Below are 144,179 nucleotides of genomic sequence, written 5' to 3' on the forward strand. Positions count from 1 at the left end.
ATACACTTGGCTACACTTGTACAGACAAGGTAATCTGCAGTCTGTAGTCTGTGAGCAGAGGAATGTGAAGTCAATGGAGCATGGCAGGTCATACTTGAATGCCAAGGTAGAGATTAAAGAGGAGTTATGGACATTAAACCACACAATCACTTCAGCTTGTGACCTTCAGCACACATACACACTCTCATACACAGCCAGTGCTCAGTGTTGACAGGTTAACAGTGTGTGAGTGATGGAGGTCAGCCCTAATAGACTGATCCTTCACCTAATGACATTCACAGCATCACATGTAATGTCATTGTGTGTCGTGCTGTCTTCTGGTGACCACGGTTCATTCAAGTGTGCAGAAGGAACATTTGTGGTAAAACATTACGACCTCATATACAATGACTCCACAATGAGCCATACAATATATGGACCCTCAGATCCACAGCATGGTCCTGTAACATGCCTACCAGGGGCTCTACTGGATGGTATCTTATACTCATTTCAGATCAGCTGGCTGGTGAATTTTAAAGTCACAAAATGGGACAACTCAGACAAAGTTCCATGGTCAAGGGTTCAATCCCCAGCTCCTCCAGTCCGTGTTTTGAAGTGTCCCTGTGCTAAATACTAAAATGTATCATTAGTGTGTAAGTGTGTGTATGATAGAAAAGCACTTTATGAATGTGTGTGTCAGTGTGGCTTGTAGTGTAAAGCTATTTGAACGGTCAATAAGACTAGAACAGTGCTATATAAATGCAGTCCATTTAATGCTGAAGCTAACTAGCTTTCTCTGTTTGCATTTTTAGAGCTCAGCCTGCTGTAGTTGTTGGGGTAATGGAGTGAATGATGATGGTGAACCCTGTAGTGAGCAGTGGTTGTTTTCCTCTATGTACAGAGTCATGGACTACCACGTTTATTTTAAATGAGACTTCCCAGAGAGAAACATGTTAGTCGAGGCTGTGATTCCCATCTGACACACCAGCCTTATGTCACTGAAAACTCTAAACTTATTTTGTGAAAAGAGTGGGAGGCCTGTTTACAGCCTGCTGGAAACAATCCCTTTCCCAGACCAGGCTCACCAGGCCTATTTGCAATACAGTTTTTATTTTGAAAATGAAACCTTTGTCTTTTTGTCAAGCTTTTAACTGACTGTTTTGGAGGGTGGCTCTCCTTCAGCGTACACTAGGTCCAACAGTTGACTCTTAAGTTTGCAGATTGTTGTGTCAGCAGTGTTTTAACACTTTTGATTTGACTGATCTGCAGTATGGACTTAGTGGAGGATCAACTTATTTAGGTGTATTCAAACTCAGCACACCACAGCACTCACATGATGAACACACACACACACACACACACATATTTGTTCATCTGTCCTTTTATGTTTTGTGCACTGTACTGTACATATATGCTGTACTTGAGCCCACACACAGGACAGGATGACACTGACAGTCACCATGAAGGTCTATAATATTATACTGAGAAAAATATTCTAAGCTCACTCTTAAGTTGCTCCAGTTAAAGGTGTTTATGCTGCCGGAGTGTGATGAAATCTCCAAATAAAATGTCAGGACTGTTAGGACCCTGGTGATTCTGCAAATTAACCCATTCAAATCTACAAGTTCAGCTTCAGTTCCATCTTTCTGGGACCGGACACTGTCTGTCCAACCATCCAATGCTTTGAAAATTCTAATCTAAAGCCACCATCCAGCTAAAATGTCCACTTGTACATTAGCAATATTATAACATATATTGAGCACATGAAATGCCAGTTAAAAAGTTGCTGAACACATTGATGCTCCCCAGTGGATGGACCCATTGGACTTGTATGTAAAATCACCCTCAAGACAAATTTTAAGTTTTTCCCCCACAGTTGTTAAGGCTTCACCAGTGTGGTATTTTAGACATAATGAAATCTGAGAGATCATAAGGCTTTGGTGGCTTTAGACTTTAAGCCTGGTTTAAATCCAAATTTCCCTGTTGTCATTCTAATGTCTTCACTTCACACATCAGAAGTATGTGCTGCATATCATCTTAAATGTTTTGTGTTTCTCTCAGCTGTGTGGTGCCGATTTGTTAATTAAGTCCTAATAAATAGAATGAGACTCTGGACTTTAAAAAAAAACAACTGCAAGTTGTTTTGTTAAAGCAGACAAGCAGTGTCTAAGGTGTGTGTGTGTGTGTGTGTGTGTGTGTGTGTGTGTGTGTGTGTGTGTGTGTGTGTGTGTGTGTGTGTGTGTGTGTGTGTGTGTGTGTGTGTGAATGTGTGTGCAGTCTCTAGTCTAATTGGTTAAGGGATGTGTGAACTGTGTTCAAGCACATGTGTTCTGTTCCCCATAATAACAAGCATGACTGCAGGTGTTTTTCCAGAAGTGGGGGAGGTGTGTGGGTGTGTGCTTTCACCAAATCCTGATGTCTTTATAAACAGCAGCATCACACTTAGAGGAAATGAAAGTGATTTCTGTTCACTGTGTTTATAGAAAGTCAGACTCTTACCAAATTAAACTGTGAATCATGAATCTGAGGAAAAATTAGCACCATTTTCTTTAAAGACAGAAATCTGTTTGCATTCATTTCACTGCTGATAGGTCGTTACTCTCAGTATGGTATACTAATAGAGTTAAAATGTTTGTAATTTTGCAGTAAATACTTATCATGATTGACTTTCTCATAAAATAACAATGTAGTATCAAGGTAGATTCTACAACATGAACAGTAACTTCGGCTCTGTGATTTTTCATTTCAAAAAGTATTTGATATTTTATTCAGCTTTGTTCTCCATGTGAAATTAAACAGGGAATAAATGGACAGATATTTCTGCAGAGATATTTTTCCTTTGGAGGACAGTGAAATTTAGCAGTTGTTGTGAGTGCCCATACAGCAGACATATATGCCTGTGTGAACATACATGCCTGGTTATCGTGTTCACTTACGCATGTCTCCGTGAGTAAATGTGTGTGAGAGTGAGTGTGTTATTGATCAATGCAGATGTTCCGCATGGCCTTCATGCCACAGATGGCAGGCCAAGTCTTCTTCTCTTGTTCTTATGTTGTCTTGGCACGTCATTAGACATGCAGGGGCTTGTACATGTTGCATGTTTGCATGTGTGTGTGTATGTGTGTGTATGTGTGTGTATGTGACTCCTATGGCTACTGCTGACCAGCTGCTACCAGAAGCTATTGTGTCAACAGATGCCAGGACTATATGGCTGTGTGTGTGTGTGTGTGTGTGTGCGTCCGTGCGTTTGTGTGGATGTGTGTTTGTGAGCATGATGAAAGTTTCAGCTACTGTGTGTGAGTGTGTTATTTTTAGAAAGTGGAGAAATGTGTTTTTCATTCATCAGTAAAATTTGCGCTTTCACCTTTTCAGCAACATTAGTGTATCCCTGTGCTATAGTGTGTACAATCTGTGTGTGTACGGGGGAAGGGGGCTGAGGAGGCTTAAAGAACTAAATGAATGAATGACCCGTGCCTCCTCTTGGCCCTTGTGGCCCCGCCAACTCATTAACTGTAGAAAAACGACCACACCTCCTGTTGCTGGAGACAAAGACCGGGGCGGGGGCTGAAGTGTGTGCGTGTATGTGTGGTGAGACATAGTGGTTAGGCAGGTTTTTTTGTGTGGACAATAGGTGCACGTTTTACGCCTGCACACACACACACGCACGCACACACACACACACACACACACACACACACACACACCATGTCCTGCTGTCACTGTGTCTCGTCGGCTGTGGGCTCAGTTGTCCCCCTGCCCCCTTGTTATTTTACTTGTCAAACCTTTTCATGACTTCATGTTGTCTGGGTTCCAACTCTCTGACACTTGTCCCCTATTTTATTTGCTGTGTAAAGAGACACACAGCGACTTTCACAGCGTTCTATCATATTATTTCTACATCTGTCTGTCATTTCTAGTAGATCAACCCTGAGTCATAGAAATGACATTTTTATAGATCTAAACTGCAGCATCAAATACATTATTTTCTATTAACTTAATGAACAAAATGTTTTTAATATCTATTTGACAAGTCACAAATAAGTTGATAGTGAAGATAACAGTAAAAGATATGAGACAGTGCAGACAGTAAAACTTTTATCTTGCACGTCCTTCATAAATGCAATTCATTTGTGCGTTTGTGTTCAATTATGGGTAGTTGTTAGCTAACACTACCTAAACTATTACTGTTGCAACTAAACTGCTAAAGTACAGAAGTGTTTCTTCTTCTTGTGTTTTTGTTTGGAACTGAAAAGCTTCAGATGCCTGATCACCCTCTTGTGTACTGGACAACGGACCCAGATTTGCATATTATTATATTATAGTGTTATTATATTGAACTATCTTCAGAGACCAGAAGCACAAGGGGCCCTGCAGCAGATGGTCTGGCTCCCAGAGAGTCCTGATCTCAGCATCAAGGAGTCAGTCTGGGATTACAAGAAGAGAGAACACCGGGACAGACTAAATCCATAGGATAACTGTGGCAAGTTGTCAAAGATGCTGGGTCAACCTACCAGTACTGAGGGGAATATGAGCTGTTTTAAAGGCAAAGGGTGGTTGCACAGTACAGTGTAGGTGGCAAAGTGCAGATGAAAGTGTCTTATCACAATATAGGTTTGATTTTTGTAGTCGTAGCCATCATTGCCATTGGTTGTTATTAACACAGAGAATAATCTGAGATGTGGGAATGTTCCTACAGAAACATGAGTTCATACAAGTCTTAAACAAGCCTCCAGGTTAGTTAAGATGAGCAGGAGAAACTGAGGGTGAACAGTAAAATAATCTCTGAAACTGTCCCGTCCACACAACCACTTCCTCCTTCACTTCACCTGCTCTTCTTACTGCAGTTAAGTTCCTGTGCAGAGGTATTATTATTCACATAATGCAGATAATACACTAATTAATTCAAAACACTATAACATTCAGGCTCACACTAAATTGCCTCTAAGAAAATCCAAGCCACCAGTTATGAAGTTGAACGCCGCCCTTTTATGTTTATTAGCATTAATTAGCATTAATTAGAGTATCTGAATTATTCACAGTTGTTAAAGTGTGTTGCTCAGCTACTTCAAAATATTTGAATCACCTTACAAAGAGTAATGAGATAAATCTGTGAGTATAGTGGATTTAATGGATGTAATGGGTCTTTGCTGGCTTTTATATGCAGTCATTTTGTTGTAAATCACTAGTTTGCTTCATTTAAAGTCATTGTAATTATTCTATACATATTTCCTTCTGCCTCTTCTTCTTCATCTGTGTGCTGCTGACTGCTCTGACTGTGCTGATGGTCACTGTCCAGGGTCTCAGGGAGACAGATGAGACAGAGTGAATAAGGACAGTACTGGAAATGAATGGGAATGCTCATCAGAGGGCTGTTTTCAGTGCTGAGACTTTTCTTCCACTGATTGTTTTGACTTGTGTCCACCTTCTGTCATAGTGCAGGATTAAACCTGATTGTTTGCTGTCGTGTGTATTGTCTGCGGTTTCTGTGTAGAGATGGATATGGGCGGATAGTCATCATTAGTGTAGCCATGGCAACGGCTGCTCAATTATCGGTGTGTGGCTTGTTTATCTCCAGACAGCTAACCTCCCTCTCTTCTTACTGTCTGCAACAGCTGCTCCCTCACCACTCCCTGTCTCTCACTGTTTCCCCTTTCACTGCCTTTTCTCACTTTTTATACATTTATCTCTCTCTATCACACTCTGTCTCTCTGCTCCTAATTTTGGATCAGACGAAACAGAGCTGTGAATATTAAACCCTGTCTCCTAGAAATTATGTTTCTCTACGACTAAACAGCAACAGCAGATACATTTCATAGGAAACATAAATGGCCTAAACTGAACCATTAAAAAGCTTAACAATGCTGTAGTCACTACATGTGGATCTTGTACTGCAAGATCATGTTAAACTGGGCACAGGCAGAGGACTCAAATGCATCACTCAATGACACAGGAACAGGAGGAAAAACTGGTCTTTAATACAGACGAAATTCGGTACAAGAAAGCAGTCCACAATCTGGCAGAGGTATCAAAAATGTGATGCTAAATCAGCGACAACAACCACAAGGAAGACAAACCGGGTCAGAACATACAAGGAGCAACACTAGGAATAAAGATTGGCACATTTGACTCTAGGGATGAAGACAATCTGACACAGAACAAAGGGGGAGGGGGGCAGGACGTAAATACACAAGGAGACGGGAAGACAATTGCAACACAACACAAATGTGCAACACATTTGGTGGAGGGACATGTAATCACACAGGTGGGGAACACAGGAGGGCAGGAAGTGAATGTGCAATGAGACAAAGGGTTAGTGATTTCAAAATAAAACAGGAAACTAAAGTGGTACAAGGAAAACAGACAAACAGGACTCAGGAGTAGATGGGACAGATAAGACATTTTGGCAGCAAAAAAATAAATTGTCTGTGAACATTCAGTATCAATGGATTTGCTTCTTGCTTCAATTGACAACATGGTAATTAAAAAGCATAATGTGTTTCCTACAAGTTTAGTTGTATAGAAATTTAAGATGAAGAAAGCGCAGCTCTCTTTGAGATGTCATCACACACGAAGAAACAACACAGTTCTGATGGATGATGGTTGTCAGTAGAAGGAGACTGAGCAGGCCAGAGTATGGTGAAGCTTTTCTGCTTGAGAATGTAACTGTGGTGAAACAAATAGAAAATGAAGTTTCATTTCTCTCATTTACTAATGACTTGACTGCTTTTAAAGTCAGTAAACACGACCCTGTTTGTCTGTCCCTGGTCCCCAAACACTGATTTTATCTGTATTTGAGGGAAGCTGTACACAGTCGATCACGACCAGTTCAGACCATGTTCAGCACTGAAAGTCCTGCCACAAAAATTCCTGGACCATTAGAAGTACTATCCATAAAGCAGGGACTTAGGCTTGTGAGTTCCTGACATGGTTGATGGGTTTTTGGAGATGTGTTGCGGTGCTGGGGTTTCCACAAACTTTAGCACAGTGATACAAACTGCCATAGCTGAGAGCCAGCAGCTGTAAAGAGGAAAAACGAATGAAGCTCTTTTTCAAATTTAGAGACAGTTCCTCTGGAAATTCAGAACAGCGATCTCTCTTTCTCTTTCTCTCACACACACACACACAAACATCAAAACACATTTTTGGCTCCCATCCTAAGCTCTGTGTTTGCTCTAATGAAGCAGCTTGCTTGCCGCCTGATTAGAGTGAAATAAACAACAGAGAACTGTGGGAAGGTTCAGGGTGTCCTCACTCTGTTGTGCATCCAGGGAGCTGCTCTGCACTGGGTTAAAAAAAACTCTGCAGTGTTCCTCTTATCTTTCTTATTCACCTTCAGGTTTTCATTTCTCTCAGTGTGTGTTTTTGTGTATGAATAGTGACCTCCCTGACAAGTATTTCTAATCCCATGTCCCCTTTGTCCTCCTTCTCCCTCCCTCTTTTCCTTTACCTCTGTCGAGTAAATTTTTAAACAGCTCAATTAGTGAGCTACCTGATACTGGTGAAGGGGGCTGTTCATGTGTGACCACGTATCTGTGTGTGTGTGTCTCTGAGGTATTGTCATTCTGGTTGAAATATCTGTGCTGCCACATATGGTCGCACTGGCCAGTGATAGGTCTTCAGATTTTAACAGGTTTTACCAGTATTACATCAAAGCATTTTTTCATTTAGATTAATCTCTCTATTTATAACTATACTGTGTTTGTTGTGTATGTGTGCTGCTGGGACAAACTAATTTCCCGTTGGGATTAATAAAGTCTATCTATCTATCTATCTATCTATCTATCTATCTATCTATCTATCTATCTAAAGCAAACAACAATAAAAGTCAATAAATAAATATGTTTGCGTGCTTCTCCCTTTAGAGCTGGCTGTAAATGTAAGCATGTTTTTTTGAAATGCATTGTGATTTGCTGTAATACACTTTTTTTCAGTGCCCTTAGCCTGCAAAAAAGTTTTTAACATTACACTTCAGTGACACTGAAAACGACAGTGTCTTAGAAGATTGAGACCCTGTGAGTTGTGAGTGATATTAACAGTCTTTTATTTGCTCTGTGTGTGTGTGTGTGTGTTTGTTCTATTTTGATGTTATTTGATTAGAAAACCAAACTCTCTCAGTTCTGTCCCCGACACCCAGTTCAATAACCACAGGACATGGCTGTCTGTGTGTGTGCGTGTGTGTTTGTGTGTGTTTGTGTGTATAGGGGTCAACGACATAGTTAATTAACACAGGGCAGGCCTGTACACTGTTAGGAGTCCAGTTATTGCCTAGCTATGAAGCTGTCTTCATCTTTTCTATCTCCTTTACTTTCTCTGTTTCCTCTTCTCCTAGCTCTTCATTCACCAATCTACAATGTTCATTTTCCAATATGATACCAAAGAATTAGTTTTCTGGTGTCTTACTTTGCTCTTTTTTTTCATTTTTCATCTAACACCCCAATATGCAAAGATAGGAAACCAGCTGAGAAGTAAAATAAAATGTTTACATGGCTCAGTCTGGGTCATTTCAGTGCATAGGATTAAAAATTAAATGTTTAAGGTTTGTGCCCTTTGCTCTCCTTATTTTGATGTTATGGTTTTACCAGGTCAAAACTTTAGGCTCAATGTTTTCAGGTGTAAAAGTTCATTCTTCTCTGAGTTATTAACTGCATCTCTCAGTTGACAATGAAAGTCAGTGAATTTCCTCAGTTGTCATTTCCACAGAAGTATAGAACATGGAATCATTACATGGTTAACATGTGTAACCCATGATGATAAGATGTTACTTGATGATGTGCTTAAGAAGAGCAGGAGAAGGGCAAATGGCAAGCTCCCTGAAAATGACAGAGCCTAAATAGAAATGACCATGTGACAGTTTTTATTTTTGTTGTAATGAACGAATGAAATTTCGTATCTAAGCTCAGTCTTTGTCTGGGTGCTGGTGACAGCACAGGCAGGGTGGATCCAAATGCAGACATAAAGGCAGGCTGATGAAGTGAAGTAGTTCTTTATGAATGGAAAGAGGCAGACAAGTGGGACAAGGAGAAGGTAAATTACAGGTAAATTATAAAGCAGGCAGCAGGGTCACTGGGACAAAAAGAAAAAGAGACAGTCTGACCAAGAAAATAAAGAGTGAACTGTTATATATAGTGACCCCACTCCAGCTCCAAGCAGCAGGCTTTAGATCTGAGGTAGCAACAGGATGAAGTATGTTTTCCTTGTGTGTGTGCATGTGTGTGTGCGTGTGTGTGTGTGTGTGTTGGTGTTGTTGTGGTGTGAGTGGGGCTCAAGTGCACTTGTCTCGATGTCTGTTTGTCTGTTGCAGATCTGACCACAGGTCAACTGACTGGAGTCCATCTGGGCACAATTTGATCTTATCTTTCTTTTTGTTTGTGCCCTGTGTGTGTGTGTGTGTGTGTGTGTGTGTGTGTGTGTGTGTGTGTTGGTGAATGTCTTGGCGCACGTCTTGAGGGGGTGTTGAGGTTATCCTATTGTTGTCAGGGCATATGTTTTAATAATATGCAAGGGTCATTTGCATGTCACAGCTAGCGGCAGTGGGTGGAGGGTGTAGGGGGGTGGGCTATTGATTGTTTGGGGGTGTGTCTGAGGGAGAGAAGGGAGTTGAAAATACTGGCCAATTTCAGGAGGTCAAGCCTAGATACACACACACATGCACGCACCCACCAGTGCACAACACATATATACATACATATAAAAATGAAAATCTCTGTCTCACCAGGCTTCGGGGGGGTTCTTTATCATGCCCTGAAGGCCCCAAATCCTCCTCCATCCCACCCCCTTCCTCCTTCTGACCTTCTCTACCTCCCTCTCTAGATTTCTTGCTCTGTCTTCTTTCCTTCTCCCATGAAGCACATTCCCTCATTTTGAATGTGTTAATTACAAAAACCTGAATGAAAAAGAATTACAGTTTTTTTTTCTTGTTGGACTGATACACACACAGCTTACATCTTTATGACCACTGTGATTTCCTTAATGGGGCACTTTCTTGATCCACCGCTGGATACAGTGACTGCACTCAACACCTTAAAGGTCCTGTCCTCACAGTGGGGGGTTGCCAGGTTTTGGACTCTTGAATGATCTGATAACCAGTTTGATATCTAACAAGATATAAATCTTCTCATCTGACTCTGGGTAAGACAGCTAATAAAAGTACGCACCGACATGTTGGAGAAAAGGTTAAAAGGGTAGTGTTTGTATTTTTACTGGTTTTTGCTTCCACCCACCCACCCACCCACACACACACACACACACACACACACACACACACACACACACACACACACACACACACACACACACACACACACACACTGACCTCCCTCCCAGCCACGGCTCGTCCATGAGAAAAGTCAGATAGCCTGCAGCTGAGGGGGGGGGGGGGGGGGGGGGTCCTTTTCTGCACTACATACATGGACAAATCTGTGTGTTTGTGTGTGTGTGAGAGAGAATTTGGTGTGTGTGCATGCATACTCTGCATTCATGCATGATCGGCACTGTTTCCTCTGTGACCTGCATGTGCTTTGCATGTGAGTGTGTTCATGCGTGGCTGACGTGTGTTTTATGGGTTACACATACATGTAAGGAGAGTGTTGGAGGAATGCATATTTTTATTTCATCAGACTCAGACTGTGTCTGAGTCTTAAATACACAAATTCAAAGACAGTACAAACAGAATGTGTAATTCTCACTAACCAGATATTCATCTCACTGCACCTAAATCCTGTCCTGTGGATAGATTTTGCATGTTGCCAGGTCAGGAAATCTTAAAAACTTGCTATACTACATATTGTACTTCACTGTATTATACCTAGTATAACACTGAGGCTGTACGCACACTGCTTTACTCCACCAGGAAGTCATGCAAATTGTGCAGCACCAGAGACTGAGCAGTGACAACGTCCCATGTTTCTGTGTAGGACCTGTCACAAGCTGCACAAGAATGCAAGAAGTGATCAAATTTAGAATATAACACCACAAAGTCCCATGAGTTCACTCTTATTTTGTGAGAAGCAAAGAAACTCTTTAGGATTCTCAGTCGTTAATTTGTGGTCCTGTAGTAGGACAGCAGACAAAAAATATTAAAGTCTCAGATGATTCGAACCCTGTCATATTTTGGTATAATTCCAGCCAAGAAATTAGAAAAGTCACTGATAAAGTCCTTGTTATGTTTAGGTGGTCAGTAAATCACAGTGAAGGGCACAGGGTGAGATGGATCCAACTCCAACATGTTCAGTTCAAAGCTGGAGGAGAAGTTTGACGACAGTTTCCTACAGTTCAAACTTTTCTTGAAAACAGTCGGTGATCCTCCTCCTCCTCCTCATGCAGCTGCCTCAGAGGTAAAATATGTACAATCCAGTGGTAAAACTTGAGCTTCACTCACCGGCAGCCAGGTTTCAGTCACACTCCAAAAATCCAATCCATGGGATCAGAAGACATCATTCACAGCCTCCCCCCTACACTTTTTACAAAATACCACCTACTTGATGCAGCCTGGTTAGCTCAGTTGATAGAGCACAAGACTCAATCTCTTGGGGTCGTGGGTTTGAAGCCTACTCCAAACAGCACCATCTCCCATGGGCTCACCACCTGTGGGAGGTGCCGTAGGACTATGGTGCATTGTGGATTGGGCAGCAGTCCCCCCCGTGACCTGGACCCAGATAAGCGGCAGATGATGACATGACATGACCACCTACTTGATGTCAACAGTAAGCTACCATTTCTATACTATTGCTACTGCACTCCAACAGGTCATTCCCATCTGACATTTTCATGTCTGTAAAATTATCTTTGAAATTTTTTTTACAGTGTTCAACTCATTTTCAGTCCCAAAATTGCAAAAACCCGTTCAAGAGAAATGCACTGGTCTGACTTGCTTACACTGAAAGATAGTTTGTTAAAATCAAACTAACCTGGTGTATCTCTCATAAAAATATGGCTATTGTGGCTCTATAAGGTTGTGCTAACTTTGCACGTCACCTCTGTTGTAGAGATTTGGGGAAATATCAGGGCAATCACTGTGAGCCTCCTACAGCCTTCAAAAAAAAAGCACAATTTTTACAGCAGTCGTTTCAAACACTCCTCTCTGAATCTGACTTAAAGTAAACACAGAACAGAGCTGCAGGAATGGCCTTCACACTCACTGACAGGGATCTACATCTGGGTCAGCTGGCTGACCTATTCACCTTGTATCGCAACCTATCGCTGACTAATCAGAGATGAGGGCAGTGATTCAGGAGCTATTATTTCGAATGAGTTATTTTAACATGTTTAAAATGACGTAACGTAACGTAACAAAAAAACATCATCTCTGTGACTGTATGTTAATTTTTTATGTTTGTTTACCACAGAAAAAACTGGTTTAACAGCATGTCTCAGAGCCGATGTGCTATTTGACTTACATTTATGTGCGGAACAGTTGTACATAGCTTGTAAAGTGTGTGTGTGAGTGTGTTTGACAGTAGTGGAGCCGGTGTGTGTGTGCTTTTGTGTATGTATCTGTGTGTGTGTGTGTGTGTGTGCCAGGGTTCATTAATAATGTATGAGGTGGGAGGGGTCAAGGAGAGGGGGTGGTGACAGATGGAGAATCAGTGTGTGAGAGAGAGAGGGAGAGTGTACGGTCTGAGACACAGGAGAGAACAGAGAGAGAGAGAGAGAAAGGGACAGAGAGGAGGACGATAGAATGAAAGAGATGGATAGAGTGTAGTGTTTTCCTTCATTTTTACAGTTGTGACATCTGTTGTCTTTGTGTGTCTGCGGTGGATTTGACTGACAGTTCAAAGCTCAGTCTTTGTTTCCTATTTCCTCTGTGGTTTCTTGGATGCTGAAGAACTGATGGAGATGGAGATACAACAGAGTCACCCAGCCCTGCTGTCCACCTGGACACAAGAGTTGCACTGACAGAGGTACTGATACACCCTTATGTCTGTCCATATCTGTGTGTGTGCGTGTAGGTGTGTGTTTGTGTAGGGGAGAACAAACCAGCCTCCTTTCAAGTTTCCACTTTTGTTTTCTGAGCAGAAGCAGAGTTCAGAGTCAGAGAATGACACGGGACACGTGGAAGTCTCATTGACAGTTAACACTGTTTTTACGCTGCACTGAGATCAGGTAGCTGTGATGTACTGTATGTGGGAAACAACTGTGACAGTACAGATGCTCTGAAACCTCTTTGTTGAGATCTGTAATTCAGTTTCAGAGACAGCAGTGTGGTGTCCACAGAGATCAGACAGAATACAGTGTACTGTGCTTCACTGTGGCTTTGACTGGCTTTGTGCCGTCCACATTTTTCTGTCACTGGTGTTGCTTCCTACACACACACACACACAGATTAGTCTGTCTAGCACAGTTGACTGGAAAAATATACTGTCTTGTGTTGTATGTTACAAACAGAAACAGAATTACTCCTAATGCTGCCTGCAGCTTTTAGCTGTTTCTGTCTTTGTTTTTAAATGTTGTCTTTTCCATGTATTTAGATATCTGCCTCATTCTCAGAGATCTATGGCAGAGTTATCCTCACACCATCACATTAGATATAATGTGGTGTGGCTACTGTCGGCCATACTGGAGGCACCCAGCTCTCATCACGGTGCCTCAGTGGCTGACAATAGTTCATTGTCTCATACCAATTGTTGTCAGTCTCATACTAGTTGACTCCTAGTGTTGATTGTATTGAATTGTATGAATTGACAGTGCTTATTGATTGAGATGAGAGAGGCTGCACAGCTCTGCTGTGGACTGTGGGAAGTGTATGGACAGTAAGCTGTGTCGCTTTATTGGATGAATGTCTGATTCTTATTCACAGAAGTTTGCTGTGATTGAACGAGACTCTTTACCTTGCTCCTCTCCAGAGATGATACCATGAGAGCTTTTCTTTGACCTTTGACCTTTTCTGAGGTCAAAGTCACGTCAATAACGATGGTTTTGTTCTGTTGGAAATGATTCAACAGAACAAAGAAGAAATGTTACACTACTGCTCTCCTGTATAGCTGAGTATAACCATACTGGATGCACTGTGTGTAACTGTTTGTGTGTGTGTGTGTGTGTGTAGGTGTGGGCGTGTGTGTGTGAGGCCTAACTGGCTGTAGTGACGCACGGCTGTCTGAACATGCTGTGTGTATGTCATGTAGGAAGATGTGAACACGCACACATTTACCAGACTCTCTCACAGATGTTGTATTTGTGTGTATATGTGTGTGTTTTTGTGTGTGGCATATTCAAGTGGGGGGATTACTGCATTAATACATTTCAAGTGTTTTTTTTTTCATGTGCAGGTGTGTGCTTGTGTCATGTACATAAGTGTTTGTTCAGGGATCCAGAACATTGAATGCACACACACACACACACTCACACTGACATACACAAATACAGTCCTTCCTTTGTTCAGCAGCATTGTGGATAAAAGGTTAATGCAGCCAGAAAACAGGGAGAGAGAGAGAAAGAGAAAGAGAGAGACCCTAATGGACAACAAGGAGCCTTTCACTGCAAATATTTGGTCCAAAGGCCTCATACTAACCATCCCATCCCCCTTTCTCGGTCTCTCCTCCCCCTCTCACCATGGCCAAAGGGAAAAGATCAGAACAAATTGTAACTATGTGATCTGCCCACGTTTTTTTTTCTAGAAAGAGCAGTGCTCATGTCCATGGATATGATGCCAATCATGTTGTTGTTGGGAAGCAAATCTGAGAAGATGTGCAGCCTCTCCCAGCTATCTCTGCTGTACAGTTCAGGCTTCGTCCGGCAGTCAGTGTTAATGAGAAGTGCCAATGCAGCCAGTCAGGGTGTTGAGATATTAGGATTACAAACACATTTTTTTCATCAGTCCTCAGTCTGTTCCTCCTCTGCTTCTTCTTCTTCTCCATTGCAGCAGCTTGGACTGTTATGTTTTATGTAATCATAGAGATTTAGCTCTAGATGACTCCTCTTCTGCCATGTCCAGTTAATCTGTTGGCTCAAATTGCATGTGTGTGTGTGTCCCACACATGTGTGCCACTGAATAAGCCCTCATCAGCATAATATTCAAAATAATAATTTAAAAAAAAAAAACATAGCATGCAGCAGAAACCAAGTTCCTGTCATGAAATATTCCGTCTGAAAGCTGAGCGGGAAGCAGAGAGCTGAAGATTATCTTTGATGCTGATGCTCCATCTCACATGCACAAAACAGGAGCTGCTCTGGATTAAAGGTCTTACTCAGTGCAAGTATATTTCAAGTTGGTTGCTTCTCTAAAGCACTTCATAAATGCAGGAATTGATCTTTTGATGCAGACAATCACACCAGTGTGAAGATTCTAGTTGTCCCTGCAACACAGGAGCACAGTCTGTTTCTGACCCTATGACACTTTTTGTTGGCTGTCTGAGGAACAGTGTTTTAACAAATTTGCATTTCCCCTGATGGAAAACCTGCTTACACGCAGCAGAATCTAGTCAGTGATTGTTAAAAAAAGGATAAAAAAAAGAGGAATATGGGGGGATAGAGAAATGGGAAGATGAGAGGAATGAAGATAAAGAAGGTCAAGACCCAGACTTGTTTTATTCCAGGTGGGAATACAGATGTTGTGCCCATGAGCCAGGTACTTAACCTATATTATAGCTCAGGCATCCATCTGTGTGTGTGTCTTAAAATTATGTTCATATACTACTATAATTCTTCCTCAGTTACTGCGTGGTTTCAGTGTAGTGGCTGGACTGAGTGCAGAGGCAACATTTTTTTGTGAATGAATGAAGCTCTTGATTTTTTAACAGCAGCAGAGCTGCTACAGGGTTGTTGGTGTAGATGTGGTGGCGCACAAAGCACAGGAGGAGAGATAGGAGGAGAGACTGGAGGAGAAACAGGAGGAGAGATAGGAGGAGAGGCTGAAGTCCATAACCATATTTGCTGTTACACATTAGTTGCAAATAAACGTCATTTCTAGGAGACAGGGCTGGTGAGTGTGTGTGTCCACTGGGGTATTGAGAGTGTTAAGGATTGTGTGTCCTGTCCGATCAGAGCTGTGTGCTACATTTTATATCTCACAGCAGTGCTGTGGTCCACAATCTTTCTTCCTGTCTTCTCCATAGTTTATCCATTTTCTGTCACTTCTTCTGTTATTTGCAAAAAGTCATGTGACCATACAGCCCTTCAAACAGGACCCCACTCTCTTAAAAAGAAACAGATGTAGCCTTAACATTAAGAAACACTGCCCTTCCCTTTAGGTCAGAACAGCCTCTCTCTCCATATGTTGCAACAGGAAATACATCACTTCAGAGAAGTACTGATACAGTGACCTTAAAGACTTAATGACAGGGAGTCTGTTAATGATTAGCAGAGTCTGTCTGTTGAAAGATCACCAGTGGCAACAAAGGTACAACACAAAACTCTCTGCTGAGTCTAATTATTAAGATGAATAAGTTTGACTGTATTCCTCAAATCCACTACTGAAGAAATGAAGGCTTACTGGAATACCAGCTCTGATGCTTTGATAAGAGATGTGGTTCTCTCACCTGTCTGCTCAGACCTGGACAGGTATATGCATTAGATCATACTGACTGAATGGACACACTCTCAGGCTTGAGTGGTTAGCATGAGCAGTGATAGGCACCATGACTGAAAAGAAGTCGGGAACATGAAGTAAAAAACCAATATGGCAGTGAGCCCTTGCAATCAAAGATTGAAACACAGTACAACAACTGGAACATGAAGATGACCACTGTAAATAATGAAAACCAGTAAATGAGCTATGTGTTTGTGTGTGTGTATCCCTTTTTAAAATGCCATAAATCCAGAGGAGTAAATGGGGTGATGGCTGCCCTCAATCAGAACATGCTCTTTGGGGGTGACTTGTCCTCATGTATTTTTCCACTCAGTGACTCTCTTGATTGGTTGGGACTCAGGGCTCAGCTTGCCATTGGCCATTGGTCCACTCACTCGTGAAATGGTTCCTTTTAATTTGTGGCCAAGACTGCTGCCAGAGCAGGCTGCGTTTTATCATCTCACGTGAATTTATCCAGTTACCAGGACATGACATATGACTCCGGATAATATTTGCTTCAGCATTAGATCATGACCCCTAACCCCACCTCTCATTTTTGTTGTGTTACATAGCAAAATGCTTAAGATACCACAGCAGATTTGTAACGTGTTTAATCAAAGAAATCAGACCCTTACTTTGATCTTAATCTCGGGGTAAAGTTATCAATGCTTGTACCATAACACAGAGGTCTGGATCTCCTCTGCACCAGCTTAGTTCCAGAACAAACAAAAACATGCACGTTCTAGATGACATCCAAATTATGTGGCCAAAATTTGACAACACATCTGTTTTTGCTTTTCAACCAAACAAAGGTAGTTTTCACAGCCCAAAACAGAGCATTAAAAAAAACCTTCTCTGGGGTAGGTAAATCTGGACACCATTTGGAGTGAGGCTCAGTTTGGACATAGTCTCAGCCTCTTTCCACAGACTGGTTGTGAAATTCAGGCCTGGTTTCAAACTGCTGTTCTTGCTCCTTGACTTTTCTTTGTTTGTTAACTGTAACTGTTACTGATTTATTGAATTGTGTCTTTAACACACAGTGCTTTGTGTATAAAATGCTTTTTCTCTGAAAATGCCATTCTCCTCCAAGAGAGGTGTGTGTGTGTGTGTGTGTGTGCGTGTGTGTGTGTGTATTCAGTGCCTGATAGATATCTCCAATGTGTTAATTAGATTTTTCAAACACTCAGTCAGAGCTCACACTGTTTTATAATCACACACACACACTCAGTCTTACAGGCTCAACAAAAAAGTCCAAAACATCCACTCTTACAATCACATGCACACACACATAGACAATCATCCTGCCTGATCCCCTTCAGTGTGTCCTCATACACACATACGCTCACAGACATACAGCAACACACTTTATCGCACCTTTTAGTAGTGAGTGAGAACTAAACGCACACACTCACACAGAGACATGTAATTTCGACACCATGTTCCCTGAAGGAGGGGGGTGGGCTTTCCTCACAATATTCGCTTGTGCAACACGCACACATGCAGTTCATCTAACAAAAACACAAGCACGAGCGCACAAACACACACATACTCACACTTTTTTTTTGGTGTGTCAAGAAAAAGCCACACAGGGACACGAGGAGCTGAGAGGGATTGAAACAAAGAGGACATGAGGACATGTGATGAGGGGAGGGACAGATGTAATATCATCCTTCATAATGAATGAACAGAGAAGGAGATGGAGTACAGGGAGCTTTCTGTTCACTGTGTTCTTATAGGTGGAGACACACACACACACACACCCCTACAAACACAAATACACACAATTGGACTTAATCTCATTTTACTGGTTGTATGTGGAAGAGGAAGGAAGAGAAAAAGGCTGGAGAGGGAGAGATCTGAGAAAATGAAATTTGGTTGGAGTAGGATTGTGGCAGAGAAATTGGAAAGGACAACTGTGTGTGTGTGTGTGTGTGTTAGTGTGAGGCTGCAGAACAGACCAGCCAGTGGCAGAACGACTTTAATCACAGTGTTAACCTCAAGGCAGATGGGGCCATGATGGCAAATTAGGTCTGGTAGCCATGCTTACAGAACAGAACAGCACACACACACACACAGGCGTACTTGTACTTACATCTTTGTGAGGACAATCATTGACACAGTGCATTCCCTATCCTCTTACCCTAAACTAAACTTACCCTCACAACTGGACAACCAACCGTAACCTAAACCCAGCTCTAACCCTAAAAGCAAGTCAAGCCCTCAAACAGCCATATAAAGTTGTGAGGACCGACCAGAATGTCCTCACTTTCCCAAAATGTCCTCATTCCATAAGGGCTATGCTCAAATTGGTCCTCACCAAGATAGACCTAAAAGTACACACACACTGAGTTGTCTTTTTCAGTTTCTGATATCATAATATTACCAAACTTCACTCTCTCTGATTTCTCTCTTTGTCTAGTCTCCTCCTTTCTCTTTTTCATACAACCTGTAAATTTGCATTAAGTCTTTTCATGTGTGTGTGTGTGTGTCCACCTACAGGAACACAGTGAGCAGAAACGTCCCTGTCCTCCATCTCCTTCTATATTCGTTTGTGATGTATGATGTTATGTAGGTGTGTCTCAGTCTCATTTTCTTGTGTTGTGCAGAATGAAGCCTCAGCTTCCTATGGTCACATACAAAAGCACTTGATACAAATCAATAGGACACAGTCAGTACCTTACTATTGGAAAGCAATATATTCCACATGTAGTACAAAGATATCTGGAGTTGTCCAGTTGTCAAGTCAGAATGAGGAGTTTATGCAAAAGTGTGTGAAAATACACAAGCCAGATTAATAAAGGGAGCTTTTCTTACATAGAAGAGTAAAGAGGTCAGTTAGAGTGAGGCTGAGGGTGAAGCTGCCAAAACCTCCAAAGCTGAAAAAATGAGAAACAGCATCGAGGGAACAAGTGAATGTGATTTCATTTACAGTGCAGATATAAAAGGTGCGTCTTGTGTGAAGGAGCTGCATGAAGCCTCATGACATATTAATGAAAGCCCTACACATAACCTCAGCAGTCCACTGAGGAATCACACAAATGCATGCCACATTAATGCATATACGTATGTGTGTTAGGACTGTGTCAGAAGAAGTCATGTTTTTGACTTGTCTTGTTTTTGTGAAATTAATTACATACATCAAGGACTATTTCTTTGCCAGATGCAGTAACATCCTGGATCTTTGCCTTTAGAGGTTCTGGTAGGTGGATTTTGCTCCCTTTGAACAGAGCCAGGCTGTTTCCACCTGTTTATAGTCTTTATGCTAAGCTACACTAACTGGATGCAGGCTATAGCCTTACATTAAACTGGCAGATATCAGATATCAGATATTTTTGTCTGATGCTTCTGATGTGAATCTTTCCTCTGTGAATTTCTCCAGTGTGCGTGAAGGGCTTCGCTCTTGTGCTGGTGTGTAAATGTACAAGCAAAACAACACAATTATAGCACAGGCCTCATATGAGTGTCTGTCCCAGACAACACCACACTACATTCATATTTATGCATTGACTCTCTCAATAAGTCACTTGGGAGCTTACAAGGCAGAGCCTGCTTTCTTTTCATACCCATCTTTTACTTTGCTATTAACTAATTAGAATATAAAGTAGGAAGAGTGGTTAGTTATTGAGAAGGAAGAGAGAGATAAAGACAAAGAGTGTTAGGCGGGTGCACCTTGTTTCATCAGTCACATCTATGATACATACACGTACATCCATGTTCTCAGACACACACACACACACACTATACCACTGTTGGCCAGACTTTGCAAAGATTCCCTCTGGATTATAGATACAGTAGGGCTTTTTTTCTTTTCTGAATTCAGCTTTTGTTCTATTCAACCCCCCCACCCCCCGCCCCCCAACCCAAACGCACTCACACACACACACACACATACACACACTGAGATAAAACACAGTGGTTGCACTTTTGCTCCATCCCTTTCAGGCCTGTGTGCTCTTGCTCTCTCTCTCCCACAAACACAAACACACACTCATACCCAGATACACACACACACATGCCTCAGATGCAAGGCTTTGATAATGGCAAACACACCTCCAGCCTCACACTCCCGTGGAGGTTGGTCTCCCCATTCACCCCCCGCCCCCCTCCCAAGTCATATCTCCCTCCTCCTTCCACCCTCCCCCGGCCTCCATCACTCCTTCCCCTTGTGGGGCTGTTGCTAAGGAGCCCTGGTGACCAGGAAGTTTTCTTATTGGACGAGGGCCAATGGAGAAAAGAGAAGGGATGGAGGAAAGGGGGGAGACCGTACGAATGGTTGGAGGAGGAGTACAAACTGAGATCCAGATGTACTAATGAGGTGGCACGCTGAACTGACATCACCACAGGCATGGAAGAAAGGAAGACAGGATGGATGGATGGATTGAAAAAAATCAAGGGAGATAACCGGTTAGAAGTGGAAGAAAGGAAGGAGTGACAAAGAACAAGGACCAGTAGTGACAGAAATGGTTCAATAAGATGGAGTGATGAAATTAGCCAAAAAGAGAGGAGTGAACAAATTTTACATTAATAGAGAAACCGTGGTCAAAAACGATGAGATCACGTTGTCAAGTACAACAAAAGGCTTGACAGAGATGAGAATAAAGGAGAGGAGGAGGATAAAGGAGGAGAGCGGGAGAGGTAATTTAGAGATAGAGAAGAAGAGATGGACGGAGAGAGAGAGAGAGAGAGACTGCACCCTTTTATTTATTTTGGCTGGCACAAAGGAACATTACCTCTGGACACACACACACAAACACATATTTTTGTATTACTATACAAGTGAGGACCTGCCATTGACCGCTCAATACCTTTCCTTAAACTAAGATTAATCATGAACCCAAACCTTATCCCTAGAAACCCAGACACCTTTTTCTCAATGTTTACTCTCCTTTCACTTTCCTTTACATTTCACAGATGCTTTTGTCTAAAGCAGTGCAGCTTTTATTTAGACACATACACTGGTAGCAATTAAGGGTTCAGAGTTTGAAGGACACCTGGCCAACCAGCTCTAGCATTTGGCTGCAGATAATATCAGTAATCAGAGCAGATAAATCAGTTTTGATAATCAGTTTAATTGAAATAATCTTGTCCAGTAAAAATGAATTTTTCAACACACACACAAATATCCTGGGTTTACTGCATTCATGGGGACTGCATCCTGACCTTAACCATCACAACTGAATGTCTAACCTCAACCTTCACCCTAACCTTAACCTGATTCTAACCCTGATCCTAAAACTGTGTCTCTCAAACAGCCATTTAAACTGTTGGGTCCAGCATTTTTGTCCCCACAAAGCTTTATAATGGGCTCTCGGCTTTTGGACACCATAAATATAGTAAAATAAGCCCCCCCTCCCCACACACACCTACACACACAAAGACAGGCAAACTGCGGTCTGGATTCAGGGTTAATAAGCCATTTCCAGCAGAGCAGAGCTGCAGTGGTCCTGTCATCAGCCTCTGGCTGAGCCCTCAGAGCCAACCTAACATTTATTTAACCTCCAGCTGACTGCAGCCCTCTCACCTGCCGCAGTGACTGCTCACTGATTCACTAGTACTGCTGTCTGATGGCCTGGTTATGTGGATTCCAAGCTAAATTCTTTACAGTGTAATAAACATTATTTCATGTCAACAAAATATGATAATTGTCACACTGAAACATCACAGAAATTTTACTGTGACTACATCCTTATATAAATGAGTTGCCAAATTGTGTTTATGTGGACTGGTGGAATTAACGTGCTCCTTTTGTTGTTTTACCATACTGGAAAACCATTATGGTGCTGAACATATTAGGCTGGCTGCCAGCTCCCAGTGGGTGGGTGTGGTTTTTGACTGTGTGCCTGGAGGGATCAATAAATGGCCTCTTTGTATGTCATGAATTTATGATGTCATGACAAAGGTGAGAGGGGATGTCTTCAGTGTGATTTGGCATCAGTGAGAGGTCTTCAATGTTCCAGATGAAGAACAGAGGAGGAGAGTTCTTTGGTAAGTTGTTTAAAAATGTACCAGACAAGAAAACTGTCAAGAAACACTGCTGCAAACAGCACTGATATCAGCCTACACAGGTTTTATTATACCTGAGTCTCTAAGAGAATATTTGTAGATTATTCGTTTTCATTTAGGTTTTCTCTATCATGGCTAAGCCTGCATCTGTGGCACTAATGTTATTACGACAGGATATTTACCCATGGTAACGGACGTGCTGCTCTGTTGGGATGCAGTGGTGCTACCATGAATGTAGAATGTAAGCACGTTATGTTGAAAGATGTTTCAGAATATTGCTGGTGTTTCCACCATTTTGGAGTCAGTGTTTCTCAGAGGCTTATAATTTACCTGTGGTGGTGGGTGGTGTGGTGTGTGACTGATGTGCATGCAGAGACTCTTGCTGTTTTCGGTAGCTAGAATTTATAAAGGTCTCCTGTAAACGCCTCACATGCAGACTATACATAGATGCTATAACCAGGTGGCCACGCACCGAGAAGCCTCCAGTCCCCTCAGTTACTGCGCACACAGCTCAGGGTCTTAATCTATCTGCATTACAGCTAGCACTGTTGTCACTGGAGCATTTCTTCCTCTTGACTATGACTCCTTCCTGTAAAGGAAACTATAAAAGGAACTGAGAAGTTTGAAGGCGCATGATTCCGGTGGGAAAGAAAATTTGGAACTGGTTCTTAACTACAACCGATTCCTCACATGGGTATGAACAAAACACTGTATTATTTTGTAGAAAGAATTTCACCATGCATCCATCTGTGTTAACATGTGTGTGTAATCTTATATGTGGGTGGAATCTTATAAGCCCTCCTGCCTTTTTTCTTTTCTTGTCTTTTCTTTTTCTTTCAACCCTGTTCTATTCACGTTACAACCATTTTTACTCTTTCTCATACTTCTCTTTCACTCCTCATTCTGTCCGTACTGGAAATTTCAAATTCTCAAATTCAGTATGTCCACTTTTCCTCAGCTCACATCTAACAGCCATCTAAAAACAACCTAAATGCACTTGGAAGATGATCCTCATGTTGTTTTAATTGTGGATCCTGTGGTAATCCACCACTGTAAGAACTGATCAGCACTCAGGACTACATCTTTTTCTTTCTTTGTCTTTCACCTCTCCTCTTCCTCTCCTGTCTAACACAGCATCATCTCTGCCTCTGTTGTTTTTGTATTCTCTGGCCTTGTCTGCTGATATCTTTCTGTCTACATCTGTAACCGCCTTCCCTCCCGCCTCTCCTCCCCCTCTCTGTCTGCCTGCCTGCATCCCTTCTCTGTGGACATGATGGGTAGAAACTGACAGGGAGTAACCAAACTGATCGGGGTCCCCCCGCCTCTTTTATTTCCTGTTCAGTCAAAATGAACTCACTTTTGGTTCAAAGTCCTGGATGAACTGCAGAGGATTTGGATGGCTTGGCGTGATGTGGTCATGTTGTCTGTTGCTTGTTGTTTTTTTGTAGGTTTTTGTGTATATATAAATAATAGAGTGCTATTGTGGATATGGTTACCCAGTTAGCATCAAAGAAAACACATATAGCTGATAACAGCCTGATACTGAGTCATGGCTCATATTGGTCTTTTATCAAAAATGGAGTCTGATATGATGGATATGCTGCAGTTTATCACTTCCTGCTGTCCTTCAATGCCTCACACCACCATGGAACTGTCACTTGGTGGGTTACATGGAAAACATTGTGACTTGTCACATCAGGAGAAGCACAGGTGTTATAACATAAATGATAGCTCTGTAATTGACTGTTACTGCTGTTTTCTTTTCTTTTTTTTTTTGAGAAGATATGTGGTAACTTGACAAGAATATGAGGCTGTCCATCTCTGCATGGTCACAGCTGTAATCATTTTAGTATGACAGGAATAAAGTGCAGCAGTAGTAGTGAAAACAGCACAACTGTCAATGCTCCGAATTAAACAAAGTACATCATTTGTAACTGCAACAGTCAGTTAAACTGGGCTGATGTCAGGTGTTACAGGTATGGTTGCAGGTGCATACGTGTGTTTGTGTTTGTGTGTGTGTGTGTGTGTGTGTGTGTGTATTCCTGTTGCTGCAGGTGGCAGTCATTATTTATTAAGAAGTCTCATAAAAGGGGCTGTGTGGACACAGGAAGTGTTTCAACTCACATCACTCCGGGAACTCTGGGATTGATTTATCTGGAATTGAGCTGCAGGGCACTTCCCCTCAGGGCTGGAAACACACACACACATGCAATTAATCAACTTTGCATCCTCTCCTCTCTCCTTTTTTACCTTTTTGACCCTTGAAGATATCTTTTTTTATCTGTATCACCTCCTCTCCTTCTCCCCCCATATCCTGCTCTTTTCTGTCCCTCTCTAAAATAAAACCAGTGGACCTGCTCATCTTCTCACTGCATCCTTCCTTTGTTTTCTCTATCTCTCTCTTTCCATTCGCTCTTTCTCTCTCTTTCGATTAAAAGTAGGTCATTCTGCAACATCGAGCCGCGGCTCCTGCCAAGCATGACATACACACACACATACACACATGTATCGCCTGGCAACCACGCATTCACCCTGCACACTCTCCATCCTCCTTGTTCCCTCCATCTTACCTTCCCTGGAGGTTGTGTTTGGTGCAGAGGACTTGGTTTGCAATCTGACACTGTTTTGTCCCTGCTCTTCCTCCATAGAGGGGCCGAGGGTTAATTGAGCAGGGCTTTGTCGTGTGAAGGAGGGTTAATTTCACACACACATGCATTACGTCTGTAGCTGTACAGTGGAAGAGCCTGCTAACAGTCTGCAGCACTGCAGCTAATCTAAACCCATGCTGCCAGAGAACTAAAGCACTCGTATTGTGGGTGAGATGTAGATTAGGCTTTGACTGAAATGATTTAATAGCATTTTTTTTTTTTGACACCATGTGCCAAATTACAATGAACACGTGTTCTTATCAGTGTTGTGTAAAGAGCCATTTGCACTGAAAGCTGTTTACTTCTTGATGACAAATTCTCACAACAGATTCACAGTAATTCTGTGATTTAGTGAATACTGACATTAAAATCACAAAGACTACTTATGTTGTTAGATACAAACATGAACCCAATGGTTTTCCCAATTATCCCATCAGTTCCTGTGAGTGGTTGTCACGACAACCCCTTTAAAAATCATTTATACCAAGGAAATGATGTCACTGTCATATAGGCATTTCCCCCACAACCTCTTTAGCATGTGACCCATGACCTTCTAGCCATTTATTGCCATGTCTTCTCAGTCTGTGTGTGTGTGTTGGAGGGGCACAGTAATGCACTGGGTTCAAAGGCCATAGCTGGAGGGTGAATAGGAGGCTGGGGATCTATGGGGATGGGAGGTGATATGCATAGATGGAGGTGTACATAACAGACACACACAGACACACACACACACCTCAGGGACAGTCATTAGTGAATTGTTGAGCGCTAGACCCGATATAGATCAGCAGGGAATAGCAGGTGATAGACTGGACATCAAAGTGCACACACACACACACGCACGCACACACACACACACACACACGCACACTCCTTATTGTCCACTGAGGCTGCTGAAACCAGGTCAGAGAGAGCTAAACTGGGTGTATTTGATCAGCGTTAGTCATTTCTTTCATTTCTTTATTCACCTCACATGTACAGCCTTTTTGGATGTTTCAGTTTGATCTCTGTGAATCTGATACGTGTCTGTGGTTTGCATAAAACATTGAGTGCTTAAACTCAAACGTTCATATAAATAAAGCAGAATCAGTAACTGCACATTTAAGTGTTCAACCACATGTATTTTTGCACACGTTTTTAGTATGAAAATATGAAAACCATTCACTATCGAAACAGTGCTAGTGGTAGTTAGACAAAAGTGTATATAGAAAAGGTTAAGAAATTAAAAATAAAATAAAAGCTTGTAAAGCTAAAAAGATCCCAAAGATGTTTTTTTTGTTTTTTTGTTTGTTTGGTTTTTTTTTGGGAAAGTTTTGGGAAAATGTATTTAGTATTGGATGTCAGCAACATCAGAGTTTTTGAGAAAGCCAGAATTCAATTGGTTTTATTCAGCCTTGTACTTCAGCAATGAGTATGGTAAATTAAGATTGCAGGGTAATATGACAGAAATCCATCTATCTATTGGATAGATTGCAAAAATGAATTGACAAATTCCTTTCATTTAACAAACTCCATGTATCACAGGCATTGCTGAGTGACAGCAGTGATGGCTCAGTGTTAACATTTCACCATGTACTATGTTTTATGATGGTAGTTACTGTACATTAGCACTGAAATGTTTTTATTTTTGATCATTTTTATAAGTGACTATATATTGAATTGCAGTTATTTGTATTCACATTGAATATGAAATGTGAAGTAGTGCAGGAAGGAAAACCCACAGAGCACTGGGTTCTGAGGAAAAAGCTGAGGATGGACAGAGCAGCTATCTGCTGGTCTCTGATGATCATACAGGCTGTGGTTGTCGTGCTGATTACGCTGATTGAGGTGGTAGTTAGATAGAAATCATCAACCATCAAAAAGCATCAAAACACATCACAGAGGTCATGTAAAATAATGAACTACTAAAATTATGAAACACTACAAAATGGAAACAGTCAAAAAGAAAAAGTAAGCCACCTGAAAATGTGACCTATTCACAGTACTTACAGTGGACTAGACCTACTTTCCACCTCTGGTATCAGCACTGCTTGCCATATGGTGATCTAATTAGTGACCCCATCATACCAAACCATACACTCATCAGATTCACTCACACACATACACACACATACACACATGCACACACATTGCACATTAATTGAAGGTTTCAACTCTAGTTGTAATGGGGGTTTTAACCATAACCACTGCATGCCTTACCCAGCCATTAACTAATCTACAGTAGCCTTAAACCAATGAGCCAAAACACCATTTTACACGTATTTGTCTTTACTGGTGTTGTGCTGCTGTGCTGGTCAGGTCAGCCCGGGTTTAAATTCAGCTGCTACTGAACAAGATGCCAAGGAGAGTCTCTGCTGTATACACAGCACTGCAGCCTTACTCACATACACATTCCTTTCAAGTAGGGCATATAACTACCATGCCCTTTGGCAAAGCACTTAACCTAGTTAAACAGTTCTCACCCAGATGTTCAATATGTGCCCTGCTGTACTCAGAGGGTTGAAGACTGTATAGCCTTAACACATATTAGATCCTGTTAAAGCTACAATATACAAGCTCTGGAAACAGAGCTAGTGCTCCTTACACCCCTCCCTTTCCCTGCTCCTTCACCTACATCCTTGTTGTGTTCGCTGTCTCAGCTAATGCAGGAATTGGAAGCTTGCTAACCTGTGAGTCAGCTTAAGCTTGAGGCCTCGGTGCGAGAGGAGTAGTACACCAGAAGCGCGTTCGCTTATTGATTGACAGCTGTGCATTCACACCTCTGACTTCGGGCTTCTCTAATTGGTTAGAAGGGCGAGGCTCGCTCAGAAACTTTAGAAGGGAATATCTCTGCAGTGCTGCTAGGCTGTTCAATGAGTCCCAGAGGCCTCTGACTGCACCTCTCCACATTAAGATATGGTTTGAAAAATATTAGATAAAGCTTCCATACTCTAAGGATGGTAAAACAACTTATGAAGGGTAATAATTTAAAAGTTCAGCTATTCTAAATATACTTTTTATAATTCTGCTGCATTTACATTCATGAAGAATATCTTTGTAAAATGAAGTCATCTAAACACAGTGAATTATTGATGTACTGCATATAAACAGACCAGTACTGACGATGTTTTAAAACTCAACCTTGAACTGTGTTGAGTTTCAAACTATTACACACAGTGAGCGTGGAGGACATATAGAAATGTGAGTGTGCCTCTGGATGCTGTGAGACAAACAGGAAGTGTAGCTTTAATCACTTTTTCGGCTGGTAGATCTTTCATTTTTGAACAAAGTTTTAAGAACAAGCCTATAACGACATGTCACACACAGTGAGAGAAGATCAATACTGTGTGTGCTCGAAACTGACTTTTATGTCTAGTGTCATTTTATTGCAGCTGAGTGTGTAGTGAAAGTAGCAGTTGTGTGTGTAAGGTGTATAGTTTGCACTGTAACAGATGGTTTTATTGTGTTGACTGAAGCATTTTTTTTCACTGTAGCACAAACTGTATTTCTTTTTGTGTCTTTTATATTTCCATAGAGGCTTTTCCAGAGTCCTCCAGGCAGACTGTGTGTTTTTGTGCATGTGTGAGTGTGTGCAGCAGCAGCAGCAGCAACACAGGCAAGGACAAAAAAGGAGGGAAAGAGCATCCTGTGATCCTAAGGGCAGCGGCAGGCGTACAGACAAGCTCTTTGAAAGCACAAACACACAGCTGGAGAAACAACATTGAGGCAGACAGTCCTGAGGCGTGTGTGTGTGTGTATGTGTGTGTGTGTGTGTGTGTGTGTGTGTGTGTGTGTGTGTGCGTGTGCGTGTGCGTGCTGCTGACTGCTTCTTCTGCCTCTTCCTGTTCTCAGGCTAACAAAGACTAACGAGCAGTCAGCACATCTGACTTAAGTCTTCCTGTAAGAATTGACCCGGTGGTGGTAGAAGGACATATGGCCTCATGCACACACCGGCTCCCCACCTTACAGGTGCAAAGCTCTGCATCGTGGCTCGCATGAAAGTCTTCATGAAAGCCAGCCCATGGGACAGTATGACCTACCCTAAGCACCTCAGTCCTAGATAATTCAGGAAGAACAAGTTGTTTCCCATATTAACATACATGGTCTGCAGTACATGCCTGTATATGCCTGTACTACAGACCATTTCAAGCACAAAATTCTCACTGGGTAAGTACGAACTAGACTCTTCTTTCTTGAAACACTCTGCTAGCGTAGGATCATTTTTCTGCTGAGGAGCAGGTTACAGGGAAAGGAAGCATATTCTCAACTTCCTGCTCTGGCTGGGCAGCTCAGTGTTGTAGCCCATCCCAAACCGACTCCCTGTATGATGCCAGTCTGTCTCTCCTTTGTGACTGTGGACACTGCTTCTACCTGCTCCTCACAAAATGGTATGAGCTGCAGTGTGTCTGCAGTTGTAGCTGGAACTTGATGAGTGGACATATCACTTTGTGCATCAGTTACTTGTCTGTCTGTGAGAGCAGCCTCTGAAGCTGAGCTCAGACATGGGCAGGCACTGTAACTGACAAGAGTGGGACGGGTGTGACTGACTGCAACACTGCTGGGTCTGATGATGATACTGGGGAAAGTAGTGCAACAGTGCTGTTTGTACAACACAAGTAATACCAAACCTCTCAGCTGGCAAGATGGAATTAAAAATTTGAATTGAATGTTCAGTGGCTATGTGTAAGTGCTGTGTGCAATCTGACTTATTTTACATTGGCTCACTGAACCCATGTAGCTATAAACATATTGATGATTTACCATTGCCTGTTAAGTGGTCAAGGGAGACATAGTGCTTGTTTAGATTAATGTAATAGGGGACACTGATTCCAGGTCTGCAGTGTAAAGCTCCCTGTTGAAACTGATAATTGAACTGTACCTTTGTCATTTATTTGCTAAATATAATATATAAGAGTTTGTAATATTGTTTGTGTTTTCTTTGTGTCTCATCAGGTCTGCTAAGTGGTCACAAGAGACTGGGTGGACAGGCCGAATATAAGTGTCCACATCAGCAAACGTAAGTCAGTTTAATGTACATTTACATTCAGTCTCCCCTACCTCCTTCAAGCTAATGTCTGTGATAACAGAGACTTATTTCAGTGAAAATAAGATTGAAACTTCTGAAATGTTTTTGGTTTAACTGGGAAGATTTTCTGTACCACCAGAAAGAAGTCGTCACAAAAAGTGACTGATGGAGCCTTTTGCCTTCCAGATTTCCTACCTCAGAAACATATTTTTGCATTTTTATCCCGTCGCTGCAGCATTGCTGCTTTATTGATAACTGTGCAGTGCAATTAATCACTGACTCTTTTTGTGGTAAGTTAACCAGACAGAGGGTTAGGAGTAGAAGGTTAGGCAATGATCTAATGTGTAAGCTTACATGTGTGTCTCTGTTTATTGGTGGAAGTGGTTCTTGCTGGTATCTGCATTATTTACTTATGCGTGTAAGCAGTACTCATGGTACCCATGACATGACTGTGGTGGACTGCTGAGGGTAATTGTGTATGATGGGCTGAGGGCTATTTTTGGGATGTTTGCAGAGAAAGATTGGTGATGTTCTGGGGGTGTATATGAAGGTCAGAGGAATGGTTGAGGTGGCAGTTAATGCGTTAATGCCTCCAGCACTGCCACTGACTCAGAGAGAAAAAAAAAAAAAACAATGTCCAGAGAAGTGACCAGGGTGGAAATACTGTTTAGAAGTTGTTCAGATAATGATTATATAAAATACTAAGAGGGAAGAAGTGAAAAACAAAATAACTCATGGTAACTCACTTCTTGTCTGCGTGCTGTTTCTTTAAAATGCTAACTTAATGTAGTTACTGCATATTACTTATGCTTAATACTTAATACTTAAACTTAATATAGCTGAGTATCATCTGCATGGAAATTTATTCCATGCTTCCTAATAATATTGCCTCTGGTGATGATAGTGGTCACAGTTGACATAAATGATGTGGAAGGCGCCCTTATTCAAAAAAATAAATGATTCACAAACCCACATTTTTGTTGATATGGTTACAAATAAGAAATTCAAACTGACTCTATCAAATGTTTTATCTGCATGAAGTGACAGGATCGAGGTCACTTCAAGAAGATTTAGCTACTACAAAGCAGAACAAGGATGAGGCACAAACACGAGCATCCATGGGGATGTAAGGATACAGACCTGCTCTATTCAAATTCATATGTACTCTACATATGAAATGAGAGATTTTCCAGTTTTAGGACATGTTTACACACACTAAAATGCACACTGAAAATCTACTGGAAAAACTGTGTAATTTCTCCTCCTCCGCACTGGCACTGGTGTTTGTTCCAAAAGTGCACCATTAGCACTCAGCCCCATCCAAAGAGACTCTAATGGAAACAATGAAATAGTCACAGTTGGTACAAATACTGCATGAGTGTTTGTGTGCACTGTCTTGGGGGTGGGCATAACTGCATATGAATGCTCTTTCTGTAAGGACAAAGAGGAAGCACAACAATGAACTTTGTGTAACTGGAGAAGGTTAAAGAAAAACATGACAATAATACGACAACTGAAGACCCAACTCTACAATTTCTTCTTTTCAGCATGTGCTGTGTGGCCAGTATGCAATCTATTGTCAAAGACTAGATTCTATTTTGCCAAATCTAATTGTAAGACCAGTAGCAAGTCTTTGAAACCATGAGAATAATCCTAAAACAAGCCCACATGAAAACCTGTGGCTGATCACACCTTGTGTTTGCTTCAGTCACATTAATCATGGCTGCCATTGATGGTGAGGAATTTTTGGAGCTCTTGCATTTTAAGTGGGCTCTCTTAAGAAAAATGAAATGTGATAAGAAAATGAGTCTCAAGATAAACTGATTTATTCTACATATGGCTAAACTGGGAAATTTACTCCAATAGACTTTAAGGTTCCAAAGCATTTATGATACAAACACCTGAAATCTAACTGTGTATTAATGAGAGGGAGCTTTCTTCCACAAATAACTCTCATGTTAATCATGGGGAGGAAAGAATGTAATATTTAAAGTAGAGTTTTCCATAGAGTCTCATTGAACAAATATATGCAAATTCCCTGCAGTTTCTAGAAGTAGGTTAACTTTTTGATGTTTGAGTGTGTGTGAGTGTTTGTGTGTGTGTGTGTGTGATGATAATATGTGCCTAAGGTTGTGGATCTCAAGCTAAACTAAGGTAACTTTGACCTAGTTGTATTTTGGCAAGTCTGTTAAGTCACCTTGTGTTCCAGCATGAGTAAACCACAGCATGTAGGCTAGGTCAACTAAAAATGTGGACCAGCCTACAGTTGAGTATGGTACCACAGTGTAAGAGTAGCTAACCAGCTGCTAGCTCAGTTTGAGTCTCCTCAGACTACTCAGACAATGAGCAAAGCAAATCATCATTTTATCCTGTGCAGTTTGTCACATTAGAGGACAACTGATTCTGAGGTTAGGACAACTTTTGTGTCCTCAATGTAAAGACTAGGATGCAAGAATTTGCCATTTCTCACCCAGTTTGACAACATTAATGATATGCTCTGGGAAGATTGCCCTTTGTAAACTGGAAAATGGTGCACCTGTTAAGGAGCAGCCTCAGTCTGTGAGTGGATGCATGGGTGGATCAATATTTTTTTTCTGACAGAATGTGTGGTGCAGCTTTGGACCTTGAACTTGTCTGCCTCTGTGTGTGATTTATAAAACTCAGAATTAAAGCCTTGAACGCAGTCAATAAATCAAAAGGCCCTGACACATATGTTATCCACATTTCACATCTCTCACCTCATGGTTCCCACAGCTCCTACTCAGCAGAGCTGCTAAGGTTCAAATGAGACACTACAACAAAAATGACAGTTTAAAACTGAGCCTAGCACCAAGGAGCATTATTTACCTCCTTGGTGTGATTATTTACAATCTAAGCCTTAGCTTTGTCCTGTTGTGTAAATGCTAATCTTGAGCATTGTAGGAATGAAAATATAGTCAGTCAATATTCTGCTCCACTCTTTATAGCCTGTATTTGACCAAGTTTGTTGCAGGGCTGATGTACTTTTGTTGCATTAGATTGTGAAATTGTACCTAATAAATGGGTTATTCTGTGGATATCCACCTCACATATCATTAATTCCTGGTACAGATGAATAGAACTATCCCCAGGCTTCCAGCCACTGCCTACTGTATGTGCTGATATGTCTTTGGCATGACTCCTAAGTGTCATTTCTAGTCCTGAGTATCTTCTGAAATCTTTTAGTACTTGTGCTTATACCCGAGTTTCATATTTTGGGAAATATAGTTAATATGCTTTCTTGCTGAGGGTTAGATGAGGCTGTCAATGTCGCTCTTATTTACTATTCTCTAAAGCTTATAAACGATCTAAATCTAAATGACAAGATGTGGGATTATGGGGAGGAATCTTTCATTCAATGCTTTCAATGCTTTCAGTGCTTGGACACCTCATAGTGACAACACGATGCCACAAAATTCCTGCACCCAGTAAAGAAATAGTCCCTAAGTTTCCCAGAGTAAGCAAATGTAGTTCCCTAAATGTGAAACTATTCATTTAAGACAAATGTCAAAGCATGTAAGAAAATTACAGTTTCGTGTGGGGGCAGCTGTGGCGCAGCAAGTAAAAAAGTGCAGCTTTGGACTGGCCGGAGGGTCGCTGGTTCAATCCCTCGACAAAGCACAATGGATATGGGTGGTGGTGAAGGAGACATGCCCCTCCTCCCTCTGCGACCACGGCTGTGGTGCCCTTGAGCAAGGCACCGATCCACCCCAGCTCCCCAGGCCCCAACGTCTCTAGTGCATATGCATGCTTTGTGTGTGTTTTGTTCACTTGGTGTGGGTAAAATGCAGAGAATTTATTTCCTGTATGTGTAAAAAACATACTTAAAATAATAAAGGATTCTTCTGATAAACATGACTCTGCCACCGTATATGATGTGACTGTAAAAAACTGTTTACATCAGTGTTGGGCCCCAGGTTTATAGAACCAGCATACAGTAGCTGCTTTCCCCTGCCATGTGAGTCAATGTGTAGTATGTGACGTTCACTGACCCTGACCATGACCCTTACACTCAGGCTGTACACTCAGCCTGAGTGTATCACTGTGTGCTATAATGCACTGCAGGATGTAGACAGGGTTACACACATGAAGAGAAGTACTGACCTATTTCAGAGTGTTCGCTGCTTTCACTCTTCTCTGCCCATCTCTGTCTCTTTCCTCTTTATCTTCCTTTCTCTCTGTCTTTCTCTCTCTCACTCTCTCTCTCCATGCCTCTTCTGCAGGGAATAGATCTGCAATTTAAAGCAGATTTCTCTCTCAGGGCTTACTTATATCAGGGCTGTGTGGCATTCTTTTTTCTTTATCTCTTCCCTCTTTGTGTGTGTGTGTGTGTGTGTGTGTGTGTGTGTGTGTGTGTGTGTGTGTGTGTGTGTGTGTGTGTGTGTGTGTGTGTGTGTGTGTGTGTGTGTGTGTGTGTGTGTGTGCATGTGCGTGCAGACAAGAACTCAGTAATTAACAGAGATAGGGTGATACTGCTCAGGTTTCTTAACAGCTGGGCTGCAGAGATATGTGTAGGTGTGGTGTGTCCTGGGATGTGGGTGTGTTGGGGTGTGCCTTCATCCATGTGTAACCATGGACGGTGCCTCCCTGTAAATCTACATCCATGCATGTTGTGTGTGTGTGTGTGTGTGTGTGTGTGTGTGTGTGTGTGTGTGTGTGTGTGTGTGTGTGTGTGTGTGTGTGTGTGTGTGTGTATGATTGGCTCCTCATGCCAGCCCATGCTGGGGTCCTAGCTCCCAAGGGGCAGATTAACTTTTTAGCTGAATGCTGTCGGACTGACATACCAGCAGATGGTTCATGAGTCATGTGTATGTGTGGTAGGTGTTTGCAGGTTTTGGGTGAAATCTGACAACTGCCCTCAGGCCAAAAAGCTGTTGTGTCCCCTCTGTTGTGAAAGCAGTCTGTTATTTCACTGCTCATAGTTTAAAGAGACACAGGATGATACTAAATCGAGTGTCAACATCTGCTGTTCCAGTGTGAGCGAAACGTTCTGTATCATCATCATCAGGAAACAGCATTGTAAAGATTATTCTAATGGAATTCCATAATGGTGAAATGCTTCATGATAGTCATTATACTGCAGACTAATATTAATCCAAACAGTTTTAAGCTTTTAGAGCCTGAAAATACCATAAAAATGGCACAGTGTAACTGCTGCACCAGGAGAGAAAAGTCGCACAGTCAATCTGTAAAAGGAAGAATGTTTTGTTTCTTTTTTCAAACGTACATAGCCTCACTTTAATGAATAATACATTTAAAAAATGAGTGTATTATTTTCGGAATTGTACTTAAAAACACTGAATATTACTTTGTTTATTTTAACTGTTGCACTACTGTAAAAACGTTTAACCTTTATTCATCCAGTGATGAGTCAGCAGGGCTTTGTGTTATGTTGCTTTTCCCACACACATTTTCTCATTTTCTTCTGGAGAATTAAAATGGAAAAATTATGATACCACTCACCCACATCATTTCATTTTAAATGTGTCCTGTTGTAGCTTTGAGCTCCAGTGTAACTGGGAGTGGAAGACGGATCCTGGTGGTTGGGGTGGCAGCGTGGGGAACAGGGATTAACGGTGGGCAGGTGGTCCTGCTATGGTTGCCAGTACACAGACCTGGCTGTCAGGTGGAGGTGGTGGGGAGTAAATTAGAAAGTGCTGGCTGGTGGGGTGTTTGCTGAATGTCTGGACAGTACTTCACTTTACAACATTTCCCTGACAACAGGTTTATTTCCACACTGCTGGGTCAGATAGATGCAGGACTCTAAAACTGAGCTCGCTTTGGCAGACATTTGGTATTTTTTTCGGCCATAGTCTTACTATGTGCTGTGTTTACATGTGTATGTGCTGGAAGCCTGACAGGAAATGAATGTCATCTTTACTCTGAGGTGAGGTTATCTATATGTTGTTTAACTCAAAAATATCACAATTGCAACTGTGTCCCAGACATAATATAACAAAGCAGACTTAATAAGTTTGTCATTTATTGTTTTTGTAAATATATTATGCTGTGTACAAGATTTAAATTGCACTCATTAAGACTTATTTTGAACTTGCAAAACTATATAGAGATATAGTGTGTTATGACCATTCACCATTGAATGGATTCATGGAGAATTAGATTAGATGGAGATTACAGGGCCTCTCAAAAGTTTCAGAAGTCCCACACCCTTAAAAATCTAGGGGACATCTGTGGCAGCATGTGTAAACTGTATTAAATAAATGAATATTACGCAAAGTGTCCTGCTTTTTCACTGATATTTTAAATGTCAAATGGGAAAACTCATGTTTATTACCTTTGTTCAATGATGACTTTGCTACACACACACATACTGTATGTATATGCACATATAAAAATCTATTTATCTATTTATCTATCTAGATAGATAGATATGTATCTCCAAATATTCAAAGTCACCCTAGATGATCAATGGTAATATAACATTATACAGAATTACTGCCCAGACCTATACAGTCTCTCAGTTCTAGAAAGAGAACCAACACAGTATAGAAAATGGATGGATGGATGGATGGATAACTGAAAGTGCTCCACATTTTGCTTTGAAAGTCTGAGTCCTCCTGTGAAGCAGCCTGTGATTGGAGCCTGATCTCACTTTAAGAATCAGTGCCACAGAGCTTCTCCTCGGCTTTGTTTCTAGGCTGCTCTCTCTGGGGAGCCACTCAAGGACTCAGCTGTGAATGTAGGCCAGAGTCGACACAGCCTCTCGTGCCAGAAAACATATACACATCTACACACTCACCCACACACGCAAACAGTTTACTGCACATATACTGTACGGACTACTATGCTGTCTTCATCTTAGCCATCTGTCTCTGTATCTGTCCTCACAGATCCTTGTTGCAGCCGTAAGGAGAGCCATCCAGCCAGCTAGAGGTGAGGGGTGAGGCGAGCAAATCAAACGAGGAGAGATGTTGGGGCAGGGCGGGCATGCGGCCCTGGCTCTCACGTCATTGATGCTGCTACTGTGGCATACTGTGACACCCATCGAAGTCCCACAAGACCGTAAGTCACCCAGCAATCATCAGATCCACTTTAAGTCAACATGTTAGAGCACATGGAGATACAAATACCAAAAAGTCTTCCTTTGGTTAAAGGGAAGTTGGCTGAAATAGATGGCTCTGATTGGACTATATCTGGGGTTAAAGTGCTGCTAGGATTGCTGCAGCCCCATTGACGTGTCTGTGATGCCAGATTCTGCCACCATTGTTAGCTCACATTTTTCCAAACTCCACCAACACAAACTGACACAGAGAGAGGAAGCTGTTCCAATTTGCCTTGTCAAATTAAAAGTTAATGCTTCTAGCCTTTTAGGAAAAGGGCAGGCAATTTTAAAATATATCGCAAGTGAAACATGTTTTGTAAGCTGGTTAGATCAGTTTGTTGGGATTGTGACCGCACAGTGAACACGGGAAACATGGTGGAGAAAGAGGCGTACATATATAACAAAGGTCCCCGGCCTGACTGGAGTGGGGGATGTTGTTGGTATAGGGTATGTGTCCTGGGCCACACTACATACACTGAAATAAACCTTTTGCCTTTTAAAGGAATTTTAAAGGAAACAAAAATAAATTGAATTAAAAAAACAAAGAACTTACGATAACACAGTATGCCCCAGTTCACAGTTTTCAAAGTTAAAGTAATTTAATGTGTTGCTGGAGCTGCAGTTGTGATCACATTTCCCCATGAGAACAGACTTGCTGACTGCTTTAAATCTCTAGGTTATACTGTTTCACTTGGCTCACTGCAGATCCAGAGAACCCAAACCCTTCTTAATGCATTACCTAGCCCAGCGCCCAATCACACGTATTCTCATAGCTGTCCATTATGACATTATAAGTATAAAAGCCAGTATTAATTTTGTTTTTTGGTTTTAAATCTTTTGACAAGAATGTATTAGTTTTAGTCATTTGATAGTTTTAGTTTTAGTAAACAAAACTGAAGACTTTAGTTACATCAATTGCAACATTTTTCTCCCTCCTCCTGATAGCAACACTAAAGTAATCTTCATGTTACCTCCACCTCCACAGCCGTTCCATTAGCTTACCTCTTTGGGATAAAGGTGGTCATGCTGCCGGTTTTGTTGTCGCCAGTTGTTGAATTCTCAGTAGGTTGTGGATGAATTTAGTCCATAATTTTTTTTTCCCAATAAAAGGTACCATCACATAACATTACTGACAGACACATGCAAGCTGTTCCTTATTAAGAGCAGTGCAACAGGTCAAGCAGCTAAATCATTTTCTGAACAACAGGAAACAGCTTTACAGATCAGGAGCTACAGTGTGTGATTCCAAAGATGCAGGTTGCTGAACAAGACTTAGCATTCAAATTTGTCCATCCCTCCGTCTTTCACATTTTTGTTTAGTTTTTTTTTTTTAACGACAAACGTAAAACATTTCCTCATAATCTTCAAAGGTTACTTTTTATTTAGTGTTAGTCTTGTTTTTGTCATGAAGAAAAGGTCATCAACTGATATTCTTTGTCGTAGTTTTCATTAACAAAATCAACACTGATAAAAGCCTGACTGGATCCTGCTGTTAAATAGATCCCTGAGGGAGCTGTAAACAAAAGCACGAAGGACACAGGGAGAAGTCATGACCTTTCTTTTTTCTGTCCCTCAATACGCAGTCACACACACACACACACACATACTCATTTTTCAGAGCAAAGATTAATGTTTTGCAATTGTAAAATGAAAAATTATTTGATATAGAGAGAGCACCAAGGACACCTGGCTTATACATTCTACACACACACACACACTCAGACACAGACACGCACGCACACACCTGCAGCAGTCAGCTGTCAGCTGCTCTGTCTTCTATCTCTCTGGCCCCCTATGGCGCTGTCTCTCTCTCTGTTTTTTTATAAGCCTGACCTTTCAACCCTGGACTTATGATGCTCTATTGATCTAAAACACGCACACACATGCACACACCCTGCCTGACAGAGACCATTTTGGATAATACCCTTATAACCCAGTGACCTCTCCTTGATGTATTTGCCTCACTGCGACCAACTGATAGTCAGGGATTTTATTTATTTCTGACAAAGCTTAATTACAGTCCGTTGGAGAAAGATCAACTCATAGTTTGATAGGACTAACAGTACAGTATAGAGTTCATGTTTGCTGCATAATTTAATGTGTGATATTGGATCCAAGAATTTGAACAAATACAAACCTTTGAAATAAAACGCACAAAGACACTGTAGAAAACAATGGAAAGAAATGAGAGAATCTCTGGAATGAAAACAGAATAAACAAAATGTTCTCATTAACTCTGAAAAGGTTGATAAAGCTTTTAGCAGCCTGCTGCAAGTCATCTATTTGACAAACTGCATCAGAATACACTGCTGTCATCCCATATGTTAGTTGATGTCAATTATCAAAAGCTTTATTTTTGACTTTTGATTTTTGTGTCTAAACCAAACCAAACCAAACTGTGACCATACAATAAAAGTAAAACAAGTAGTACAGTAAAACAACAGTAAAACTATTTGAGAGTATTGCACACACAAAATGTTGAAAATAATAATTATTATTTATAATACAGTAATATTAAAATCAATTTAATAGATTAAAATCAGATATATGTGTATATATTATACACATACAAGACCCCCCCCCCCCCTCCCCGTCAGAGCTAAGAAAGGAACACATGCTCCACAGCTGATGCTTTCATTCAGCAGACAGAAAGAGAAAACCACCCCCCTCTTTTCCTTATGTCTACTTATCACCTTCACAGCAAAGTGCACTCTTGACCCTATCAATGAGAGCTCTCCGCACATCCTCACAGAAAACACACACACACACTGTCACACACTCCATCTTCTGCATAATGTGATTAATACTATTGTGATTAGTACTATTTAAATTCAGTAATTAGGTCTGTGGAGTTGTACCTGACAAAACACAATCATTCTTACTGGATATACATGGATGTAAATGAGCATGTATGTGCACATACAATACACACAGCACACAGCCACACACCTCATATCAAGGCTAGCCTGAAAAGGAAACACAAGGTCAAGCTCCTAACACAGGGTCACCTCACAATGTGTACCTGTGTTCATGTGTGTCAGTATGGCAGGGGTCTTAAATCACAAACAGTCTGCCAGATTTATATGTTCACATATAGATATTAAATCTGTTCCCAGGACAGTATTTGTGAATTAGAGCAAGAGATAGAGAAGGAGGAATAAAGGAGAAAGGTGTATAGCAGTTGTATTTCACTACAGTAAACAACTATGCAGTAAATGTGCGTAAACCTGTGTTTTGGTATAGTCAGATGTTCTTTTCATATCTTGTCACCTTGTGCTCCAGTTGAATGATTTCGTGTTAGTGTTGAGTCAAAATGACACCAAAAAAGGCACATTTGATGAATTCCTTATAGCACAGCTGTCACCTCAAATTTCCTTAGATGCTGCAGGAAGCAAGAAACAGAATGCCAGATGTATTGAGATGAAATTAAATGAAGTCTGGTGAATATCAGCAATGATCTGAAATACTGTTCACATGGGAAGAAAATACAAACTGTCTCCTCTTCACTCAGTCCAGAAAAGCTGAACCTGAGATCTTCAGTCTTGTATCTTTAAGTTTGTGAGGGATTTCATTGGTCAGCCAGGTAAGCCAAGGAGAAACTCTACCGTACTATTTATGCAGGCCTCCCAGATACAGCCATGCTTGTGAAGTTTCCAAAATAAATTACGGTGATACTTTTCTTCTGTTATTAATTATTTGCCAAAGAAATAAACAGTGTGACATAGTATGACAGTCTTTGATGTCTCTAAATCTAAAGCATATCGTGTGTTTTTTTTCTCTTCCTCACTGTTTGTCCTTTGCTGATATGGAAACTCCTTACAGGTGAGTTCTCACTCATTGCTTCTCTGTTTCATTCTGTAGATTGTGGTGGAAAAATACTTTCCTCCTGATGAGAAGTGAAATAGAATTCTTTAGACAGTTATTGTCTTTTGATGTTTTATTATAAAATAAGGTTTACAGAGTAATCAATTTCTGCAGAAAGGACAGAGCTCACGCAGCAACACCATGCTACAGAGGTCTGACCCCGAGCTCCATGTTGCCAGGGCTTTTAATGTTTCTTTCTCACATACCAGGATTGCAGGGATGGCAGGGAAAGAAAACAAGCTCGAGGTCAAGTGATAAAATTAATGAGCAACTGAGATAAAGTGTAAGTTATGCTCAGAGACACCGGACAGCAACAAAGATAAAGAATAGACAGTCTTTGTCCAAGACATAAGCAGGTGTCCTCACAAAGCACAATGAACAGCATACTCAGCACATTAGGTCACTTCAGGTCAAGTTATATGTACTTCACACAGAATTGAATATACAAGTTTATGAGAATATACGAGTGTATGATAGGAGAATATATGGCTATATGATAAATTGGCATTACAATTCCCCCTTTGGCCATAAAATGGCCACACAAAAGTATATACAAATTTATCATATCATCAGTGACTACATTCCTTTAGGTTTAAGTAGACACATCATTAGCTGATAAATGTTAAAATATGCACTTAGCTGTTTTTGTAGGACACAGACATCCTTGAGTTGATAGCAAGCTGGGGAAAATACAAAACTTAAAACCTAAACATCATCTTCATCATCATTAAAAGGAGGAATCCAATCAGTGGGGTTTTCAACATCTGACAGGAGATGGGTCTCAGCCAGAGAGGCCATCTGGTGTGTGATTGACCTATCAATAGACCTTACAATGAGACTTCTAATGCAGGGAATAATACAACATCCAATCAGACTGAACACACTTGCACCAATAAGTATACCAGTGATAGCAGATACGATAATTGACTTCCATTTACCAAACTTACTGTCAAACCAGTCCATCATCCATGTGTCAGTACCTGCATTGTTTTTTAACTCTACTGTAAGGGCTTCTAATTTGGTCAGTGCCCGTGTAAAGCTACCATTGGAGGCCGTATTGTTGGGAATGAATGTACAACAGGATTCTCCAAACATAACGCAAATGCCACCTCTTTCAGCCAGCAACATGTCCAGTGCTATACGATTTTGCCAAGCTATTAGGGACGTGGCATGTACTTGTTCTCCTAGGGCTTTAAAGGAGTCTCTAGTGTAGTTGAAAAAACGCTGTTGATTGTAATAGATATAATTGATCCAGTCGACATTTTTGTTCATCGTTACCCAGATAAAAATGGATTCAAACCCTGCGGCTATTGAATTTCTAGCCTTAAATTCATTAGGCACACCACGGGGAACGCCAATCTCATCAATGTATATGTTAGGGTCCATTCCAAAGACATCTCGCGTCTGCCGGTGACGGTCAGTGGCTGCAAGGAACCTTTGTTCAGGAATGACAACAATTTCCTGTACCAGCATTACATGACCACACAAACCTGTCCAATTGAAAGGCAGGACAGAACGCAATTTATTATCTCCACAAACCCAGAAAACATCAGGAACTGGATAGATTTGCTTACCTATCCACTCGTACCATACCAGGGCTTGCAGTTGTTTTTTATTCAGGACAAAGTCGCTAGAGATGTTCTTTTGTGCCACTACAATTTGAGTACAGGGCCCCGTCCAATTTCCGACGGACTGGTTACCGGTGGGGCGATAATAACAGACAATGTGTGTGTTGTTTAAAGGTGGTGGAGCTGTCCTTGTGGGCGGCGGGAGTCTTCCTGCAGTGGATCCTAGATTACATGAGGACCAAGAGGAGGCTCTAGAGCGGGCTCCTCGAGCTAGTAAACAGTCGTGCCTACACAGATTAGTACTGGTGGAAACACAATCATCTCCTTCAAAAGGAATACCTCTCATAAGCAATCTGGGTCTGCCTGCTGCACACATAAAACAGGACGTATTACCTCCATACAGTTGTTGAGCTGTGAAATTTAGCCATGATGTCCACAGATTAGTTTCATATAAATCAACAGAGCGTGGAGTGCGCATGTGCGCTCGGAATTGTGACACATTAGGATGTACACTGGTTAGGTTATGAACATTAGCTGGTGGTGTATGATGTGTGAAAAAAAATAACAAATACCACAAATACAGCTAAAAGTATAAGTAAAGCTGTTGAACCTCTGAGACCGCACCATCCTGGCCCCCTGAAGGGATGCCATGGTCTGGGCTCCATTGTTGCTCTTGTTGGTGACACGGAGCTTGTGGTCACTTCGTTGGAGCTTGGCACGCTACTGGTGGAGGAGGGCGCTTTTTTCACCCCTCACTCTTATATTGCAGATGGTTCCAACGCAGCTGCAGGTTAGGGGCAGCGCACGGCGTACACCCCAGTTGTCTTCCTCAACGTCTAGATGAGTCAATTGTATTCTTAGACCATTATTCTGGGTCTAGAGGTGAATTTGTGTCAGCTCCTCAGCTTTACTCCTCTGGTGTCTAGATGTCGGCTGTTGGTTCAGGAACCTGTTTACAGTGGCTGGCGTGTACCCATGCGGCCTTCTCCGCAACCTTTACAGCTGTCTCAGTGGTCAGCAGAACCTGGAACGGGCCCTGGAATCGCCTTTGTTTCCAGTGACGGCGTCTGTGATCTTTAATGAGAACCCAATCTCCAGGCTGTAAGTTGTGTAGGACTGCTGTGGCTGCAGATGGCAGGGCACTCTTCACCTGTGAATGCAATGCTGACAAGGTTGTAGACAAGTTGGCACAGTATCTCAACATAGCATCATCACATGCACCTGTGGTAAGGGGAGGATGCCTAACTGGACCTACACCTGTCTGAGGGGGTCTGCCAAACAAGATTTCAAATAGACTCAAACCATGTTTATTTCTGATTCGCGTGCGCATGTGGAAAAGCACCAGTGGAAGGGCTTTAACCCACGAAAGACCAGTTTCATCACAACATTTAGCAAGTTTTGCTTTAATGGTGCCATTTTCTCTTTCAACAGCACCTGCACTCTGTGGATGATATGAACAATGATGACGTATGTCAAACCCAAGATAGTCTTACACTTCTTTCAGGGCTTGGTTGACAAAACCTGGTCCATTGTCACTGCTGATGACTGAAGGAATTCCCCACCTAGGAATAATTTCAGTTAGCAGTGCTTTAGCCACAGCTCCAGCATCCTGTTTGGAAGAGGGGAAAACTTCAACCCATTTGCTGAACATGTCAACAATTACAAGACAGTATCTTTTCCCTTCACTTGGTGTTAGTTCAATGAAATCCATCATTAAATGATCAAAAGGTTTGTCAGGTGGTGGGTGACCAGCAGGTGGCATATGAATAGCCCCTGATGCATTGTTGGATGCACAAATTAGGCATTTCCTGCAAAAATCCTGTGCAAAAGTTGAAAAACCACGTGTATACCATGATGAATTAACAGCAGCACACATTCCCCCTTTGCCCACGTGGTCTCTTCCATGGGACAGTTTAGCATAACAGTGGAAAAGAGCACGTGGCAAACAAGGTTTGTTATCTGGACCCATCCACACTGAGTCCCTAAATGTGGCACCTGATTTTGACCACATGGTGCGCTCTTGAGGAGTGGAAAGAGACTGCAGAACAGAAACATCAGCAGATGAGCAAGTATCAGAAGTGTTAGACAACATCAAACAGTTAACTGTGAAAGGTGAACCAGACAATGCTGCAGCTTTAGCTGCTGCGTCTGCTGCAGCATTTCCTGTAGAAATAGAGTCAGAACTGTTAGTGTGAGCTTCACATTTAATCACAGAGATGGATGCTGGAAGGAGGATGGCATCTAGCAATGCAGACACAAGTTTATGGTGTGAGATGGGCTTGCCAGAAGATGTAAGAAATCCTCTGTGTCGCCAGAGGGCCCCAAAATCATGCACCACTCCAAACGCATAACGCGAGTCTGTGTAAATATTCACAGTTTTACCTGAAGCCAGTTTACAGGCTTCAGTAAGAGCTACAAGTTCTGCAGCTTGTGCTGAAAAGTGTGGTGGCAGTTTGCCACTGAGCAAAATGTCATGTGGTGTCACTATTGCAAAACCCACTCGAGCCGCACCTGTGTCCACGTTGCGGGACGCCGAACCATCCACAAACAGCTCCATGTCTGCATTTGGTATGGGCTGTGTAGAAAGATCTGGTCTGGGTGTACAAACTTCATCAAGAATCTGAAGACAGTCATGTGGCTCTCCATCTGCTGCAGTTGGGAGAAGAGTTGCTGGATTAAGTACACTGCATCTTTTAACAGTAATGTTAGGCATATCAAGCAAAGTAGTGTGATATCTTAACCAGCGCTGTGCAGAGAGATGAGAGGTTTTCTGTGTGTGCAGAATATGAGCAACAGCATGAGGAACCATGAGTGTCAAATCTCCATAACCCACAATGTCACGTGATGCAACCACAGCCTTCTCTGCTGCAGCTACAGCACGCAGACAGAGAGGGAGACCAGCAGCAACAGCATCAAGCTTGGTGGAAAAATAAGCTACAGGTCTCAGTCTACCCCCATGTTCCTGTGTCAAAACAGAGGTCATGTATCCGTCCTTCTGGTCAACAAACTGAGTAAAGGGAAGGTCAGGGTTTGGCAGTCCCAGTGTGGGAGCAGCCTGCAAAGAAGCCTTTAAGTCAGTGAAGGCTCTGTCAGTGTGGTCAGTCCAAGTCAGTTTGTCATGTGCACAAAGATTGTTACCATGAATCATGGAAGAGAGCGGTGCCTCTCTCTCTGAATAATTTGGGATCCACTGTCTGCAATATGACGTCATGCCTAAGAAACTCATCATTTGCTTTTTGGTGATTGGTTTTGGTACAGATTGAACTGCTTCAATACGTTTGGGAGAGAGAGATTTGCCCTCTGCTGTGATCACATGTCCCAAATATGTAACACAAGTCTGAGCAAACTGCAGTTTTGACAAGCTAGCTTTATGGCCATTATTTGCTAGATGTTTTAGCAATGCTATTGTATCTGTTTTACATGCTTCCTGTGATGGACTACAAATCATCAAATCATCAACATACTGTAACAAAACAGAGCCTAGAGGCAAATGGAGGCTCTGTAAGTTGTCACGCAGTGCACTGTGGAATACTCCAGGACTTTCTGAATATCCCTGTGGACAGCGAGTCCAAGTGTAGCCCTTACCATCAAAAGAAAACGCAAACCAGAATTGACTGTCTGGATGAACGGGAACGGAGAAAAAAGCATTTGTGAGATCAATGACAGAAAAATGAGTGGCATTAGGTGGAATTAATGACAGAATTGTATGTGGATTTGAAACTTGGGGCGCCCGCGGATGTATTGCAGCATTTACTGCTTGCAAATCTTGTACAAATCGCCACTCAGTGGGTTGATCTGCGTCTCGGATTTTCTTTACTGGAAAAATTGGTGTTCTGACAGGGGAGTCATCGCACGGAACTATAACTCCAGCCTTTAAAAGTGAATCAAAAACAGGCCTGATACCATTTAGCGCTTCTGGTTTCAATGGATATTGTCTCATGCATGGTCTGTAATCTGATTTTGGGTGAACTACAAGAGGTGTGGCTCCCTCAATAAGCCCCACGTCATATTTGTGACGCGCCCACAAACAGGGCGGCACCTCAGATAGTTCAGCCATGTCAACTGATGTGTCGTGTGAAAGCATGCAAGGTGTAGTGTGTGTATTAGGAATCAAGCAAATCGTTCTGTCGACAAAGGCAGTAGATGTAAGTTTTGTTTTATATACATCACCCCTTTCGCTGTACAGTGTTCTGGGATCCCCTTTCGTGGGCCTGAAATCAGAGAGGGTCTGTTGTCTGTGAAGCCATGGTCCCATTTCCTGCCATGTCCAGTGGGCAGGCTTTGCCAGCGACACGTGTGGAGACGTACCATCAAACAGTTCATTTTGTGAATGAGAGAGAGATACAGAGACAGCAGCAGCCTTCTTTGTCCAATAAATACATGTCATATTCAATTTCTCCACTTCTAGTGGCTTTCTGTTCCAAACTTTCTCAAACCTTTCATCTGGCCCTTCTGAAACATGTGTTGTGCAGTGTAGTGAATCAGCTGACATGTCCTGTAGTGTGTGAGCAAAGCTGGTCTTCATTGCAAGCAGTGTGTGTGTGTGTGTGTGCGTGTGTGTGTGTTACCTCCTGTAGTCTGTGAGTCACTGTCGCTGCGGCCAGATCGCTCCTCTCCCCCTGCCCCGTCCCGCACTCACTTTGCAGCAGTTGTAGTTTGCACAGAGCCATTCTTCTTAGGGCAATCTTTAGCCCAGTGTCCTTGCTTATGGCAGTCAAAACAGATGTTTAGGGTCATATTGTCAGTGTCCACCTCCATCGTATTCACGTTCTCGTCCCCGACCTCTATGTGGCCGGTCGCGGCCACGTCCTTGTCCGCCAGCCATAGGTTGAGCACCCCTGTACATGGTTAAGGCTGCCGTGTGTAGATCCTTCCTCGACTTTGTCTTTCTTTCTCTTCTGTTGATCCTTGATAGTGTCTTCAGCATGCACAGTGTGTCGTCTGAGATCATTTAATCAAGCTTTGTCCCTTATTGCCAGATGTGTTCTCATCCAGCTGTCGGAGTTCTTCTCTCAGCTGTGACTCAGTCCTGGTCTGTAAAGCATCAGGTTTAGATGTGGTTGAATCAGGGGATGAGGATGATGCTGGTGGAGGTGATGAAGTTTCTGTTAGACGTCTGGAGGATCCTTCTGCTGTTCCCAGATCCCCACCAGGCTCATGTGGCAGTGAAGGTGCGGTCGGAGGGCAGGAGTCGAGGTCGCAATCCACCTTGACATATTGACTCACAGAAGGAACAGAAGGACAAAGTGTATTAGTTTCTTCATTTTCCTGTAAGGAATGTGTCTTGTACTTTTGCGTTTGTTACTTTCAATTCTTTATCTCCTTCTTTCCCTCTTCTCTCCACATGCTATGTGCCTTCCAGTCTGCTTTAAACTGTTCATGCTTCTCTCGTTTATGTTTGGACAAAGCTGCATGCTGCTCTTTTTTTTTCTTTTTTTTTTTTTTTTGCCTCCAAACATGTCTTCAGTTTGTCTAATTGTCTCAGGCTAAAGCTGCCATTTCCTGGAAACCCAAAATCAACCCACTGTTAAACTGATTCATACATTGATTCATACTTTCAGATTTTTCTCAATCATCAATTTTATTATTGGTGGGAGAATTTTGGGAGTTGGCTCCACATCGGACTTCTCCTTACTCTGACTTTTACCCATCCTTTATCTCTGATTATTTTGTCTCTTGTATTCACAGAATAAACTGGTCCACTTTTTCAAGCAGATACACCAGAAATCCTCAAACACTACAATAATAACCAAGACACGTCTGTCTGCAAGTGCTTATGCGAGATATACCGGTTTAATTCCCTGATTAACTCTGTAACCTCTCACAAACAACATCAAAACACTTCTCACCGTGTGTGATTCTTTCCCTTTAAATCCTTTGGGATTGGAGCGATGACCGGGCTCCGTCTGAGGACAGCTTCTCACCCACAGGGAGGAATCTTTCTTTGCAGCCGGCTTTCTGTCTTTTCAACAGAGTCCAGATCACACGTCCAATCCCATCCTCGTCGCCAAGTTTGTGGTGGAAAAATACTTTCCTCCTGATGAGAAGTGAAATAGAATTCTTTAGACAGTTATTGTCTTTTGATGTTTTATTATAAAATAAGGTTTACAGAGTAATCAATTTCTGCAGAAAGGACAGAGCTCACGCAGCAACACCATGCTACAGAGGTCTGACCCCGAGCTCCATGTTGCCAGGGCTTTTAATGTTTCTTTCTCACATACCAGGATTGCAGGGATGGCAGGGAAAGAAAACAAGCTCGAGGTCAAGTGATAAAATTAATGAGCAACTGAGATAAAGTGTAAGTTATGCTCAGAGACACCGGACAGCAACAAAGATAAAGAATAGACAGTCTTTGTCCAAGACATAAGCAGGTGTCCTCACAAAGCACAATGAACAGCATACTCAGCACATTAGGTCACTTCAGGTCAAGTTATATGTACTTCACACAGAATTGAATATACAAGTTTATGAGAATATACGAGTGTATGATAGGAGAATATATGGCTATATGATAAATTGGCATTACATAGATCACATTCCCTCTCTCATTTCTGCAACTAATATTTATCACATTAACTCTGTACAACACAACTGTGAGCCGGTGGTCCCCCAACTGGTCCAGCTTCAGAGTCCAGACTTCCTGCAGACGTTAAGTCAGGGTCTACACATAGACCAAGAACCCATTCACACAACCCATTCAGTTTTTTCCATTCATCCATTCTGACTGTCAGTGAAAACAAGTCAGTGCTGCCCCCTGTGCTGAGGCTTCAGGCTGATCTCACAAAATGAAAACTAAAATGATATAAGTAGGAAGCACTGTAGCAATCAAAGCATCAAACCAGCATTTAAAGAAACATTGCAATTGTAATTAATTCAGGTGTATTAAGAGGACTAAAGATTTTTTTTTTACAATAGAATGTGAATAAGTTTGATAAAGTAAGAGGACATTGACTACATTTCAAAATATATATATATATTTTTTTGTTTTGTTTTTTTGGGCAAAGTTGTGTGCGACCACTGAAAATGGGCCCCACCAGCTGGAAACCACTGAGCTATAACATGATAACTTGATGAAACTGCTGTAATACAGTTCTATAAATGTTTTTGTGTTGTTTTTTTATGTCTTTAATATAATTAACAATCACATTACAATTTGTCCATCTGTGTCTTTCTCTCTCTTTGACTTCACATTGGACTAACAGCAAAGATCCTGCAAGACCGTAAGTGTTTCTTTTTAACATGTCACCGCTAATTTTTCTCTCCCACCAGCTCCTCTCATAGCTGATAGATATCATAGCTTCTAATGCTGCAGGATCAACTTTGCAATCAGGGGGATTTTTTTTGTAAACACACACTTATATAAAATCACTGACAATAAATGATGGACTGTTTTATTGCGTTGCGTGCATAGCTCAGAGGCAGTGTGAAGAATGTGAGTCTTTGAGGATGTGGTATAAGCTGATACGTATAGAGAGTATTTTCCATACCTTATCTCTTTTATTATAACCAATCACACTGTAAAAATATGGTACTCTTATGGTTGCTATGGCAACGTGGGGGATATGCATAATACAGTAGTGGGTAAGATTTTGTGGAAGAACTTAAGTTAGAGGGGGGAACTGTTCTTTCATCTCTGTCCTCTCTGTTAGACTGGAATTCATTCTCACAGTCCAGTCACAGAGCGTTCTGTTAGGAACCAGCAGGCGGCCGGTCCTCTGAAGTGCTTGTTATCTTGTGTTGTGAGTAAAGTATGTGTGGGCTCAGTGAGCTAGAAGCGCAGAAGGGCAGAGAAAGGTGGTCTGTGTGGTGGGTTTGGCTTCACTGACCCATTAGATATCTGTAGTAGAACACCACTGGGGAGATGGAAATTATGATCCATTTATTTCTTTCATCAGGATGCAGAGTAGATTTAGGATAATATTTCAAGCTGATCGTCACCTTTCGTTACAACAAAAGACAGAAAAAAGGATAAATGGGTGGAATGGGTTTAAAGAAGAAGTCTGGTAATCGATATTTTCTGATTGTCACACATCCCATGAAAAAAAAACAAAATCAACAATTAATGTATCCAACTAATAAGTATTATGTGCATGAAAGCCTGATTTACCTGCTTCCTCTGAGGCTCAGAGCTCCACCGTTGTTAAAAAACTGTACTGATGCACTGCTCCTTCATCACCATGAACACACACACTGTAGTTCATTTTGACTCAGTTCCACCACACACACAGCGTCCTGCTGCCCTAAATACACACTAGAGCACCGAATGTGGATTAATCCACAGCTGAAACCTTCCTCCTGTTTGAGTAACATTTTGTTAAGGGAAATCCCTGAACATTAAGCAGCTCATTAGCTTTGAAAACCTGGAGGTTTGTTTACAGCTTGTCTGAGCATGTAACTACTCATGTTTTCATTTTTCCCTTTCAGATCTATTTTTAGACCTATTTGTCACCATGTTCAAAGGTCTCAGTGGCTCTTTTGCTGAGTAAGATCAGTATTTAATGCTGTTAACAAGATGTACAGTAGGACCTAATGTGCTGCTCTGTGGCCGTTCAGTATAACGTGGTGCGTGAGTGTGAGGAGGTTGTTCGCGACCAGTGAAATAACACTTGCTGATGTATGTATCTTCCTTCTTACATCCTGATGTCTTTCCATTGGGTTTTATTAGTGTCAAAAGAAATCAATATATTGCTCTTTAGGAAAGCTTCTTATAAATCACTGTACTGAGCTATGGAACAGCCATGTTCTCTACAGTTCTGAAACGGCATGCAGAGCAGCACTGTGTGTGTGTGTGTGTGCATGTGCATGTGTGGATGAATGTGTGTGTACACAACCTCATTTCTGTAACCTTCTCTTTGTCTCCCCCTCCTCCCACAGTGAAGCAGCCCCCTACTATAGTCAAACAGTCAGTGAAGGACTACATTGTAGATCCCAGAGATAACATCATCATCGAGTGTGAGGCCAAGGGCAACCCAGTACCGACGTAAGCAGTTCAAACACACACACACACACACACACACACACACACACACACACACACACACACAATTCCTTCCTTACAATGCACTTACATATCTATCTATCTATCCCCACCAATCACAGATTTTAATTGATAATGGGTAATTATAACCAAAACCGTCTAAGATCAGACTAGATACCATCAGGTGTAAGTAAGAAAATTATTATCATTATCTAATTTGAGTGAATGGACCCCTTAAAGGGTTACCCCACACATACAAAACATGTCAGAATTGATGCTGAGATATCCTGACTTTTAACCCCAACATTTCCCATAGCCTAATGCAACTCAAATACATCTTGACTACACTTGTCTGGCCGCTGCACACCTTTCAAACAACATGCTTTTAATTTGTAGCACAGGCTCCAGGCCTTCTCTCGGACGTGACAGAGTCACAGACATCATTTTGCAGATGTTTTCACAGACTGAGTTGGGTATATTGTGTATTGAGTTGTTCTCCTTATGATGAGTAAACTGACCCTCATTTCTACATTTGGTGGTGAGGACCTTTAATGGAAATTAAATTGCGGTAGTTGAGAGGCTGAAGTTCACAAAATCGAACAGCTTGACACTTCATGAGAAAGTCTGAAAAATCTTGCAGGTGATTTAGAAAACTGATGTGACAGCTTGATGAACTGACAGGCTGCAGACTGTCTGCACCAATCAGGCGCAGCTGGAGTGTAATCAGCGAAAATGCAGCACAGCTGAGGACAAAGCAGTGCAGGGAGGATTCATGTGATACAGATCGGGGGCCTGTCATGACACATTTTTCTATCCTCCTCTTCTTCTCCTTCCCACTGTCTATTATTCATTCTTTTCACTCAAGTCCATTGTCTTTCTCTGTTTTTAGTTCTCTCGTCTGCTGCCTTTTGTCACCATGATCTATCTGTCCTTGGTGTCTCCTTGCCCTCCCCTCTGTGTCTCATCCACCTCTGTCTCTCTGTGGCAGTGACAGTTAGGAGGAGTGACAGCACCACTCAGATGTGCTCTCCTGCCATTCTGCCCTCCTCTGTGTGCAACACATTTTCATCTTAGCCTCCCATCCTTTTTCAGTGATCACCTTCCCCTTCAGATGAACTGTGCCTTGCCCCAAAGCTCCTTTGCTGCCCTCAAACAATCGTATAAACTCAGTGTGACACCTGTCTGCCTGCCCTCTGCAGCCTCAGCCTGACAAGTGCTCTGCTGTGCTTTTTACTGCGCTCTCTCTCTGCTGCTCTCCACGCTGTCCTTCCATTAGGCAGGCAAGGCAAGGCAAGGCATGGCAGCTTTATTTATATGGCACATTTCAAACACAGAGGCAATTCAGAGCTTTGAATGTGGGTCCAGCTGGTCAGCGCAGACGTTCAGACGGGACACACATCCTGTTTGGACATCTTGAGTGCAGGTGGGGAGGGATGATTACAGGAGGTGATTACAGAAGGTGCAATTGGTTGTGTAATGCCTGAGTTGGAGCAGGTCAGTGGTGTGAATGTGGGTTTAACAAACCTACAGTAAAACACATTCAGGTCAGATAAACACAGATTTCCAGCTTTTATTCCTTTCCTTTCTGTCTTGTCTTTATTTAATTGAAAGAAATTTAATGGAATTCAGTTATTTACTTTCTCTAAGTACTGATAGAGTGAGTCTGAATACCACAGTCACCTGGTGAAAGAGCTAAGTAAATCTGAACGTGGTCTGCATAGGTGTGATGAAATGATAGATTGGCCTGCTGCAAACCCAACCAACCCTCTATTTTCTTGTGGTTATTTTCTGTTGCCTTGTACAACCTTTCTCTGTCCTGTCATCCCTATAGACTAAAAAGTCTAGTCATTTAGTTTGGTGAAGGTATGGGCACATAACACAAAAGAGACATTCAAGAAATGCAGAGAATTTGTTGCTGTCTCAGGTCTTAACAATATCAAAATAACAGAAACTGACCCATATCCACCTGTCCCTTATGGCCTATACTGACACCCCCTGGCTGCAGAAGTGAATGAATAAATAAGTGAACAAAAAGAGATGAGAAAGTAATAGAAGTCTGATCATAAGATGGGGTTTTTTGACATCTTGCCATAAACACATTTAACATATCTTGACATTAATATGCTTTTTTTTTTTTATTAGGATGTGCCTTCTAGACAAGAAAGCACACAAAACCTGCAACAAAAGCAAAGGATGAACAGAGAGGCTGCTCAGCTTCAATTTAACATTTTCAATTTTTATTAAATGGTGTTTTTCATATGATTACAAGCAGGAAATGATAAATTAAAGATTTGTTCATTTATCCTAAACTAACAACTTCCTATGAGTTCTGTGCACAATATTTTTACATCTGGCCTGAGGATATTGGACAAATGTGATATGTTACTGTTCCTTTTTTCATCTGTATTTTTACTGTTAGTGAAACGGCTTAGTTCAGCTCTGCCACAGCAGTAATGCAGCCAGTACCAGAGCGTGAATCAGCTGGTGGATTAGTTCAGTTTCTGTTTGTTTTTTTTTTCTGCATGTCTCTCTCTCTCTCTCTCATCTTTCTCATTCACACATTTTTTTCCTCTCACCTTTTCCTGTTTCCTTCTTCTGTTCTCCACACACAAAAGCACACTTTAAAACCTGCTGTGATGTACACTCAAAGACGTGCACATATACACTTCATCTGCATTGAAATATTCACATAATTCACACTCAGGAGCAGGTCTATACACACACACACACACACACACACACACACACAGCTCTCCAGTGGTTACATCAGTGGGGGTATGACCAGCTCAGGACACTGGCACATTGTTTATGTGGAGACAGATTGGCTTTACGTAAGACACACACACACACACACACACACACACACACACATACACACATACAGGCACTCACCCAGATTCTTGTACATACACACACAACCTCACAATAAGGCACTCACGGTCACTCTTCCATGCACACACACTGACTCTCCCCTTCCCAGGACAGGCATTGTGCTCCAGTAATGCACTTAGTTGACTATTCATGCCCATGAAACTTTCAGCAAAAGGGATCATTCACTTGTTCACTCACAATCAGCCTCTCACTACACAACACACACCACAACACAGCTCTGGTCCCCATGCTTCAATAGTGGCTCATTGTTCAGGCCCAGTGTCGTGCTGCACCTCAAACACGCCCAGATCCACGGTAACTTGCTTCAAAATGACAGGAAGCATCTTTTGTAAATCCACACTCCACACTAAAAATAGAGGCGGATTATGTAAGCATATTGAGTGTTCCTCACTAATCAGGGAGCCCTCTGGAAGTACCACATGGAACAGGATTAAGCTACAGCACTATTACACACAGAGCGCATGGCGTGATAGATATTTGTGCTGCTGTCACATGCCAGTTGAGTAATATAAAACAGTAACGGCATGACAAGGAAATAGTTTCACTTTTTGTTGTTCAAAAAACTGAGTCCATGTTACCACGGTGAGAGCCCAGTGGGCTGTCCCTCACGTCAAGATAATGTTTGCAGTGCTTCTCTTTCCTTCACTGTCTCCTCTTAAACAAGCGTGCTGGTGTTTTTTCATCCGTATAAACCCATTAACATAAATCCACATGTATTTTGTTCCATTGCTGACTGTTTTGAAGCATGCTGCAAAGTGGGAGTGACTGGACATTATTAGTGAATGAAAGCTATGTTTCAGAAGAAAGAAGAAAAGCTATGAAAAGCAGAGCAGTGAGAATGGAGTATGCCATCTGACATCATGGAACCATGGGTTTTGGGTTTACACTGACAGAAAATTAAAACAGGAACAGGTCAGGAAAGAGGCTTCTGGGAGGCTTCTCAGAAAGATGAAAAACAAACAAAGAAATAAATTGCCACTATTTTAGTGTCAAAGGTGAAATGAATGTTTATCAGACCTTTCCCTGTTTGAGTACAAGTGCTGTCCCAATGTTCTCCAGTCTTATTTTATCTTTTGGTTGGATATGAAATATAGGCTGAGGTGTTTAGTTGTGATGCAAATCAAAAACAGTTGAGGATTGTTTCCATTCATGCTAATTGAAACAGTATGTTAGCTTGTCTTGTATGTCCTGTGACTCCAGAGGGCTTCTGGGCAAGAAGACTGGTGACATATAAAGAGACGATGTTAGAATGGCCTTCAGTTCCATCATGTTATGACGGCAACTCTTTGGCACTTTGTTTTGTGGCTCAGATTTTCATGGCGAAGGAATGGCAAGTTTTTCAACATTGGGAAAGATCCCAGGGTCACAATGCGAAAACGCTCGGGGACCCTGGAGATTGGTTTCCGCAGTGGAGGACGACCAGATGACTACGAAGGAGAGTACCAGTGTTTTGCCACCAATGACTTTGGAGTAGCTCTGTCCAACAAAATCCTGCTCCGGGTCTCAAGTAAGAACATCTAGACATGTTACTACAGAGTATTTGTGCACACATTCAAATGTCATCATAGGCCACAAAGAAACTGGTTTCAGCGTATTATGGTATTTTACACTGAAGAAAACAGAAGAAAGACAAACTGCAAATGTTTTCTTGTGTTTGCTGTGGAAAAACTTTTAAACATTACGTATGCTACAGTGCTGACCACATGTGCAAGCAGCAGAACTAACTTACATCTTACATTTTGTTAATTTGACCAATGAACTGTAAAGAACAGTAATTACTATTTCAGTACTGATCAGCTCATGGCAGACTTTTCGCATTTTTCCGTACATTTTGTCTAATGAGCAGAATCCTTCTCTCGCCTGTGTCTGACTGAAATAATTTTTCTCATCTCTTTCTCTCTTTCCCTCTCCTGTTCCTTCTCCCCCCCCCCCCCCCCCCCCCCCCCCCCCCGCCCCCCTCCCCGCCCCCCTCCTTCCTCCAGAGGCTCCTCTGTGGCCTAAGGAGGTGCTGGAGCCAGTGGTGGTGAATGAAGGCTCCCCACTGGTTCTACCCTGCAACCCCCCACCAGGCCTTCCTCCTCCATTCATCTTCTGGATGAACAGCGGTGAGCACCACACTGTACACACTGAGTGTATTTCTCCTCCCTAATGGAGTGTGATTTTTACAGTGGTTAAACAGTGGGTGAATATTTTATGTTTACTCTTAGAGGTGAATCATGACCCTCAGATAGATCTTTGTTTAAAGGAACAAAGATGTCATCTCAGACTGACTGCATCATTCTTGGGTCTGAGATGTGTGTGGTTGGTGGGATTTATACAGCCACCTCAGGTCAATTGGCATCAAGCAAAGAAAAACAACCCAGGTGCTGAAAGGTGAACTTTATTTGTTTTTAGAATCTTTATATTGCAAAAGGACAGAAATCTGTCTGCTCATCTGGAGACAGCCTTCATTTTCCTTTGTAGCTTTGTGTACCACATGGGTCCAGTGCACTGAGAAGCAGGTCCCTAGTTTGACTCCTGGCCAGACTCTTTACTGCATGTCACTCCTCTACTCTCACTCATCACATGTCTCTCTTCACTGTATCTATAGAGTAAAGGCTCAAAAAGGCCAGAACAAACTCTCACTCTACTTAGTGTGTGAGATGAATTTTTTTCCATTCCAACAAAGATTTCCTTCTCAGTTAGAAGAACAGAATAGAAATATGGTCCTATCACCTTGTGTGAACTTTCCCCACTCAGTGAACAGCCGTGTGTGACACACACGATCATATGCTTTCATATCAACCGCAGTACATCATATCAACTTGTCATATAGCCCGGACACTGTAACACGCCAACGCATGATAGATAGGACTGCTGGCTGGCGGCTGATTGGTCCTGGGGCACCGTCTTGACAGCCATATGGTTCACGTCAGTTTATGTGGTTACAGAGTGTGGATGAGGATCTGTCTGGACATCGTGTGGGTGTACATTAGCCTGTAGTGACTGTAGGATGACACATCAGCTGGGTTACCAGAGCTAGCTTCAACAGCTGTATGTGAAAATATATGCAATCTTCAAACTAGTGACTTCTACATTTTAATATTAGATTTTTAGCCTTTGATACAAGCGACCAACTAAAACCAAGATACAGTACACTATCATTAGGTTAAAATACACTTACCAAGCACTTTATTAGGAACACCTGCTTTTTCATCAGCCAATCATGTCATATAGGTCAGAAGCTTCAGTTAATGTTCACATCAAACATCAGAATGAAAATATGTGATCTCAGTGACTTTGAGGAATGATTGTTGGTTTGAGTGTTTGTGTAACTGCTGATCTCCTGGGATTTTGTCCTGGGTGATGTTCATCCTTCACGGTTCCCTTTGGTCCCATATATTTGTGATGTTAGTAATATTTTTAACAGTAACACATAACCATTAGCCATTGATGATGCTGATGATTTCAAAAGCTACTGTGCATATTAAATCAGTAACGTTACTGGTTTTCTTCCATATCTCTCCGTCCCTTATGTGTCTCCTCCTGTGTCTTCCAGGTATGACTCCCATCCCTCAGAATAACAGAGTGTCCATGGGTTTGAATGGAGACCTGTACTTCTCCAACGTTATTCCCCAAGATGCTCACACAGACTACAGCTGCAACGCTCGCTTCCACTTCACACACACCATCCAGCAGAAGAACCCCTTCACGCTCAAGGTTCCTACCAGTGAGTAAACAACACACATGAACACACACACGCAAGACCTGCGAATCTCATTCTCATTTCTATATAGTTAGTATAGTAATTCAACATTGAACCCACTGTAGTAACAGTCTACGAATTCTGTGGTCCAGTTCTCTCGTCATGTCTGCTGTGTGTGTTTTCATCACATGCCAGTCAAACTCAAATGGAATATGGTGTAACTCCATCTAGAGGTGATGTGATGACATGACATGAGATGCATGAAATCTGATATTTCCTCAGGTTGCTGCAGAAAAGCGAAGATGAAATGAAATACTGGATTCTCGTGATGTAATGTGAAATCTTTCTTTCAACCGTGCTGGTTTATCTTCAACACCAGTATGTTCCCTCACACCCTCTGTATTTGTCTGTGTGTGGACTGACAATCCACTGTGTGTGCCTGTGTTTTCAGAGGAGCTGTATAATGACACTGACCCCAATGGTGGTGAGTCCTCCTGTCCTCCTGTCCACCTGTTTAGTCATGCCCCACAGTAACATGGCTAGCACACTAACCTGACTCAAAGCTCAATGAAGTTTGAGCCATCCACTGACCTCAGACTGATCTTGGACACTAATTTTGCGTCCTAGCTGCTCTCTGCAGGCGTAGAATTTGCTATGTGCTTTCAAGTGAAGGTGGGGGGAGGGTGCTCCCTTTGACAGACCAGGCTTGTGGTTTTGAGACCCAGTGGGACTGAAGATGAGGCTCCAGTACTGAGGAGGATTAGGTCACGTGATGAATATTTAGTCTGGATTCATGCCTTGGTCATTAATAGTCATATATATATGGAAATAAGGGTTCCCACCTCCTACTTCTGCCCTCGTACACATTTCTTTGTGAGTGTGGGCAAGTGCAGGGGGCGGCTGTTGAAATGTTCACACAACACTACTTTAACACGCACTCATGCGTACATGCTAGCTGCTTTGCTTAATCTCTTAGGAGCGCACAGTTCTGACTGTTTTTGTGGAGGAGAGGGGGTCTAAACTCCAGTTCCTCCTGAGCCTCAGTAGCATCATCAGCAGGCTGTTTTCCAGGTTTCCAGAGTGCTCACTGCATTGCCGTAGCTACCCACCATAATAATTGTGTACCTAAGCACTTTAGCGTTGCCACTGACCCTCAATGTCTTTTTCTTGGAAAAATGTTTCTTCCTCTGGTCATTGCTTTTCACCTCCCACTGTCAGTAACAGATCCTCCTCACCCATTCCTGTCTGTTTGCCAGTGACTGGAGAAGCTAACTGCTAACAGATGCTTTAATCCCATACAGATCTGCATCACAAAAGGAGGCTAATGCTAATTTAATCCCACACACTTCTCAGCAGGCTGTCGCTTTTCTCTGACTGGATTTTGTGTCCACAGTGTTAATAGCATTTGTATTGAGATTGGAGCAGACTGGAAATGTGCTGTCAAGATTTCTGATGATCAAAGATCCAGAAAAATGAATCTGTATAATATCAAGCAGCAATTTTTGAATTGGTTCAGTCAGTAATGTAGTTGCAAATAATTACTAGCCATCAGTCAAATAATCATTGCCATGCTGCATAGAATTGGATGTAGTACAAGGTAAACCCAAACCTTTCTGGAACCCTGAGCAAGACGTCAGCCCACACTCTTAGATCTGTCGAAATCAAAATGTGACTCTAAACTCTTGCCACTGAAACTAGTATTCCTGCATAGCATTTAAAGGACAATCTGATTTATTATATCTTGGATCATCTTTTAATATGTTTGGCCATGGTTTCTGTTGGTTATGACAACACTGCATTCAACATTGTAATTGCTAAATTACAGAATATGATGACATTGCCTAAAAGACACCAAATGGTGGAAGAAACAGCAGTCAGACAATGACTTAGTGAGACGTAATATAAAAAAGAAAGAAACAAAAGTGAACGGCTGGATTGTCACCCAAAACTCCACATTCATCACATACATAACATCCTCACAACTATACGACCTACAGTACAGTACAGTGAAAGATGACCAGAACTATGAACATCAGACCCAAGTTGTAATAAACTGGAATTATCCTTAAACTAGGCAGTTTAAGGTAGTTTAAGAAAGACTAGAGTTTCCTTCCCAATGAGTTGAAGGGTCAGTTCATTCGAAAACACTGAAAGGTTTTAATGAGTCGGTTGAGGTGAACTCTCAGCTGAAAAATACAAGATGAACTCAGTGGAAATGTCAGTTGAATGAAAAACAAATAAAAAAATTGTAATTAGTTCAAGCTGAAATAAAGGAACCTGGTCCAGCTTGAACAATGGTGTATCTGTTTGAAGACAGTTCTCTTCCTGTAAGCATATATATAACATGTCTGACACGGTCCGTGCTGTCATGACCTGAAAGTAATAAAAGGTGTTTTGGGTCTTGTGTGTTTTCAGTCAACTTCATGTCTGTTTCAAATATGCCTGGGTGTTGTAGTATATAAACAGAGACAGCACATGGCAGTTTGCTCAAATCCAGTCTGATTAGCTGATCTTTTCACATTTTATTTTGTGTTCCAACTCTTTCCAACCAACTGAAGCAGAACTAATGTTACATTATTACAGCACACGTGCTTCTTGGTCTTTATCATCCCTCCTCTTTCTCAGTCATTGTTTGATGTGTGAGGATTATAAAAGGCCTTACAATCTAAAGGCCATCCCCCAAAGAAAGGTTCTGTTCTAAAGGATCCAGTTTTGGCAACCACTTGCGTTGCTCCTGAGGCTTAATGCCTTAGCCAAGCCCTGTGGGAAGGTTTGACACGGGTCTGAAGACTAATGCATCAGCTACATGACCCTAAATATACCACTGCTTGATGTTAAACTAATCTCATTACAGCAGAAATACTGGGCAAGTTTTATCAGCTGCTTTATTTAAGCTTTTAATGGCTGTGTCATCTCTGTTCCTTTAGCAAACATAAAGCAAGATCAGTGACCCTGTTGTGGTTTCTGCGTCTCTTAATGCCTTCCTGTGAGGGAAACCAGAGCGTGTTAGCTGTGTTTACAGGGAATTTGGCCTCACTACAGACTGCAGACAGAGCCAAAGCCTGGCGGAGATGGAACACAGTCACAAGGAAATGATCAGAATAATGGTGTTAGAGCTATGTGGCAGTTCCCACAAAGAGGGTGTTTAGCCCCTTGTAGGAAGTGAGTCATTCTACAAAGATAAACCGTAGAGCTCTTGGATTAGATTCTGAATGTGTTTGTGTTGTGCATTAACCTCTCCTCACTCCTCATCCGCAGGCCGTAAAGTAGCCGAGTCCACACCGACCTTCCTCTCACCGCCAGGCACTGAGAGCTCCAAAATGGTGCTACGAGAGGAGCAGCTACTGCTGGAGTGTATCGCTGCTGGACTGTGAGCTCACACACACACACACACACAGTGCAAAGCACATTGAATTTTTAGTAGTATTGATAGTACCAGGAAAATTATTGAAACACAGGGTCAGCTTTTCTTCCTTTATTAAAAAAAAAAGTCCTTTGGTTTTCTGGAGACAGTTTACAGTATCAAACTGTTTCAGTATTCACAGTCCATATATGTGATTTTTAAAAAGTGTAACTGATCTAAAGGACATATTTTGTAGTTATTTCTTAAAGTTCTTCAAACAGCTGTATGATGAAAATGAGTTTTGATGTGATGGCTTTCTTTTTTACGGAGCCCCTCTGGTGACATTGGATAAAAAAAAAAATAATGCGTGGCCACGAGATAATAACGCGAGGCCACGAGATCGTAACTCGTGGCCACGAGATAGTAACGCGAGGCCACGAGATAGTAACGCGTGGCCACGAGATATTTAATGCGTGGCCACGAGATCATAATGCGTGGCCACGCATTAAATATCTCGTGGCCACGCGTTACTATCTCGTGGCCTCGCGTTACTATCTCGTGGCCACGCATTATTTTTTTTTTTATCCAATGTCACCAGAGGGGCTCCGTACTTTTTCAGTATGCCATCTACACCAAAGCCACATTTTTTTTTGCTCTTCCCCTACAGACCCACCCCTACCATCAAGTGGTTTAAGAAGGGCGGGGACCTTCCAGCAAACAAAGTGAAAATTGAGAAGTTCAACAAGACCCTGAAGATCATCAGTGTGTCAGAGGAGGATGCTGGGGAGTATGTGTGCATGGCCAACAATCATTTAGGCAGCATACGCCACTCCATCTTTGTCCAGGTGAAAGGTGAGGACGTTGTGATCATGTGTTTTTCCAAATATAGATAGATAGATAGATACTGCAACAAATACAATAAGGCACAGTAAAAATTAGCTAAATTAAAATTAAAATTAGAGCAGCAGAATGTATATTAACCTGTGAGTGAGTCCATTACGGATCAGCATCACTACCTGTGTTCCACAGCGGCTCCTTACTGGCTCGACAAACCTACAGACCTGGTGCTCGCCCCAGATGAAAACGGGCGCCTGGTGTGTCGGGCCAATGGCAACCCTAAACCTAACACCCAGTGGCTGATCAATGGACAGCCTTTAGACAGTATGTGCAGCTGTTTCAGCTTTCTTTCCTTCTCTTTCTTTCATTCTTCTTAGCCAACATGCTAACAGATTTGTTAGCTAACAAACTTAGTTCTTGTTGATTATTGGTCGTTTCGCCTGGCAAATTTTAAACATTACCACAACTGATTGTGTACCATTTTGCTCCACAGTTTGTGTGAAATATGCCAGTGTTAGTCAGCTCAGTTTAAGAGTGACTGGTGAGCTGCTGCACTGTGATTACGTACATCTAATCACACACATCCAGTCTCTGAGCAGCTTCACTCAGTGACAGGATGTTTCCTGAGTGACCAGCTAATATCTTATATTAAGGGACTGATTACACTCCCTGTCTCATGTTGTTGTAGTCTAGGTATTTTTCAGATACAGTGTCCTGAAGCTCCATCATTTCTTCATTTTTATAATATCTTTCTCTGGCCTTCTATTTTTTGTCCTCCTTCCTCTTTCCTCCCGACCTCAGGCTCTCCCCCCAACCCAAGCAGACATGTGATGGGTGACACCATCATCTTCCGCTCGGTGCAGATGGGAAGCAGTGCTGTCTATCAGTGCAACGCTTCCAACCAGCACGGATATTTGTTGGCCAATGCCTTCGTCAATGTGCTTGGTGAGATACAGATGGGGAGCTTGATTTCAAAATGTTAACGGAGCAGTTACTCACAATGGCTGGGAGTGATATGCATCTGTATGCCTTAGCTTTGCTCTTCACCAGGTTCAAAAATCTCTGTGAACACATGAATATGAGAAATATCTTTTTAAAGAAAGCAAATGATCATGTCCCAAAATGTGTTCCTTTAATGTTAATAAACTCCTAGTCATCTATCCGATGAAATTGTTTCTACCTTTGGATTTCACATCATGCTGAGACATACGGAGTCCTTGTTAGTGATGAAGTGGTAAAGGTGTAATCCACTGTTCCTCTCCCTGTAGATATGCCTCCGAGGATGCTCGGCCCTAAAAACCAGCTGATTAAAGTCATCGAGAACAACCGCACCTTCCTGGATTGTCCCTTTTTTGGTTCCCCTCTGCCAGATCTACGCTGGTGGGCATTGATTGTATTTTGTTGTATTTGAATCCAGAAATAGCGCTTTTTCTTTTGGCATCATCATCCAAAAAATCACAAATCAGTTCATATTTTAATTTTTTGGTCCTTTGTCCACACATTTCCTCCATGTGTAGGTTTAAGAATGGACAGGGCAGTGGACTGGACGGAGGACAGTACCGTGTTTACATCAACGGTACCCTGGAGATTAAAAGGGCTCGAGCAGAGGATGAAGGCACCTACACCTGTGTGGCCAACAGCATCCTGGGCAAGGCTGAGAACCAGGTCCGCCTGGAGGTCAAAGGTCAGACATTGTGTCACTGCTGCACTCAGACTCGTATGACTTGTCATGTTATAGCATAACATTCAAACTCATAATCTACAGACTAAGGTCAGTGTTACAGAGTTCTACCATGACACAGCAGAGAGGAAGAACTCAGGCGGACGGGGGGCTGAGAGAGGAGAAAGGGGAGGGGGGGCAGGTGTAATAAAGATATTCATAAAAAGAGCAACGCCAATTAATAATATTAATAGCAATAATAAGATTAATAATGATGATGGTGATACCTGCAGAATGAGGATAGAGAGAGAGAGAGAGAGAGAAGAAAAAGTGCTCAGTGCATCATGGGAGTTCCTCCAGCAGCCTCAGACAGCTCTGACACTGAGCTTTATCAAAGAGTAAACAGTGAGATGTTTATATGAAGTCACTTGAGAACCCTGTAACATGACACCATGTACAGCTGATGTGCAGGACTCAGCTCCAGCAGGGCTTATCACTTTTTATATGGTTGCCTGTTGCATCCCAGACTTTTGTATGAAAGATGAAATGATTTCCTTTCCTTGTGCCAAACAGCCTGCACCTTTGGATTAAATGCAAACCTCTTGTGCCTTTTATTAAAGTTCCTCATCTTCTATTTGATAACAGATACATTCGTGGTCAAACTGCATGTTCTGCAAAAATATCTGTGCTAGCATGTAAGGTTGTATTGAACTGAATACAATTTAAAATAAGCAAACTAATCTGCAGGGCAGCAAGTTTTCGTTTTTTTAAGTGGCAAAAATCTTTTTCCGGACCGTGTTCACTGGCAACATTTTTTTCTGTGAATAACTTCTTATAGTGCACAGAAGTTGTAGGGAGGAGGTCGACGGGGACTTTCACACTGGTGGCATTACATTTTCTAAATGTATTTGCTAGTGCAAAGTTTGTTGACTGAGTTTTTTGGTGGTAATTTGTATAAAAGATTTACGCTCTCGCAGGTATTTACAGTGCAGTGGTGTGAGCGAGCCTTAGGTGTAGAGGACTGTCTCACATCTAGCTCTGCAACGTCAAGTCAACCAACAGAGTTTCACCTTCCACTGATATTCCTGCATGTATCTAAATGTGGGAGTTAATGTAATATGTGCGTGTGTATGTCTTCATCATCACCGTTTCATCCAACTCAGAGCCGACTCGTATAGTTCGAGCCCCCGAGCACCAGTCACTCTACAGGGGCTCACCAGCTCGATTCAACTGTAAGGTGAAGTCTGATCCCAGCCTGCCCATCACTGTGTCCTGGATGAAGGATGACAGGCCTCTCAATTTCGGATGGAGGTAATGGCGCTGGCGCTTAACTCTCCTCATAGATAATTAACTCCTCGAAACACCAAACACAGCCATATTGTTTTAAATGAAGATACCCTTATCCAAAATCAGCATTAAAGCTGCAGTTGGTTAGTTGGTCTTGGTTTTCAGATGAGATGTTTAACTTCTATTCCTGATACAACCTGGTGACCCAGTTGTTCCTTTAAGAGATAAAGCGAAAAAGCCTGCCACACTGACAAACTTATAGTCCCAGGTATCTTTCCTTTTGAGACGTAGACTTTCAGTGACATTTCTTCATTTGTCTTCTTGATGTAATCCATCCATTTTTAGAATCTTTGCTTCTTGTCACATAGTTATCAGGTCAGATATGTGATGTCACTAAAACAAACCAAAAACAATTGACAAACTTGTCCAGAATTTAGGGGCTCAGTTGGCACATAAGTCAGAGTTTCTGTTGTTATTAGGCTGTGGTAAACACAGTGCAGTTTTAAGTTTTTACACAGATCAGCTTTGATAAAGACAAAGTATAAGCTTGAAAAAAGAAAAGTACGCTATGCTGCTGTAAGCTATTAACAGTAACATCCAGTGGTTGGTCTCTGTGTGTCTCCCAGGCTGAGGAAGGACGACGAGTCGCTGACCATCCCCAATGTGCATGAGGGTGATGAGGGAACATACACCTGCACTGTTAAGTCTGAGATAGACCAGGACTCAGCCTCAGCTCGCCTGACTGTGTTAGGTACCCCCACACCCAGAAACGTGCTGGAACAAATTATACGCTTCAGCTAAACTGGCAACACTACAGTGGAATATAACCCCATTAAAACCATTCAGAACATTACCTGAGAAATATTATTGAAGTAGTTGAATTAAAATGTACTAAATTATTATTATTGTAAAAATATTGTTTGCTGAGAGTGTGTTGTTTCACTGTCTTCAGCGTTGCATTAGCCCCAGTGCATTCTAATGTTACACTCACCAAATAATCGAATAATCTAAATATTCTGCCTTCATTTAAAAAAAAGGAGGAAGGCTAGTATATCTTCTCCCATTACTTACTGCATCCAACTCATAACATATCATGTGTTTAAGCACAGATTTAAGACTGAAGGTACAAATAAACAATTTAAAGCCCAAATTGTCCCAGTAATAGTAAAACTCCCCTTTTAAGTGTAATGGAAAAAAGGAAAAGTCTTTACACATCTGGACAAGCTGTACTGTTTCTAGTTTTGTCTTTAATGTAACATTATCGTATGTAATGATACTGTACCTTTTTCAGCTCTGTGCCTTCCAATGGAAATCATGCATGTTTTATTGTACAGTTTACTAAATACTTACCTGGGTTAGCTTTAATTCTGCTTACTCCCACTGATTCAGCGGCATGCAGCGTACTGAGATAGTGTCGTTCCATAGCGAAGCTGTATTGTAGACTGAGAGTGTCCTGTGTGAGAGTTGTTTTTTTTTTTTGACGTGTGAAACTTTTGCATCAATGACAGTGAGTCACAGAAATAAGCCAAAAAAAAAAAAAAGTTAAAGCATTTACCACTAAATGTACTGAAATATTCAAGTATTGCAGTGATGCAGTCAATTTCTTTTGGGTGAAGAGACAGTAACAGTGGCTCAAATTTCTGTCACTATTCACTTGAAGACTTTTTTTGTCTTCAGGAAAAATTTCTATCCGTTGATTGACGTGCCGCGTTGTCAGAGTTTCTGTGACTCCGTCATCAGAGCCAAAGTCTCATCTGTACAATGTTACTTGCATGGATGTGTCAAATTTGAGCTAAGTGAAGCTGACTTACATTAATATAGTGTGTTCTATGTGACATGTTAACAGTTGTGCTCCCTTGCTATTGATTGGCTGGTAGACTAACCTGCAAACTCTAACCTTTATACCCACTTCCTGGTCCTTGACCCCGCCCCACAGAGGAAGCCTCCCTCAGCCCCTCAGTCTCTAGTGCCTTGCCTCCAGGTAACACATGGCTCAGGTGGAAATCTTTGTGTTTCTTTTCTTTCCCTGTTGTGTTTCTTTATTTCTCAGTTTTGTCTTTTTTTTTCTCTGCCTCTGTTTTAACTTGTGCCTCTGTTATATTATAATAATCATACTACACTTTTTGGGGGGGAATGTTTTTTAATGCAGCCTGACTTTTTACTTGCATGCACCACATCCTGTCAAATCATTTCATCTCATATTAAATCTCAAAATGTCTGTTCATCTTTCCATTGTCCACTTTGGGACAATCATTCCAGTCATTATAAGCTGTTTGTTGATGGTGTTATCAGAGTAGAGTTTCAGTGTTCAGTTTACTGGAATATTCCCTCTAAAACTGGGAATAGGTTTGTAGATTTTTTGGGCCAAATCCTCCCAAGTCCCGTGTTTTGCAGCATGCAGCATGTATGTGTATGCACTGTACTATATGTGTTTGGCTGGTCTGAGGTCAGGTCATTTCCTGTTCCTCTGCAGACCGTCCAGACCCTCCTATGGATCTGGATCTGTCGGACCTAGCAGACCGCAGCGCTCGCCTCACCTGGATCCCCGGCAATGATCACAGGAGCCCCATCACAGGTCTGTGGAAACACAATCCCCATTTACTTGCTCATGTCTCCTGGAAAATTTCCCGTTACTTTCATATTTCTGAAAAATGATTTTTCTCATACTGAGCTGTTTTTATGCAGCTTTCACTTATCTAATAGTGTCCTTACATGGAAGTAAAGTGCACTGTAGGCACATTAAGGAGACCTAAAAAATCAAACAAATTTAAGAGGAGATGATGGGATGAAATGACGTGATACAAGATCAAATAAAGCCATAACTGCAGGTGGTCCACCATTAGAGCAAGAGGGAACCTAGAGATTGTAGACAATCTGCTGAACCCCGTCAAGAACCTCTCCCTTTTCTCAAGCCAGATGTGTGTGTCTGCAGAGTTCTTGGTCCAGTTTGAGGAGGACCGCTGGGAGCCACGCAGGTGGCGGAACCTGTCCACTTACCCCGGGGACATCAACTCTGTCATCCTGCAGCTTGCCCCCTTTGTCAACTACCAGTTCAGGGTCATTGCCATCAACTCTGTGGGCCAGAGTCAACCCAGCCCCCCCTCGCCAAGATACAAGACCAGTGGAGCTGGTGAGAAACACCACACATTCATCTCGGCTAAAATGATATGTTGTTAAACAGTTTGTTAGAATAGGTGTGACCTTTGTAAAGTGGTGAATGTTTAATTTTTTAATAAAACCCATACTCCTGCATATTCTTAAAGACACAATACTGTACAGATTTTAGAAGATGCAAGCCAGAAAGCTTCGGGTCATAAATCTGCAGCTGTGAAAATGGGGTTTGTTGCAGTTGGTTTGATCCAAATGAATTTTGTTTTGTTAAAATAAGCCCCAGATGCCATTCCCAGAGGTCTACGAGGATGGGGCTCCAGCAAGGACAATATGGAGATCACTTGGGAGGTAAGACACGTATAAGGCAAGAAATTACATCTTGTAAATGTATGAAATTCAGTAATAGCAGAAGCACAAAAGATCCCCTCTCTCTGCTGTGACCGTGGAAATGTGAAAGTAAAATCAAGTAATCTGAAAAAAGTAGGGACAATGTACTCAGGACATAAGTATAATTATTTCTCTTTTTTTTCCGAGATCACGAAATGCATAGAGCTATTTTTATGTTCTAAAATTCATCGATTTGATGAAACAAAAAAAAAAAAATCCATAGTCTGGAGAAAATGACTGTGCTTATACACTTAGATGGTGTCACTCAAACAGAAATCACTTAAAAAATACACAATCTTCAAAAAAAAAAAAATGGATCAACTGCATCATTTAATGGTAACTTTCATGAAGTCGATCTGTTGGGGCAGTTCTACTGTGGCTCACAAATAAATCTACTGCTTTTGGCCAATGGGAAACACACTCATTGACAGCTGACTCTGCCATATTACACATTACACATTACATCCATGGTGGGAACTGCATCAGAAATATGTTAACAAGAGCTATGAGTTCCTGATTAAGTTCTTGGGACTACAACAATACAATAGGCCTTTAATCAGCTGATCAATCAGTCATACCATCCATCCATCCATCCATCCGTCCATCCATCAGAACTTTATTACTGACTCAGCGTCCAGATAATAGACATTACACAGATTAAATTACATACAAAAGCACAATAAGAAAACATGACTTGAAAAGTATATAAGTCATTGTCCTACAAGGAGACAGCTGTTCCAATGTGTCTGGCTGGGATTGGTGGTGTGTATTACTAAGCCCTTATGTTTCATAAGCCCAGCAAGATTTATTTTTTTCAGAGTCACTAAGGCGGCAAATAAATGTATAAAGTATTTGTAATGTATTGACTCCTGCAGCCACAGACATTTCACTTTTTTTTTCTTCAGCCTCTGCTTGATATGGAGAGAAATGGTGCTAACCTGCACTATAATGTGTGGTGGAGACGGAAGGATATGGGGGAAGAGTGGAGTAACGTGACCACCATGGGGTCCAAACATATCATCCACAACACAGAAACCTATGTGCCTTATGAGATCAAAATTCAGGCCAGAAATGAGTTTGGACTTGGACCAGAGTCCAATGTGGTCATTGGATACTCTGGAGAGGACAGTAAGTAGATACACAACAGATATCTTGTGTTTTGAAATACAGATATCACCAGCACTGATTTGTGGACAATGTCTGATAGATACTCTGAAACTCAGATCCTCACAATTTCCTTGGCCATTTTAAGCCATTATTAGTGGAATTACTGCAAATCAACTAGGTGCACAAACAGAACCAAACCCTTCTGACTTTTCACACATTCTGTGTCCCTTTTTGTGCGTTCAGAGCCCACAGATGCTCCCACTAACCTGCGGGTGTCAAAGGTTGACAGCACCAAAGCGAACATCCACTGGAAACCTGTGGACCTGAACACTATCCGGGGAGAGTTCAAAGAGTACAGAGTGAGACTGGCTGCATTTTTACAATGAGAACCAAGAGCAGAGTCGGTCTAAAAACCGATTGGACATTATTTTTCTCCTCCACTCCTCTTCTTCCTTTGTTTAATCTCTTTTGTACTTCTTACCCATGAACCCTTTTCTTCCTCTTCTCCCTCAGTTGTACTACTGGCGTGAGTCCAGTCTGGTCCCAAATCTGGTGGTCAGTAAGGAGAAGAAGACCAAGGGATTCTACAGCACCATGGCCGAGCCATCCGGCATCCTCAGTGACCTGATGCCCTACTCTAAATATAAGATGTTTATGGTTGTGGCCAACAGCCGCTTTGAGAGTCCACAGAGCAACACAGTGGAATTCACCACCAAAGAAGGAGGTGAGGACGCCTGTCACTCGACCAAAATACTACATCCAGGAGAGGCAGACATGTTGTGTAGTTTCTGAGCCAGGTAGCATATTACACATTGAGGTGTTACATGGGCCTTTTACAAACACAAATGTAGGTTCCTAAAGGGACATTTTAAATCCAGTTTTCTGCCATCCTACCCTTGTGACTTTATTACTGGAACCAGAAAATCCATACATAAGGTAAAAGGCTAAACATTGGTGGAGTGGACTGGAATGAACAAGTGGCCGTCAACATGGCAGTGTGACAAGCCCCAAAATGTGCTTTTGAGACTTTGATGCCTTGTAGGGAAAGAACATATGTTTGATTGAGATATCTTGGCACAGTTGAAATGGATTTCTAAGGAGACAGGATTAGTGGCAGCGAATTATAAAGTCCTGTTTCTTCTCTTTACTTATTTGTGTGTCTGTTTGTGTATGTATAGTTCCCGATGCTCCACAGTTCTTCAGGATCAACCGGAGGAGTTTTGATACCCTCTACTTGGAATGGGCCAAACCTCTGGAGCCCAACGGCATTCTGATTGGATACCAACTCAAGTACCAAACGGGTGAGCTTCTCTGCCTTGTCAAATCCTCGGCATTCACACGTGCTGTATGCACAAACCTTAAAGCATTCAAACCTTAGAGCGTTCAAACAGAACATTTTAACTTGGTGGTTCTACTTGGTGGTAACTTGTTTGTCAGCATGGTTTCTGGAGGTCGCGCACAGTTTTAACAAACTGTCTTTAACACTGTAGTGACAAGGAAGCTTAAGGCTCTCTAAATCAGCCACCACACTGTAAAAGCACTGTATATATGTGCATGACTGCATTATAATATGTAGGTCAAAGAGGATCCACTACATTCAACTACTCTATTACTGATCTTACTCATCTGTCCTTTTTTCTCTGTGTGTGTGTGTGTGTGTGCAGTCAATGGCTCCAGGGTGGGTCGACCACAGCTGGAAACTCTTCTTCCTAATACGACAGACTTCACCCTCCGCCTTCCAGACAGATCTACCCGCTACAAGTTTTACTTGTCCGCTCTCACTCAGGTGGGAGCAGGGGAGGTCTATGCTGAGGAGTCCCCACACTTTGCCAATGAGGGTGAGTGTTTCTACATTTCACTGTTTGTTACCTCAAAACAATCTCATAATCAGTGTTTCCCTAAAATGACACATATTAGTAAAATATGTGATTATTTTGATAATACTGATACATTTCTCATGAATATCAGTTCAGGGTTTCCAGACAGGCAACTAGTGCAGGATCTCAGTAAACTGCAGAGGCTGAGTCACAGCTCATAAAATAGTGAAATAACCATATCAAATACCAGTATATCAGTATGTCAGCGTTATATGTCTTTGATTGACGATATGGCATCATCTGCTTGTAATGGGTAAGGGTTCACCAGTGTTTTCTCTGATTTTCTCACTTTAATGAGCTGTAATTTTATCAGAAATGTGTTTATTTATTAGATTTCAGTTCAGCAGTTAAATTTCTGACACAGTTTAACATTGGAGCCACTGGGATTTTTCCTTACTCACAGTGTGTCTGTGATCCTTAACTTCATTCTACAGTGTTGTGTCTTTTACAGTGTAAGTACACATCGTAAAAGACACAATTCGTAGCCACTTTCCCTACGTGGGAACCAGGTTGGTACAATAGCGTGTCTATGTTGTGGGTCTGATTTTGTGAATCACTGGAAGCTGTGTGTGAGAGAGACAGAGACACAGAAAGTGAGAGAGGTTGTAGCTCTTTAGTAAACACAGGCCTCTTTGTCAGGGTATCAGATAGAGAAAGGAAAAAAAAGAACTGGTCCATCACAACCAAACTGGAGCTTTGTTGTGAAGAATAAAACCTGACCTGACAGGTTGTTAAAAGGCTTAGCTCACTCGAATGTTTTCATTCTTCCAGGTTTGGAGATATCCCCCTCTGAGATTTACCCATTCACCTCTGTTCACCTCCAGTACATTGGAAGTGAATAGGATTAGGTTGCGTTGCTCACAGCAATGAAAATACCTGAAATGAATGAAATAGAAGTGCTTACCTTGATTTCTTTTCAGAAGCAATGTCCCTGCAACTGTGGACACACCTCTCTGTGAACAGTTTTCATTGGGACGAGTTATTTAGTAGACAGTAGTACCTATGAAACGTTTTGACAGAGACTGATATCTAAAAACAGATTGAAAAGAATGAATGATTAGACAGCATCAGTGGTAAGTGAGTGGATCTGTTGAACTGACCTGCCAGCTGTTCTTGTTGTCCCTCTCTGTCTCTCTTACACCTCTCCCTTCTCTCCTGTCTCTCTTGTTCTTTTTGTTGGCAGAAGACTTTACTTATACCACAGCTCTAGGTAATGAGGAATGAGAAGCACAGCTTGTCTGCCTGTCGCCCCCCCTCCCCCCTCCTCATGCTCTGTCTCTGTCCATCTAAACACTTGGCAGCAGTGCAGTCCGCCTTCATTCCCCCTCCCTTGTATTGTCCACTAAAGTTCAGTAATATGTGTGCCATTTAGACTTTTAATGGCAGGATGGTCAGAGTCACAGGTGGAGGCAAAGAGTACCATGTACTGGGTCTTTTCAGCATTTAAAACTATGATGAAGGAATGAGCAAAGGCAAACTGAAGATGAGTCAGGGCCTGGGCTGGGGTGGAGTCTGTGGCAAATAAAATTGTATCATCAGCAAAAAAAAAAGGTAAATGATTAATGATCTCTGAAACTGGAAAGGATCTGACTAGCTTTTTTTTGAGCTTTCAAGCATATCACAGTCCTTCATCAGACTGAAATAGTCAAGTGAAATATAAAGATACAGTACAAGTCATATATATGAGCAATCACATAAGACTGTAAACTAATAGTTATTTATTGTTATTTACTAACGTATTGTGGGTGGTGCAGTGGTTAGCACTGTCGCCTCACAGCAAGAGGGTTCCAGGTTCTGGGCTCTTCTGTGTGGAGTTTGCATGTTCTTCCTGTACCTGTGTGGGTTCTCTCCGGGTGCTCCGGCTTCCTCCCACAATCCCAAAAACATGCAAAGGTTAGGTTAATTGGCTCCTCTAAATTGCCCATAGGTGTGAGTGTGTGCATGGGTGGTTGTCTGTCTTCGTGTGTCAGCCCTGCGATTGACTGGCGACCAGTCCAGGGTGTACCCCGCCTCTCGTCCATAGTCAGCTGGGATAGGCTCCAGCTCCCCCGTGACCCTGACGGATTAAGTGGTAGAAAATGAATGAATGAATGAACGTATTATTTCCAATCTAGATGAATTTACAAATTACCGAAGTAATATCTTCATTACTCTGTCAAGAAGCTGTCAGAAACCCCAAATCATTACATGTATTTTAAAGATATGAAAAGGACAAAAGATCTAAAGCTCTAAATGAAAACAGAGCAGACTGTTTTTTGGACTGAACTGCTGTCTATGCTACTTTTCTTTCTTTTCTCATCTGTCCATCTGTCCATCTGCCCGTCTGCTTCTCCTCATCTCTACACCTTTCCTGTTTGTGTCACAGTGCTATTTGCTGATGTGTGCTGTCAGGGATTGAATAAGCCCACTCCACATGCTCAGGTCATCATTAACTTTGCAAGCTGTAGGTTTCTCTATGATTCACACATTTAGTGAATGGGATATAAAGCTAAGCATAAGACAGTATAACACATCATATACATTACATCACGCATTTCACACATTGTAAATTTTTGGTATCATTATTTACTAAGTGATCTTTGTAGTCAGGACACTCACCCTATACAATCTTCCTTCAAAGCCTTTGCTTTGTCTTGACCTTTAACATTGGATTTTTGAAGCAGTCCCTGTTGGTGCACTTTTACAATTCAGTCTCACACCATCACTGCTTCTTCCTGTCTGCTGTGAGACACAAGTTAGTCTTGTGTTGCAACTAATGTGTTTTAATGAGTTTCTCACTCACTGTCATTGGATACACTGCCACGATAACGCTGCTGTTTTGGGAGTGCGTGTGGGATGGGAAGAGGTGCACATCCTTGCATCAGACATTTTGATGAATGCTGCAGCTTGATGAGTGTGCTGGGAAGGACAAACAAACAAAACTCCATCAGCAGTTAGGTGGCTTGCTCGCTCACTGACTTGCTTGATCATCTTGCTTCTGAGCTTTTCCAACAGTTATGTCACTGTGCCATCTTTATCCATCACTTAATCATTGAGTCAGTAGTACATACTGGGAATTACAGGTAAGATGGCTTGAAATGTTTGGCTGATCTGGCCTACCCCACTGGGCTGTAATGGTTTCTGATCTTCCCATCACCCCATCCCACTTTATTTTTCCCTCGCACGGTGGTTTGAGGGCATGCTTGGCATCCAGCCTGGTGATACAAGCATGTCTTTCACTTGGTTGTTTGGGTGGGGCGTCAGTGCTGTGACCCTACACTGGCTGGAGGTGACCTCAACTTCAAGGTACAGTAAGAGTGAACAATTTGTGAAGTGGAAATCAGTGGAAAGGATGTGCTGGTTCCCAACCTGAGGACGGCCATGGTGTCCCAGAAGTCCAAAAACTAAATAAGACGAGGACTGTGTTTGAAAATTTTCTGTACTAGCATAAGTGTAATGCCTGAGTTTAACCAGAGATATTAAAATTGTGTATGTTAACACAAACACTTATTCAAGAGTTTTGCCTAAACAAAAATGGCCTACAATATGTAAAATTAAAGTGCATCCTGTCTGTTTAAAGAGAAAGTAAAACAAAAGACTACGAACCCGATGAGAATTTAATTCCATCTTATATGTCATTGCAGTTTTTGCTGTAATGACAGACACTTGATGAAATATGACACAACAAAATGTGTAGTCTATTCCCCTTGGTGATGTGTGTGTAAAAGAGGTGTCTGTAAAGGGGAATATATGAGTATAGGAGAGAACGTATGATGGAAACACGTTCGATCCTACATTTCCCATAATGCAAACAACATTTTTCTTTGAGTCACGTATTTCAAACTCTGCAGCCCCAGTTTGTAACACAGGTTGTTATGAAGTTGTAGTCTTTAAGTCCAAGCCGAAGTAACTCCAGGTAACACCATCAGTACTTTTATAGGTCAACCCAGTGGTGTGCCCCCTCTAATGCAACACAACGCTTACAACACAACAGTGTAACAGACATGTAATATCAGCATTTGTCCTCTTGGTGGCAGTGGCATCTAAGTCTGTGCAGAGCAGTGATGATGGAGTGTGTGTGGTAACTAACAGAAATGAAGTGGAAAACATTGCAGTGAGCACTGACTCATTCAGTAACTGATGATGACTTCAGTCAGGTGTGTGATGTGTGCGGCGATGAGTGACGCTTGTGGGGGATTCCTTGTGTGTTTCAGCTCAAGGCTTCATTGACTTTCTCCTGTGTGTGTGTGTGTCAGTGTGTGTCTACCTGTTTGATGATCCTGTTGCCTTGTCTAACCCTCTGCTTTCTCCCGCCTCCTCCGTTGTAGTTGAGCTTACCGACGCCTCTATGGCCACACCTTTCACCCCTAGTCCTCCTCCTCTTGCTCCTCTTCCTCCTACTACCATCGCTCCTACAACCATTAGTACCTCAACTACCACCACTCCTACAACTACAACTACTACTACTACTACTACTACTACTACTACTTCTACTACCACCACCTCTACAACTGAGGCGACCACTACCACCACACCTCCTGTGCTGGTCACCAGGCGTACTGATCAGAACGTGTTGGGTACATGTTGTTGCCCCATTGTGTTTTTTACTGTCTTTGCACTGTTTTAGTTGACCATGAATGGTACTTTAAATTCATGGATATCAAAAGATGATTGCCTTCTCCCACCTGACAAAATAGGAAACTACATCAGGGCTGCATTCTGATAAGCTGTGCTGTACCTGCTGTACAAAGAGTGGGGAATTACTTCAGAATATTGGGATGTAGCCAGCAACTGTCCACCTGGTCAGGAAGTGAGAATCCAACCTTTTTTTTTTCTTTTTTTGGTAATTATACTGATAACGGTAACATTCTTGAGAGAGTACCCTTTACACTTTGAATATGGCTGCCTGTTTCAATTGACAAGGATTATGATGAGTTTTTTAGGTTTAATTAGCTTTGGAGTGCACTCGAAACCAGAAGTAAGCATTGCAGTCTAAGTCTTCATGAACTGAAAAATTCTCTGGAATCTTTTTATGGTTGAATTTTCTGTCCATGAGCATATTAAATTTACTTCTGGTTTTGAGCGGACCATGATCAGCATCAATCCTGTTCAAAATGAATATTCTTGTAGGAAGACTCCCTTAGTGCTAGACCCATGCATAGGTCTAAATAGAGCCCTGTGTGTGGTTGTTGTAACTGTGCCCTCTCTGCCCCTTGCCTCTGACCTTTAACCCTTTACCCCTAACCCCCCTTGTGTAGTGGCCCCTGGGCGGGAGATCTGGGATCTGATGGTGGAGCCTAACAGTAACTACGCTAACGTCAGCTGGAGACAGAACTTCCCGGCCGGCAGCAGCGAGTTTGTGCTAGAGTTCACACTGGACAGTAAGAAACCAGACCAAGCCCACTTTGAGCTATCAAAACTTAAAGCTAGGTCTGAACTGAGCAATATAAGACAGAGGGCGTTTTTCTCAGAGCAGGGAGAATAGATCCAAAATTTATGACATTACTGGGACACATAGTTGATTTTATGATTTTGTCTTGATGCCTAAGGTTTAAGACTTGAGCAGCTCTAATTTTACAGTTGAACAAATCAGCACTTTTTAAATGTGCAGTGGGTTAAATGGCTAGATATTTAATTTTTTGGTTGTAGTGATAAATCCATAGAGACTGTAACAGTGCATTACTGTCTGTAATGCACTGCACATTACTGTAATTGCCTAAATAGGCAATTATTTGCACCTTTTGCCCCAGAGTGCAAAAAACAAAAAATGAAAAATGCTTTAAAGAGCTCATATTATTATGTATTCTTTCACCTTTAGCTTCTTAAAGAAAATCCAAAATTTTGTGTAACGTTTTTCACAGGAACCGAAGTTGTTGCTTCTGGGGATTAGAGAAATGACTGGATGGTTCTCCTTTTTGGTGTCAGATCAAGTAAAATGTTTTCTATCACAACTCTTTTATCAAAAACAGACAATATATCTCTCACAAGAGATAACCTTCAACTGTAGCAGCAGCTGCTTTTTGTTTTGTTTTTTGTTTTTTTAGGGTTTTTTTTGTCAGGTTTTTACTTAAGGATTCACACTTAAAGATTGATTTCTCAATTTGAACATAGCAGAAGGTACACCATACCATAGTCTGTGTGTCTGTTTTTTTCTTGCGCTCTATCTATCTCTCTTTGGTCTTTATATGTTGGAAAATGTTGATCACAACCATATCTCTCCTAACTTCCTGTGCCGCCCACTATTACGAGGGTTTCTTTTCGACATGCTGCCTGGCTTTGAATGGCTCTTGTTTGACCTGCACTGTGAACTGGCTGTTCGGCTTGCTTCCTTTGAATTGATGTTTGAACATGTCACTTTTCTTTGGCCATCCACGCTTCCATAACCACTTGCTTTTGCTTTGGGTTGAGTGTTACATGCTCTTGAAGCCTGCTTACATAAATCCCTCCTTTCCTCAAATTCCAGAGCCGGTTAAGATTTGATAGCCCGTCACATATGGGGTCTCTAACCCTTTCTACCAATTCAACAGAAAGAAGGGAGGATGTATTTTTCATGTACTTGGGCAGTGGCTTAAATTCTTAATGATGTCTGAGTGGAAAGAGAAAGGGTAAGGGGGAGGGAAGAGAGGGGGAGATGAGACTGATCTAATGGTCCCCACCCATCCCCTGTTCTCCAAGGTCTGAAACTCTGACTCTAAGGAAGAGTGACAGGGAGCCCCTGACCCTCCCCCACCTCCTATCATCATCCCTTCATTCTCCCTCAGTCTTCCTGACTGTGTTTCAAGTGTCTCTGCATTTCTGTCAGACGAGGGTTTATGAAGGATTATGCTTCGGTGGCATGAGAGAAGGAAACTGGGATCACCTGTTGTGGAAAAGGAAATGAGAAATCTTATCAAAGGGAAAGTAAATCAGTATAACCGTCAGGTTGTGGGCATAAGTCCTAAACATTGTACATGCACGCAGAGTTAAAGCTTCTTAAAATGTAATTCCAAGCATAGACCAAAGTTGTTTGACTTTCCCAAATGTAACTAATAGCAGGTGTTTACACATAATGAACCTGTTTTTAGTTCTATCACATAAATCCTTTAATCATGAAGGAACAAAGCATCTTTGTGCTTATAATGTTTGATCTGCATTTCAGAATATGGTCATAATATAATCAACAGGATTTTGCAGTACTATAAACTCAAAGTGGGCACAGCATTTATTTTCCTATGGAGTGAACCAAGCTGCTGTTTGAAACAGACATGCCTTATTTCCAGTTTCCCCTGTTTTATAAATACATCCTAACATACTTTAGTAAGACACCTCTCTGTTTTCTAGTCTGCTTGGTTTTAATTTGCAAACAGCTAATTTTAATATTAAATTTAATTTTAATTTCCTCCATGTCAGCTCCATGTTGTCTTGATAAATTCCGGATAAAGTACATTTCCCCAGCACAACAGTCATGTCATGATTTTGCCACTTATTTTTTAACATTACTGTCAGATCTTTTTTTGGTAAGGAACTTTAATCAGCCCTCCAGTTTCATTTATTGATCAACTTGTGCAGGAGCCTCACACTGTCATGTGCACCTTGGAAAAAATCTTTTTCACAAGAACTTAGGGCTTCCATAGTTAGTGAGCCACACAAATATCTCCCATTAAAATCCTTCCAGCACCTCAAAGGAAACAGTCAATCCCATACGTGGTAGGCTTTTCATTTTAAAGAGGAGTGAGTTTAATTAGTGAATGAAAAAAGACAATCTGAGAGCAACACAGTGGTGAGTATGGCAAGACTGTGTTGCACTGGTAGAATGTACATTATGCTGAATTTATCATGCGACTGAGTACAACATTATTTCAATTCTGGAAATTATTTGAGAATTTACGTTGTTTTCCTCGGACATACATTTGAAGAAATTCATGTGCTCACAAAGAAATGGCAAGGCAGTAGATTTCTCAAAACTTGAAGCAGTGCAGTGAAACAGATGGACAGTTACCTCCAAGCTTATATTAAGATATTTTACAACTAAAGTTTTTAATTTTTAGCTAAATGGTTTTTTTTTCTGTTGTGGGACCAACATCAAATACTAGATTAATCTGAAGCCAATTCCACCCCTTCGCATTTCTGCCATTTTTAATGAAATGTTGTGATTATGTGTTAAACGGGTGTGTTGGTCACACAAGCTCTAGCAAAGACTACAAAGACTGTAGTAATAGTGTGATCGGCTGTAGCAGGACAGCAACATATAGGGATGAAAATAAACCATATCAAGTACATTATAGTGGTCTCAGTACTTTGAGGACATTGGGTCCTTTTTTACATTAAGATTATAATATGAAATTTGAGCCTTGGCCATTTTCATAGCATTTCATTGACTAATTATGTAAAAAGGACTGGCATGTCTTCTCCTGTTTCTGAAGCAGACATTTTGTTTGGCTGGTTTAAGGACTGGTAGTAAATAGCATGGCTATGGAATGAGTACTGTTGGATGGTTTTTAAATGGTTGATAGCATGGTGCATGACGTCACTACCTCATGCTGCCTTTTGTCTCACTGCCACCTCAGAGTCACGCTCATAGTTCGGCCATGTCATGACCGACACGTCTTTTTGCTGGAAAGACGCACCTTGTTGTCGCTGTGTTTACCTTGAATAATTGAGCTGAACAATGCTTTGCCATCCCCGATGTTACGCAAGAGCAAAGAAAACTCTGCACCGGTAAATTTCAATTCTACCTGGTCGAAACCAGATGCAGAGCCGCCAGTTCACAGGACAGTTTAGTAGAGTGATGCCATGATGATCAAAGTACAGTGGTTTTGCCTGAAGGAACACCTGCTCTTGCACCTCTCTTCTCCTTTGCTCCCCATTTTTAGAAGAGCTTACTCTGGAGAATTGTACCCTTGACACTAAATGTAGTCTCAGAGAACTGAACTGCAAAGAGACGCATCTCATGCATTATGCATTATGTATAATGGCTAGAAGAGTATTAAACTAGAACATCTGTATGCTTGTGTACTGTCAAGAGGTGAATGACTCTTTATGATGGGGATGGGCACTGCATTGTTATTAGTCTCAATTCACTTCAGTAACCCTGCTATCACTGAGAAAAATAGTCTCCCTGCAAAGCATTGTGATGCTGTGACCTTTGCTAGTGAGCACAGGCATTACTGTGGAACAAAGGCCACACCCCCTGGAGTGTGATTGGCCCCTTTCTTGTGTCTCCAAGGCGACAAGACGATGAAAGTTGTGCGGGTGAAACAACAGCCCCCTGTTACAGTGGGGGATCTGATCGCAGGCGCCAAGTACCATCTGAGAGTTTACTCCCATGAGCTCAACGTCAGCAGCAAATCCATCACCTTTAAGACCAAAGCAGGTGAGACCACACCAGGCTAGTTAGAGCCAGGGTTCTAGCCAGGTGGGCTGCTCTGGGTGCAAGTCTATCAGTAGTAGTATATACAGTAACTCAATCAAAGCTGGGTGAGTTATCATGGTCTGTTTTTTAACACCATGTATGTTCCTCCAAAGATAACCTCAGGTCACTTAGGATAAGACACTTCACCCCTTTGGATTTGGATATCATCATACTAACTGGTTACTGGTTGTCTTTATGAGCAGTATCTATAATTCATGAGTGGAAGTAGAATGAAACTTTGTACGTATTCAGACTCATTGGAATTTTCTACACAACCGTCATATTCTCTTCTGACAAGTAAACTCTTATAGGCTGTTCACATGACAAGAAAATGTACATTTAGGTTCTTTGACTAGTTTGCTTGGACATAAAAAGGAAGCTATAAGCTTCATATGGTGCAGTGTAAGATTTATTAGATCTTGAGAATGAGAAATAATTCTTTAAAATAGATTTTAAACTGTTTAAAATGAATGGTTATAACTATCTGCAGTTTTATTCAAATATAATCATTAACTAGCTCTTTCTGAACAAAATGAACATGGAAGAGCACAGAATGGGCTTCCTGTCTTTACACCCCTGTGCTGCCAACTTGGCATTAGACTAAAGGCAAGCTTACTGTGTTTACTGACTTTTTAAGTAATGGCAAATCTTCAGCTAATGTGCTGTGGAGATTTTGTAGATATGTCAGGTTGTACTTCAGGTCAGACAGTTTTTTTTTTTTGTTTCTACATTCTAAAACAGATGGCAAGATAATAACAGCTGTTACTAATTACCAGCTACCTAATGTTCGATATATTAACTTCAGTCATGAATGTTTATTCCACACATGTAGGATAATCGTCTTACTGTAGGTTTAAAAAATACTAGTAAGTGAGCAAAAGCTATGGCTCTCCAATATGGCCACCACAACTACCTGGAAATGGAATAATGGATGAAATTTTAGAAAGGTTGCTGTAAACATCATTGTTTGTAACATATTTAAGTTAGAATCTCTGGCAGAGAGTCTGTGTACTTTCAGGTTGTGCTGGAACCTTTCTGGGTAAAAGTAGCAGTCACACCACAAACCTCTCTGTCTCCCACACCTTTCGGACTGACATTCACACACTGTGTAATTGAAAAGAACACCTCAGTGTTATGGATGGGATCCTTTGCACAACATCATCCTGGAAACAAACTTTGGGGGAAATAATAAGATGTTGGTTCTGAGTTGTTGACTTCTGCTGAGTGCTGTGGGATGTGAACACATTGTCTGGTGTGTTAGCTCTGACTCATGATGGTCCACAGAAACACTCACTGTGTCTCCACTCTTCTCTCTCTTCATTTGCCCCACCCTGTGTGTGTGTGTTCTCTGTATGTCCACAGCCTACATAGACCAGGTAGACATAGCCACTCAGGGCTGGTTCATCGGCTTGATGTGTGCCATTGCCCTCATCATACTGATCCTTCTCATCGTTTGCTTCATCAAGAGGAGTCGTGGGGGCAAATACCCAGGTAAGGCCTGACACTGTAGATTTGAAACCTGAGGAGACCAAAGTTGAATTTGCTTTTGCTTAGACTGAGACATCAACAATAGAATTGCAAAATTTTTTTCCCACTGTAAAAGATTTTTTTCCCATTATTTTAAAGAGAAATGTAAATGAATCTAAATATTAGAGATCTACATATTCCGGATAATTTGTCACCGTAATCTGGACTAAAACATTCCACTCTGTCACTCAATTAAGTGATAAAAACTACTGCAAAGTTTAAAAGTGAAGGGATTTGATTTATTGATTTTAACCAAAATGTTCCACGAAGCTTAAACTCTAATTTATTCCTGCCATCACCACAGCAAGAGAATTTGAAGCTCTCTGATTGGATGTAAGCTGGGCTCAGACAAGTTTTAAAATCCAAACCTAGTTTGGCATTGGGTTGCATCACACACAACTTTACAGATGTTCAGACTTCTGCATATTGCTAATATTATCTTGCCAGATGGAACAATCAGGGAGCAATGCACCAACTCATGTGATCTGATGGAGGGGCAGATGTAAACAAAATGGAGACTGTGGTGCAACAACTTGCTGTAACGTTACTCCTGGCCCACACCTCTTATCTCACCTGCGTATGATGGCCACTCGTGTGTGTCGTCACCACCAGCACTGCTGCTGTAGCACCAGCTGCAGCCTTTGATATGTGTGTGCTTCCCTCTCCTCATGCACAGGTGAGGTAAGAGGTGTGATCCGGGCCTTGGACGAGAACTGAAGGTTGGATTTTAACTGTCAGTTTTAATATCTGCCAACAGCAGTATGCTAGCTAACGTTAGGGCTAGAAGGATTACTGTTGCTTGGCAACTCCATCAGGAACTCCAGGACTAACATTAGCTTGTAATGCTAACATTTAGCAAGCTAGTTCAAAAACGAAATTGCAATGTAGAATTATTTTGCTCAGTGTGTTCCAATCGAGGCAAGACATAGAGACTGTATCCAGCAGCTGGTCACCGCGTGTATGTAGCTGTACCAGCAATCAGCTCCTAAATATAAAACGTGTTTGATATAACTGGGGCGGCCCAGATGAGTCAGTGAGCAGTTTATAAACCACTCACATTACCAGATGATCTGAGCCGAACATCGGTACCAACCAAGGTCCCTGACCAGATTTCTCCTCTGACTGTGGGAGGGGTGAATCGGGTATCAATGGGCCCAAAACACCTGAAGTCTGAGCCCAGCTTTACTGCACTTTACTGCACCAAATGGTCATTTTGGAAGCAAAGTAGTCAAGAGGTAGTGAATCAGACAGAGCTGACTCCTCTCCTAAACTCATGTACAGTCATCTCTCTATAAGTAGAAGAAGCTGAATATAGTAGTTGTGCAGTTGTGTTTAAATGTGATCTGTTACTGCATATTTGATGTGATATCCAGGTTTAGTCGCTTATTGTGAAGATATATGTTTCATTCTTTAGTCCTTATTTACAGTATGTGATGATTTAATGGTATAGGACAACAGAAATTAGAGTCATGTTAATGTTTTACAGTTTACATAATGTCTAGGTGGCGGCTGCGTGACTGGTTTCACAAAATATCTCGGTAGGTGCTGAACTGTGATGCTGTAAATGTTCAGAACTAACACCCAGTGATGAACTAAGTCAGAAGTAAGGATTATAACACAACAATCTCAGACAGACAAGTTTTCAGTACTGACTGTGGCACTGACACACCTTACAAACCTAACTCAGTGTTATACAACTGAACTAAACAAGCTTCTAAGTCTTTTAAAGTGTGCTGTGTACCAAATGCATATCACATTATTGGTGAATTACTAAGGCAGCAGCTCTGATAACAGTAAATGGATGTAAGTGGGTGGTTTCGTGCATCAGACAACCATCTAACTAACGATGACATTGGTGGAACTGTTAGCAAAATGCTGAAAATATTACTTTTGCTCTTTTCTCTTCAGTGCGTGACAAAAAAGATCTCCCCTTAGACCCAGTGGATCAGAAAGACCAGGATGGATCCTTTGATTACCAGTAAGTATAATTAAACAGACTGCCTCCATTACGGCTGCACCACCTACATTATCTATGTTTGAAAACTGGCCTGTGAAATGATTTGAGGTTCATTTTAAAATGTTGAGTGGTTGAGGGAATTTGGGGTAAATGGATTAGGATGGTGTCCACTTCCAGCATCTTCTAGTCATTGTTGCAAATAGAAGATCTTCTGAAAGGTGACAGGGAGACTTTTCTCAGACTGTCTGTTTGGAAAGCCATTTATTAGCCGTGACAGATGCAGCTTTATCAGCAGCAAGTCATGCAAGCAAGGAGGAGGATTTTCTCCCTGGAAATTCAGATTAGATGACTCAATGCTTCCGTTATGAAGGAGTTCACCTTGATCGATTAGTCCTACAAGTGTGCTTACAGTTGGTAATGAATCATGGGGAATAGGACTCTTGAGGTTTTCAAAGACTCTACAGATATATTTGAAAAAGCCAGTTCTTGGACTGAACCTTTTGAAAAGTCACAGGTGCTGTCTTTCGTGTTAACTACCATTTCAATGCAGTTTTGTTGTTTTCCAACACAAACAAAAAAACTAGACAGAACCGTGTTTGACATTTGAACAATGATTTCATATATATCTGCGTGAGTGTTCACACTGATAAAAGCTTTCTAGCTCAAGCGATGTAGGTACAATGCAATTATACTGTCCAGTGTTCAAATGATCATCATAACACCATCTACTGTGAATCTGGACACCAGTTCTAAAACCGGTTCTAAAGGCACATAGTATGTTATAGTAGAAATAGGTGAGCACACACAGTATGCCATATGTCTGTGATGTGAGGATCTATTGTGTATGTTGTAGAATGTGTCTGAATCGAATGTGTTGTAAGTGATGTGTGTTTTGCTCCTTCCAGGTCTCACTGATCTGTGGCCTCACTCTAATTGGAGAGTCATTTTCTGTATTTGTCCACTTTGACTAAAAACATGCTGAGTTTAACCTGCTTTCTAAATCTGAGATCTACGTGTTCTAACTCTGTGTGAGAGTGACTCTACAACTTTAACATTTAATTGTAAATGCTCTAGAAGGAGAAAAAGGATCTGATAAAAGACAGCAGTTTACTGTGAATGCCTTCATATCAGTACCAATACAGTAACAGGAAGGATGCTGTCTTTTATAGTATTCAGACTATGTTATACATATATGAAATATACAACATCCTGTATCTTAAGGTTATAAAGCTCTGCGTTAGTGTTAAAATGCTTTGGCAAAAAGTATGAAATGACACAGCCCCTGAAGGCATTAAAATTCAAGAGACAGCTCAGTGTGAGTGTGTAGGATCATTTCAGAAGAAGTGCGATCAGCTTTTATTATGACGAGTAGTGCTGTGTGCTCTGCTGTGCTAAAACTGTGTGATTCATGCATCTATGGTGTGTGAGATCCTGTTTTGTTTGTTAATCAGTAATGAGTCTAACATTAATACCCAGCCCATCTCTTACAGTCAAGATCATTGCTTTACTTAGATTCTGACCCAGACTCCAACCCTGGTGCTAATCCATCAAGTCCACTCATTTCTGTCTCTGTGTTTGTGTGTATGCAAGGATTTACATGCATGTATCATGTGGAGCTTTTCTGTCCTCCTTCCTCTTTCTTTCTCTGCACTTCCTCTCTCTTGCTGTCTCCCCTGTTTCCTCACGTCTCGTCCCTCTCTCTCCCCCACGCTGAAATGGGTCATCTGTCCCTGACAGGAACGAAAACGAAAACAGGTACTTTGGTTTCGGCACGGCATCTCTGATAGCCTGCGCATGTCGGGTGGAGCAGATGTTTCCCCTGAGCTGGGAGAGGGGGGTGTGGATAAAGTGTAGCGTGTTTGGGGAGATCAAACAGGACAATCAGCCTGCGTTGTTGGCTGTTTGGTCAGTCTAGCTGGCCTGCTTTAGCTTTTAAAGCCCCATTTGAACAATGTGAAAGACAGGTGACAGCAAGTAGCTGACACCATAACCGTTAGTTCTGATTAACAGAGAGATGGACAGGATGCAGCTGAGTGCCAGGCTGCAGTTCCTTCAGGGAGTCAAAATATCGTCTGATAATCACTTGTAACCAAACTATCTAAATGTCAACAGCTTAATTTTCAGACCTGTTAATCTGACAACAAGACCAAGGCTCCCTGTCTCCAGACCTTTCTGGTGCCATGATGGTCACTCACTGATGAACACACACTGTATATTGTTTGTTTAACATGTACATAAACAGAAATGTAAGAATAGTGTATCCATCTGACCAGCACTTCTGTGACTACAGCTATAGCACAGGCTGCAAGATATGGTTGGTGAGCTCAACTTTTGGTATGTTGGTGCCAAACCTGGCAGCTTCACACTGACGACAGCATTCTGAAAGGCTGCACACAGCTGGACTGTTGCCCACAAAGAAATAATTCCAGCATTTAGATCCCCCTAAAAGCACATTTTTAGATTTATTTGTGGGCATTTTTAGTTTTAGATTTTTGTTTATGGTTTCTTCCTGTGTGCAGTTCACATGGTAAGCTAAACAGGTCATGAGGTTGATATCGATCTTCTCATCTCACTATTGTAAAGAAATCATGCTTCCCAAAATGCTGAACCATTGCTTAAAAAGCCTGGTTGCCTTGTGATTAGTCATTTTTAAAGTTAAATAAACCAAAAGCAAACTTTCTCAGTCCTGTGCAAACATTCGGACAGGCTTTTAACATTTTAGACCTAAAGCTGAATTGTAGCCTATAATAACAGGTTAATCCCAAAATATCCTGCATTGTCCCAGTGATAAATATTCTGTTTTATGTTATGTATTTTTTACTGTACATAAAGAATGGTATAATTATGCAGAGATCCACAGTAGACCAAGGTGAAGAGAAATGATATTCTAGGTAAGCTGTATTATCTCCCAGGACACAGCAGAGCTGTGCTGAGGCTGCTCAAGGCTTTGTAAAGGTTCAGAACTAAATATAGAAAGCCTCTGGTTAATCACAGTCTTGGTTCAGCCCTAGGCTGTTACAGAGTCACATGGAAAGAGTACATTAGCATTCAAACCACAATTAAAACACATTGTCCATGGCCCCCTACCACTGAGTTTTATTTATTCTTTTATCAAGTGGCTCAAAGCTTTTATTGCACTCAATACAGGAGCATTTATTGTTGCATTTGTGTTACTCTGAGTTACATATGGATTAGCCAAAGTCTCAAACTTCATCCTGCAAATATAAAAGCAAATGTGCATCTGTCCCCATAGCCACATCAGACTCTTCACAGATCAACTGTTCCAGCAGTACAAGGAGACATAGTGATCCCAGAAAGCAACCTGGGCGAACAGTGGTTCACTGGATGGTCTTGCACCTTTTTGTTCCAGCTGAAACACTGACATGTTTTTTCTCCATCAGCTGACATTTAAAAATCCTTAGCCATCAGGTGCACAGGGCGAGAGACTGACGAGGGAAATCAGTTTGGGTTGTAGTGAGGGCGGGGGGGGGGGGGGCAGGACAGTCTATGTGTGGCACCATTTGACACCCTGAAGGAACTGATTTAGGCAAACACAAACACCTGAACAGCATTTGGAAGACAAAAGACAGAACATGTCAACTTTTCAGAGATCCTACCAAAAATGCTGCAACACTGCTTTAAAGACCTCAGATGGGTCAGGAAAGCAGGCACTCAGACTTTCATATAGCCTGTGAACAAACATCCAGGTCAGCCACCATAAGCATCCATCACTGTTTACAGCCCCACTTCCTGCTTGCCCAACTGACTTTATTTGTGCGCCGATAGTTTTCCTGTGCAGTCAAGGATTTTCAGTGACATTTTAGATGAGCTCACTTTCAGTTTTAGCTCAAAAGGAAGTGGATTAGATAGTATGGATAAACTTGTTTACACACAGATCTACTGTCAGACAAGAATGTCAATATTGGACAACTGAATCATGGAGTGTGGTAATTGTCCAATGTGTAGTAATCAGGGTAGTGGCTGTTACAAACTGTATGATTGTCTGACTGCTTGTGTTTCTTGCCCCATAAAAACTTGTTATAATGATGTAGCTGTGTTCAATATATCTCAGCAATTGGTGACTTCAGTGTTGGTATAAAAGCAAAACTTCAACTTTATTTGTTTTTAATCTCATTAGGGTTATGGTGATTGAAATGTATTTACCTCCATCCTAAGATCAATAAATGTTGGTAGCACTTAACATTACTGCTTGGTAATAACATGGTAATAGTTTGATAATAAAGAGGTCATAGTTAAAGTAATACCATGTAATAACTAAATTAATAACCAGGTAATAGTTTGGTATTAACAATGGGCATCTGGGTAATGAGACTGAAAGTTATGTAACAGGGTAATAAGGGGCAAAAAAACAAAACAAAACCCAAATCATAATAATGGGGGAACACATTTAATGATAGCAGCAAGGCAAATTGGTAACCTGCTAACTATAGAATGGTTAACATTCCTGGGGAAATAACCTGAAAATAATGATAATAAATAAGGTTGTAGGTTGATGTTTCCACTGTATTATAGGCTGCATAATACCTTAAAAATCACACGAAAGTTGTTGCAAGTCAAAATTGGTAATTCTAATGCTGAAATTAATCCTACCATTCACTTTGGTTTCAAGGTAAAACTGTACAAATTCTATGTTTAATGCTGTGACTTGTTACCCAGAAACACCCGTAGTTGTAACAACCACATATCAGGGCTGTGAAATGTTAAACTACCTGGGGGCGAGGAGGGGGCTGTTATAAAGGATGTATCTCTTATATCCTTATATCCTTATATCCTTAAAAAGACGACCAAGGACATTTCTGTGTTGCCCACCCAGCCAGTAGCTTCACTAAAGAAATCATAGGTCTCTCTCAGCTCAGTCCTGTTACCTCTGAAGCAGTAAACCTCACACTTAAAGGTCCTCCACGATCTTTGTGAGTATGTGCTCCTGTAGCTGCCTCAACACAAATGCCACAAATCACTCAGAATTGTTCTTGCAGGTCTGACATATTGCTGTATTATGGGAAGTAGTTGTTCAGTATTTCATCTGCAAACAAATTTCAACACAGCCTGTCTTTGCTGTCGCTTGACCCCTAACAGTCCAAAGACCCAACCCCTCCTTCTCCAACTAACACTGAAGCATCCACATGCATACTGAAAAAGACATGTTTTAAGGACAGCCATGATAAAACTAGGGTAATTTCATTGGTAATTTGAACAATAGCAATCTTGCAGATATGAAGACATGTTTTTAACAAAGGCACCATCCTTATTCATGTATAAAATCAAATGCTGTAGGTAAAGTGATCCTTTCCATCTGCCACAGTTTGCAGAGCTGGGATCTTATATGTTTCCTTGTTGTTTGAGATTGTTGAATTATATATTTTAAATTCCATAATATTCTACAATATTAATGTAATTAAAGCACACTTTTGATTCCTGAATCATAAAGAAGTGTCATTGTATTGTACATGCATAAAATGTTACAGAATTAATTAAAAATTTAAAAAAGAATGAATGTGTTCGAAGAACAAATACTACTGAATGCATAAAGGGCATCCAGTATTATTTTGCATTAGCTGATGACATGTTGTTGTGTTGTGTGTTGCATGGTTAAGAGTTAAGGCACTTATGAATTTAGACAAATTTGTCCAGTAAAAAAATCAGAAGGCAAATATACTATTGTATATTTACTGTGTGCCTACTGTGCAAATCACAGAAAGCATATGTTATCATTTGCCTCTGCTTATTTAGCTTCTTTTGTATAAATTTCAACTCATAACTTGTGTCAGAGAAAAGCTGGGCAGAATATACATCAAAACGGATGGGAATAGTGTGCTATATGACTTTTGGTCGTGATTTGAGTAACCATTTGAATAACTCACCAACCATTTGAGTGAGTCACCAAAAACTGCAAGAAAAGTATAGAAAAAGAATGGAAGTGGTCAGAGGACTTATAGACTATAAGACTATATTAGGTTAATTCAGTATTTTGATACCTTGTATGGTCTTCATGAAATCGCAGTTTAGGTTTCAAGCTTTTTTTGATTGTTTCAGATTTTATTATGGGTGTGTATTGCACTGAATGCTCAGAGCTGGAATGTGTGACATCATCCACACTCTTAACTACTATCAATGAAAGTTTTCCCAATAAACCTATTTCAACCTCTTTTAATTCCTACAATTACCTACCTTTCATCCAGTTTTAATCTCATTGTGATATGACGTATGGTTTTTAAATAAATCCCCTCCAAGCACAGAGAGTGCTGACCCAAACTCCCATAGACGGCCATGTTAAAAGAACAGAAACAATGTGCATTTAAACTGTGTCAGTTCCTATACTGTAAACAGCAGGGGCAAAGCGTGTGGTGGCACAAATATTTTGCTGCGGCCCAGCGGCTATACTCCTTAATTATTTTCGCCTGTACTTCTGTGCAAGTGACAATAAAGTTCTATCTATCTATCTATATACAATATGTATGCATGTATAATACACTGTTGTCTGTTGGGAATACAGAGTGGTTTGTTTGTGTATTTACATTCTTGTCCAGGGGGCCCAGTCACCATAGCAACCGGTGACTCAGCAGTATCTGGGCAGAAGTGCACAATTATAACTCTGTTTGGCTAATTAGATTAATTAACTCTTAGTTTCATGGGGGCCATGCCCTCCTCTCATGGGGGCCATTTTTACTGTCGGCCATCTTGGTCCTCTCCAGGAAATATCAAGCATCCTTTGTAGTGATTCCAACATGGCTGTGTGTCTTCAAACCTCTGTGACACAGTTACTGCAGTCAATGCTTATACTGGTTATATTACCACTCATACCACTACCAGAGCTGTTAGCAGGACCATCAGTGCCATTAATCTAGTCAAAAGTGGTATCTTATGTAGTCAGCTTCAGTTAATGTGGATTGTAAGATAAAAGCTAGTTAACTGTGGTTAGCTAACATGAGCAATACTCCACTAACAAAGATGTCAGTTGGCCTACATACTTACTACTACTTAATTGTAGTTAATGACATTTGTTGACATACAGAGTTTGTTAAAGTTTGCAACACTTAGTTGTACTACTTCCCCTGATTTGAATGAATGTCAGCTAGTTCAGGTAGAAAACGTGGCTAGCTTGTATCCAGCACGGTTGTTCCTTGGTTAATTAAGACAACACACAGTTTGTTAGACACTATATCAGAGGTAGATTACTTTTTATTTTTTCACACCCTTCCTGTCCTGTGAAAACCATGTAGCTCCAGTGTTGGTGGTTTTGAATGTTTGTGATTATCTGAAGGATAGAGTGTTCATATATGGGTTGATAATACTCCTACTTCTTAAGCTAAATAAACTGCTTAAAACCTTCTTCGATTAGCTTGTCACAAAGCTAAAGACTTAGGAACTGATGAAAAGAATTTTTCGAAATATGCGTTTCTCACAGGACAGCAACACTATTTAGTTCAGTTCAATTTTATTTACATAGCACCTTCCACAATCAAAATTGTCTCAAAGCGCTTTAGAAGAGACCCAGAGCCTGATCCCAGAGCAAGCACTTAAGGCAACAGTGACAAGAAAAAACTCCCTTTTTTCTGATGATACTTTCATCCTTTTCTTAACTGAGGTTTGGAATACAGGACTTTTATTTGTAGTGGAGTTTCCATAGTGTGCTATTCGTACTTTTACTTAAGTAAACGCTCTGAATTTACCTTGTGGTGTGGAGCCTGAATGTTTTCACTGTCTGGAAAAATGATTGGTTTACACTTCAGGAAGCAAGAGCATCCAAAATAGCTCCTTGGATGCCCTTGAGGGAGAATGGCATCATTCCCCCTCAAGTTCCTATTCCTGTGATTCATCTGCTCAGAGTCTGTGTCATCATATTCATCCAGTAACAGGATGAGGATTAAGAAGGCCAAGGGGAAAGATAAAGGAGCACAGCCTGGTTTTTATGGTGACACCATGTCTTTTCCTACATGACCACTCTCTGGCCTAATTTAACATTTTTAGCCTTGAAAGTGTAAATAATTTTTTTACATTTCAATAACCATTCATTTCAGGGGAATGGTAGTGGGGATACTAATCTTGTTGGTAAACATTCAGATATCAAACAGTTGGAAAACTGTCACATGAAGTATAATTACCTGGTTCTGATCTGTGTTCTTTGTTTATGTTATGTGTTGTGAATCTTTTTCTGGGCCTTAATAGTGAAAAACCAAGAAGATATTGAGCACAGGTACAGGCAGTGACAAACGCTGGGATTGAAACACCATCGTCTATACTGCTGTGATTGCAGAGGTCACAAGGCCAAAGAGAGGACTGTAGCCTTGTAACACAGTCTTACCACACTGGTATCACCAAATGGTTGCATTGATACAACCATTCTATAATTAGCAGGTTACCACAATATTACTATACTAAACAGTTTTGCCTTGTTGCTATCTTTGAATGCGATTCCCCATTAATATGACTTGTTTTTTACCCCTTATTGTCCTGTTACATAACTTTCAGTCTCATATTACTTAGATACCCATTGTTAATACCAAGCTATTACCTGGTTATTACTTTGGTAATTACATGGTATTACTTTTACTATTACTTGTTTATTATCAAACTATTACCTCACTATTACCATGTTATTACCAAGTTGTAATGTTAAGTGCTACCTAGGTGTTAATGTTGTTCCTCATCTCCCCACATTGACATTGTTAAAGCTCCTTTTTTAGTATCTGTCTATTTAGAATCTGGTTATCTATCTATCTATTATCTGTTTCATGACTGTCTTTCTGTTCTACCCACCCCACCTTATGTCTGTGTCCTTTGTCTCTTTTTGGATTTATTTTCCCCATTGGTCCAAAGGTCTCTTGAAAGGTATGGAAGACAAAGAGTCTCCTGAATCAGCACCTGAGTTCTCCTAATCCTGCTCTAAGAAACTGAGAGTTTCTTAGAGCAGGATTCTCTTTTCTATTGCTCATCTGCAGTGCATTTTAATGGATTAATGTCTGTCAGAGCAATTCCAACTTCTTAAATCCTAATGAATTTCAGCCATCAAAAGCACTTCAAAGCACGTTTAGTCCCAAATTGGAATCTCTCAAGTTAAGCTGAAGTAAATCAAAAGAAAACACAGAACTGACTTCCTGACTCTGTAGTCATGTTAATCTGTGTCATATTCAGATTTTGTGCAGATGGGTGAGTTTATGTTTTCTTAGGCAAGGAAGGTTATCTGAAACTCACTCCCATCTTCTAAGTTACTTCCCCCACCTTTGCTCTTCTACTCCAAAAAATCACCTAATCAGATAATTGAATCATTCCAGGCGCTGCCCTCTTTCATTCAGAAGACGTTTTGAAGTCACTGAAATAAAAAGCTCTCTCTTAAAGCCCTCTGGATCACTGAAGTTGCTGGAGCAGTACAGTCAAGAAATGAAAGAAAGCCTGGCAAATAGGTGTTCTGAAAAAGGCTCAGGCTTTTGGCCAGATTTATTTAATTAGCTGTGAGAGATGTAATCTTGAAGTGTTTCAGCCGCAGTGGTGCGCAGAGAGATGCCCTTCTGATTTTGAGTATTGAACCACAGAGACATGTTCTGTCTGGCAGCTACTGTGCTGCTCACCGTTCTGCTCTCTGCATCTGTTGTATGGATGAGTTACGAGGGCATCCACATCTGAGTCGACCACTCACAGGCCTTCTGGCTACTTTAAAAACAACACCATTCTTTCTTTCTTTCTTTTCTTTTCTTCAGTACACCAGCCCACTGGATTTGAGATGAAGGGCTGACTTATAGCTTTAATTTGATCCAATCCTTGTAAATGATATAGTAAACTTAGCAAAAGGACAGTATTTTTGTTAGGGTTAAAAAAGGACAGATTTGAGCATTTTCTGAATGGTCCCTTTATACATAAGGTTTTGATCAGATTTAGGCAATAAAACCTGCATGGTTAATGTCAGGGAAAAGTCAAACTCATGCTTAAAAGACATTTGCTTTTGAGGAACAACTGCCATTATTTGCACAACCACAAGAGGTCACTTGTGTGAATGTAAACATTGGTTGATTTAAGTGTTGGAACAAACCACCAAGCTTTCATTCTGCTGAGGAGTTACATTTACTGTAAATGACCCCACTCATTAACTTCTGTTTAAAGGAGTGAGAAGATTCACACACTTGTTTCATCATCACAATGTTTGCATTAAAAAAAAGTACTTCACAGCTGTTTATAATTAATATTTCCCTCCAAAAAGAATTAACAAATATAACAAAAACAAAAATACTTTGGCTGGAGTTAATGACAAAGGGACTGGAAAAATAGACTGAACTAGTGTCAAAAATATTGATAATTATTCTCAGCCTTCATCGTCAATATAGATAACTCTGTGTGTAAATTAAAAGGGAGATAGTGGACAGCTCTGCCTGATGCCTTTCAAGATGGAGAAACATGATGTTTACAGCCTAAGCTGGAATTATTAACAGAAAACCTTGTGCAAGTGCAAGGAAACAATTTCAGCATAGGTTTGTACAAAATCCATACATGTACAGCTAAAAGCCATAACAGATGTAACATAAGCCCATTGACCCTCTTAATGGATCCTCAGAGAGGACCATGGCCTCGTAACACAGTCCTACTGCGCTGCTATCACCAGATAAGGGGATGAAAGAAAGATGTCTTCCTCTCTAGACAGATGAAGTGCTAATGGTGGCTCACCATCTGCTTTGGTAAGGGGAGAATCCAAGGAATCTTTGTGGAGTCTCAAAACCTAGCCTTTATAAAACCAGAGCAATTACTTTAGATTGAGTCTGCATTATCTCAGGCCACAGTACAGAGACAAATCATTAACTCTCAACATGCCACTCTAATCCAACAGCAGTTAAATGGGTTTAATTGTTCTTCTTTTATCAATTCTTCTTTTAAACATCTGTCATGAATTATGATTACATATTTTAAAAAATGTTTAGGTTTCATATTTCTCATAGAATTTATTGCATTTTTAACCAGGAACTGAGGAGCCTGATCCCCTCTCTCTCGGGTGGCATATTAATCACTTACAAGATGACAACTTTTCTTTTGCGTTTATCCACTTGATACTCTTACACTCTTCACATTATGTGTAACATCTTTTCATGTCTTCACCTTACCACACGTCAACATGTGTTTTGAAAGCTTCCATTGCGTCACTGTCTCTGCTTCTCTCACTCTCACTGCACTACTCTGAAAGAGTTTTTGTGGATTCATTAAATATATTCTGGATTTTCGGTTCTGTCAGAGTTTGAATTTGCTGGATTTGAATTGTACTGGACCTTGATCGTGCTGCATCTGCCTTGGTCTAATTGTACTTTTGATTATTAATATGTCTGGTTTCTAAACTTGTATCAAGTGACGTTTGTGGTTCCTAAAGTCTTTCAGCATGGAGCATGACGATTCTGAGAAGCTACAGGACAGGTTCTGTGCTCTCCTAGGCCATCTGAATATATGATGTTTGATAACCTTGAAATATAATGCACTGACATGAGCAGAGAAGATTAAGCCCACAGAAACATATCTTAGTTATGCATCCTTCAAATGCACATGCCGCTGTTATGCTGCTGGCTTGATCTGAGACAAGAAGCTCGTGCTAGTCTAGAGCTCTTTCTCCCTGTGCATGAAGTTCTCTTCCTCCTAAAATCAGGGTTATTTGATGTGCAGCCATGCTCTGAACTGAGATCAAGCACAACTCCACAAATGAGATGCAATGGAGTTTTCAGGCTTTGACCTCATGTCAGAATATGGCCACCATTTAGCATGTGTATGCAAATGTCTCAGTGAGTTTTTGAGTACAGTATTGATCTTTTTTAAGCAGCCCTGTCTCCTACAAAATACTGCTTTCAGTAATGTAAATGCCAGACGTGTTTCGGAGTTAATGTAATTACTGTATCAACTGTTTTCACTGGCGCTAGTTTCTCTAGGACCAGGATATTGAACACCAGAGTTCACGTCCTTTGCCCCACACGTTGTTGAGGCCTTGGTCATGGCTAGCACAAGTCAAAAACAAATCAAATATGTTGATAGTGAAGAGAAAGAGCTTAATCCAGGCTGCGTTGTGTTACACATTTGTACGTAATTAAGTAAATTAGTAACACGTCGTTTTGAGGAGACAGGGTTGCTTTTAAAACATAGAGGCGAATACTGCATAGCGTTCCGCAAAATCGACTTCGTACTGTAAATCTAAAAGTATCTTTTGGTCTAAAATTCAAGTAGTGTTGGGATAGATTTGGATTTTCTCAAGTTCATCCTGACTCACATACCACATGTATTTCTGGGAGAGTAGAAATCTTTTCTTTTGTCTGTACTGGTCATGATGTGATTGGTATGTATATGTGTATGTATATGGACAGACATATATATTTATACATACATACAGACATGCATATAAAGTAAATACATAGATAAAGTAAGGAAGTGAAACTGAAATGAAAGCTAGTTTTAGTTTCAGCTTTGACAGTCATCAGTTATATCCACATACAGATGGATACATGCCGATGTCACAGTGTGAACATCAGTGATGTGGGCAAATAATGAAATTTATGTCACATGCATTTGCATTTTTCCGCAGAATATGGACTGATTTGATGATTTGTCTCCATCAGTTACTGTGTAGTTGCTCTACAAAGGAATCACTTGGTGGCTAGTGTGGCTAAGAGGAATGAATACAGAGTTCAAAAGTTCTTTCTAATGACATGTAGTATGTGAGTATTGTGTTAATATAGAACTGGAAATATTCAAACCTATCCTTTAAGAAAACACCGGAAAAGAAACATTAATATCATTTCTTTACCTGCAACCCCCATAACCACTCACTTTCCCCTTTTAAAGGACCAGCATGCAGGATTTAGTGGCATCTAGAGGTGAAGTTACAGATTGCAACCAACTGAATATCCCTCCCTCACCCCTCCCTGTAGAACCTACAGTGGCCTTCGGGTAACCTAAAAATGTCCCTCTCTCAGGCCACTGCTCCCTATGGAGATATGAAGGGTTCATTCTAAGCTAATGAAAAAAAATAACAGTTCAAAGTTACTGGTCATCATACATGAGTGAAAATATAATAATGAATATTATACTCCACTTCTACCAATAGGTCCCCCTAAATCCTACACGCTGGTCCTTTACACTGTGCCAACAACAGGGTCCTGAACTCCTGCTCACACCGTATAAAACCCTGCTCCCATATGAACCTTGAACTCTCCTCTTCATTTACCTTTGCAGCAGCGATGAGGACAACAAGCCTCTGCAGGGAAGCCAGACTTCGCTGGATGGCAACGTGAAGGAAAGCGACGACAGCCTGGTAGACTATGGTGAAGGCGGTGACGGCCAGTTCAACGAGGACGGCTCTTTCATTGGCCAGTACACGGTGAAGAAAGACAAAGATGAGACGGAGGGCAACGAGAGCTCAGAGGCCACCTCGCCCGTCAACGCTATATATTCGCTAGCGTAGCCCCTTAGTAGCACACAGGGGGCTCAGTGGCCCCCTTTGATTTGAGGGCGTTATGACAGACCACAGCACCATACACCTGACACAAACACACACACATGACTATATAACACCGTAAATACAGAAGAAATACAGCAGGGCCTGTCTGGAGACTTTGGAGACTTTCCTCTGCAGAGAAAGTGGAGAAACACGGGAGTGGGACTAGACCACAAGCCTTTACTTTACGTTTCCAGCTCTTAGAATATGGCCCAGGCCCATTTGACGTGATCTTTGGACAAAGTGGACAGTGCTTGGTTTCCTTCTGCGCTCTGCCTGCCCTTTACTCACACAGACTTGAAGTGTGCCTTTGGGGGCAGCTTTCAGCATTTGGAGGCATCAACAAGTGTTATCTAGAGAGTTTTCTTTGGTTCGTTTCTGCTCTGAACATTTTCACTGTCACTGCTCTCCTTCCTGATACACCCCCCCATACCTCTGTGTAGTATCCCAGTAAAGTACACACAGTGGTTATACACACAGCCCCGCTCCATAATGTAACATATCAGCTTCTAACCATCAGTCTCAACAGGATGCTGGCAGATATGTTTATCATATTGATATTTACGCAATGAAAGATTTTAGTTTTTACACAGCTGGTAGACGAGTCATTGAATCTTAATGAATGCTGTATACAGTCCTGGCACACATTTTAGTGCCCCGCAAAACTATGCACTATCACCTCCTCAATACCATTTTGGGTTTAATCTGGTTAGTAAAAGCATCCATTTTGAGTTCCTTTTTTTACCACTTGCAGGCTAAACTCACATGCTTTTATTCACTTTGCCTTGTACGATGTGGTAGACATGTTTTTCTTACCTCTAATCCAGTGTTGTAGCAGACGTTCAAAATGGCTGCCACAAGAAAAGCCATTTCTGCCGCAAGCAGCTGCTACAATATGTTGTCAATGAATCCCATGTTTTAAAAGACGAGAAATATTAATTTGGAGCATGGAACAATGTGAGGCAGCACAGAGGAAAGTTAGTTTTGCTGGAGAAACACCAGTAGACAGCACCCCAGTGAGTTTTGTAGTCAGCATGCAGGCTAATGCTGCATTCATGTCAAATGGGACAATTACAATGTTGTCAGTTTTGCTTCTTTGGAGCTATAAAGATTTGATGATTCAGTTTTTTTCTGTTGACTTTAGTTCCTCATTTATCTACCATATGAATAAGAGAGCACTAGTTTTGAAAGTATTTTATACTAAGCCAAACTATATAATAATGACTTATGATTATTATTATTATTATTATGATCATCATCATCATCATCATCATTATTATTATTATTTAAAAGGGTTCAAAAAGTTAATAGATAATCTTCTACCAGTAACCTACATGTATGTTCTAACTGGTGACACTGGGGAACCTTGTGTTCCAAACTCCAAAGTTCCCAGTAGGCTGAGATGTTTAATGTTGTCAGTTTGGAAGCTTGTCTACGTTCCCTCCTATGGGACATGAATGCAGCATGAGAAGTTGGGATTTTTAAGGTGTGTTCAGACTAAATTTTTTGCATTGTGTTACTCACATAAATTGGACCCCTGGATTGTTAGTACAGTCTGTGTTTGTTCATCCCAACAGCCAGTGCACAGACATTAGCTGTGAGCTAGCTAGCACTGTACACACCAACTCCGTCTTCAGCTCAGTTCATGAATATGTGTTGATCACACCGCCTTTAAAATTCTCTTCTCTTCTGGTCCGAACGCACCTTTACAGAGGTGTCTGCACCTCTTCCCTTCCCTCTAGTTTTTTTATAAATTCAGTCAATTTGTTAAGCATTACAGAAGAATAAAGACTGCATTAGGTCCGTGTAGAATACTTTAAAAAAAAAGACAATATTTAAAGCATGAAAATATATACATTCAGTTCACAGCCAGCTTTGAAATGAAATGTATCCGCTTAATTTTTAGATTTTTCAGAGGAAGAAAGAAAAGAGAACATGGTTTGAGTAACAGAGTAAGTTTTAAGAAGTATGTGAACTCAGTATTTCAATTGTCCTACAACCATATTCATCATGTAGCAGATTGATGGACTGTGTTTCTTTAATTTATACTACACATTGACTGTGTGCTCATTGGTTTCACCACATCATTTTGGCACTTGTACTGTAGTTACTTGCAACTTAACAGTGCTATTAAACCTTCCAATGCTAAATGACAGAGATCTTAACTGCAGTTAGTAACTGTATTTCACATTGTATTTCAAATATTTATTTTATATTTCTATTTATTACATTATGTGGATAGTATTAATATATTAGTTCTTTATTTAATAATTGTTACACATTTTTGATCTTATTCAGTTGTTTCACACCAGAAATAGAAAGATGTCTGCCGAATCAGTTATTGCTCATCATGAGAGGCATTAAACACAACAGTATGATCGAGATATTTTTGTAGCTGCTGGCTTTTCTGCTGTAAACAAAAAAAAAAAAAAAAAAACTAAACAAAAAGAAAATGCCTGTCATCATTTTGGAAAAGGTCATGTTTATTTGTGCTGCTCTTCTCGTACTCACGTTGTATTACTCTTACTCGTGTTGTTCTTCACGTTTATGTACCATAACATTTTCACCACACAGTAAATTAATATTGTTGCTTATTATTTATTTGGCATATATCCTGTACATGTAGGTCTCTTATCTTTGTAAATATTTCATAGTTGATTTCCCCCAAAAAATGCTTTATCTGAAAAGAAAACAAAAGATTCACTAATTTGCATCCACCATGAAAATGCGACAGGTGCATCTTTAGTCTGTCATGCACCTCTGTAATGTAGCTTTGACTAATATTTGCACTCTGAAAAAGTTACAAAAATCATCCCTCACTCTATGTTGCCCTTTGCTTTGACATTGTAATATATGGTACTGGCTGTGACAAGTCAGTCACTTGCTTAATGATGTTTTGGATTCTATATTGTGAAAGAGGAATATGTTAGATTCTCTATGATGTAAATAAGTACCGCAATATCCCATCTGTAGCATTTGTCACACAGAAACTGCTAGTAGGCCTAAAAAAACATGCATTTGCTGAAGTATTGGAACAAACTCCCCTCCTTTACACTGCTGTTTCTGAGACTGCTTCTTTCTTCCCACAATGCCTTTCAGCTAACATGCTTATTGTTGCATAGCTGTGTCCCATTTCAGGGGTCACCTCAAAGGAATAAAGGTTGAGCCTACTCCTCCACTAATGTCGCTCTCATGCCTCACACAGCCAAAAAGCCAAAACACTGAGATTACTCTTTTCACGTCTGCTTAACCGTGAGGGTCCGCGTGACGTCAGTTTAGTCATCTACCCGTGTCCATGAGAATCTGTGTACAGCCAAACTTTGGACCATACTTTCCAACTTGTGAATATGTCCACATATGCAGACGGCCAGTATCATGTAAACAGAGGGGTGTGCTGTCCACCCTGCTGGTCCCTCCATGTCCATTGTAGGTAATTCTGATGCTGTACCTAACGTTATCATCAGCTAGTAAAATACATATTAGATTACCAGGAAGTGACCCTCAAATGAAATACTGTAGCATTTTCACTGCAGGACCTTAACAATCCATAATTGATGCATTAAATCTTTGTCCTGTAGTGTTTGCCTGTATGTATCTCCATTTTGGCCTGATCCTAAATGATGTGTTTGTTGTTGCAGCTGTGATGTGATAACACATCTGCATAACCAATCATGATCAGCCGCACTGCTGCTGACCCCTGAAAGTACCTGGAACTCCTGAACAGTGCCCAAATGTAGGTCCAGACTCTCATCCTCAAAGCAGGTGGAGAGTAGTGGAAACAAAACCTGTGACAGTGGCTGCATTGCTTTGCTTTGAGTAATGTTATGTTAATTTAATACAAGAAGAAACTGGAGTTCACCTGAAGGTACAGATCAGCATGTGGCTGACCCTCCATCAGCTGACCAACTTTGGGGGAAAAGAGGCTGCAATTCTTACCTAATCCATTAGGTCATTTTCAACCTACAAACTTTGAAGGAGAGGGCCCCTAAAGTGGAACACAGCATACGTCCCAGTGACAGGCAGTCATTTTGAAAACAGTTCTAGCTTGATATTTCTCACCCCTTCAAAAACCCAGAGATGTCTGATTCTCCAAAACCACAACCTTTCTGTCACTTATTTCCTCTTCCCAAAACTCATGTTCCCCTCTGTCTCTCTACATAACCTCAAAGCAATATCCTCTGAGTTTTAATCAGTTGGGTGTTTTCTCTGTTGCCATTGTTTTACAGTGTGTTCACTCTAACCTTGGTGTGACCACAGGAGCACAGACATGGTGGTGGTGCTGAAATAGAAGGAAACAGGAAATAAAAACTGAGAGATCACTGGGTTGGAACATAGGTACCAACTTTCTTACTGGACTTGTTGGAAGAGTTCTCTTCAAAATCTGGTCTGGACACCTGCACCCTCCTCTTCCCACATGGCCTTTCTCTTTTTCCCCCATCACAGTGGGGAAATGTTGTAAACTGGCTAAATAACAAAGAGAAGAGAATTATGCATCTGCTGATACACAGTGCTTATTTTCTTGTCCTTTTCTTTGTGCGCATTAATTTTGAGGTGCATATGGAGCTGAGAGTCCTTTTTTTACTGTCTGCATCATCTCATCTTTTATGGAGAAAATGACAATGTCAGTGTGCAGTTTTTTTTTTTCATTTCAAAGTGCTGCAAAGTCTAGAATTTTCCTGGTGCACATGTAAGATTTGCAACTTTTTTTTTTTTTTTTAATGATTGCTCACATGCTGTATGGCTTTTTTGTTTAATGAATTTTCATTTTAGCCCCTTGGTTTTACCGTGTGCATCAGAGCAGCAAAGTCTTGCTTCGACATGCAAAATAACAGCTTTTGTAAGGTACATCTACTCAACAGAAAATGGCATAAATATATTCACCATGTATGCGTGTATGATGAGATGTTGCAACTTCTGCTAGCGACGCCTTCTTTATAGTAAAGCTATCTCCTTTTCTCTACGTCATGACTGCTGGTCTCTCTGTTCATCCCTTAGCTTTTGCAGTTTTTTTTCCAAAGCAGGTGAAACATTTTATTGTAGTTATAAAGACTTAACAAGAAAAGACCGAAAAGAAAAACGCAAACCAAACCGTATCTTCTCTGGCCTTGTGAATAGTTGTGAAGTAGCAGAGGTCCCTTGGCTGATGGGAACTGCTTCAGAGGTCAGGCACCAGCTGTTGGTTAACAACATCCATGAAAGCTGATTCATAGTGTATAGCTTCTGTCTCAGAGGACATGCCCATCAGACATATAACTGATGCTGTTTTTAGCTGAAGACTGATCATTTTGCCACAGATAAAATTTGATTGTTTTAGATTGTTCTTTAAACATTTATATTTCCATTTTCTCATTCAGCAGAAGCTTTTATCCAGAAGAACTTCCAAGTGAGAGACCAGACTAATGCTTCAGCATGGTAGGAGACCTAAAGTAAGCACTAAGGACTAAATCTGTTTAATAGACAAAGTGTAGGAGATCAGGTAAAGTGGACAGTAAGTGTGAGTTGGGCCTGTTTGGGTGTTAGAGGTGGGAGGAGAGGACACACTCTCTGAAGAGATGAATCTTCAGGAGGTTCTTGAAGACAGAGAGGCATGACCATTGTTCCACAATGAGAGAGGTGTTAGCTTTAGCTAATTATCCAATCAGGCAACGATCACTGTCTTGATGCTGACACCTGATTTGCACCAAATAACCATGGCAAGTTCCAAATGCTGAGGCCAATAAGCATCTTGAAATGTCATCCACCCAAGCTTATATTGGGTGAGCAGACCTGTAGGCCAGACAATGCTGTCTGACCTACAGGTTAATTAGATTGTCCAGTGTTTGAAGGAGGACAATGCGGCGTAGGAGCAAACTGCAGCTCCTAAAAGAAACCCGCACAAACAAAGGAAGAACCGACAGATTCAAGACAGGCCCCAGCTGAAGCTTTGCCCTGTGAGATTTCAGTGCTTAGCAGTGCTCCACTGTTCCATCCCCTTAAAGCAATATTCCACCCAAAATGTATTTTTACTACTGTGTACCCACCCCATGGGGACTTGACAAGTGGCTACAAAAAAGAGAACAGCAGCTCTCAGGAGTTTAAATTCAGGTCACTATGAATTCCATCTGTAACAAAATTTCACAGCTTAAAAAATTATCAGAAAGTATTTTCCAATCCAACAGCCAACTGTTTTGAAAAATGGGCTATGGGCTTAGCATGAGTCTGTTCTTTATGTCTCCCCTCATAGCAGCAGTCAACTAGTCCAGCTCTCTCTGTGAGTTCTCTCTCTCCTGACAAGGACTAATTGTCCTTTTCTTTAGTTAATTATGTCCATGGGGAGAGATGGCAAGCTCAGTGCTTTCTATCAGCTCCTTTCAAAGGGGCAATTTTCTCACCTGTCCTCAGTTTAATGGCTCTCATGCACCTGAGTAAGTCCACCCATCAAATCCAACAGCCAATAAATACAGTCATAAAATAAAGAGGCTGTGGCCTGAGGCCACACATGTTGCACAATCACAATCCTCAAAGCACCAAAGTTCACCTGGAAGCTGTGGCTTTACCTTTACTTCGGCAAAATGCCGAGAAGGCTGCAGGAAGAGGGAGCTTTTTATAATCAAAGGACAATTAATGGCTAATAGGTCAGTGCAACTGGAGATATTCTGAATATCTCCAGTTGCACTGTGGAAAAAGGGAACCTCTTTCCGATAGTATAAATCGTATGCAATATTCGACACAAGATTTGTTTAATTTGTAGACAACTTGCAAATATTGGCAGGTAAAGTCATTTTTCATTTCCATGAGAAGTCATGTGATTGGTTCAGTATTTTTACCAGCTGTGATAGTTTCCCATGTTGTTGATACATGCCTGAGATTCAGGTCAGGATGTGGTGTGTGCTGGTTTCAAAAAACAGCCAAACACCAAAACCTCTCAAGAACAAAATGACACTGTACTGTTCAGGTGTTGGAGCTGACCAACAAGACAAAGACATTTGTCCCTCCATCTGATAGGACCCAGAGGAATGTTTGATTAGTGCCCATACTGGCAGCAACAGATATGCCACAAATAATCTGTTAAAAATCCTTGTTGTTAAATAAATAACTGACTGTATTATGTAGTGACAATTTTGGTTAGGTCTAGGCACCTTCACTTTTCCAATTTGTAGTCTTCAGACTGAACCAACATTGACTCAAGTGACATCACATGAGAACATTCATCACACAGCTCCCTCTGGAGGTTCAGCCTTTTACACATGTGCAGAATGTGTAAAAACTCCTGGAATTGGAGATTTCTTATTCCACCTCAGCTCCACCCCGGTTTTGCTTCCTTTGCCCAAATTAGGATTCATGGCCCCCAGTGTTTGAGGAAGATGACAATATAAACTCCAGGCTTTAAGACACCCCATTCAGAAAACGTATAGGTGATGTCTTTAATACTGCGTTTATCTGCTGTGTGGGTCAACATCTCCCTATGTCAGATCCTATACTGTTCTGTACTGATACATGATCTGCCTACATATTCTGCAGTAAAAATCAATGACAATGCCTCCATGTCCTGCTGTACCAGAAGTCCCTGTATATCACATTTAGATAATGGTGAACACTTTCATCTGTCTGGTGCCAAGTACAGATCCACTACCTTAACCCTTCCATGTAATGTCTAAAAGCATGAATGATAAAACTTACAATCCTGCACAGCTGTTCTGTGTAAAAGCTTTTACATCCTCAGACATCACATGGCTCATTTTTACAGTCATGTCTCCACTCAGCTCATTTTACACAGACAACACACACAAAACCAGCTCAATGATTAATATAACACACTCCGACTGTAAATCTCATTGTGGGAATGAGTTAGAGAAAGAGAGCACAAGGGAGTGGTCGCATTTGTAATGGCATGTTTTATTGAAAATGGTCTGATCCATTCTGCCTTGAACCCCTCAGGGCTGGTAAATATTAATGTCTCAGCCCTCCATAGATGAACATTCCAACCATCTCGTACATCAGTGGGTAAAATGCCATTAGCAACCCAATACATGCACTGGCATAGAAGAGTGGACTGAAGCAGCCATGGCACGGTGTCCCAGAGGAGGTTTTTGCTAATTATTACATCTTCCTCTGCAGAAAAGACTCAGGTTTTTGCAGCAACCAAGCCAAAGGTTGAGAAAATAAATTAAGATTGCTCTGTGATCTGAGCTGACAATGGAGGTCAGGGGCACCCGTGCAGCTATAAATTGTGTGCATGCACTGTGTGTATGTGTAATAAGATGGCATATATTCATTCTGGTAATGAAATTCAGAGCAAAAGTCAAAGTTAAATATAAATTTTTTTCTATCATCTCCTGGACAGCCAGATTTTCCTTCCTCTGCTTCTGCTGATGAGCAAAGATTTGATGAAGATAACAGCTTGGAGCTGTTGTTGTCAGAACACACTCAGCTATGAGTATAAAGACTAACAAAGTCTTACCAATCTGTGTTACTAGAATGGAACTGTGTTGTCCTCAAATATTAAAGCAAGGCAGGACCTTTCAAACAAAGAGTCATTTACATGAGCTGAAGAAATGCATTACCACAAAATTCAAGAAAACCTTAAAGGAGGAACAAAGACTGGTAACTGAGATGTTTATTTATTTATTTTTTGTACAGATAATTATCTGGTTTCAGCTGTTCGCATGCCTTTGGTTGTATTGTAATTTTACATTGATGAGATACAATCAGAAGAGTGTGTGTGCAGAAAACTGAAACTGAGCAGCACCTTATGCAAATATATATCCTTTTCCTACTTACCTTTTCCTTCTTCCTGTTCTTTAACACCAGTCTCCTTACCAACCCTGATGAGTCCAGTGACCCAAGAAAACTTGCAACCAAACCAACCTGGATCTTGGTCCGACATATACTAGAGAATCCCACATATTGATACCTAAGACACCAAACCCAGGATCAGTGGCGTAGATTTCTTAAAGAAGGCCACTAATCTCAGTGTTACAGTGTTACAAAATCAACAGTTTTCAATTTAAATTAAAACGAGAAAGTTGGGGAACATTTAATATCATCCAGGCGTTTGTTCCAACTGTGTGCAGCATTGTAGCTAAATGTAGCTTACCCCTTTTTGGTTCTGACTCAAGTTGCTACCAGTCCCCTGTTTCTTAGTGTAGTGCCCTGGAACCATTATTTTATGTTTCAGGTTTATTTTTATATCAGTGTGTTCATTTAAGTTAATATGCCTTTGAAAAAATGTTTCATTTCATTTCATAACTGTTGTTTTCATGTTAGCAGGTTTAACAGTATTATTTTTTTTGCCTTAATTCTCATTATATTGGCAAGGTTGGTTGGTTGGTTATGCCTGACTGAAGATGTGTGCTGTTGTGCCGAGGGCAAAAAAAACAAAACAAGATGGGCGTGTGTTTTGCTGTTCGTTTTGGAGGTGCAACATTAGCTCTTAGCTTTATGAAACCTGCTACATTTATACTCTTCAAGATGATCAAATATGTATCTTGACCAAAGATTGTTCACTGAAGCAGCAGAAAATAAAAAGTCAGTGAAATGCGAGTTCAGTTGATGAATGATTTTACCTTCTTAGATTGTTTTGAGTAGTTAGAATAATTACAAGACCTGATTGTGTAGAAGTATTTCACATTTTGTTTTTTTTGTACTATTTCCTTGCCAGCTAATTACCTTGCAGCCCCTTAGTTTCATCATGTCACTCTTGGTTCCCCAGGTTGGGGACCACTGTCTGCATCAAGTTATGCAGACACTTTTGGTTTTATTTGACATTTTTGTGTCTGTTTTTCAAAATAACATTTGAAAAACTTAGTAACACCAACTATTTCCATAAATAATGTCCTTGCTTTTCAGAATAATCCACAGAACAATTTTATCATTTTAAGCCATCACTGGTTTTGGTCATTTGTCCAGAGAAAAAAACACCATGACCTTGTTCAAGCCTGAAAAATGTTTCAACATGATTTGACTCAGTTAATGAAACATAATGTTTCTGAATGTTCTGAAATCACATAACCACACACACAACAGTCAGTGTATGTTCTTAAAGAAAAACTTGGCAGGTGAACATTTTGTATTCAGTCTGAACTCATGGTTACAGCTCAGTTACAGCCCAGCTAACCCTGAGGAGTTATGTTGTTCCTGTGAGTTTATTACCATTCTCTCCTTGAAATGGTGTCTGAGGTCATGAACTCACTAGTATCTATGCACTTAGTAACCTAATCATTGCCTGAAACCCAATATACTGTGTAGTGATTCATCACTGATGGATCTATAGGGAGCAATTTGAAACATAAAGTAAAAACTTATCACATACTGGAATCACCATCGTAACATTCCCATTTGCCATGTTATCACATTTTCTTTTCAGAAATTAAAATAAAATCTCAGCTCCTTACATATCTGTTGCAGTTGTTCCTTCAGCCCCTGGTACTTCTCCATCTTCTCGTGCTCCTCCTCTCTGATACTGTCAGCTGGGATTACCACATCTATAAAAACTGCCGTCTTCTGCTCCTTGTAAACAGAGCTCTACTGTACACAAAAGTAAGATATATCAGGATATACTGGATACACACACAATACTTGTTGGGTCTTTCCATGGAATTTGTAGACAGTAACAAAAAATAGAATGTTACCAGCTTTAGTTTATAATATGATTTCCCACCTATGATTCGCACCCAGGACATTTGTCTGTGTCCTCATAAAAATGAATGGGTTTCTGGTGCACTGTAATGCAACACAAAATGTGATGTGTAACAAGGTGTTGGACAAACAGTTTCAGTTTTCTCCTTGTGGTCACAGATGCTGTGGCGGTTCCACTGGGAAACGTTAGCATAAACACTGACAGATGCTCTGCAGTCAGCACAAACCTCACACCAGTTACCCCAATCAGATCAGCTACCTGTCCTGGGACCACGCACACACCCACACACATATTCACACTCGCACACACACAACCAGTGGGACCTCTGATTTAATCTGGTGAAGTGCTAAGGTCAACTCCCCCGTTTCCCTCCAGATATGAATCTCTCTGAGACAGAATCTCATTTGAGTCACTGGGTTTTGGAGGAGAGGTCATTCCCCATGCTCCATCCTCCTGTCCTGAAAGTATTATTTATGCCCTGACCTGATAATTTTGAAAATGCATCAGCCTGCCAAACATTTGCACTGAGGACCATTTTGACAATGAATGAGCTCACACTATTCATTGTCATTGGATTGAATGGACTTTCTGTGGGGAGATGAAAATCACATTTAGGCTTTTTCTCCACAGGCCATTGTCTGGAAGCCAAACAAGGTAATGCAGCCAGACAGTCTCCAAAAAGATAAATGACATGTAGGAATCCAGCAGAGACAGTTGATTCATTATGAGGCCTACACCTGCTCTGTGTACAGCACAGAATCTGGTTGAGGAGCTGCCAATCAATGCGAAGAATATGGTTCAGGTAGATTCTGTAAAAGTAGAAGTGATTAACAACAGGTATACCCTGAATAACACTGAATAATTATCAGACAAAATTTAAGTTTCAGTTTTACTGAAGTTTCCATTTCCATGCTTCTTCATTCTTGATTGCCCATCTGTGTACTTTTTATTATTCTTTTTCATTTGTGCAACTTGGTTAAATGACATTTAAGCAGCAGTATCAATAACTATACTATAATGACCTGTGGTTCATCGGCCCACATCATGTGACTGGCTTTCAGGAGTCACATGACATAACACACCAGAGGAGACCATGACCGGATCAGCAAAATCTGCCTTTTACCATAAGGTAAGTTAAAAACACCACCAATGGTCAAAATCTCCACAGGTTACCTTAAAATAACTCCACCTTTAACATTGTTGCCATTCAACCCTTTGCTGTGTCTGTCACTGTTTTGAAAAAGCTTAATTTTCATATCCCAGCTGACTATGGGCGAGAGGCGGGGTACACCCTGGACTGGTCGCCAGTCAATCGCAGGGCAGACACACAAAGACAGACAACCACACAGGCACACACTCACACCTAGGGGCAATTTAGAGTAGCCAATTTACCTACTTATTTTTGCGGATTGTGGGAGGAAGTCGGAGTACCCAGAGAAAACCCTTGCAGGCAGGGAGGACATGCAAACTCCACACAGAAGAGCCCAGACTGGGGTTTGAACCTGGAACCCTCTTGCTGTGAGGCAACAGTGCTAAACACTGCACCCGTGAAAGGTTCATGAACTGGGGAATTCTTCCATGTGTGAGCACTCAGAATGTGTCCGGTTTTCTCAGTTTCTTTAAAGAAAAAGTCAGCGTCACTGAGACCACTGTGGCACGTGGTCTCCACTCTGTGGTCCACTCTTCCCTCCGCTTGTCCTCACATTGTAGAATTCTGTTTGGAAAACATACCTCATGTTGTTAGTAATGTTTTCTTAGCAAGAGAATTTGTGGTTGGTATATTCATGAAATCACATTGACTTTTAGTGACAGTGTTATATGACCAGTGTTTTCCACACAGTCATTTTTATTTCTCTTTGTCCAAAAGGAAAGCTTATGTCTGTCTTTTAAATGTCATCAGCAGCGTAAAAGTCTTAGTTGGAAAATAATTGTTACTAGTGGCACAAACAGAAGCTAGTCGTGACTTTGAAAACAGCATGAAGTGTTGAAGCTTGAAGAGCAGCTGCTGCCTTCACTGGTGAGAGAAGCTTCTTAATGTGAATGCGCTCACAGTCTCTGCAGTGAGTCAAAGCAGACTGATGGAGGGACGACAGGCAGAGACTTGGAATCTGCTGAGATGTAATGAGGCACATCATTATGTGTGTGTTCATTTGTGTGTCTCACAGTAGAGTCTCTATGACTCATTCACAGACATGTAGCTCAGAACTAATGTAGATTTTTAGCACTGAGCTAGGTGAGTCGCAGAGAGATGTGACAACAGTTGGCTTCCACTGAGGATGTGGATCTGCTGGAAAACCTGCGTGAAAGTGTACAAAACAAATTGTTGCTGTTATTTAGTGAGTTACTACAGCATTATCATGTAGTATGGTATGGTATCATACAATTTGTTTTACAGTGGCCTCTGAGAGTAGTCAGACAAGAATTGCCCATCAGTAAACATTCAGTAACCCATAATGACAAAGTGAAAATAGGTTTTTAGAATTATTTGCAAATTTATTAAAAATCAGAAATTAAACCCTTCATTTAGAACTTTGTAAAAGCCCTTTAAAGAACTGTTACAGCTTTGAGTCTTCTCAGATAAATCTCTACAAGCTTTGCTCACCTGGATTTGGATCCTCTCAAGCAAGTGTCTGTGAACCACCTTTTTCAAGTCTTCACAGATGTTCTGGGAAGTTTAAGTCTGGGCTTTGGCATGCATTAATGGAGTTCATGGTAGTGTGCTACCTGTTTATGGGTGGTGTGTTGGAAGGAGCATCGTCGTCAGGTTACTGTGTATGTTACTTTGTTCTGCTTTGTTTATGTCAGGTATTGTTTTATTCTGAAAATCCTGTCAGCAGCAGCCTGAGTAGCACATACACACAGAAAGGTGAGCTGCAGGCTCTCAGGTGAGCTCTGATGTCACAGACAGGTGAGCTGCAGGCTCTCAGGTGAGCTCTGATGTCACAGACAGGTGAACTGCAGGCTCTCAGGTGAGCTCTGATGTCACAGACAGACAGGTGAGCTGCAGGCTCTCAGGTGATCTCTGATGTCACAGACAGGTGAGCTGCAGGCTCTAAGGTGAGCTCTGATGTCACAGACAGACAGGTGAACTGCAGGCTCTAAGGTGAGCTCTGATGTCACAGACAGACAGGTGAACTGCAGGCTCTAAGGTGATGTCTGATGTCACAGACAGACAGGTGAACTGCAGGCTCTCAGGTGAGCTCTGATGTCAAAGAGAGAGATTTAGCTGTACGTTGAGGAGCTGAATGAGAAATAATACAAGAAGTTTTTTGATATAATTTATAGATGAAGTTGAGCAAAAAAAAAACCAGTAGCACAGTGGCAAGCTACTCCTTTTCTATTCACCACCTACACGGTTGACTTCCAGTACTGTTCTGAGTTATGTCACCTCCAGAAGTACTCGGATGACAGCTGTGGTGACGGGGTCTTGAGTGGTTTGTTGCAAACTTGTTTATGCTTTACCTGTCTATACTTTGTTTCACTGTGTGCACTGAAATATGGGGATTTACGGGGATTTCCGTAGGGCGTTTACCTGATAGGAGTCCAGCTGTTTTGTGTATCACTCTCTGTCTAGACAGACACCTGCAGTTTGTGTATCACTCTTTGTCTAGCACTGCTGAACCTTGAAGGAGCTATTATTAAAGCTTGTAAGAGTGGCTTGGACAGTTTTTAAAAAATAAATAATGAAGCTTCCTGACACCATTAGATAACAACATATGACCAGGGCATCGCTAACAGGTGGAGCCTATCTCATGCGAGGTAGAAATGACACCATTAAAAATCAGCCCTGGAGAGTACTTGAAAAGACAAGAGTTGATGTGATAACTGCTGACACCAGTAAAAACTGGCTGACCTTAATCAATAAAATGGGGACATGCCCAAACATGCCAAAACACACCCAGACATGTCCTTCAGAACAGGTGCAGCCCACCGTATAAGATGTGATGTACATTTGGTGAAATTCAGTTGTTCCTGCAGGACTGCTCATGCTTCTGACCTCTGTGCTGGAGGAATAAAGCATCCTGGACTCAACTTCTCTGATCTCCTGTGTTTGATTGACTCTGTGCATTTACTCTGACCAAGATCTGAAAACTTAGAATTGTTACTGAAGACTAAAAGACTGCAAGAAGAAGGTGTGGGGCCTCAGCTGGACCTGAACTCTGCTTCAACTGGCCCTTGACGGGGTTCACCCATCCAGCCTGAACGAGCCACATCACAGCCATAGTCGGGTGTGTGGAGAGAGGACGGGAGGATGAGTACAGGGGCCTTGTGGAGAGTTTTATCAGGTGGTGTGGGGAGAATCACCTGCAGCTGAACGTGGCCAAAACAAAGGAGATGGTGGTGGACTTTAGTAGGAGTCAGTCCCCGCCCTCCCCTGTCTGTATTAGTGGGAAAGATGTAGAAACAGTGACTTCTTATAAGTTCCTGGGTGTTCATCTGGACAATAAACTGGAGTGGTCCACAAACACTGATGCTGTCTACAGGAAGGCCATGAGTAGACTTTACTTCCTGAGGAGACTCAGATCCTTCAGTGTTTGCAGCAGGATGCTCCACATGTTCTACCAGTCTGTTATGGCGAGCACCATCTTCTTTGCTGTGGTGTGCTGGGGTGCTGGCATTAAAGCAAAGGATGCCAACAGACTGGACAAACTCATTAAAAACGCGGGGTCTGTTGTTGGCTTTAAACTTGCCAACCTGGAGGAGGTGGTGAGGACAGTCAAAGCTGTCAAAGCTGAGGACAATCATGTACAGTCCCTCCCACCCGCTCGATAAAACTGTGAACAATCTGAGAAGCAGCTTCAGCAACAGACTCCTGGTACCACGCTGCTCTAAGGAATGGTACAGGAAGTCATTCCTGCAGTTCACCATCAGATGACTGATAGAGTCTGATCATCTAAGGTGCGCTATAAACCTCAGTTACATTAACTGTATATATAAATATATGTATGTGCAATTGTCTGCTGCTACGTGTGTATGTATGTGTATATAAGACCCCCCTCTGTATATATTGTATTTCTTTTCAAAGTTTATTTTTCCTATATATAGTGTATTTATTGTTCCTCGTGACTGCTGCTACTGTGAAAACAATGTGAGGGTCTAATCCTGCAGAAGGGAAAACTCAGACCGGGTGTTGTGAATCAAGTCTTTTAATGTCATGCAGCATGGAGACAAGACATACAGTTCACAGTGTGTTCTGCAGTGTTGTCTCAAGAGTGTTGTCTAGTATGGCTCTTTATACCTGTAGTCACTATGCCATAAATACCTTTCCCAGCATGAGAGACAATAAAGGATGTCTTCTGATCACACTAACTATAAGCACTCAGGACAATTAACCGGAGTTCACTCCCAGGTTAGCTAAGGTCTTTCTAGATCAACATTTACAGATGTTATTAGGGGACGTCTGTTTTAAAATTACCACAAGGTATAATCCTTATTTCCTTACAACAACTGTGGGGAGAGTTTTACAACCTGAAAGAATGTGGGCAGACTTGTACAAAGGATGGGTTTTAGGTACAGTGTAGTTCTAAATTAACAAAAAAATTTTCCACACTACAACCGAATTTCCCCACAGGGATTAATAAAGTAACTCTTAATCTTAATCTTACCTACAGGCTTTCATATATTTATAAATGGTTGCTGTAGCTTAGACAGCTACTGACCGTGCTGGCAAGATAAACAGTTTAATGTGTTTATTTCCCCTACATACCATTTCATATACATTAGCCATATGAAGTTAGTCAGCCTATATGTGCTGAGGTTTTTTCCTGAATAGGAATAAGAAATAATTTATACTTCATTGGGTTTTCACATAAGCTACAGGGAATTTGTTATATGGCACAAAAGAGGCCAGTTAAAATGTACAGACAAAGAAAAATAGGCTACCACAAAACAGTCATGAACAACAAAATTATTAATTAAGACTTAATTATCAATTAACCAATTAATTAATCTATTAATTAATAGAGAAAAAGATTTATAAAATATAAACCGTAACTTTTATTGAAATGTTAGAGTCACACAGTCACACAGAGCTCTCTTACTCTGCTGCAAAAACCAAAAAAATGAACAGCAGTGTGGCAACAACATTAAATATATACATATACATTGCATATACATTGCATATCCATTCCAGATTCATTGTGGTTCATTTCACTTCTTGTACAAACCAGCACCATCTGTGTGTCTTTGTGGATTGTAATTTCTAAAGGCCGAAATTGGATTTTGAAAAAGAGGCTACTTAGTCACCATGGTGCCTTTTCCTGCTGTCATCATCTCTGATCATTTTTTAATCTGTGAAATCTTTCTATTAATCTCAGTCCACACAGCAGATCATTCATCTGGGGTTTTTTTTCTGTCAGTCAATTAAGCTGGCTTATGTCATCCATTTGTTCAAAGTCCACTACATCTCCGTCCATCCTTATCCAGTGACACACTTCATCCAGGGTAAGAAACCTGATTAGAAGGACTCAGGCTCCTTCCTGGTTCTGAATGGATCTGTCTGCCTTTTAGCAATCAATCTGTGTTATTTGTCCTATGTTGTTCATTAGTCACAGGGAGAATAATAAAACATCTCACAGCACAGAATGTAATGCCATTAATGTTCATTTGTCATTGGGGGGAGCTATTTAAAGGTGGTGTGGTGGCTTAAAAGGCAATAAGATGCCACAGGCTCAGCCTGTCAAGACTAAATTATTCATATCGCTTAAGACATCCTGTCGCAGACAGGGGAAGAAAGTGAGACAGGCTAGGCTGGAAAACCTACTGTATGTCTGCTGATTTACAGTACATTTGGAGAGGTGTAACTTGTGTGTTCAGGTTTTTAAGAAACTGCATAAAAACTTGTGACAGAAGATTGGATGAAGATCCAAAGTAACTTTTGGTTTTGATGTTGTTAAACTCATTGGACTTTCTGTTAAATTGTAGCTGAATTTCCAAAATTTCCAAAAATGTGTAAAAAATGATGTAAGATGAAGACATCCAGGATATTTCAGTCAGATGAAATGGTATAATTGGAATAAAAAGCATCAGCCGGGTGTTTCTCCCACTGTGCCAGTAACCCGTTTCCATCCATCAGCTTTCTCGACATGCAGCCTGTCCCGGTTCCATCACACCATGTCCACACACATCTTTGAACTAAAGCCACTCAAGAACGGAAAGCACATGGCAACTTCACACAGAAGGATCCCAATGAGCCTGTGGATTCAAACCTATGCACCAATATACAGGCCAAATCTTAATTGTTGTTTTTCATTTGTTTTCACTACAACATCAATATCTCTTTAAATGATAATTAACTGTTTTTATAGTTCATGTTTGGTTTGAATCTTGGTTAAAGGTGACCTGTGGTGTTTTTCTGCTGACAGTCAGGGTTTTTCACCATAATGCATTGTGTGTTAACTTGAGGTTTTTCTTTCCACATAACTCACATTTTGTTGAAAAAGACTGATCAGACTCAGAGTGGGAAAAAAGCAACACCTTCCACTCTCGACTAACAGCCGCAGGTTTCTCACATTTAAACTACAACCAATATTAAGAAACAAGAGTTGTGTTTGTTTTTCATGTTGCTTCACCTAGTAGGTGTAAAGAACTGTCATAAGTCACATGTTCTGCTGGTGCAGCCTTTCCACTTGTATAATGGTTTAAAGGGTAATTTGGGAGACAGAACCCAACAAAGATGGAGGGATGAAAAAGAAATTAGTCAGACGTATGTATGTGTTTGAAGGTCAGTTTATGTTCATTTTGGTGACGCAGACTGGGTGAACAGACCTGATCTTGTTAAACATGCTGCTTCACTCTCTTTTGCTGGCAACTGTGAATGTAATGTCTGCAGCATTAGCCTCTAGAATTTGATCCCCAGTGTATCTGCAGCGTTTTTACAAGGCTACAAAGTAAAAAAGAAACCAAAACATCTTGGGCTAATTGCCAGCTGTTTTTCAGCTATTTAGACGTCTGGGTCATATGAAGAAGGTTACATGTCTGTAAGCGTACTCAGTCATAATACTCAGAGGAGTTTACTAAAGGAGCCTGGGTTGGTGCAGGAGACTGAAGCACTGATATAAAACAGCTGTCTCTCATTTAAATCCATACAAAAGGGCTGTATTATTCAGTTCATATTTTTTGGCGGTAACCATTTATTATGAGGTGCCCCAATAAGCCAAGACAATGTGCCAGCATGAACAATTTTATTGTTAGCACACACACTTTTGCTGCTACATCAAGACAAACTGTCTGCTGTTTCAGTTATTCCTTCCTGATCCCTGTAACCTATTTCTGCTCCTCTCTATCTGCTGTGCTGTAGCTACTCTTTTGGACATTTGCCTGAAATGAGGGCGGGGGCGGTGGTGGGGGGACTGCAAGAACACAAGACATTGTTGAGACATTGTTGTTTCAATTCGCTCTCATAAACTCATGAACTATAATAGGCATGTTACAAAGTAATTTTTAAGTGCTGCCAATTGACTGTGACCAATTGATTAGAATTCACCAGTGAAACAGTCAGAAATGATTTCAGTGGCAGAGTGCAGCTTGATCTTGTCTGGCTGTGTGAATCTCCAGCAACATAACAACAAACAAAGATGCAGCATGACCAAAATTAATGTGAGACTATGTCAGTGTCACACTGTAGAAGGAAATGGAGCTAGTGACACGTCACCCTGAATTATACCCATCCCCTCCCTCCTCCCTCAGGCTCTCTCTGGGGGGTTGCACAGTGACTCCTTAATGAGCTGCATGTATTCAGTAGCCAGATGCCAGCGGACAGCCATTAGCTCATATCACAGAGGAGAGGGTGGGTTGGGGGTGTTTCTGTGATATGACAACTGGGCATCAGGCGGTGGGAGTGGCTTCTTTGGCTGCATGAATGCTCAAATGGCCCTGCATTTTCAATCCAAAATTACTTTTGGACATATACTATTAGTGTCTTGTTATATTTCAAAAGGATTTAAAGTACATGTCTTATGATCTCCACTCCACAGCTCATACCCTCTACTTCTATTATTTATACAGAAGTTCAGACCAGTAAACAAAGTTATTGATGTGAGACAGAAATCTTCAAATCTCATCTCTCAGGACACTGTAGTTATGATGTCTGGTTATGGGCCTTTAGCAGCTGATGAATCACTGAATGAATAAATGACTGAGTCTGTGTTAATTAAAACACTGACAAAACAACTACATAAAAAAAAGAAATTTATACAAGGCAAATATAACTGGATGTTAAAAAGAATCAAAGAAAGTTGCCATGGCTGAAGCTCAGGCTATCAGCAGGTCATCCAGTAATCATGGGCATGGTAGTTCAGTCCCTGACTCCTCCTGTCCACATGTCAAAGTGTCCTTGGAACAGTATGTGTGGACGCTTTGTCCCTTTGGACAAATGAACTAAATGTAAATGAATCACCAAGTCCTTTACAAAGGAAAAGAATTTGTGAATAACAACTTTTAGTATTGTTGATTCATCATGTTTTTCATTTAAAGATACAATGTTTGTTCATGTATTGATTGACAGCTATGACATCCCCTCAGCCTTTGGCCTTCCTTGATTGGTTAGAAGGGTGAGGCTCGTTCAGAAACTTTTAGAAGGGAATATTTCTGCGCTGTTCAATGAGTCCCAGAAGCCTCTGACTGCACCTCTCCACATTAAGATATGATTTTGGAGTTTCAGCTGATTAGATAAAGCTTCCAATGTTAAAATAAACAATGTTAAACTAACCAGTCCAAAACCCAAAATGGAATTTAAAAAGACAAAATAAAAAATAGTAAATCCTGACATCTGACATGCTGGATTTTTGCACACTATTGTCTTGTAGATCACAATCTCCGTGATGACAAAGTGAACACAAAGGGGGCAAAGGGGTCTAAAACCTCCCTGAAAGGGATATGAAACCACCCCACTTTCCAATCCTGTCCAATCACTCCACTCCTTGCTGGGCTCCTTAGTGCTGCATGGCCAGCAGTGCCTCACTGAGCAGACACCCAGTCAAAACACAAAGTCCCAGCTGGGAATTTCGACGTGTACTGGCTGTCTAGGTGGGACAGGATGGAGGGGCTGGAGGAGAATGGGCACAGCAGGGGGTGGAGGTTAAAACAAGCACATCTTTTATTAATTGGGGGGAGCCTTTAAGTGAACTTTATTAATCATTCACAGGGTACGCTTCTTTACAGTCACAGTCTGTCACTTTGGGTTTGGTTTGAATGTGATGGGAGGGCAGAGGGGGCATGTTAATTAATGTCCATTATTTGACCATGAAATGCTGTGTTTTGAGTTCAGTATGATTATCGCTACAAAAAAAAAAATCCTTCTCTTCGGAGATCTGCAGATTCGAGAAAATGAGTAGTTTGGATTAAATACTGAAAAAGCCATGCCTCGTGCTTCACGTCAGTAGCTTTTTCAACATTAATTTAAATCAGTAACCAAGAAAATGATCTTTCTGTGACCATGACCAAGTGCAATGAAAACATTATTCATGCTTCAGTGCTTAAGGTGAACAAATGAAATGTTAGCACTGAACAATCTGTAAATGAACATTTCTGCAATAATTTTTTTTTTCTTGAAAATTTGTGTTTCTAAAACAAATTCAGAAACATCATTTTGTGACTGACAGACTTTTCAGTGGTACCACTGAAAACATCCACTTTATCAGGAGCTCCACACTGACACTGATTAATTCTACACTTTGCTTTCATGGATTCATTAGATGTTGGAAACCTTCCTCTGAGGTTCTGCTCCATGTTGCCATGATTCATCACATCATTCATGTTGCCAATCCCCTGCCCTACCACATCCCAAAGGTGTTCTACTGGATTCAGGTCTGGAGACTGGGGAGGACACTGAAGTTTACTGAACTCACTGTCACACTCATGAAACCAGTTTGAGACAAATTTAACTTTGTGACATGAAGCATTATCCCGCTGGAAGTAGCCATTAGAAGATGGTAAACTGTGACCATAAAAGGGATGAACATGGTCAGCAACAACACTCAGACAGACTGTGACATTCAGACCATGATTGATTGGTATTAAGGCCCAAAGTGAACCAAGAAAACATTCCACACACCATCGCACCACCACCACCAGCCTGGACTGTTGACACAAGGTGGGTTGGGTCCATGGATTCATGCTGTTGATGCCAAACTTCTGCATTTCCCTCCACATTACCATCAGTGTAGCCCCTCTCCAAATCTTGTCCTCAGACTCCCTCTGCTCCTGGATCTGGACAGTCTCAACTCCTCTTCACAGTTGAACCTGCTGCTTCAGAATGATTTCTGGGATCAGGTCACAGTATCACTTTCGAAACTCAGCTGCCTTATGTTGTGATACAGAGAAATGTCACAGAGAGGGCTGACCTGGTGAAACTTCCATTGTGACTTTATTATTCAGATGGCTTTTTTATTGCCCCACTTCAAGTGATTTATTAACCAGTGGCTGTTGACATGAGTGCAAACATGTAGTGATAACATACAACTTGGTAACATGGTGAGGGTCACCTGAACGCCCCATTAAACAACTGATCAATGCACAGTAAAATGTAGAACACTGAAGGTTTCAGAGGACTCCTGTTGCATCCTCCGACAGATTTTAACAGTTCTCTGAGCACTGATTCAAAATGACTTATTTAGTCTTCACATGCAGACTTTGAAATTGCTCAAGGTTTGTGTATCCTTGTTCCTTTGAGGCCATCATGAAAACCTTTATTCATTTAAGAAGTCAATATAGACCATTTTTCTTAGGAATTAAAGAGTAAACCAATACTTAGTGCCATTATCAATCACATGTCCCCTGTCAGAATGTCTGAATCCATTCACTCATTAGCAGAATGGCAGTTCCTAACTGGAAGCTAAACCTGTTAGCCTCTTGACCCCTGCAGAGGATACCTCCCCAGGGAGACAATACCAATAAGATTTCCTCTTTACTTTGCTCATACTTGTTTTAGATACTAAAAGCCATTTAAATCTAATTTGCAGGTTATGTCTTTTTGTAAATATTGAAAGTCGTACTTTCATTACAAAAGGGATAAAACACTGTTGGTGCACACTCATATTTGCTGTGTGTGTTTTAATCAATCAAAGCACTGGAGTTATATTTGTTTGACCTCCATTTGTCTGTCTCTCATTTCACAGAACAAGTAAAATGTCAAAAATGTATTCTTTTCCAAGGAAAAAAATAAATTGAGGCTGGTTTAAGTGAAAGGGGGCAACTTCTGTGGCACAGCAAGTTAAGAGTGCGGCTTTGGACTTTGGACCACCTGGAGATCGGAGGGTCGTCAGTTCGATTCCTTGACCAAACATAATGGACATGCACAACAGATATGGGTGGTGGTGAAGGAGCGCCACGCCTTACTAGGCAGCCCTCTGCCCCAGTGTCTCTAGTGCATGTGCAAGCTTGTGTGTGTGTTTTGTTCACTTGGTGTGGGTAAAATGCAGAGATAAATTTCCCCAGCTTGAGGGATCAATAAACTTAAACTTAAAACAGAACTTTTGGAGCTACCGAATGATGTACAATATGCTGCCAGTGCTATAGGACAATATACTGGACGATCATGGCTTGACAGGAATGGGTTATGCCTTCAGAAGTGCCTTAATTCTTTGAGGCTTGAGACTTTCTTAGATTCAACAAGGTGCTGGAAACATTCTGCAGAGGTTTTGGTCCATATTGATATGATAGCATCATACAGCTGCTGCAGATTTGTTGGCTGCACATAGATGATGTGAATCTCCCATCGTAAAGGTGCTCTATTGGATTGAGATCTGCTGACTGTGGAGGTCATTAGAGTACAGTGAACTCATTGTCATGTTCAAGAAACCAGTTTGAGATGATTTGGGCTTTATGGAATGGTGTGTTATCCTGCTAGAAGCAGCCATCAGAAGATGTGGTCATAAAGGGATGGACATGGCCAGCAACATTACTCAGGTAGGCTGTGGTATTTAAACGATGCTCAATTGGTACTAAGGGCCCAAAGTAAGCCAAGAATATACTCCCTACACCATAACCCCATGACTTCCAGCCTGATACAAGGCTGAATGGATTCATGCTTTTATGTTGTTTATGCCAAATTCTGACCCTACCATCCAAATGGCGCAGCAGGAATTGAAATTCATCAGACCTGGCAACGTTTTTCCAATCTTCTATCTAATCTTCCAATTTTGGTGAGCCTGTGTGAATTGTAGCCTCAGTTTCCTGTTCTTAGTTGACTGGAGTGGCACCCAGTATGGTCCTCTGCTGCTGTAGCCCATCTGCTTCAAGGTTCAATGTGTTGTGCGTTCAGGGATGCTCTTCTGCATGCCTTGGTTGTAACGGCTGGTTATTTGAGTTACTTTTGCCTTTCTCAGCTCAAAGCAATCTGGTCATTCTCCTCTGACCTCTGGCATCAACAAGGCATTTTCACCCAAAGAACTGCCGCTCACTGGATATTTTTTCTTTTTCAGACCATTCTCTGTGAACCCATCTGTAAAAGATGGTTGTGCGGGGAAAATCCCAGTATACAGTAGTGTCTAAAATACTCAGAGCAGCCCGTCTAGCACCAACAACCATGCCACGTTCAAAGTTTGGAGGAGCCAAACCACCGACCTTCTGATTAGTCGGTTTCTGTCTTTGTGGAAGTGTGGAAATGTCAGACATAGGTTTTATATATGCTGTTTTATTCCTATTTATGTGATCTTATTCATTTTATTTCACTCATTTCACTTTTACTTCCTCTGTGCTCATGTTCTTCTCTCTTACTCTCATTTGCCTTACTTTGTAATATTGTTAAGAAAATACTATGGTAATATAGTTTAGTATAATTATTAATTAGAAACATATTTGTTGAATGAATGAAGCTCTACATTAATTAACAGGAGAGGAGTCACAAGGACGTGGTTGGAGTGGATAGCGACAAAGCACTCAACTGTCATAGCAGAGACCAAGGCTCAGATCCAGAGTTGTGTGTACTTAGGTTTAGGGAACAAAAGCTAAAGGGAAAGATGATTGTTTTGTTAAAATGTAAATTAATTGTCTGAAGTCACTGTGAACCATTTCTGTATTAAACCAGACCAGGACCTTTCCCTAATTTAAGCCAAGCTGAGTGCCTAAACATAACCACAAAAACAACTGGATATTGTACTGTTAGGAAAAAATGGCAAATTTGTGCCCATCTACACCAATCAACAGATTACATTTCATGACAAACTGTTTCACAAACTGCCACGAGACTGGGTTGGCCAAGAACCAAAGTTGCGCTGGGTGTTTTGATTCCCAGCCCACCAGTGGCAGTAATGAGCACATTGCTGCATGGCACACCAGACTGTAATGAAGAAAATGCTTCACTTGAATACAAACCGTGACAAGCTACACAAAGGTAACATTTTCAAACTATATTTTAAACTCTTACAAGCAAAAAGACTTTAAAGTTTAGGGCTATCTGGTTGGTTTGACAAATGAACAACCCCACAGCTGCTACAGTCGCTTTCCTGAGCTGGCTTACTGTTCTAAATGAGTTATACTAGCTATCCTCTGTTGCTATATTTACATGACCATAAAAATAAACAACTCCAGGGAGGTATTAGCTTGATACCTCATCCTAGATCTAACTGTCAATTTTAGTGGCTTACTAGAAACCTAAGAAAAATCACCAGGTCTCAGTGCTGATTTAAATCTGAGCTCTGTTTCTTCAACGACTCTCCGCATGGGGCAAACAGGATCTTGTGATGATAATGACATATGCATTACCAGCTGTCTTTACTTTTTTAAGCTGCTTAGTGTTCAAGAGGAGCAATCCAGCACCGCCCAGTCTCCAGCATCATCACCTCAATGAGTCTTTCTCTTTCATCACATCTCAAGATGACTTCTCTCCCTGCTCTCCCTTTGCTTTTCAATCCCACATAGATTATTTGCTGCTTCTACTCTCTCTTTCTTTCATCCCCCCAGAGCCCAGGATGTGTAGCTCTCAGAAGCTGTGGTTCATTTGGGAGCTGAGGTACTGTACTCCCATACAGCCACACATAGAGGAAGAGGAGTGTGGGTGTACATTCAAGAGTTTCTCTTTTCAAGCGTTGCCAAACACAATACTGGTTGTTGGATCGATGTATCAAGCCTATGGGAATTAACCTTCTCAAAGTGGAAGACTGAATCCTGGTCACAAAGACTACCATCACTGATCCTCAGGGGACCATTAATACCCAGAAAACATTTCATGGCAGTCTGGTAAATAGTTGTCAGGGGTTGGCAAGCTACAAATTTAAACCCATATTTAGTGAGTAAAACCAAAGCTCTCAAATGGGCAACATGAGATCAGTTAAAAAGAGGTAACATAAAGGGCAGGAGCAAAAGAAGGAAGTAAACACAAGACATATTGTGAACTGAACTAAATCATCTATAGACAACATTAGTCTCTGTACTGTAGGTAATTTGAGGTTCACATTAACAAGATCTTTGAAATCATCATACAGGTTGCACATTGGACTAAGATGGAGTCGTACAGCACCTGAACAATATGTGCTAGTCTAACACGGTCTTCCACAAGTACTCCTGAGAAATTTGAGCATAATTCAAAAGATCACCAATCACTATTTTCATGTACAGACACTTAAAATGTTGGTAAATTATCATGTTAAGTTTTTGTGCTGACAGAATTCAGTGTGCACTCTATCACATACTTTTGATATTGTTACCTAACTAAGCAACCTAATAGTCAGCTTGCATTATATTGATCTCAGTCTAGATCCAAAGTAAGTATGTGAGCAAGTAAGTAAACTTTTATAAATAATATCAATAAAATAAAATGACTGAGAAGGTGAGACAAAAAACAAAATCAAGAGACACACAAGATAGAAAACAATTAGTTTTGGTAATTTCCAGTAAATGAAGTGTGTTTTAAGGCTTGCTCTAATTCAGCTTCTCCAAGGTTTGGAGGAAAACTGTTTGAGGAGTCATGACAGTTTTCAGTCTGGACCTCTGAACAGCTAACAGACACTGACTTGAGGCTCATTACAGCAGTAAGTAGGCAACTAAAATTTGAAACTAATAGGTTAGCAGGGACCAATGAAGGGTGGCAAAAACAGAATTCTGGATCAGTTGGATCTGAGCTGATGCAGACTGGCTGAGGCAGGTGAACCGGTTTTTAAACCAGTCCAGATATGTGACAAGAGCATGAATTCCTTTTTCTAAATCACAGGTTTTCAGCCAAATAGATCAGTAACTCTGACACACTCCATCCATTTCTGTGTGCGACATTAGAGATGTGCCCACTCTGATGGATCAATGCCTCTGCCCCTCAGCCTCTCTCCATCCAGATAATGGGGTTTAATGGGGCTGGTCCCCTGAGACCTATTTAGTATGAGATGTGATGGGGGTTGGTGTGGGGTTGTTCTAGGAGGGGCATGGGGTATCTGCCATGTGTTAGTTTTGTGGCAGAAACCCTGTCATAGTTTAATCAGCATATTTGACTGACAGGCCCACATTGTGGTATTAATCAGAGTGAGGTTACCCTGCAGGCCATCTGCACATTGGCTGAGAATGACGAGGTCTCCATCTCTGTCACTCCACACAGGAAATCAATGTGCGTTCTAGTCCATGAGCAGACAGGGTGTCTTCTGTCTTAAATTACAGAATTAAAAAACTGAACTCTTCTTCAAGCTCAGTTGCAGTTCTCATTAGACTTTTACTAAAACTGTCAGAAATCTAAATTTCGCTGCATGATAAAACTTTTCAGAGAACATGACTATCATCTAAAATAGAATAATCTAATAATCTAAAAAAATATATCATATTTACGTAGAAACTGGGTTGAAGTTCATTTTAATGAATTTCTTTTTCAGTGCATTAATTTTTGTTTAGCATCTTCAGTGATAATCATTTGAAAAAATAGTATAAAAACCCTTTGGCTGGTTATGGTTGATTTGAGATTGAGATCACTTTTCAAGAAACACCAAAGTACAAATATATAATGATGGTTGCTAAAGCTGGTCATAAACACAAATGCTTGTCAGTAAGAAACTGCTTTTTACTGGTGAAAAGAACTAAATTTAGTATGGCTGCCTCCGACTAGTCAACCAGTTTCTTGGTCGACTAGTCGCCACACAGCTGCCATCAGCTGTGCCAACTCAAATATCTTTGGCTCCTCCTCCATATGCACTGGGAAAGTCTGTGCTCTCTTTACGCTATTCACATTGGCCATTGGCCACTCTTATAGGGGGACAACAGAGTCAAGATTCATCCTTCAGTTACTCATTCAAACCTTTAACGAAAAACTTCTCTCAATGCTTTCCCATTCCAGTGTGAGTCAGCTGCTGGGGTCCAGAAATCTACAGAACCCTGGCGCAGACTCAACAGGCATTAAGGAGGCTCTCCTTTGATGGTCTGGGTGGTAAAGAATGGCTTTAAACTTGGAAACAAAGTAATTATATTAGAGTGTGCTCACTGGTCCCCTGGCGTGAACTGCCTCAGCTCAGACCAGCACTCACCCTCTCAACAGGCCCATGATATAATGCCCTTTAGATTGATCAGAAGCAAAGGTTTGTGGTCGCTGGCTGAACACCATAGAGCACTGGAGCCGGAATCCATGGCACTTATCCACATCTCCAGAAAATGGCTCTGGTTCAGTACCCTAGAAGTCTCAGAGGGATGTGGGATTTACAGAGTCAAGCAGACCTCTGGGGCAGACGACTTCATGGGGGAGGCAATTGGGGCAAAAAAGAGAGATGAGATCTGAGACAGTTAGCTAACAGAAACTTGATTAACCAACTTTTAATTGTTTTCAGTGAGGGACAGCAACATGTTCGTGTGTCACAGCAGAGCCCCCTGGCTGGATATCCATGCTGGCTAGGTTACTCTGTTATGTACAAGAGTCTTAAGGTGTAAGACTCAGACACAGGTTAGAGTTCAGTCATAGGCAGTTTAGTCTAACAGAACATACAGTCTTTGGTGTTGGAGTGAGCAGGCAGGTGTTATGGTTGAGTAGGAATACTATAGAGTAAACCCACATGCAGGACTCGGAGACAAAGGAGTGCTGAGTTCAGAGTTTATTAGGTACCGGTGTGGTTCGGCTTGTGGTGGGGAAGTGAGGCAGCTTTCGGGCTGTGGCCAGGCGGAGACCAGCTGTCAGCTGTCCTTGCTGTCAGCTGGTTGTCTCCCTCTGAACTGATCAACCCGGAAACACTTCCAGTCCACATTTAGAGAGACATCTTCCCTCTATTTCCTTTCCCTGGTACGTCACACCTGCCTACAGCTATCGAGAGGAAACATGAGTGTAGAAATAAAATGATAGGATGATGAGTGAGTGATTATAGAAACATGCAAGAATAATGTTGTTAGGTTCTGTGTGTTACACACTGTTAAACAACAACAAGAAGTTAACCTGGTTTACTCAGTCCTACTGCCTCTGTTGTTCACAGCATAACATCAGTAGGATTAGCATTCCTGCTTTTGATACAGAGGAGATGAATTAAAAGATTACAAGATTAGATACAACTCTTTTGCTGCATTGACCACCCAATAAGAGTTTCATTTGTGGGTCACTACATACATGACACGTCAAGTGACTGACTCCAGCAGCTGAATTAGCTGCTCTCTGGGGTTCATGCCACTGTTTCTGGGAGAAATTATCCAGAAACTTTTGGCTGACAGAGTGGTTGATTCCAGCATTAAGACAGAGAAACAGAGGCAGAGAGAGAAGAAAGAAAACACACTCCAGATTTACTGCAGGTATGTGCCAGTTTTTCAGGAGCAGATGTGAAGCATTTTATCCCAAACACATGCTGCATCAAGCGGCTGCACCAGGCTGGGGTCAGTTTGCATGTGTGAGTGTTAGCAAGGTGCACCTCTCTCTTCATTTCATATGCAATTAAGGGAGAATTAAGGATGATTGTATTCCACAGTATTTACTCACATCACATTATTTCCAATTGTTGTTTTTTGTGGTCCAAATTCTCTGCCTCTGAAAAAGAGGCTTTACACAGCAGAGACAGGAATTACAAGAAAGACAGGGAAGGTTGAAGTGGTGGAAATAAACATGTAATCTAAAATTAGAGTTTTATTAGCACTGTTTTGATAGTAGAAGTTTTTCTCATGTGAAATTGAACCGTGGCGTCGCTCTGGTGAACCGTGGTGTGGTTCTTTAAGTCTATATATTTTATTTAGTCTATATATTTTGGACGCAGCCTCCAAGGTAGACCTCTTAAACACAAAAGCACAGAGAAACACTTACCATTCAGCCACTGCTTTCACTGCTTAAACACAATTGCCACTTAACTTAATTGTGAAGAAATGCCAAAAAACTACTTTGGAAAATGGAGGGCCGAATCTAAGAGCCAAAGTGGATTGCATTGTTATCTGGCCAAAAGTTAATTCTGAAAGGACAGATTATCTCTTTATAGTCAGGGGTGGAGATGAGAAGCAAAGGCTCTGGCAACATTTGGCAAATGAAAAAAGGGACAAAATAAATCTGTGTGATTGAAAGAAAACAGCGAGTGTTCACTGTGCGCTCATGATAGTCAGACTGAGATCTGCCTTCGGAGCTGTGAGTGACAAGTAATAAAATTTAACTGTATCAGCAAATTTTTATTGTTTCTTAATTTGTTTTCTTTCTAATCTTGTACCCCCGTCCCCTTTGTAATGCAGGAATGTAAAACTGTGACTGTGATAAAGAACTAAATAGAATTTATTCTATTTATTCTTAGTGTTGTTCTAGGAAAAGATCATTGCATAACTGGCTGCACAGTTTGCCAAAGAGGTTGGACTATGTCCATTCCTTTCTTTGAAAGCTGGAAAGCTCATTTATTTTCCCAACAATTATGTTTGGGAAACTCAAAACATGTGGATAGTGAAAGGAAGTGACTGCCATCTTAGATACATTTTGAAAAAGTCAACTGTGACAGGACAGAATATGTTTACATTTTCTATATTTAAGGATAATGCTGGTCTTATTCTGTGGTTTTCTTGTCATCAACAAATCCCATGCAAAGACCAAAACCATGTGTTGATCTGTTTCTGTTACCAACTTCCCTATCCTGTCTGTGGGTCTTAGCTCCAAGCTCACCGTTCAACTGAAAACATAAATCTTTAAAATCACATCATAGAGTTCATTGTCTCTATGATTTCCTAAAAGAGCTGAACACTGGTTTTTAGCAAACGTCATTCAAGCATATGGAGTCATGGCTCTAGTGGATTTGTTGGAGACAGTTTTCAGTGGTGAATTCATCTGCATTCGGTGAGTATTGGTGTATTGGTGCTGTAGCTGAACTGCTCCATTCTGAGTTTGAATCTGGTCTTGTTGAGACTTGGGATATCACCTTCTGTTAAGGGGACATGGATGAGACAAATCAATCATGAGACAATTTAGGGGGGACAATTTAGTTCTCTAGGACTTAAAATTAAGAATGCAAAACTCTAGCTGACATCAGCTCTTATCACAGACAGCAGTAGGAGAGTTTATCTTACTTTTGCTCAGCTGATCAGCTCTTGGCTTCACTCCAGTGGATGGAGCAGATTTCTCAAGATGGATGAGGATCTGCTGGATGATACAGTCTCTGCTGGTTTCTTGGTCTGTTGTGCTTGTAGTCAGATTGGCTGTGCTACGCTCACGTTTCTTAAAGTAATCTCATTGGCCAGAGGAAAAAATTTCCAAAAGATGATTTTGAAATTTCTCCTTACTATAAGGCGATTGATTTTATATTCATTTAATTAATTACATTTAGTTTTATGCACAAGGGGGAAAAATTTTATGTGAGGGTGTATTACATAGATAATGAAGAACAACTTATAATTTGATAACAATCACAGTGCAGCACATCAAGGAATGATTTAAAACAAGATAGTGTCTATTGTTAGTAGATAAACAAAAGTTAAACAACAACTAATCTGATTAACAGTATAATACAGTCTAATAACTATACATTCCAATTCACTGTACAGAAACATACACTGAAGATTACAGAATGGCTGCAGAAACAAACCTATGCATTGTCATTAGGTGGCGTTTGGGTCTCATGGTAAAAAATTTATTCAATCTTCTATCTCATAACTTTGCCATTTCATATCACACAGATATGGAAGTTTGATGTAAAATTTTCATATACTGACTGGTTTGTTGTGAATAGTTAGATAGTTGGATTCCTGTTATTTCAAAATTCATCTGCAATTAATGAAGAAATGAAGGCAGGTCAGGAAGGAAACAGCTCTGGTGGGTGATGAAGGAAGGATCTTTCTGGAGACCAATAGCAGAGGTGGGATTTTCCTTGAAGAAGAGTGAAGACAGTGGAGGATGCAGGATTCCAGGGGGCTGGTGGTGAAGGTGTCCTCTCTAGCCGTTCTAAATAAAGGGAACTGCTCTGGGTCTTTAGGGACATGATCAGATAGGAAGCTGGTTGGCTGAGTGGGTGCAGGAACAGGCAAATGTTAAGTATGAATTCAGATTTTGGACCAAGCCGTAGAGCTCAGACACAGAGACAGATTTGTAGTTTAGGAGGTTGTTTATATTAGAATTTTTGGGTGTTTTGTTTGGGGTTTGGGCTGGATTGGAAGGAGAGTGTGACACTCAGTTGAACTGGAGACTGGACCAGGATAAATGGATCAAGACTGTGTACAGCATCTTGAACTGGCTTCTGCCGATGAACCAGTGAACTGTGCAAGGCAGGAAACAGGACAGGCAGGCAGATGAGAGCGGAGCTGAGATCCAAGTAAACAGACATTAGCAAGGTTAAAAAAACAAGACAGTGTTTCCTAAAGCAAAAGTGAGCCGTGAGTATGTGTAAACAGTGAAGAGTTATATACTGCTGCAGAGCCTTGGGGAGTTGATGAGCTGATCAGGAACAGGTGTGCAGGTGACACTGACACAATGACACTCTCCTGGTTGAATCATCTATAAGATGTGCAACTGTTTCAGAGAATACTTGGTGTTTGATTAAAAAAAAAAAAAAAGTCAAAAGTATCAGATTGTAAACTCCTTTCATTGCTGACATTAGAATTGCTATAAACATCTACAACTTAAATCCCAAAAAGCCTTTAACTGCTTGGATCAGAGACACTGATGACTGAAACAGAGGGATAACACAAGTAACACAAGCAAAATAGTCTGATTCAAAAATTTCATGGGTGAAATCTCATTTCATGGGTCTGTTATGGACCACTGGAGCACTCCAAATGTAGACTAACATTAGTGATTTCTTATCACACTGATTGTTAATGTAGCATAATTGGTTCTTCTCTTCAAGGCTGATTTACCAGTCAGGGAACTCGGGCAAGTGCTTTGGGGTGCCATACCTTCAAAGGTTTCAAAAGCCACCATGTTTACTGTGTGTCTGGTTTGTGGTCATTTGATTGATTCCAAAGCTGTTCGAGAATATGGAAAAATAAATTACAGTCTTCAGTGTTCTTAACTTAAAAGTTAGGTTATTGTGTTTTTGACCTTGTCCAAATTTACATTTTATCTTTTCACATGCATGAGGATGCACGTGAATGCACACAAGCAAGTGGCAACATGATACATGCTCCTGCTGATGGTGTCATCCTGTTCAAATAAATGAAGGCCGGTTTAACACATCAGAGATGCACAGCACGTTTTGGTGACAAATACTGAATGTAAGCATACGTTTGTTTGCCTGAAAACTCCACAGGGCACTTTAAATTGTAAATAACAGGGTCCACTTCTCTGTTCATGTGCCCTATGTAAGAGACGCATACTCAATGTATCCTGTCACTGTATGCATTGCTCACCCCACTCACAGAAATTAGCTGCGGTTTTTGAAAAAAATAAATAAAGCAAGATTTAGAGGTGCAGGTTATTTAACAGCCTTTTTAACAAATTTTGAAAATGAAATCACTGAAGATTCTTGTGCCCAAACTGTCACGATCCGCTGCCTCAGTCTCCCTTGGTTTCTTTTCCAAGATCCTCATTCTCCTGCCCACCAGATGCCCCAAGACTTTCTACCTCCATTTCCATTTTCTCAATCACCTGGACTTCCTTCCCCACTCACATGCCTGATCGCAGTTCCCTTATTACCCTGGTCACTGTTCAGATCACCTCTTTATTGTAAGTCATTGTCAGTTCGTCTGTGTATATTCCAGAGTGTCCTCCCTGTGCATCCTGTATTGCTCCTGTCTGCTTGACTGCCTGTTGCCCACCTGTCCTGTCCACCTGTCAGACTGTTTGCTTATATTAAAAACCTACTTCACTGCATCAGCCTGCCTTTGTGTGTCTGCCTTTGAATCCACCCATCTTGTGCTGCTTCTAACAACCTTTGACACAAAAACACAACAGTAACTTTGAACTTTAAACAAGTGTCTTGGTTTCTTAACTGACGTTAAGAAATGCAGATAAGGGAGATACTCTCATGACTCCAAAGTCCTTGTGGATTAGGAATATACTTATTAGAATGTAGTCTTATATCTCCGTCTTGAATGCGATCATCACAATCGCATGAAAGCTTCAAATCAAAAAATGATGATTACACAAATGGCACAAAATGGGTCTTAATCTCAGCCAACACTGATATTTCACCTCTCAGTTAGCTGAATCTGTCTTCAGTGGACCAACACAAGGACTGATAGCCCACGAGGGTAGCTGGCCCTGGGCTCAAAAAGCCTCTCAGGTTTCTTAGTAGGCTTTTAGCTGTCAATAACATCAGCAGTATTGATCCTGCTGCCCTGAGCAACAGATGGACTCAGCCTTAGGGGAAGGCAGAGTCTGACCTGCCTGTCATGCACCGCTCAAGAGTTTGATATACTGTAAAACATGAACAATGGTGGATGGGGCTAGTCAACACAAGGTCCCAGAGATGTTGATTGTTAATGTGAGAATGAGTTATCAGATACCAAAAAAAGCTATGCAAAGGGATATTTTAGCATCGCACCAGCAGAGAAGAGTAGACATTTTGACATGTCATTGGAATAGGTATAATAATAATCTTAGTAGTGACTGGATTCCAGTCAGGTGGACTAGCTCTAGGGCCTTGGTTTTGTTTATGCTGGCTCACTGATGGCCTGAATGACACAGAGCTCACATTAGTACCATTAATTACCTTGAAAAGTCATCTGCAGTAAGTATCCAATTGTCCTACCAGAGAAATAGCCAGTACCTTAGCCATTACCTTGCCAAAGTGTAACCTGTAAAAGAGATCTTGCTCAGAAAAATGTTATTAGTTAGATGAAAAAGAAAGCTTTTACATCATCCAGTATGAAGTAGGATGGATAAAATCCTACATTGTATTAGACAGGATAAAATTACAGAGTTCACTGATACAGTGCACTTTAAGACGAGTGAACATTGTTACAAGACAGAATTTGTCATTTTTTGAAATGTATGTCATTATTCACTCAAACACAGTAGGCTAGTTAGCAAGCTATCTTTAACTAGGTAACTAACTGGATGAGACACAGTCAAGAATTTTCAGGTATTATGTTAAAGTTTGAAAAATTAATTTTGGACTCCTGTTATTTTGTTCTAGAGTCTGGTGTTCTAGCAAATTCCCAAAAGAGCTCACTGTGAGTTTTCTTGCTATGTTTTGTTTTTTTTTAAACTGCTTAACTGATAACATGTTGTGTTACAAAAGAAACAACAAGTCACATTTTTTCTCTTGGAATTTTTTTATTTTTATTTTGTATAACACAGTCATAGCAGTGCTGCTGGCTCACAGACAAACGCTTAGTACAGCCCTCACAGATAAAGGCACAGGCAAATATTACACAGTTTTATGCCTCTGCTCTGGTGGCAGCAGTGGTTGGACATGTTTTTGGGTTGTCCTTCGGTCACGTTCTCATGAAAACAATATCTCAGGAACGCCTTGAAGGAATTTCTTAAAATTTGGCACAAAAGTTCAGTTGGACTCAAGGATGAGCTGATTAGAATTTGGTCATCCAGTGGTCAAAGGTCAAGGTCACTATGACCACAGAAAACTTGTTTTTGGCCATATCGTAAGTCAATGAAATGCTAATTATTACTAAATACATTTCCTTTAAATTTCTTCTAAGTCTTCACTACATATATTGTATGAATCTGGACAAAGATGGACATAAATTCCCATGATCCTCTGCACACCTCTTCTCTCTTTGTCTCCTCAGACCCACTCTCACATTTATTAGCCTTTATTACATGTCATTAACTCTGTGTCTTCTCTCTCCCGTAGTCCTGTGCTTATTTCTCTCTGGTCTCTCTTTGTCTGTACCTTTCTGCAGGTATCTCTGGCTCCAGAGCTGCATGTTCTCTGTCTGTGGTCCTGGCTCCACTGACCTGCTGCTGTTTATTGTCTACAATTATCCATTTCTAACACATTACTATGTTTAAGTTCCACTCTGCTACAGATGCATTTTGGATTAATATTCTATCATGTATTAAATGCTGCATGTCCTTTTCCTCCTCTCCTCCATTCCCAGCTGTCTAGTCCTTCTTTTCCTTCCTTCCTATAGGGTCCCCTATATGAAACAGATTCTGCTCAAGGTTTCTTCCTGTTAAAAGGGAGTCTTTTCTTGCCACTGTCGCCTTAAGTGCTGATCTGGGGTCAGGCTCTGGGTCTCTGTAAAGCATTTTGATTGTGGAAGGAGCTATATAAATGAAATTGAATTGAATTGAATTGAATTCAGTAAACTGCAGCTTGACTGGTTGGTGGAGGCAAACAACTGTGACAGTGTAATTCTAGTTAAATGATAAATGTTCTCAAGGATTTAGTTGAAAGTGTCTTACATTTTAAGTGTTGACAACACTTAAAATGTTGTTGTAATACAAACAGTAAAGATGCAAACATCCAGTGGTCCAGAGAATTACAGTACAGACTGCTCCTTTTGGGCAGACTGCAACTGATTGCATTGCCATCATCACTGTACATCAGCATTGTCAGTCCTGATCAGCTTGTTGGACAGTGCACAGTACAGCAGTTTCATTTGTATCAGTGTAGTTGATTATCACACCAACCAACAGACAAGCCTTTCTTATATCACAATATCTATTAAATATTTTTGAGGATATATTATCATTTATTCTGATATTCTGACAGCTAGACTGCACATCATTGGCTCAGTTTGCATTGTGGTCTGTGGTTTTCCCTATTTGATGCAAATCTGGCGAACATCCACTAATACTTGAACAGATCAGGGGCAGGAAAAATTCATCTTGATGTCCGAGTGAAGGCGTGAGCTATCAATAAAGTAAAAAGAAAAAACAAAACATTGGATTTCTTTACTCTCCTGACTCTCTCTCTCTCTCTCTCTTCTCTCTCTCTCTCTCTCTCTCTCTCTCTCTCTCTCTCTCTCTCTCTCTCTCGCTCTATATATATATATATATATATATATATATATTTTTTTTTTTTTTTTTTTTTAACAGAATTTAAAACAAAATAAATAAATGTAATATCGGTTGTGGAAAGTGTAGGGTGGAGTAAACAAAATTCAGTTTTGTGGTGGGACAAATGTCAGGCCATAGGAGACCCTGCTCTAGTCATTGGTAAAGTATGGATCTGGTTGACGCATGAGGCAAATTTCTGTATACTGTCACACACAGAAACAATGGTCTGAAAACTTCATTCCATCCTGGCTGCTTGATACATTTGTCACTGTGGTATTTCATTAGGCGACATACTGAATTAATTTGCTCTTGCTGCACATCACTCTTGGTAAAACTCATTTTATAAATCTGACACCACCAGCACACACACACACACACACACTTTGCGACCAGCCCAGGGAAGATGACATGTGACAGTTGGTGGATGATTTGTGGACACACTGCTCAAATGAAAATGAATAGGACGGCAGGGAGCACAGAGGGCAGACAGTGGAGTAGTGTTTGGGTGGGGACTAAAACACAGACAGGCATGACGGGGTGAGTGCGTCTGTCTGGGGTAACTAAATACCCAAAGGAGAGGCAGTGGGGGGACAGAGTGATTCTTTTATTACATTTATTTACAGTACATGAGTAATAATTTACATGTATTGATCATTTTGAAGCAAGTAGTGAGCAGTATAAGTAACAGATGTAACACAGCCACAGTATGAAGCACCAGTGTCTCCTGTGAAGCATAACTGCTGCCTGGATTATGGACACTATCAACCTTTTCTCCAGTCCAGAGAGTGTCATGTATTTATATCTTACAGAAGTTAAAGGGATCAGGTCAGGGTGGATGGTTGGGTGCACACATCTCAGGACTTGGGTCCATATCTTGTGGACAATGTGTTTTAGTCTACCAAACCAGTTAAATTCAGGAAAAGATGGTGGTAGTTCTTGAATATTGAACAAGTCAGTATGTCCCATTTTGTGTCCCACCAACTCAGTGTAGACGTATATTGAGCCCAAACCACAATCTTTGGGCCAGAGAGAAACCAGAGATAATAACATACAGTAGCTTTACAGTAGCTTTACAATGACAAACAGTAGCATCTCAAAATCCTGAGATCCATTGGTGCTGCTGTTTCCAATGACAAACCTATGTTTTATTATTTAGAAGACTATGTTCACTTATATAAAGACACAGCACATTACAAAAGCAATAAAAACGCAAATGAAAAATTAAGAAAAAACACAATGACAGATATTAAAAGAATAACAATTTTATGACATATTGAATATGAAATTAAAATATTTGGCAAAACAAACCTTTTGGAACAGTACAGTTTTTAGAGGTTTTTAGATCCATGTATGATTGAATAAAATCTAAATAAAATGGGTGAACTTCCACACACTGTGCAGTATAGAGTTTGTGAGGCTGTATTTAGGCTCAATAGAGCTTTAGGATGTTTGATTAACACTGAACACAGAGTTCACCTGAGGCTGATGGTTATGATCCACAGACAAATTAAAAATTTTGATCCAATGTTGACGCTATATGAAAAGCCAGGGGAATACCAGTGCCATAAAATCCAATCTGAGGGCCACATTTGTTGAGCTGTTTTAGTTTGGACCAAAATGACAAACTGCTGCTGGCATGGCTAAAAATGTATTAAAACATAATAAAAAAAAGAAGGTCTGTATGCCTCAAAGTGAAAAGAAACTGAAAAAGAGGACTTCAGTCACAGTGTTCTTCAGCTGTTCACATCAGCTAAAGAATGTCTTGTGAATTTGAAATGTTACTTCATGCTGCAACATACTCTACACTGTCACACACTGTCAGACTTTCAGCTGTTGGTACACTAAATTTGTTTGAAACAAATCTATGATTTTATTGCCTTCTTCCACTTTTTTGACTGTCTTCCTGAATTGTTTAGTTTCAGTGCACATCAGCCCAGCGCTCTTGGTACAGGAAGGCTCATTATTTACCAACCAAGACAAGAGCATGGATTATTGTTTTTTAATTAAGCACATATCAGTCCTCTTTAAGGCACTGTGACTTGAGAAATTAGCCAATTAGCCAGGACCTGATCGTGTCTGCTCTGCGTGCCGTCTGCTGCTGTGTGTTGTCATTAGATGACCCTGCCTGTCTAATTGGTGACACTTTGTATGTTGCCTGTTCTGCTCTAATAATTGAGGGTGAAATATGAAATGATAAAACCAGATCAGTCCTCATTACTCACACAATAATTTATTACTGTCACAAGACTGAACCTATTTGTTTTGCTGCTTTTACATTTTAGGTTTATTGTTAATGCCCTATGTTCCTGCTCTCCTTTTACTGGTTGCAGTGATATAGAGGCACACCAAACACCTCAACAGCACAATGTCAGACTTTTCTCTTATTCCACATTCTGGTCTTTCAGTATCAACTGCAGTATCAGCATCAACACAGTTCCTCACAAAACATGGCTGAGTATCTTTAGGCTTCTTTGAAATGTTATATAATTATATATATCATTTGTTTATTTTTATTTAGTCATTGTTTAATTATTCATTATTTTTGACCAAAAACTTGCATTTGAAAGCATCATAGATCTAATGTATGCAATAGTAACTAAAAAGAAACATGAAACATTGTAAGTGAAACCTGATGAAAACAATGAAAATCCTTATTAGATCATTACTTTATTTATTTAGTCTTTTCCTTTTTTCAGTGTATTTTTGGATGTTAATGTTGTTGGGTGATTTTGCCTTTTAGATGGTTAAATAAAATGAATTGAAATAAAAAGTAGGTTAAAGCCGAGATTTTACCACAACATGTATGTAGAGTAAATTAGAAGTATAAAGGTGTGATATCACCCCAAGCTCTTAGCCCGCAGTGTTTAATTGGAGAGGTCTTTCATTTTGCCCTAGGGAGCAGGGGTGTGGGGAGAGGCGGGGAGGCAGCACCTGCCGCCTCTGCGCCTCACTTCCCGGCAGCAGAGCGCCTACAACAAAAGGAGATGGAAACTGCCGCCGCTCCATCTGACGGTGGAGATGCTGCATCAAGCTCCCGGTGGACAGCGAGAAAATCACCGGAACATGGGCCAGTCTGCCTTCAAAATAAAAGCTTTTTTGGCTTGACGCTCTGTGAAGATCTTTTCGCGTCCAAATATAGCTCATATAGCAACTTAACGCTGTACACAAATATATGTACACATGAAGACAATCGTCTGATTTCTTGCTTGAGTGTTGATAGACACTCAAGCAAGAACCGATATTACATTTATTTATTCATTTTGAAAAGAAGATCACAGCAGATGTGTGGAAACAAAATAGGTTTTACTTGTTAGAAAAAAAATCCAAGGTCACAGTTTGGCTGCTTTGGGCATTTTCTTGAAGTGTAAAACAGAAAAGCAGGTTTCTGGACCAATGACTTACAAAGCAGCCAAAACAACACACTGTCAATGTCATTACATATCATTATATTAAGGCATAATTCATCACTGAAATGCACCGCTGCACTCTTATTTGTGGGTGCTAGTTGGATGTTTGAGCGAATGTCAACGGACTTCGAAAATTGGATTAGGGAGGCATTTAATTTTGTAATACAGAGACCGGAAGTAGCCTACTTCTGTTGCACATTTTCGGATATTGGTGGAAGGAGACCAGAAGGTGATCGAAAGGAAGGAGGGATGAGGAGGAGAGGAAGAAATTAGAGAGACAGAGAGAGGGAGAACGAGAGAGAGTGAGAGAGGCTGACCCATCTTTGAGAGCGGCTCGCCTAAAATTTGACCGCGCAGAGGAAGAGAAGAGAGGACGGGACACAGGAGGACGGAGGAGAGACGGACAGGAGAGGAGCCAGCGCGGGTCGCTTCTTCCATCTGAAACACGGCGTTGGTTTCACCGACGTAGCGAACAGCATCACCTCGCGTCCTGCGCATCATCCGCCGCTCCGCAGTGCCACTGCCGCATTTCAGCAAGGTAAACAAACCCACACCTCTCAGACACCCCGGTCTTAATCCCTCGTCTTTGTCCAGATATGTCCCCACTCTTGTTGCATAATAAGTGCTGAAAAACAGAGCAGCAGATGCGCTTTATCGGGGTATTGTTGAGACCTGGTCTCGGCTCACCGGGGCTAATTCAGCAGGCTGTGAATGGGGACCCCGCTTATTAGTATTTTGTACGCAATAGTACAAGTAGGACTCGGACATAATCACAGTACCAATAGTTAACGCAACAAAATACGTTTTCTCTCTCCTTAGGTGGTGAACGTTACACCAAACTTCATTCAAAATTTGGCTAATTTTGCATTTCGGAAAACGTACATGAAACGTATAGACCTCACAATGCGACTCAGGTCCTCTGCCGTACCTTGTCTTCACGTCGACTTCAATAACTGTCTTTTACATGAATTCAGTTTTAAGCGGGAAGGTCTTTAACTCTTGTCTGTAGACAGGCACTCAGCAGTATTGAATGAAGTAGCATTATTTTGAATCAGATACCGTGTTTCCTCCTTGATATGCCAAACACACCAAACGCTCTGATTTTAGTAATTCTACATGTGTATTCTGAGTTTGTGGACAGTCAAAGCCAGTTTCCCTGTCCCTGTTTGTGTTGGGGTCACACACTGTGTTGTAGTCAGTCAGCCTTTATTTCAACACAACTAAATTCAAAATAGGGACTAAGGCTGAGTAATTAGAAGAGCAGCTGATAATTCAGTATGTTCGGTTACTGTGGCTCCATACATGTGAGATATTTAATTCATGATGCGTGTAGAGAACATTCTAATATTATTTATATTGATTTAGAGAAAGTGGTTGCACACAATGGATTTTTTAACATCAGACCACATCATAATCACAAGACTTACATTCTCAGCTATTATTGTCCACTGTATGGAGTAGACAGCTAATAATAAATCTCACTTATATAAACTCTGAAGACTAAATAGGATCTTAAATGAGTCTGCCTGGATTCCTGAGAGATGAAGATTTGAGTTACAGGGCTGAACCATCATGTCTTGTTCAGTAGTCACATAATGTGTCGCTACTGCTCACTGTGGTAGTGGGGATCGTGCACAGTCCTCGTATATAGTCACACCTTTTCCTTGACTTATTCCATTGTGCGAGAGACTCTGGAGGAGTATTTTACGATATAATTAATGTTATGTAATTATGAAATTTCAACAGCATACTACATTATATTTCCCTTTTTTGACCCTATTACCCTGTGTTTTTTAATCTCATATAATATTTCATTAATGTAGCGTAAAATACTACTGGAATATTAGCTTTTGTTTTAGTGTATTTGAATCAGATTTGTATTTGTAGGATTGTTTTTGGTATTTTTAGGAGGCAGATATTTCATATTGAGTTTTTGTACTTGTTAATCGAGTTAGGATTATATTGTGACTTCATCAAAGCATTTGCCCCACAGAGGATCTTAAAGGCTGTCATATTCACTCCTGGAGGTTACAAACTAGTGCTTAAAACAGAAATGTGTATCTTTATGCATGATGTCATCCTCTGTTGTAGTGAAAGGTTCACAGGAAAGATTTAGTGGAAGCTGTAAATCTGGAAATGCTCCAGGTACCCAAGTATGGCAGTATTCAGCTTATGCTTGATTTTGTGCTGATTCTGGTAGACTTCACTTGCATTATCGGCATTATCAGAAAGTATGTACAATATAAGTGCTCTGGTTTTGTGCACCTCACAGATGTATGGTACATGCTATTACATTGTAAAAAGTTTAAAAAGAGAAACGATGCGTCCAAAGCAGGCCCAAAGAAGACAGGAATTCTTATTTTATGAGGAAGTTCATGTAACAGTTTAGTTTGATGACCACTTACTTCTGCACCTACAACAATAGATTTGTGTTTATATTCTGACATTAGGGGGTTCATCACTGACAGGAGGTGATGCTTTGCTCACTTTAAAACTTGCTTCCACATTGCTGTAAGTAGTATCAGTTGAGTCAGTTGAATGTATACCCTGACACACAGTGGTCCCTGTGGACATGGTGACAGAGTTGACTGGTGGATAATCTATTGCAATAGGGTCAAGCTCACCCCATCTCTTTGCTCAGGAGCTCTCTTTGTTTCTTCTTAACAGTGTTGCTCAGCAGCTTTGTGAATAGCTAACAGAGGAAATTAGTTAGGAACCTTTCCATTTAGGAGGACTCCTAGTGATGAGATTCTGTGTGAGTAAAGCACAATGACTGGATGCAGGGGGAAGCTGCTGGCTTAGTCCAAGAAGAAGAAGGAGAACACAGGAGGGACAAAAGGTCGTCTGGTGTTCAGCTAGTTCTTCATATGTAATTAACAGGTAAAAGGACCATAGAGGGTAAATAACAGCAAAGAGTGCAGTGCAGTTTACTGTGTACAGGATGTACAGAAGCTGTGGTTGGTTGTAAATTATCTTGTAGACCCACTGTCTCAGTATCACAGTCAGATTATCTTGTTGTCTGAGGACAGAAGTATTTCATTGTCATAATGGTGGAGCTGCATCCTTCCCCTCAGAAGATTCTCTGCATGTATCTCTGTTCTCTTCTGGGACGCCTCTTTCTCTCAAGGCTGAGAGGAATGACTCAGTGATGAAATCCATTTGTTCTGATGTAATCCTGACATAATCCAACAAAAGATGCCCTGAGTACTTTGTGTAAATTCATAAGTGAACAATATGTACAGCTCCTTTGCACGTTGATTACATGTTGTGATTGACCTGAGAGCCATGTCCGGGCACACGCATGGAGCACACACCCACAGCACAGGGACACTGCTCTGATGGGTACCCAGAATCACAAGTAACAGGGACAGTAAAGACTTTTTAGAGGACCAGGCGTGAGACAGAGAGACAGAGTAGGTCAAGGAGGAGCTGAGTGAATCACTACACTCTGCACATCTCTACAGTGAAATAAGGTTTTATCCATTTGAAATAGTAAAAGCAATAGAAAATCAATATGTGATTGTCAGTGTTGATGTGGTGGCAGGCCGCCACTAATAAATCAATGTAAGGGAAACAGAAGTGTGAAAATATTTTCGGTCTATTATGAAACTGTGATGGAACGAATCGGACTATGGCTGGCTGCCACAGTAGGTAATTAATGGGAAACACACAGACACAGATGTATCACGAACAAGCTGACACTGGTTAATGATGTATTACAGCAGGACAGTGAGCTCTTGAAACTTCATATTTAGCTGTCTTGAGATGATGACATATTTAAAGCTACAATATTCAAGCTCTGGAAAGAGAGCTAGTGCTCCTTAAACCCCTCCCTCTCCCTGCTCCTTCACCTACATCCTTGTTGTGTTCGCTGTCTCAGCTAATGCAGGAATTGGAAGCTTGCTAACCTGTGAGTCAGCTTAAGCTTGAGGCTTCGGTGCGAGAGGAGTAGTAGACCAGAAGCGTGTTCACGTATTGATTGACAGCTGTGAGATCCCACCCCTGACTTTGGGGTTAGAAGGGCGAGGCTCGCTCAGAAACTTTAGAAGGGAATATCTCTGCAGTGCTTCCAGGCTGTTCAATGAGTCTGAGTCCCAGAAGCCTCTGACTGCACCTTTTCACATGGTATGGCATGATATGGTTAGGACCATGTTTCAGCCAAAATATATTAGATAAAGGTTCCATTCTCTAACTTTCATGATCACAAGATGAAAGCTATTGATCTTAAGATACCACAATAGCTAAGTCATGATCTCAAAGTAAAGGCTTAAAAAGAAACAGTATGGGCAACCACAGTGTGTCAGCTTCTGTAAGAGCACTGTCAAGTTGATCTGCCTTTAATTCCCGAAGTCCCTCACCCTAACATCTATGCAGTCTGCTTCTCTGCTGCTCCATGTCTCCATATCAATGCTTCTATTGATCCACCACTTGAATGGATCAGACTCCCTCTGTGCTTCAAATGACATACTTTGAGGTGGACTGTAACAGTAAAGCTTTCAGTCAAACTTTTCTCACTCAGAGAAGATTCATGTCAGTGTGCCCAGCTGGCTCAACAGCTCTTTGTGCTCTAATAAGGGGTGAGACCAGAGAGGCCAATCTGTCCATCTCTGAAAGATATGAGCCTCAGCACCCTTTCATGACTCTGAATCTCTCAACTGCTTCACAGTGTCAGATGGATATGGAGATATGGAGCTGGCAGGAAGGAGAATTCTTTGTTCTGCTCAGACAGATCACCCTGACGGCTGATCTGCGACCACATCTGCAAAGGGAATTTTGAAATTCCAGTCAAATTTCACTGCCTTTTTTTCCATTTGTCTTTTGTGCTTTTATAGCACATGGGTGATACATACATTTGCCCTTAAACTCAAGGCACAAGAACAGCTTTTGGTTCCATACGTCTGTGTCAGCTATGCTGTTTGGTGGTTTGTTTTTCAGATTCAGATAACTTCAGATCCAAATATTTCTGACAGATGCATTGAACATTGAGTCCACAGTTAGTCTGCCACTGTGGAGAAATATCTCCACATCAGCAGGATAAGCTGCTAAATGTGTTGGTTCCAGAGGCCAGATCCTAATGACTTTAGTGATCCTCTGACTTTTCATGTACAATAGAGTCACCAGCAGTTTTTACTTCATAAAAGAATAAATTATCTCAACATCTACTCAGTGGATTGCCATGAAATTTGGCAAATATAGAAGCTGAACTGTGGCAGGTCATTAAACAGTCTCTGTTCAAAAACATGTCCATAATCCTTTAAATGCTTCTTTATCCAGCTTGTACAAAATAAAGTTCCTCCCTCACTTGATCAGAATTTATAGTCTTGGTTCACTGACCAAAGAAAAAATGACAATCACCCAAACAAACTCTTGTCATTCATTATTTTTTTTTTGGGGTGTGATAGAACTGTTGAGGATTATAGTTGTGTCCTCAGCAACACTGTAAGGTTGATAAAAGACCTGCAGTTTTACTCACAGTTATATTGTATGTGAGCACTGGGGTGTAGAGGTGTAGAGCTCCTGGTCTACCTAGATCACAGTTCACAGCAGCTTAATACTGGACTTTACATACATGCAAATGAATAAATATCCTGATGTTCGAGAGCTCTTGAGCTTCAGTTTTACTGCTTTCTACCAAAATTTTACCAGGTGCTATTAAAGTTGTTATGGTACATTTTCAAACATTACCATTTCTTATTTGAACTGATTATTTGTTTGTCTACAAAATGTCATAAAATAGTGAAAAATGGTCTCATAAATTTACATAAATTTAGATACTCT

The 144,179-nt window shown here is 41.0% G+C and overlaps 1 protein-coding gene across 2 annotated transcripts; it reads left to right on the plus strand.

The window, feature by feature from the left end:
- Window positions 1-12,627: 12,627 nt before the first annotated feature.
- nfasca (neurofascin homolog (chicken) a) lies at window positions 12,628-100,603 on the plus strand. Of its 2 annotated transcripts, XM_041035068.1 has the most exons (31): window positions 12,628-12,878; window positions 30,061-30,124; window positions 37,003-37,174; window positions 49,849-49,866; window positions 51,521-51,626; window positions 55,826-56,022; window positions 56,498-56,620; window positions 58,054-58,224; window positions 58,652-58,684; window positions 61,459-61,570; window positions 62,211-62,395; window positions 62,573-62,704; window positions 63,182-63,325; window positions 63,649-63,760; window positions 63,898-64,064; window positions 65,204-65,351; window positions 65,954-66,078; window positions 67,264-67,308; window positions 67,801-67,902; window positions 68,260-68,457; window positions 68,716-68,786; window positions 69,731-69,953; window positions 70,176-70,291; window positions 70,446-70,656; window positions 71,111-71,233; window positions 71,597-71,770; window positions 82,542-82,670; window positions 84,209-84,244; window positions 84,615-84,684; window positions 86,377-86,418; window positions 97,873-100,603. In XM_041035068.1, exons 3-31 carry the CDS (start codon window positions 37,081-37,083, stop codon window positions 98,099-98,101), a joined length of 3,636 nt encoding a protein of 1,211 aa, XP_040891002.1. In that variant the 5' UTR covers window positions 12,628-12,878; window positions 30,061-30,124; window positions 37,003-37,080; the 3' UTR covers window positions 98,102-100,603. The 2 variants fall into 2 exon arrangements, with proteins under 2 accessions (XP_040891002.1, XP_040891001.1); XM_041035067.1 differs by lacking the exons at window positions 58,652-58,684; window positions 84,209-84,244; window positions 86,377-86,418.
- Window positions 100,604-144,179: the final 43,576 nt, after the last annotated feature.

This window comes from Toxotes jaculatrix, chromosome 3, assembly GCF_017976425.1.
Source record: "Toxotes jaculatrix isolate fToxJac2 chromosome 3, fToxJac2.pri, whole genome shotgun sequence".
In the NCBI taxonomy this organism is placed as follows: Eukaryota; Metazoa; Chordata; class Actinopteri; family Toxotidae; genus Toxotes; species Toxotes jaculatrix.

Coding starts and splice junctions, on each gene's coding strand:
- nfasca (XM_041035068.1), top strand. CDS start 37,081: ATGTTGGGGCAGGGCGGGCATGCGGCCCTGGCTCTCACGTCATTGATG. Junction 66,079..67,263: donor AGCTCGCCTGACTGTGTTAG/GTACCCCCACAC, acceptor CCCGCCCCACAG/AGGAAGCCTCCCTCAGCCCC. Junction 68,787..69,730: donor ATATGGAGATCACTTGGGAG/GTAAGACACGTA, acceptor TTTTTTCTTCAG/CCTCTGCTTGATATGGAGAG.